Raw genomic sequence first — 144,179 nt, forward strand, 5'->3', positions numbered from 1 at the left:
TGAAGTAGTTTTAACTTGCCAGAAAACATGCAAGCACGTCACTATTCTTCTCAGTTTGCTGAACAGGCAAATGTTGTGTTACTTAAGAGCAAGAAGGGAATGCTCAGTTCAATTTCCTATTAGTAAAAAAAACCCCAAACCATAAGGTATCTTACCTGAAGCACAGGGGAACAAAAGTTATCTGCTTACACTGTTAACAACTCATTACATGTGAGATGAGCAAGAAAATACTTTCATTAGAAGAAAGTTATCCTTCATTGGAACAGCTCCATTCTTCTTCGAATGTCCCCTCAATCCTTTGAAAACACAAAAATAGATAAAAAGATCACCTTTTTTTAAGGAATAAGGATGATCAGATTTTTTTAACTAATAGTAAAATGAAGTGTTGCTGTCATTTTAAGTGCCTCCCAAGCCTATATGATAAAATCTCTGGATGTCTTAAAAGATTGACCAAGGCTCTGAAAAGTCAATATTTAATAATACATGTCGTGCCTGACTTTCAGATGCCCAAGTCATCATTAAAAAAAAAAAAAAGAAGAAAAGAAATTCAATATTTAAAATGGTACAGCTCCAGGTCTTCTTCACTTTATTAATGCTATAAAAGTGGTTAAATTCCCATGACTATCACAAAACAGTGCATACACACTGCTTAGATACCATCAAAACTTGCAGACCTACATAAGAACACATCTGTGAAAGCATTTATAATTCACATTCTTGTTTTTGAAAGAAGAGTAGATAGTTTTCATATATCCTATTACTTAAACATTTCTTCACCTCCTAGAAAGTATTTGCGTTTTCAAAGATAGTTTAAGGAAATTATGTGTTTTCCCCTAACGTCAATGATATCAAGATGTTTACTGTAGTACTGACTCTTTTGAAACCTCATTTTTCTGTCATAGTACTTAAACACCTAGGCGAAACAAAAGCATCCAGTTGATGAACTTCATAGGAGACAATTAGCTTTAAAGGAAAAAAACACGCAGCAACACAAAATCCCAAAAATCCAGCATGACTTGGTCAGCCCAGATTCTTTTGCAGCTGTGACATTTAAAGACCCCTACTGCTTCATTCACCTCCGATGTCAGAATAATAATATTTCTTTCCTAATGCTATTTTCTTAAAATACATAATACTATTACTTACACAATATGCAATCAGTGTCAGGATACCAGTTATGGAAAACACATATGGAAGCTTTGATATATCCAAAGCTTCATAAAACTGCTATTCTGTGCTTTCCTAGTTTTGGCACTCCTTTTATAAACACTTTTTAACTTCTACTGCAATTGTTCTGGCCTCAAAAACTTTTCTTCAAATTGCTGAATATGATTTTAGAAAAAGTGGTTGAGACTGCAGTAGAGAAAATTGTATTTTACATATGTCTAATGTTGCTTTCTGCCTTTGTGATTACGGGGATAATAACATTTCCAAAACTGGGATTCAAAACTGCACAACTTCTCCTCTTTGAAATCAAGACGGGCGTTTTACCCAGAGAACTGGAGAAGAAAATTACAGGAGTACATTCAGCACTAGTTTGTAAAGCAAAATATTGACATAAAGGTTGATAATACTAATGTCACTAATAATAGTACTTTTTAAAGAGCAGTAGAAGCTAACAGGAATAATGTCAGCTAAAGCTCATCTTCCTTACATGTCTGTATCACAACAGGAGCCCTGGTAAAGTAACAGGCTTAGGGTGCTATCTAGCAATATGACAGCCCAGTGCTAAAGTCTTTTGCAAGCAGGTATCAATTGCATGAAACTCCCTGTGAACCTGTCTGCTTTCAGTACAGTAGCAGTGACTCTAGAAGCAGATATCTTTCTTCCAATTTTCTCAGCGATCACAGAGACTCACCTTAGTGTACTTATGGTACTTACTCCCAAAAGGAGTTTGCACAGTGGTTTGACCTCCTATGACTGAAAGGACCAGAAAGCAGCTAATTCTGACGGGTGATGACAGAAAACTTTTGGTTTTTTTTTTTTTCCTCTTTCCCCTTAGGAGGAGGGAAGTACCACTAAAAAAGGACTAAAAAGCTTGATCCTAGAGCTAGTTGCCACTAAATGGTCATTTCAGCAAGGTCATTTTACACTGGTATCCAAGTTGCTGCTGCTGTTTACGCAAACAGTGATCCATGGTAGCCATGCACAAAACACTTCTGACTTCTGGAATCTTACAGTTCACTTGGGACACAAAGGCTTTAACAGAGGAGAAAAAAAAGTACAAAATAGAAGCTGGAAATGAGACCACAAGTCCCGCTTTTGTCTTTAAGATCTACTCCCAAAACGGGCTTGGCTTACATTCCATTTAGTATAGAAATAGCTAATAGCTGAATAATTCCCTATGGTGCACACACTTCAATAGTTTTTAAACCAGCATAATAAGACTGAATTTTAATTGGCTTTGACATTACAGTTATTCTAAAATGAGTGTTACTCTGCTTTCAACTCTATTGTAAGGAAAATTTTCTTCACATTACCTATAAAGTGACAACATGAGAAGAGAAGAAACACAGATCAGATTTGGAGTGTGAACATATCAGATGCCAAGGGATAACATTCCAAAAAGTGTGTTCCACATCGTGCTCCAAAACCTGTGTACTTGCACTTGACTTATCTCTACAGATTTTATCAGTTTATTTTATACTTATTATATGCTTCATTATTCCTTAAAGTAGGGGTTTTTTTATTATTTTATGTCAAAAATCAAAACATATTCAAATCATTTATAAGGTTGCATATATTTGCAGAGGTCTCAGTAGCTTTGAACAAAAATATTATTAGCTTTCAAGATGGAACCACTGAGCCCTTGCAAACAAATCTGCTTGCATGGCAACCCAAAGCTATCCAGAATTTGACAAAATGCAAGTCTGAAGGTTCTGTCTTTCTCTGAACGTACAGTGTTTTCTATTTTCTCCTTTATGGAGGAAGAATCAGAACATATACACAAACACCTGTGTAGATAGATATATACACATACACATTTTCTCCACTTCCAATCTACAACCAGCAACTGTTCTATCTATAGGAGGAACAGATTAAGACTGGCTTGATGCCACATAATCAAGGACATTTTTAACATATTTCAGGCTTTCTTGAGTGGGAGAGAGTATTCAACCAGCTTCTCTAGCAACTCATGGTTCTAGAAGTAAGATTCAATACTCCAATCAGAAATGTAGTCCTCAAACATATGGCCTAACCTTATTTTTTATTTTATTTCTGCTCAGTTTCCTTTCCATACATTGAAGAGGACATATCTTACTCCATTCTGTCTTTTAAAATTAAAAGATATTCAAGACAGTAAATAAACAGTAAGAGGGATCGCCAAATGCAGAACTTTTCTCTCAGCTGGGGTTTCAAGAATATTCTCTAACACAAACCAGAAAGTGATGATGAGACTACACATCTCCAAGTTTTGTGTTTCTCCCTGCCTCAAGTGAGTGTCAGGTCCTGTTACTGAAAGGCTGCATTTGCTCAGAGATATCTGCTCATAAACCACGACAGACAACACTTGGCTCTGCAAAATTGAAAGCATATTTCCAAGAAGCATATAATCAAACTGTCAGAGGAGGAATAGATCAGGACTCTGTCTTCATGCTTTTATAACCCCTCATTACAACGTATCACATTAAGATTTTTCCAAGTGTGCATCATTTCAGACCACACAGGTTACAACTGTATGTTCCCACTACAGCATAAAGGTCACTGAATGAACCACACAGAAGACTCATAAGTTTTACACATAGTGTTGCATTATGATAGTTTTAACACATGGGACAGGGAATCACTTCTAAAATTTCCCAGTACAGATAGCCTAGAAAGAGCCTAACAACAGAGAAAACAAAAGACTAGAATGGAAAAGAACAATTTACTGCACTTTCATTCTGCAACAAGGCAGGCATATAGCAGGTAATGATGGAAGGGCAGGTAAAGTACTATTTGTTTGGAGATGTTTTGGTTTTTTTTTTTAAAGAAGAAGTTGGTTTTATTTTACGGCCCCCACCGCTGTAGGTACTGCATCAAGAAAAATTCTGTACCTCAGTTTGGCATCCCATAGCTACAGGTTGCTCACTCCAGGCTGAACCCAGTAAATTTGCATGAAAAGAACAAAGATCCATGTGATAAAAGAACTGAGCATTATTCCTGCATGCACTAACTCCATCTTTGACTTTTGGCAAACCTCCCCTCCGAAAATTTTGCAATGAGTATAATGTGCAACTGAAGAAAGCTACTGCTACTTTTCAGCAAGGCATTTGGAAGCGGAACTACGGAAAAAGTTCAGCACCAGGAGCATGACATATTTCCTTCTATTCAGTGCCAGCATTTCAACAGAATAGGCTGGCAGCTGAGGACTGCTGTCAGCCCTTGAGCTTTCCATTTGGAAAGTGACACAAGTCCATCATCCCCAGGCTGACAGCCAGCTGTATGACTTGCTGCCAGCAACCTGCAGCGTGATGCAGCCTGAAAATAAGGCTGAGCTCTGAGTAGAGGGTAGAACATCATTTTTGGTGCAGAAAGCAGGAAGGAAAGCAGCAAGCGCAGAACAGCTGCCACCTTAATAAAATCCATCAAAAAGCAGCTCTTTAGCATGAGCCCCACAAATGGCCTAGTGCTGGCCTCAGTTCTCCAGCACTCACAAAGTGCTGTAACTTACAAGCAGTGAGAAAGTTTACATTTTCCTTTATTTTTGCCATTCATTATGGTAAGAAAGAAAATTGCAATGGGTCTTCAGAGTTGGGGGTTTAAAACTTTTTGTTGACATACAAAAACTGAGAGACTGTGCACTGTAAATTTCTATTTACTAAAAAAAGTTTGAATATATAAACATGTATCTTCTTTCTTGCTTCTAGTACTTTATGTAATGTTAGATTGCTAAGGGGAGAAATAAAATTTCTGGAGTTCTGAAGTATATCCCACGAGAAGAAATATTTGTAGGAAAGCTCTTGTAAATATGCTACAGCAGATTCATGTTCATCCATTTTCATGCTTTGGCTCTTGAGTATATCTAAAGATCTCAGGTTATCTCCAACAATTTCATATAGTGCTGTTTTGGCCTTGCACACATGGGACTGTGGTACAGAGGAAAATAAACACTGAGTACCACTTAAATTCATCAAGAATGAAAAAGTCACCAACAGTGCTGGTCTAAAGCTTGTGAAAGACTAACCGTACCTTCCAGCATGTCCAGTAAATAATATTATGCTGCTTCATAGCTTTTGGCCTCCCCCAGCTTTGGCCAGCCATTTTTAGGGCTCTGTAATGTGCATCTTGAGGTTTTGTGTAGGAGGAACTCCTTACTGCTTGTACTATGAAGAAACATTGCAATGTACATCACAGGAAAGGCAAATGCAAAGGCAAGACAGTCAAAGAATAGAAAAACTCTTTGGGGAGAGTTGTCTTTTCCACCTTCCCAGCTAGTTTTGTGAGCAGTGATACAGAAGGTCGGGCAAAAACTACTTAGACCCATTACGCACTGATAACCTGCACTTGTGCACTTGCTGCCAGAGCACATCACCTTCCTCTCCTGCACCCCTTATCATGGCAAAGCAAGGTCTCAGACGTTTTCCCTGCCCTCCTTTTACCAAGCAGCAACCCAACCCTTGCCTGCCTGTCCACTTGTCAGCCCTGCAAGTGGAACCAATAGCTGGCTGCAAATTAGCCCAGTACATGCTGACATACCACTCTGGAGAGCCTATTTAAAAGGTTAATAACTTCTTAAATCCAATTAGGGAGTTTAATTAGCTAAAGTAATCTTTGGTCTGCCTCTTAAATCTCAAATTAGGTGAACGCAATAAAGATTAATCTCTTCCTCAATTTTTTTGTAGGCACCAAGTAGGATGATAGAAACCTCCCATCACCCCTGTTTTCAGGTAGGCATCATGATGCTGCCTTCTGCAGGGCATGCTCAAATACAGCAGCAAAGCTCAAGCCACAGACCTTGTGTAGTAATGTCTCCATTGAAGCATCGTGATGCATATATACCAGTTTTGTCAAGCAGGTGGGCAACACTGCCATACATGCTAGAATGGAGACAAAAAACCTGCTGTTTCTGGTGCAGCTGGCATGGGACATTGGGTCAGAATTATCTGATTCACTAGGAACAGTGGCAGTGCCCGAAATTAAAGACAGCACTTTTATTTCTTCACTCAAATACCTCTGTGTATTTTTTTTCCTTTCTAACTTAAACCCAGTCAGATCATCTTGTTTTCATTATTGCCTCTTCACAAATACGTGTTGTCAAACAGGCAAGAAACTGGTTTGTTAGTTACTAACCTACTCACGAGTTATTAGGTAACTGGCTCTAGGCATCCAGCTGAAACCACGTTCCCTCATTTCATAAATTATCACCTCCCTTCCCTGCTAGGCGTCAATAATAGCCATGAAAAAATAAAGAAAAAAAGTAACTTTTTTCCTAGAAACTTAAAGAGAAAAAAAAAAAAAAAAAGGAAAAAAAACTGACTACAAAAGCTCCTGAAAGCTTCCAGCATATGAGTACCTTGAATTTATCAGTAGCACATAAACTGAAGGTAGAAAGATTACATTTACACGTCAGATTATTTTTACACATCTTCTGATAAACTATCCTCAATCCTCTTGTTTGCAGGCTGCCCAGGCTCTCAGAAAGGTTTACCACTTTCCCCGGAATGCTTCCTGGGAGCTGGTACATCCTGTCAAAGCCATGGGATTGGTCCCATAAAAAGTGAATATCAAATCAAAGCAAAGGACCAGTTCCTAACAACACTGTACTGCCAATCACTGTTCATTTTAAAGTCAGAAAGCTGTTTAGTATGAATGGCAACACTAACTAAAGCCATTAGAACCAATAACTGAAGGAAGCTGCCTAACCTAACAAAATACCTAACCATTTCAGGCTTTCTCTGGTAAAATCTACACCCAGCCCAAGGAAATAAAGAAATTTTTCTGATTCACATGAAGACATCAGCAAAAAGCGTAAAGTTATTTTCCCCTGCTGCAGTCAGATGTAGGTATGAAATGCCATGACAAAAATAATGCCCATGGGACCTCTCATGTACTTTTCTGCCCAAGCAGAGCAAAGGATAGCAATAACTACTTGAAAAAAATCAAAGGTATTTTAAAACACTCCTAGCTTTTTAGTGACTCTGATGGCTCTGGTGTTCATTCAAGGAGAAAGCACTGAGGAAGGCTGCACACAGTTCCACTGACATGCCCACTACCACTGGTACATTCCGCTGGCCAGCCATGGCCCTGGAAGAAACAGGTGGGACAATTACTTTCACTGTGAGACCCTGGTAACTGCAATGGAGTGGTTTAACTGTGGCTAATTGCCAGATGCCCACAAAGCTGTTCTATCACTCTCTCTCTTAAATACGACAGGGTGGAGAGAAATATAACGAAAGGCTCATGACTCAAAGAGAGGGAGATCATTCAGCAATTACCCTTATGGGCAAAACAGGTTCAACTTGGAGAGAACTGGTTTGTTTTATTAACAATCAAAACTGAGTAAAGAAAATGGTAAATAAAACCTGAATTTTAAAACACCTCCCCCCACCCCTCCATCTTCCCAGGTTTCTACCTGCTCCCTTCTAGCAATGCAGGGGAACAGGGAGTGGGGGTTACACCCAGTTCATGACACAGAATCACAGAATAGTAGGGGTTGAAAGGGACCTATAGAGATCATCTAGTTTGCTACTGCATCCTCTCAGTGGGACGAGTCCTCACACTTCCTCTGGCACAGTGTGGGGTCCCTCCCGCAGGAGATAGTCCTCCACAAGCTTCTCCAACGTGAGTTAATCAACGGGCTACGGGTCTTCATGAACTGCTCCTATGTGGATTCCTCACAAGGTCACACAAGTCCTGACAGCAAACCTGGTGTGGCATGGACTCCTCCCTCTCCATAAGTTCACAGGTCCTGCCAGGAGCCTGCTCTACTGGGGGCTCCACGTGAGGTCACAGTCTCCTTTGGGCATCCACCTGCTCCACCACGGGATCCTCCCCGGGCTGCAGGTGAATCTCTGCTCCACTGTGGCCTCTATGGGCTGCCTTACCATGCCTTCCCCTCACCACAGGCTGCAGACGAATCTCTGCTCTGTCACCTGGAGCACTTTCTCTCTCTCCTTCACTGACCTTGGGGTCTGCAGATATGCTGTTCTCACATTCTCACTCCCTGTTGCTGCTGCAGTTTAGTAACTGTGCAGAAACTTCTTCTCTTTCTCAAACACATTATTACCTCCCTTGCCGAAGGGCTCAGCCTTAGCCAGCGGCACGTCCACCTTGGAGACGACCGGCACTGGCCCTATCACACATTTGGGAACCTTCTAGCAGCTTTTGGCCACGCAAACCCACTACACGCGGAAAGGACAACTACCATCTATCCCCGGGGCCCCGGTACGTGAAGGAAGGACCAACTCCCTCCACGCCCGAGATGCCGGTGCCTGCCCGCCCGGCGGCGGCCCCGGCGGCTCCGTGACGGCCGCTGACCGCCAGGTGTCCCCACAGCAACGCCGACGAGCGGCCACATGGGCGGCCGGGCGCCACTAGAGGGCGCCCGGCGGCGCACGCAAGCGGAGCGGAGCGTGGTGGGGCGGCGGGAAGTGGCCGCGGCCCCGGGGAGGGGCTGCGGGGAAACGAACGGGGGAAGGGATTTAAAATACTTCAGGTTCCCTTTTCCCCTGGAGATTATCAAAGTTAGTCTGTTTCGAACAGAGCACAGCTCTGATATAGTTCGGGCCCTCGCAGATTGTTCCCATGAGAGACTGATCACTTACACTATTAGGCTCTCTAAAACACATAAAAAGCACGACGGGCAGACCAAACCCCATTCAGACAAAACCCACAGGCACTGTAAAGTCTGCAGTATAAAAGTACTGTCAATAATACATGCCTTTTATACCCTTAAAGAAGAAAGGCTGTTCAAATCAATGCATTAATTGTAAATGATTTCTTGTGTTGGTCAGCTGAAAAGCTCAAGAGGAAAGTTAAAGGAATTACATATAGACTGTCACTGAGCACTCCCACTGGAAACTTCCAGATTCCTAGTTTAAAAAGATGGGCCATTTAAGATGAGAAATAGAGACTTTTGAAGTATTGTGGGTAAGAGCTTGTTCAAAATGGAACAAATTGGAAGCTTCAAGTGTACTAACTGTATTCCTGATTGTCAGGCTGTTAACCATGTACGAGTTTTAATTTTAAAAAGTTCCAAATTTCAGCACATCTGTGTTCATTTGCAGTCTATCTGATGTCATTTTAAGCCAAGTGTTTTTCTTTCTCTGGTGTATGAGGCCTACTACTAATGCAGACATTTCTAACTAGGGGATTTAACATGCAGAAGTAGCTTCCCATGTACAACTTCATCATCTCCTGCTGCATGTGCTGTCGGGACTCTGGCTATCACTCTGGAGAAGCATGAAAACTATTTAAGGACAGCCCACTGTGCGGGTGTCAAAGAAAGCCTACTGACAAGTCTAACTGTACCATGAGGTACGGGGAGCTCTGTCGTTACCACAGACCACAAGAAGAGCTATCCCATTATTATTTCCTGTCTCTTAAAGCTGCCTGAGATGACTATAAGACTAAAAATGTGGTGTCATGATAGACAAGTTTCTTAATAGGAACTACTTTCAAGGGGAAGTATTACTAGTAAAGGAAGGGGAAGCACTTAAGTCCTCCAAAGATCTCTTTATCAGTGATCTGAAATATAAACAATAGCTGACAAAACCTGAAAATGCTGTAAAATTGGAAGAAAGGATACCCATTGCTTTGACTCGGTCATTTATATTGTAGCTGAGACTACTCAGTGAGCTGAATTCAGTTGAATGTACTGTTTAGGAAGCAAGAACATCACTAATCCAACAGGGCTAGTACCCTGGGAAGGAGAGGCTCAAAAGGGACTTAAAAAGGAGTAAAAATGAGCTTGCAGCTGTGACACTGAACAGGAGAGTGGCAAAGCAGGCCAGCAGCCAATGAAACAGGCTGCTGGCAGACAGGCTCATCAGCTATGTGCCCACTCCGCTGATGGCATGAGCCTTGAGCTGCTGCCCTACTAATGGAAAGGCAAGTGTGCTGACAGTGACTCTCTGTATGGAAATGAGAGGGCCTCCCCCAGCTGCTGCCATCCTTCTTACTTCCAGAAATGTCGTATTTGGCTCTCTTGGGTTCCTGTCCAAAATGCACCCATTTCCTCTCCCTCTTCTAGAGCAGAGGGGAGCTCTGTTCCTATGCCTCTCATGGCCAAATCTCAGCTTTGGTGAGAAGCCTCAAGTCTCCTCTGGGAAAAGAGCTTGGGGTTGATCAAAGGCAAGGTGAAAAAGCAAAGCAGCCTTCACTCTCCCACTCTGTGGAAATCTTGAAGGAATATCTCTGTCTCTTCAGACCTCTGAGTGTTTCTGCAGTTGACAAAACCCCTCCTTTCTTTTCCAATTTCTGCTTGGCTCAAACCCCACAATATTTTACCCTGGAAAGAAGTGTTACACTGCAGCACATAGGAGCCCTCAACACCTACTCCTAATCTTAATCCAGCACTTCCCTTTAGACATCCTTTGTACAGCAGTGTTTTATACAGGGTTTGTAAACAGCATTTATAACACTTAACATAGCACTTAAAACCAAATGATTCCATCTCAATAGCAGAAATTATGCATAAAACAGATTCATTTAAAACTGGCTATAATTAGGCCTCTATAATTGGCCTCTCTTAGTCAGAGCTTACCATTATTTGGTAGTTACCTCAGGCCTCTTGTAAATCTCTTTACCAAACAACTGATTTCTCCCTAGAAAAATGAACGATATAGTCCGCCCTCAGTCCACTATTTAGTTCCAAAAGTGTTTTAACCAGTGATACAGGGAGAATCAGCCAGCTAATAGGATAGAGATAACGAAGAGTAAGTATAAGAGTTCACAGTTTTACTGATAGAAAATAGCTATCTGAACTCATCATACTTGCTTATCACTGAGAATTTACATTGTGCATTTACAAAACAAGCCCCTTTAAAGCAAACATACACAAAGAAAAGTACTCATAACATTACAGAGCAGATAAAAATACATCATAAATAATTTTGAGTCAGTATTTTTAGCTGTATGCCAACTCCAGGAACAGAGAGAAGAGAAGAGAACAAACATGCTATCAATGCAAGTGCCCTCCCCAAGGGATTATGGCCAGTGTTAACACTTGGCAGATTTTACCTAGTGGCTTCTGTTTTCTTAAAAAAAAGATACTCAGCTTTCCAAATCTTGTGGGGTACTGTGTCAAGGGAGAAATTATTTAACTTACTTTGTTACTAACTAGAAAACATCATTACAGCTCTTCTCTGTCAACTACAACCAACAAGTAATTAACTTCATCACTTTCCATTTCAGTTAAATAACTTCCGAGCACAAAGCACTACCAAATCTCTGAAGAAGCTCAGAAAACACAGAGGTGTCACTGTCTTCAGTGGAAAAGACAAGAATTTGCAAGACGTGGAAACAACCAGCACTGTTTCTCTTGCCCAGTGTAAAGCATTCAAATAACAGGATTAAACCCTCCAAGAAAAAGGGGAAGAGGAATCAATTCTTAAAACATAGCAGTAGAAATCTTTGTATGGAAAGTATATTGAGGACTCCATCCTACAGATGGATAGTGAAGTGAGATATCAGCTGTTGACCTTGCAACAACCCCAGAAATATAATCACCATAGGCCGAAAAATGCACCTATGCCAAACACAATGACGAGTCTTAATCTCATGTTCAAAGTATCAGAGATAACCAATTTTCCTTCAGAATTTCAAAGGGAAAATTTAAGTATTCTAAAATGAAATGTACTTGTACAAAACAGAACATAGAAGGGAGGAGATAAGAGGTCTTTTGAGCATCCAAATTCAAATTCAACCTGGACTTCTCAGAACAATACTATCTCCCTCAAGGAATGGGGGTTTTGTTATTTGATTTTGTAGGCAGGAGTAGTTTGCTTTTTTTTTTTAAGAATCTGTTTCATGAAATGCAAAACTTAAAAGACTCTTTCCAAACAAAAGAGCTTCATAAGCAGATTACAACAATGTATTATCTTGTGTGATTAAAAGTTACAGGACTTTCAGTTCCATGTATCAAGGTTTCTCTCAGAAGCTTAACTCTCCAACCTCTTCCCTAAGGAACCATGAGGTATTTGTTTTGCATTAAATCGCATTACTTAACACTGAATTTGTTTTCTTAAAACTTCTTACTTGGAAATATGTGGGGTTTTTTTCCTAAACCATATACAAATTTACTGTTTATGTAACTCCCTTCATCTACTAATTCCATTTATTTATGAAAAAAGAAGCAGCAGCACACCTCCCCCCCGCCAACTCCCATAGTTTTTCCAAGTCCTTAATCCACAGTCAATTAACAGTTTCACTGTTACAGACTAAGGTCACAGACTAAGGTTTTGCTTCTTGAAGGAAATCTACAGGAATTATTGCACTCTCTATGTAGACTGCATGTCCATGAAATACAAATGGATTCAGAGTACACAGACAATAAAATAGATACAGTCACAAAGACTTACTGGAAATAACTAGATACAGAACACAGACATGGGTGGGGATTGCACAAATACCAGCTTAAACCAGCACAGCAAGACACAGATGATTTTTACCAAAGTTTATGCTTGACTGCAGTTTTAATAATTTGAGATGAAGGGTGAGGATCAAGGTAAACTGAAGAACATTCAACATCAGGAACAGCCATCTACAGCCTTCATAAGCCTGGAGAGACGGTGCCAAGATGCAGTGTATGAGGAACCCCTCACACGTCTGAAGTGCCCAGTTCAGAGAGCACTCAGTTAAGTCAAGCTCTAACAAATTACTCACTTTTTTTTTCTTAATGTGCCAACCAGCTATACACAAAACATCCATAGTTTGAACTAGCTTGTCACTCCTTTCCTGTTTCAGGCTCTAAAACGCAGAGTTGCCAGGCAGCATTTGTGCAGAGTGCTATTTGACCTATAGATCCTGCACAGGCATACACATCAGAGGGGTTCCCAGAAAGGCACTCAGGAGCCTGTAGAGGTGAAAACTGAAGCCCGCAGTAATCAAATGGAAGCAGAATCCTGTTGAGTATCAGCTTGAGCATCTTCCTGCTACTTAAAGATCTGAAATTCACAATGGGGAAAATTTCATGACAAAGTCCAAGATTTTAAGGGCATGACAATGACGTTGGAACACACATGTGTACTGTAGTGATGGCAGCAGCTATCAGAAATACAAATGTCTGCAAAAGTTTTATGGCTTTGCTTCCATAAGGATCAAAACTGTAACAGAAGAGCTGAACTCAGCAAAAAAGTTCTGGCGACAAGAACTCAACTAGGGGACTACCAATACTGTTAGTTTATCTACAAAGAAAGATGCTCCTTAGAAATTGTGTTTTCAGTTAATAGCCTATCCATCAAGCTTAAGATTTCCAGAGACCTTCAATGGACAAAATACATAAAGAAAAACTGCATATCAGTCACATGGAAAATAATTCTGCTTCATTTGAAAGCAGCACTCCCCTTTTGCATTTTACCTACTGCAATTTGCTAAAAGACTTCTTTGGGGAAGAGCTTTTTTATATCTGCATTAATATCCTCTCCAGAAGCAAATAATGGAAAGATGCAACCACTTTCCTCTCAGTGCCATGACCGATTGCTGTTTTTCTTGCATACTTCTAAACACAAAACCAGAACATTTTTTTTTTAAATAATAAAAGTATTTATGTTGGGAGATGCTGCATAGATTAAGTGATTTATTATATACTTAGAGTGCAGCATTTTTTCATCAACATTCTTAACTTGTGTTTATGTAAGGCCTCCCACAGACATTTGGACCCACTAAATTTTGAGGAAAGGAAACAGCACAAAATGAATAATACAGACAAGAACCATTGTTTCTCTTTATGGACTTTTACAATGTTGGACAGTATCAGACTGTCTCCTGCACACTACTGTTTATGTCAGGTACCTTTCTGGAGCTGCAGTCCTCACACACATACTCGAGCACCCTAAAAATAACCTCAAAGATAATTTAATACATACATTATCAGATTTTAATGCTTGAACAAGAAGCATATGATTACGTTCATACTTCACATTTTCTAGGGTAAATCTGTTTGTAGCATCAGTCATTCACTGCAGTTAAAGTACAGATTGTCCACAAAGCAACCGTGGCTCAATAATGAAACTCTCATCTACCCACTTGCGCCTGGTGTGGTATCAAATATCACATCTGCAAAGTGCAAATTGACTCCATCGATCCTCTCCATTTGTTCAGATTAATTCTGCTGATGCTCACAGCCTTCTGCTTAGGCTGGAACTAACAGATCTGCTGTGGCAGCTCTAATTAGGAACAACAGGAATTTTGATACTAGCAAAACACCAGTTAAAGTGCAGCAACTTGCCAGGTCATCTGAAAAAAAGACACATGGGTGAAGTGGAAAAAAAAAAAAAAGCGGCATGTAACTGAAGGACTGCGGTGCCTTCAGGGTCTTCTGCGGTATGGAGCAACATCTGAAAATGAAAACCAAACTCTTGCCTTTAATTGATGGTGTAAGTGATTTAGTAATTTGGGTTGAATTCCCTTAATCTTTTTGTCTTCTATAAACTGAGAAAAAGTCTCCTAAAAATCTCACGATTCCCATACTGAAGAGAAATACCTACTTAGATAATTCTGTCACAGATTATTAGGTACCCAAATGAACTGTACGCTTTACTACCTTACACAGTTACTTGTATAGGTTTTATGCTAGACATCGTGAATCCAAGCTATCAGCTACCTTAGTGCAGTGAAAAAAAGAAGGCTTTTAAGATGAAACAGTACCATAACCATTGAGCTGAAGGTTTAAATTCATACAAGATATTGAAATAGTAAAATACATATATATTTATTTCTGCTCTACTAGACAGATCTTCTCAATTCAACTATAATTCAAGAAACTAAAAAAAAAAAAAAAAACAAATAATTTCATCCTTGACTGCTCCTTTTTAATTTAAAACATTTTAGATATCCTTCCCAAATGAAATACTTTCTTCCTCTTTTTACCTTAGAAAGAATGCCTTAGTACCTTTTCCCCTGTGTTTGTCATGGAAGATTACAGAGATGATGGGGTAACTGGCTCCTGCAGGGAGCTTTCCTTAAAAGTTTTCACATTCAAATTCAAAACTTGTTAGCAATGAGAATACAAAATTGCTCTTTCACTTCTAATTGTTTTTACCATTACTGAAGAAGAGAACTGTGAAGTCTAATCTGTTCAAACCTTGTTTGAAAATACACAGTGCTAAACAGACATATTCTTGAGTTTCAAATGAAAGTGCAAAAGATAAAAAATGTGAGACCTGTGAAAATGTATCTTCACCCTTTTCATAATATGCATATCTTTCTCCTTGAAAAGTGGTATTTCACATAGCAAGTTTCAGACAAAATAAAAGGGCTCCTAAGTAGTACTACCCTTTTAAGGGTTTAATATTCTTTTTTAAAAAGAACTTATAAAGTAAATGGATAGTTAGACACACTACGAATCATTCAAATTGAAAACAGAAGAGGAAAACATCCCTAAAAGGATTTTAAATTGAAGGCTACACTCTATTCACTGCATATTATGATCCAGTACCTCTCTGGAGTGAATGACTTTTAAGATGATACATACTAAGTTTGAACTCTGCATCTTCTTGCATACGAGATGCTTACATTTATGTCCACTACCTTTCTAGGTGGTCTGAACTTTATCACTCCTTCTTTCCCTCTGTGTTCTTTTCTTCATAGATATTTGAATAAACATCACTAGAAGGCCTGTATTGAAAAGCTGAGTGCCACTCAAATAAAAACATACAAACAAATATTCACATATTTTACTGTTCTAACACAAAACGTTCTCCGTAAGGAGTAGGAATCAAAATAGTATCAGGTAACAGGATTAACTAAGAACGCGGTAAATTTCTTATTCCACCAAATAATTAAATTTCTTCATTAAAACCAGACAGTATTTCAGTTCTACAAAACAGGCCCTTTTCTTTCACTTCCAATGGAAATTTAATTATGACAGATAAAAGACTTCTGAGATATTTTGTTGCAACAATAGCAACCCATTTCAAGTAAGGAATTAATGTAAGGTTTTATTTCTGGTCACTTACATGACTACAATACTAGTCTTTTTTAAAATAGATTAATTCCAAAGCTTCAAAAATTCTACTTTAAAACCTTTATTTTTTTCTACTTAAATCAATTTCTAGAAATTTTGCTCAGAGGGTGTAATATATTTCTGCTGAAAATACCTCTTTTTTTTTTTTTTTTCTAACAAGAAAAGGAAGGTACCATTATCATTTTGCTTCAGAAGCCAGTCCCTGCTATCAGAAAAGACTTGGCCTGGCCACACACACATAGAGAACTGTTCAGGTGCTGTATCATACAGATCAATAAAGAATATACAAAAAAAACATAGTGTATAGCACTGACAGTTTTTCAATATATTCACATACAGTAATCTCTGACTACCTGTAACTAAACTGGCCATAAATCCTGAAGAACCTTGTCTATAAAATTGAGTGATCCATCAATATACCGTATCTCTTCTAAAAATACCCGTATTTTACACCAATATACAAGGTATCTGCTTGCAAACACAGAAGTAGCCATAAATAAAACTTTATTCTTTCATTTCATTTACAAGCTACCAAGTACCATGTATTTACACAGCACTGGACACTTAGAGTAGTTGCAGTCACAAAATGATCCAGATAGCTGTTGATAAAGTAAAGGATCTTAAGATAAAAGCAAAGTAATACTGTAACAGATAAGTGGCAAAAAAAGCAGTTTTGCCGTTACCGATCAGACTTGCATGTTGCATCAATTCTGGTTGAAACGACTGAGCGCCATGCGATTCTCAGCTTTAATTGTTTGTAGTCTGGCTAAAGTTTGTACAGTCATCTCTCCTCTGCAGTTATTAAAATAAAAAAGTTAAAAACTATAGCAGCAACAAGCAAACCCTGTGACAGGAAGGCAAGGTTTAAGAACTAAAAAAGTTTATACAATGTGCTTAGGAAGGCTGCAGAATTTATCTTCCATCGGCTGGAGTTCGACTGAGTGACAACATGATTCGGGCGTATCTTTCACACAGTTCATGTGTGGAGTAGGAGGGTAACTTTGGCGGGTCATTGAAACCTTTAATCTCTGTAGAACAATCTAGCAGTTTTGGCAGGAAATCTGTCAGCTTCTCTTGCAAATTAGCTGCAAATAAAGCAGAAAAACCCAAGTATAAGCATTTACATCTCCATGTGGAATTCTCCTTTTCTGCCCAACATTGGCTTTTTTTTTGGTGGGTGGGAAGAGGAGTAGTTTCACTTAGACTAGCTCACTTTCTTCAGGTCTGCCAGCAATTAAGTAGGACACACCAATTCCTAGTAAGATATTAATATAACTGCCCCTTCAGATGGTCCAACAACACAAAGATGTTTTCGTTCAAAAAGCATCCTTTAAGGCCTAATAACCCAGTACAATACAGGGAAAACCTGTTTATTTAAACGTGGACACAATTATTCACAAAAGGCAGGGTAACTCTGAATACATTACCAAGGCATAAAAGACACAGGCTCAATTCAAGGCATTGTAAACATCACATTTATTTAAAAAGTTTGCAAGCACCTTTTACCTTAATAAATAAATGACTTACGTTCCATTTCTTGTCCAAGATAGGAACACCAACGGTTTCTCATATCTTCCACCGCAACAATATCTTTTTCTTCCATTTCATCCACCAGTAGTAATGGCAAACATGGGACGATAAGCTCATTCATAATGATCAGGCCATTATTTACTTCCTGATCATCTCCCGACTCAAACAGTGCTGCGGCATGTTCATTTAGTTTCTTCACAAACCACCACAAAAAAGGAAAGTCTTTAAGTATACAGCAATTCACATTCTCCCATGCATTATTTTGTGATAGTTTTAAAGAGCAGTCTTCCTACAAAGCTACCTGGTAACTTATATTAACCACGGTTGCGCATTAACATTCACAGCAATGACGCATATTCTCCATTAAAGAACTTTATGTTGTGAGGTTCCTTAAGACACTTTTTTTGATATCTTATAACTTAACCTCTGGAGCTGAAGTCCTATCACCCCTTGTTTCCCAATGATGCCTCTTCCAGTATTTGTCTCCCCACTAACCTGTGGCAATCGTGTGAGTTTGCTCGTCAACGCTGTCAACTGTTGCTCCTACCTAACCCAGACACGATGGCAGTAAGCACACAACTTACAATCGCAAAGATAATTATTTCAAAAAAAGGGAAGTAACATTTTCCTTCTTACTTTTGCTTTTTTTTTTCCCTTACCTAAGTCTAAGGAGTAACTTGTTAATGAAAGAGCTTTTTGATTGGTTTTGTATGACATGATGGCAACATTTTCCTACTAATTAACTTTGTTAAAGCCAGGCAGCAACTTCAACTATTTCACATATATTTCACCCTTCACTTACTAGCAAACATTCTCGTCTGTAGTGAGATATCAGCTCTTCATCATGCCCTCTGTACGGGCCTTTGGACAAGAGTTCTTTGTTATTCTGGTAAGCATAGATAAGGTAGAGCAAGGCTTCCATATAGCTGAAGTAAAGAAACAAAAATATTAGATGCAATATCCACCTGTTTCAAGGTAACAATTGTGCTCTTCAAAGGATAGGTAACTTCACTTGCTTGTTTGACTCTCAGTTCATCCCTCCCAACAAACCCTTCATAATGGTTTTTTCTACTACATAATTTCATGGTTTTATGCACATTAGAACAGTTTATTTTATTATCTATTTAGACCACTTCCCCGTGAATTCTGATCCAAAGCTCACTGAAACCAATCGACATCACTCACTTCAAAAATAGCTTTGGATTAACCTTGAGTATACACAAAAACTTAAGTTTTTCCTCTGTGCATTTATGCCACATTAGATTTGATCTTCTGTTGTCTTATTCTACACCTTGACAATAATATTTAAAGCTGTCACATTATTTCTAAAAAATAAACTGTGAATTTTAGCCTTGCTATCAATAAGTTCTTCCAAACTACTGAAGTTCCATCACTAAAGTGATGGAAGAAGCCACAACAGCATTTTAAAAGCAGAAGTGCTGTTAGACTGTTGACTGTCTTAATCTAAATGCAGAAGATAAATACAAGTCTAACTGGTAAAAGATGAGTAACAGAGGTCCCTAAGGAAGAACATAACATTTAATAATCAAGAGAGATCCCTTCATGCATAGACTAACAATCTCCCTTCACACTGCTGCATACCATTTCCAGGAAACACCCTCAACTGTTAATTCTCTGACTTACAGAAACACAGTTACGACAGTCACTGAAAGTTACCCTAAAAATGAGTAGTTACAAGTGTCTTTTTTACTCAAACAGAGAAAAACCCAAAATCAGGAAGAAAACTTTCCTAGTGGAGTGGTTAGAGGAACAGTACACTTTGCTTCACTCACTCCTAGTGAGAACAGAAGGTCATGGTTAAAGTTTAAATTATCAAATCCAAACCACCATACTACCAAAAATGAATAAAAATTATGTGTGGGCACAAGGCTTACATCAATGCTTCCCAATAAGCCTACATAAAGAGAAGGCTACTTGGTTCCTAAACCTTTACCTTCTAATATCCCTATTTAGAAAAACAAGATGAACTCCAACACCATAATTTAAGAATTTTCTGTGACATCATTTCTTCCACCATGAGACCTGCTCATAATCCTTTGCAATCCTAAATATTTATTGCTTAAGCAATGTAAGTACAGTCACTGTTCTCCAACTTTTTGTCCTCAAACTACAAAGCTATATTTTCATTAAAAGGAGTAGTCCTATTACCCTCAAGTCCATTTCTGCTGCCCACAAAACTCCTCACACCACTGATCAACAACACAACTGACCAGATAGCAGAAAACTGAATGTAGGAGGAAAGGGGAGAAGGATAATTGCACAGACTGGAATTCCTGGTTATAAAGCTAGAGGGGCAGGACGTTCTCTCCCTTTCCATTCTTAGTTCAGCTGTTTGTGAAACTGCAGGTTGAAATTACAGTGCCAACAACTCAAATGATCCAAATTAAAAACTTGCTGCTGATAATGGCCTTACTCCCAGTCCCTCTTTCTTACTGCTCCTTTCCTCGGTTTTCCACTTTTCCCTGAAACAACTTTAGTGCCATCTAAGAGCAAGGTAAGCTATTTTACATCATTATTGTACATCCAAGAGTCCTTATGTATCTTAAGAGCCTCAGGAATACGATTACAGTGTAAATTAACAGATTCTGCCTTTTCACACCTAAAGAGCACATAAGTTCCAGCCTGTGAAGCCTAAGTCAAAAATCACTGAAGCTGCTCACAAAATTATGAAGCTCACTGGGTTTGAGCTTTGAAAAAGATGCAGAAAGCACAGGATGTTTAAGTTTTAGCACTGCTTTGAAAAAGGTGTTTCAGTCAAAACTGGAAAACTGAATTGGTTTACCAAGAAGCTTAAAAGGCAACTACTAAGGTCTACAGTTGGTTCACTTTTCAGTTATTACCACAAGATCAAACTCCTGTTGAGGTTCATTAGCTGGCTGCATTTTTCTTAACACTCATAGCCAGTATGTTAAGTATGTTCAGAGAAGATATACTTAAAGATCCTTTAATTCTCCATCTGCAGTGAAAAGAGTGCCTTGTCCACCCCCATAAGGAATCCAGAGTGAACAATGACAGTAGGCATGAAAAAATACACAAACTACTTCTTTAATATTAGATTTTGTGTTTGTTCAACAGTACAAATATTTAAAGAGACCTTCTGGAGAAAGGCTAGCTTTTGGCTCCATCTACAGCCTGTTGGGTATCAGTGTTATTAAAACTAAGCAAAGTTGGTCAACTGAGTGAGATGGGTTTCTGAAAAAAGCTCAAAACTGTCCTGCTAATAAACGTCATATTTCAATTATGAAAGTCTATGTTTTCATAAATCTTCTTAAATCTACATTTTCATGATTTCAGTGTCAATAAGTGAATTGGAAGAGTTCACCAACTTCTAGTTTTCAGAATAAGGATGGTAGTACCTCCTTCTAAAGTGTGCAAGGCATGAAACTAAGCAGGTATCTCATTCCTTTGGGAACCTGTAGCTCGGATATGGGTGTGCAAATTGCAAGACATGCCTATAGAGCAGGTCAATAGATATCCAGATCTTCACCCATTCTCTAAGCATGCTTAAATTTAGTCTTACTTTCTGTGTATCATATACCTCTTGAAGTATAAAGCTGCGTTTCTTGCTAAAGAGAATGAACACTACACTTCTTTGGCTATCAGACAAGTCTAATGATATATTTTTTATTTCTGAAATATTATTTCTGTGATATTTTTTATATCACAAGAGTCCAAGACTAGTCATTTTAGGCTTATTTACAAAGATGTTTGGTAACAAATGCCTCACCTTAATTCTGCAAAATAATGGAAAACTATTGCAAAAACACTGTTTCAGAACAGAGGAGAAACCTGTGTTTCCCCTCACTCCCTTCCTTGGCTTAATCCTGGTGGTCCAGTGCCAATGAACCTGAAGATCTCCTATTCCTACCTGCATGCTTAGAGTGTGCATAAAGTCCTGGAGTAACAAGGAGGATTCCCATATACCACTATCAATGCCCATGACCTTTTTGCCTCCATCAGAGTGTTTATTTTTCAAGCAAGCCAGGTCATCTTCTGACCAACTTCTGTATATAATCTGTTTATGACCATCAGAGCAGTGTATTGAATTCAGATTATCAATGAATGTACTATTTATTACATGTTAGCAGCCAGAAGACAAACCAAGACTATAGGCTCATTGTGTTAGCTACTATACGTAGACATAGCATGTCACAAAGACAAGGCAGTGTCTTTTCCAATAGATTTTCCTGATTTGTTTGGGGCCTTTCTTTTTTAGAAGTATACAAGACAAGAAAGAGAAATAAGCAGCAATTTACTATGCAACATACATGCAAAAAAATTAAATTTGAATCTCATTATAATCTCCCTACCTACTGTGTGAAAAAACAGCGATTGACTACAGAATTGTTTTCATAATCAAAAATTTCTATATGATAGCTCAACTTTCACACCACAGATGTAAGTCACTGGATATTCTGCAGTTAATAATTTCACTCCTTTGGCTGGATGTGGGAGGAAGATGTACTTTTGAACAATTCTGTTTCAAAGACTTGCCTGCAGAATGCATTTATACTGTAGTCACCATCTTTATTGCATGTGTAGATCAGAGAATAAACTTTAGCTGCAGTGCATCAAGCAGGTAAATGTTACCAACTTTATACAGTCACATTTCCTGACTTGGTTCAAAACAATAAAGTAATGAATCACCATTGCCTCACAGAGCTAAGAAGAATTTGCTATGACTATGAATGAACACTACACTTCTTACATATGGCAGTTTTCTTCAAATACGTTCTTTTTTCTTCATCTTTAAAGCCCATCCCAGGTGTAATTTTGGCTCAGACAAATGCAGAAGGCAAAAATGTTGCTTCTATGGGAAGATTCAATATAAGATAGACAGGGGTCTTGACTAATTGTGATTGCTGATAAAAGCAGAAAAATGTATGTGCACATGTTGCGCCAGAGATTTTTATGGCTGAGGAATACCCAGAGCACTTAAGAGAGAAGGAAGAATACAGGTGCATGTGGAGCATTCTCGGAAAAGTGTCCATGGCTCGGTAAGAGATCAAAAATGGAGATTAAGAATAGGAAGTTGTGGAAAACTTTGAGGTAGATGCAACATTGAAGACATTAATGGACCAAATAAATGCTTAACTAAAATGAAGAACAAATTAAACAAGGCTTAATTAAAAAAACCCAACTTGACTTATCAATATGACATTTTGCCTTCAAATTGCTCTACTGTATTTTAGTTCTATACTACCACTTACCTCTTTTTTTGGAAAAACTCCAATCCTACCATGAGAAACATGGTTGTTTCCCTGAAATTTCTATAGTCTTGATGCCATCTCTGCATATAAGAAAGGGTATATAGAATTTCATCCACAAACATGAAATACATTTTTTTTTATTTTTTTACACACATTTTACTTAGTGCTGAATACTCACATTAAGTGCTAAGGACTCCTAGTAAGCTTGCATGTGTGGAAAGTCCACCTGAATATACCCTCCCTCAATCAAAAAAAAAATCTTAGATATCTGAAATATTTCTAAATTAAATTATTTTTACATTATTTTACCATTTGAAAGGAACATAAAACACCTATGGAGAACCAGAATCTGAATTACAGATCCCCTTTTATTCTTAGAAATGTTTGAGAAGCTGGTAATCTCTTATTTCTTCCGTGTATTACGCTCAGTATTTACACAGAAGTGTTAGAAAGCTTTTTCATTCAGTAAACATTAAGTCTAACATTCAATATAAGAATGACATAGAAAAAGGCCGAAAAAATTACATGGGAGGTGACAAAAAAAATAAAAAATTTAAAAAAAAAAAGAGACAAATGCAATTCAGACCATGGAGATGTTTATACTGGAGCAAAACATTCATCTTACTGAGTCATCATTTATACAAAGTGACTATTGGTACAGTTTACAGGTAAATGCTCTAAGTGAGAATGGCATTTTTACTGCAATTGGTTAGTAGCCAACTTTCAGATGTTTATTAAAGACAAAATAAAGGACAGAATATCGTAATACGTAGCTATTTACAGATTCAAGAGGAACAGCATGAGAAAGTGTCCCTGAAATGCCAGTTCACTACACAGGACAAACATCAATACAAGCTTTGGAGAAATCATCAACCTGGAGAAATCTCAGGTGCTAAAGTGGTACAAATCAGCAGGGGAATAGACAACATCCTTACTCCTTCTTTCTTAAAGCTAAATCCAGACTTGTTTATTCTACCTGTGCAATGTCATTTAGAAAATTGTAGAACATCGAGCCTTGCACAAGAGAGAGGACACATTATACTGAAGTAGCATCTACTGTACATCCTGAACCCAGTAATAAGAAACTATATGGAAAAATTTTTAATTTGACTTTTTAAGGAAAGATTACTCCCATAGTCCTCTTGAAAAAGGCTGTTTGGACTTCAGAGCACAACAATGAGGTAGAAGTAGTGCACTGGAATCTGACTAGGACATAGATAACTACTGTTAAAGAGGCCTTAATGAACAGCATTACATTGAATTCAAATTGATGCTGTAAAACCAGCTACAGACTCAGCTTTAAGTAAAAGATGAATTATTTTGGAAAATACTAGTCATGATTATTTAATGTCTGAAATATATTCTTTTTTGTTTTCCAGGTTTTTTTGAATAGCAGAGGAGGACACGTTAAATGCATAAATTGGTTACATACAGCCTCAGCAAAAATAAAGAATCTGGTGCTCCTAAGAAAATGGGAGTGGCTGCAGAGATAGCTGGAGGGAAAGCACAAATGTGCTTGTGTCTGTGACCCAGTTCTCAAGATGCATAATGCTGGCCCTTAGACCACTCTCATTCCTTCACCAGAAGCTGTTTCTGACTAGAGAAAAGGCAGTTGTCTCATTGGTGACAAATGACAGAATACTGTTTGTGATGTTGAGACATGTTAAATAGTAAGGACAGACTGAAACTTGATGCTTATTTATGAGCATCAAGCCATTGGAATTACAGGTGTAGAAAAAAATTCAGCTTTAGATCAACTGATCAGAGCAGTCTTCCTATGAATAAATGGTCTCCATTTTAACTCCTTAGTGTAAGCTGAAGAAACTTTTGAAGATAAAATTCAGCTTACTGGTATCAATTTCATGTTACAATTTAAAGCATAAAATACTGACCTCGTATTCCTCCATGTTTACTTCATCTGGCTTTATCATTTCAAGTTTAGCTTGAGCAACCTTCATTATGTTACGGCACCTTGCAAAAAGCAACGAGAAATCACAGAATATTTGCAAAGGATACTATCCATACAAAGACAGCAGCCTCAAACAGTATAAGCTACAGCTTTATGAAAAACAGCGTGAAACACTTTGGAAAATGTGCTTTTTATAATGCATGGTATAATCAGCAAGAGAGAGCACACCTTTGAAGTAAGTATGCTGGAGGCCTGTGCTATTTAAGAATTACTTCTTGTTTTCTTTTGTTAAATTGCCACATTGCTCAGTCTTTCATTTAAATTTAAAGTTCAGATGGCTTGAAAGTCCCTGACATTTACTTTGCAACAGAAACATTAGAGGATTAGTCTGATTTCTGTGTCGTGTATAATGTTCTCTAACTTTCAATTTATTTCTTTCTTTAAGTAAGTAAATATATGGCATTTTGAGTGGAAAAGACACATTGTCTTGCATTTAAGTAAGTTACCCATCTAGCTTGTAAGGCTTTGCTGTCTACTACAGGCTTTCTGGGCAGTCAAGACAGTTTACGCGGTGTTTTGAAGGCAGGTACAGAACTCTGTGAAAAATTATGAACAATACTGAATACGTGTCCTTATTTTATACCAACAGAAGCCCAACTTCTTATTTACTCTTATTATAAAAGAGATTTTTATAAAGATGGTAGTTTTTTACAAACTACACGTGCACACCACTCACTAGAGGATAAAGCCAAACCCACTAGCCTTCCCTCTATTTACACGCATTCTCTGAATATGAAGAGGCAGATACACATATCAGCACAGGAAATGACACGTGCAGATCTTATTACCTTTCATCAAAGCTAAGATTGTGATCTCCAAACTGTTCCAGTAATGTTCTCTCAATTATCTTCTTTGGTGCCTGGTTTTGGATGAAGTAAACAATTGCGTGCCGCAAACGGTAATCACATTCAGGTGGTGGATCTTCCTGGGCTAATTTTAATAAACGTGTGTACTCCAATTTAATTGCCTAAATAATTATAAAAATATACATTATTCTTTCTGGCTTCTAACTCAAACATCACAGACATTAACAGGAGAACTCATGTCCCATGGCCTTTTGTCTACAAAGTAATTTTTAACAATGCCATAGCCCACCCTTCTAACAAGTTTGAACTGCACTTAAAAAAAATCAAATAAAAACAAAAGAAACCTCAAAAAAAAACCCCAAACCAAAAACACCCAGATAAATGGTAAAGTTGTTCCTGTCTCTGTCCAACTAAGCCTGCCAAAATGCCAGGTAGACTTTTATTCCAAAACCAGTCTCAATCCTGTCCTATGTCTCTCTGAAGGAAAGTTTATCCAGTCCCTAGGTGAGGCTTCTTTAAGCATTACATTCCAAAAGCAGTATGAGATTTCAGATGCTTCACTTAAAAGAATCTCCTAAAATTTTGTAAGGTAAAAAAGGCACGTATAATAGATGGCTCAAATGAAAATATATGAATAAAAAAAAAAAAATCTACAGAAAGATTAATGCACAAGTATGACTTTGAAAATACTGAGAGTGAAAAAAATGTCTTTCATTAATAATAAAACCACAACAATTTCTAAAGAAAATAATACTTCTATACAAATATACAAATATATATATTAGTCTCCTATAGGGCAGGATGGACTTTAGATCAACTTTAGAGGTTATCAAAATCATTTACTTTTCCAGTTAGATATTATTGAACATCTGTTAAAATTTTATTCACTGAAACTACATAGAATGAACAAAAGGAACAAGAATTAGAAAAATGGTGACAAATGTTAACATCTTCCATAACTTTTCCATAGTTTCCACCTCAAAATGAGAAGGTGATCAGACTGTTAACACTAAATGTTGTCTTGAAACTAATGACTTAACACAGTATCTTTTCACATTAGGAAAGTTTCAATATAACATAAGCACAAAATAAAGCTCCAAAGCAGGCAGAAAAATACCCTGATCAATATTTCAAATTCCTTTATGCCTAGGAGTAGCAGGTAACTTCTTGCTGTTTAAACTATCATAAAATTGGGCTCCAATCCTCTACTAATATAAATTTTCTTTCAGTACTAAACACATGGGTAGGAGACTACTCAAGCAGGCTTAAAACACAAAGAGTGTGAAAAACTTTAAAATGCATCAATATTTTTAAATACTCATAATATGCATTATCACTAAAAAGGAAGTTCGAGAGAACTGATTATAAATATCAAAAGCCACAGAGCTTCTATTGCCTTACATCTGAAGAAGTTCTATCATTAGGAAACCAAAACAGAAAATTATGCAATTAAACCTTGTTAATTGGGGTAGGCGAGAAACAAAAAGCAATTGCTATTACATTTCATTTTTCAAAGAACTACTTTGAAGTAGCAAAAAATGTAACACGAAGTTTGTATGTTTATATACATATTTGAACAAAATAAAAAAGTATATACAGATTCAGAAATCCTACGTACAAGGAAAAGAAGACACCATTTCTTTACATAGAATAAAGGAAAAAAGGGAGGGTATATAAAGATCTTAAGGCAAACATTCTGCAAGGAAACATCTAAAAGAAAGATGATTGGAAGAGGTCATTGATTGAGAAATACCTTAATGGTTCTGTATTAGTCACACCTCAAGCCTGAGATCTACATGGAGAGTGAAACTTTGGTAGCAACAATAACCCATATCAAATGGGTTACACTAAAACAAACACATTCCAGGGGAAAAAAAAAAAAAAAGGGTTTTTTTTTCTGTAAACATCTGTTACATAAAAAACACACGAAGAAACTCAGAATATAAGAATATTTTTTAAAAAATCATAGAAGCCTTTACAGTAAGTTTACGTAGTAACATGAGATTTTATCTCATACATTTCAAAGTAAGAATTTTGTTCTTGAGTAGGACCACTTCCCCTACATAATTCATACTAATCTGTTCCTCAAAAGTGAAGCATGTTCCACCTCTTCTGAGTTACTTCAAATATTATTCAGCAGAAAATGAGTAAGGAAACTTTTCTACTCTCCAATCATCAAATGGGGTGCTTTTTTTCCAACTTAAAAAATAAATAAAAAAAGATTGCCATAATTTAAGTAATAAATTTGGGAAAAAAAAAAAACCTCAACAAAAACCAAAACCACGAAAACAACCCATCACCGAAACCCAAACACAGCCTATTTTACTAAACTGAGGCTATGCCAGGTGTTTCTCAGCTCCCTGAGGGCAGTCATGGTTAACAGAGACAGCCCTGTAAACAAATGTTATAACACTTCTCTAAGGAGCCATTACAAAAATGCACACAAACACACACACAAACCAAGGAAGTTGCTTGACTGAGGTCTTTTTTTGTTTTGATTTTTACAATTTCTTCTACTACAAATACGCCATAACAATTCAGAAGAAAAAAGACTGCTATACAATTACAAGCAAGAAACTTGCTCTCCCTCTCCAGACCACATTTGAGAGGATTTTACACCATGTCATAGAATCATAGAATCGTAGGGTTGGAAGGGACCTTTAGAGATCATCTAGTCCAACCCTCCTGGACATGTCAAAGTAATTCCTTTTCTAATAATCCAAAAATTCAAAAGATCATGAGCCAAAAATGCTCAGAAATCTGAGTATCTATAAGACTAATACATATTTAAATCTGGTATCACTATGAAGAATAATAACCAGAAAAAGCCTAATATCTAATTCCCAGCAATAAAACACTACATAAATAAATAGTACTGACATCTATGTAGTTATTCAAAAAAGAGATAATTAGATTTATAAAACATCTTAAGGAGTACAGCACAAGAACATCCCTTTGAAATAAACAGTAAATGACTAAGCATTGATGTCTCTGGGTGAAAAAAAACCACTTATGTCCCAAACAGTCTAACAAAGGCATGGCTTTTGTTACCAACAGGAAAAAATCTCAAACATATACTTATTGATTATACATCTAGGATTCATGTTACTTACTACTATTATTAGAAAGCTAAAACTCAGAAAGGTATATATGTCAAAATGTGTGTGTGTGTGTATATATATGCTACAGTAAACTACACAAATCAATGCAGTGTACTGTTGAATCAACAGGGAAACAGCTGTCTACTTTTCAGCACAGAAATATCTAAATGGAGGACTGATATCATAGAAGAGTACATTTAAAGGTCGGAATAGTCTTAAAATGCATCAAAAGCTGAAGGGAGAAGGTGTATTGAACAAGAAAAGTCAAGAGGAGAACAAGTTGAAAATGTTAGTTGTACCTTAAAGAACCCTGCTTCTGGCCCACACCTGTCATAAACATTCCTGGCTTTACCTATAGCCATGATAATACCTTGCATGTTCGGGGTCAGCATGACCTGCCACAAGGGATTTAAGGTAAAAGTTTTGAATGATTAATATTTTAATGACCAAATTCAATATGCTTTTAGTCTCATGCAAGACAAAAAAGCAACTTAATGCATGCATATACTGAAATAGCACATTTCAACACAGATCTGGTGTGCGTATTTTGCAAATCAGTCATGGTATGTGTACATATGTTTTTACTTCAACAACATATGATTAAAGGAAACTTAGGAAAGAAATAAAGAACTGTGTCAAGTACAATTTAAAAGTTACAAGGTCAAAACTTCTCAGAAAAGAAACATGCATCTTTCAGCATTAGAATCTATTGGAAACTGCATACTGAGTGAGTGCTGTCCCCAGCCACCAAAGGATTTAATTAATAAAATTAAAAAAAAAGAAAAATCACCCAATCACAGCTTATATATACTATTCTAAAAACACAGTAAACTACACAAGCAGTATTTTATGCATGTTTCAACACCAAAATAAGAGACCCTTTGCTGGAAATGCAATTAGTCCTTGAGGCATTTGCAGACAAATTCTTAAAACCAAACTAAAAACATTCAACAAACACACAGCCAAAACAAACACAAAGCCAAACATAAGACACATCTCTGAACTATACACATTAGTTGCATACAAACTATTGAATACATCTAGGTAATCCCTTTGTTATCTTTGAGCAAAGAAAAACACTCCCTCTCTCCCTGCCCAAGGTACTGGTAGCACAGCAACAAAAGATGAAGAATTCTAAACTCTCCCCAAGAGTTTCCTACACAGAACAACATTAAAAACAAAATGAATACATTTAAAGGAGGAACAGGAAAATAGTGAAGAAAGTTATCATCCTCTATAAAGACAACAGGATGGGAATAACAGGGAAAAAAAGAAAAAAAAAACCCCAACCAAAACCATGACAAAAAAGCAGGTCATGGGGTGAACCTAAATCCTCAGGTCTCAAAAGGCAAAGACTACGTATTTGTGATAAGCCAAACTCAGTGTGATCATGTCAATTAAATCCTTTTAGTCCCCATTCCGCACTCCCAATTACAACTGATGACAATTACAGAGCAGATTCACGTGAAATACACATTTGCCTAGTGAAGCAAAAGCTCCCCATAGTCCATGATCAGACACCTAAGAATATGAGCTTCACTCAGACTATGCTCAACCAAAACAAACATGGAGTAAGTAGCATCAAAGCAGGACAGTTTGATGACCTGCTGCTAAAATAGGGCAACAGAAGAGAATGTCTCTCAGGATAACATGAACCTCTCATTGTCTGTTCCTCTCATACCAGATCCATGCACTACCCTGGGTCTGCATTGGTAAAAATGAATTTTTGTTTGTTTTTTTTGGTAAGCTTTGGAAGAGTCAGCTCCACTAGGAATATCAGTTTCAGGTTATTTTCATGGATAATTTAATCCTTCAAGTCTGAAAAAGCTTAACCTTGTCAAATAAAGGATCAGATTTCAACATGAGCTTTACTGGACTGACAAGAAAGCACAAACACTCAGAACATCACTCACTATCCAGTCATTTTTTAAATAAGGTACTAGTCCGCAGTCTATCACCAATATTTCAAAAACCACCTGTCCTAACACAAACATCCAACTTCCACAGCTAAAAAGACAAATACATCTCCCGTGTAAACAGTATCATGCAAAGCGTGCCCAATTAGAGTAGCTAGTGCTTTCCTTCCATATTTTGTTAAAATTAAGACATTGTTAAGGTTTCAAATAGCTAAGCACTTAGCTTTGCAGAAATCTGTTAGGTGTCACAATGTGCAAACATGCCAAAAACTCTCATCAAGCAGCACAAGAAAGCACCAAGGAGGAGCGGTGCACACAACTGCAATCAAATGTACCTCATCGTCATAACCCCCCTCCTCTGACTCAATCACAAAAGTCCCTACATCAGGAATCGCCACCTCTACAACTCGCTGGTTAGGAACTGGTTGAGCTGGGGCATTATCAGAGTTCTGCAGAAAAAAATCATTATCAGTATGTGTGTGTGGGGAAAAATATCATCAGAAAATAGAGAAAATTACAGAGAGACACAAACTGATAGGCTGATCAAGTAAAATGATGTGCACTGAAGTTCTAAAAAAAATTATAAATATCACTTATATTCTCTAATTGCTTACAGTTTCCTAACTTTTAAGCAGTACATTTTAAAATTAAGTCATAATTACTGAAAATATTTAATTTGTTCTTTATTCACTAATTACATCTTTGTAAGTTAGTATGCCAGTATTGCAACCCTAACATCCATTACAAATTTAAGGCAGTTATTAAGGGATAAGTCTGTGAACCATCACTTCTCATACATTTCACAAAAAAATTGCTAAACACATCTAAAATATCTGATGAATTCATAATAATGGACACCAATAAGACAAAGGCTAACATTTCCTCATGCTCTGGGGGAAAAAAAAAAATACAGCGAAAAGCCTCTAGTAATCAAGATATTTGAAAGAGTATTTAAAGGTGCATAATATTCTACAGGTTTATTCTTTTAGATGAGTAATTAAACAGAAAATCAGGAGAAGATTACGCTAATCACTGAAATTCTTGTGACGTTAAAGCAAGTTTTAAACAAGGGAGACAAATTTCAGGTCCTATTGTCTATCATTGTATAATAGCCAGTTTACAACATTTTCACAACTTAAACCTTGATTCTAATCTACGCAATCACAGAGTGTCATGTTACTTGTTCTGAAACTACTACAAAGATTCCAGAAACATACATAGCATCTGTTTACACTCAGCACTGTATAAATACAAAGGAAGACTGTGCAATCAAAGGGCAGGAAAAAAGGACAAAAGGGCACAAGATGGACACTAATGATAATATTGGCCTAATCTACAGTCCTGTTTGCTAAATATTATGTGGCTTTCCTTCTTTTAAAATAGACAAACAAAAAGTAGAGGAAAAAATATATGCCTGTGTGTCAGAATACATATGGAAGTAGAATCATTAATAAACATGCTGATACACTGAGAAGGAAGCACAATTCTGCCTAAGTCAAATTTCAGTAAGCAGTTTTTAAACATAGTACCTCTAGATTATCTAGAAATTTGCTTTAGATTCTAACAGCTAGAACACATGTGTTTCTAAGTATAAGTAAAAGAGTTCACATGGTTTAGGGGTTTTTGCTTTTTAAAGAGACATTCATTTTCTTAAGAACAATACAATGAAAACACTGGAATAAGACAATCTATATCTGCCTCATTAAGACATGATATTCCCCACATAGTTCCTCAACCAGTCTTGCAAAGTCCTAAGGCTGACTACTGTGCAAAGTGTCATTAGCCCAAACTAAAACACCTGATCTATGGAATCAAGTCTATAAGATTACAATCATAGACTCATTTCAGTTGGAAATGATATTTAAGATCAAGTCCAACCACTAACTTAACCCTGCCAAGTCCACCACTAAACTAAACCTCCGAACCTCATCTGTGCATCTTTTCAATATCTCCAGGGATGGCAACTTCACCACCTCTCTGGGCAGCCCATTCCAACGCTTAATAACTCTCTCGGTGAATCTTCCATCTCCTACCAGGATGGATACCCACAGACCCTAGAATGAGGACAGCATCACGCAAGACATTTTATCATGGGTTCAGTATCTTCATAGCTCTCCCTTCAACTGGAAGTAAATAAAATTAAACAGGGTCCCCTAAGCTGTTCTGTGTTCAGAGAAATAAAAAAAAGTCAGTACTCTAAAGCATTAGTAGTGGAGCATCTTTTCATCCAGGGCTGGGTTAATTTCCCTGTTGGCTTCACTTCAGCTGAGAAAGCATGTTTCTCTGCTCTCCTAACACCACAGGAGAGAGGGACTGAAAAGACTTATGGTCTGAGTCAACAAGTTGTCACATAATTTTAAAAGGCTTTAAGAGGACTTTCCTCTTGATATTTGAGGCTAGACTTCATTTGTTTAATGAGGATTCAAAATTGAATTTGGAAGCACATTTCAAATTTTGCACAGATCTAAAATGCCTGTATCTCTAGTGGTTACTAGAGGTGCCTTGTAGTGGGTCTGGGATGGTAGTGATTTTCCACAGCAGCTCTTGCAGTGCTGTGCTTACTGCTGCTATCAATATTATGACTACCGCTTGCACAGCATCAGGGCTGTCCCTCCAGCATTCCTTCCCCCACCCGCACCAATAGCTGTGGGTCAGCACAATCTTGGGAGGGACCACGGCCAGAACAGCTGACCCAGGCTGACCAAGGAGATATCCCATACCATATGACATCAGCCCAGTAATATAAACTGGGGGAGAGGAGCAGGAAGTGAAGGCAAGATTCTTTTTTTGGCCTTCCAAAAGCAACCACTACGCGTACTGCAGCCCTGCTTCTCAGGAGGTGGCCAGATATTGCTGCTGATGGGAAGTAGAGAGTAACAGCTTTATCTGCTCTTGCTTTGCTTCCTGCATGCAGCTTTGCTGTTTCTTTATTAAACTGTTTTTATCTCAACCCACGAGATTCTCATCTTATTTTCTCCCCTTCCCTGGCTTGCTGAGGAGGTGGGTGATAGAGCAGTGTGGTGGGCACCTGGCATCTAGCCAGGGTCAAACTACCACATGCCTAAAGAAGGTGCACTGTATATTTAGTATGTTTTATCCTTACAGACCTAGTTCCAAGACAGATGTATTGTTTTAAAGGCACTTGCTTTTGTGGCAAATATATTACTCATTTGTCTACACATTTATAGAGAAGCAAAAAAAAATTTGCTAAAAAGAAGTTAAATATTAGATTTATTTATAACTCTTGAAGAAGTTAATTTCCAGTTCCTCTTAGTATTTGTTGTATGAAATGAAAACAGAATTACCCAACACTAATTCTTATAACCATTTAAATATATGTAAGTGATGAATCACAAAGAATCATTTTCATCAAGTTGTAAATTTGCATTAAAGCTACAAAATACTGTTGAAAAAAACCCTTATTTTTGAAAACTACCTTCTGTAGGTCTAGTGTATAGGAACTACACTATAATCTTTTATTTTTCAGATAAAACCCTGAATGTTTAAAATCAGTATTTTTCAATTCTTGGTTCATGGAATGTCAATGTTTTCTTCTCAAAAATAAATAGAATCATCTATTTTGAAAAGATGGTGGGCACAAACACATGATCATCATTTGAACAATACGCTCAACTCTTGACAAGTACTTTAATCATATAGAGGAATCTATCTTAGTATTTTTTTTCTACTACACCCATCATTGTAGTACACACCTTCTGGACAGTCCCTGAAGAAACAGCAATTTTCAGTTCGGTTTCCACACACGCCCCTTTTATCAGCTATTATATCATTTTCAACTTACAAAATAAAAGCAAAAGAAGTATTTCAAGTTTCAAAATATCCTCACCGTATCCATTATAGCTTCTGGACCTCTATCTTCTTGTTCAGTTAAAGCTTTATTGATTGCTTGTACAGAATCTTCTTTTAAGTGCTTTGAAATATCAGTTCTTGATGGCTGCTCTAAATATTCTGGTTCCCCGGCTTGAACTTAATTGACAGAAATAAGATAACAATTTTGTTTGTTAACATAAGCACGATTTTCCTTAGATCACTGTCTCCAAATAAAGGTAATCCACATAGAAAATGCAAGGTAGGTCACGCCATTCACAAATACAACTTTACACCAGTCTGTCTCAGGCCATTTTGAACCATTTCATATAAATGGACCCATGATTTGACATTAAGAGCAAAAGACCTGTCCTGTCTATAAACCTATTAGAGCTCTTGAGTGAGGAGTGATCATCAATCCCATAGCAGATGACTGAGAACAAAGATGAGGTTCTACTTGGACTTTCTGTGGAATACAGATCCAATAGATGGAATTATTTAATGTCATTTAAATGCTAGATGTATTTTTACTTCACAAAACAATTAATATATTATATTCTCCTGACTTCTGGGAAATTTCAAAGTATTCCCTACTTGAGTGGCATAAAGTTAACTAGAAAAATAGTATCTTAAATTCTTTATCTGATTAAAGCAAGTTTTGGCAGACCAAAAAAACCCCACAGTTTTTTTTTCGTACTTTCCATTACTAACAAAAGAGCTAAAACCAGTCTCAAAGTGTCTGTGAAGTCAACCCATATAGAAGATGAAGTCATTCTTCACAGAGTTTGAAAAAAGAGAAGTGTCATCAAATCACTGTACTGTCTACAGGCAGTTTGTAGTCATAGATGGTTATGACTATCTTACAAGGCTGAAGTTTCTGTGGAAAACAAAACAACAATTTTGTAAAAGCTAAGCTTTGCCCTGGGAGAGCAAAGGAAGAAGAATCAATATTTTTTTTCCTTTAAATAAAAAATAAAGTGAAAAAAAAAAACAAACCCCAAGAGACTAAACTTCAAGTACAATTACCTTTGCCAATAGTTATAATTAAAAATTGTACAAACTAATTTTTTCTTTTTTTCTTAAGCTGCAAAACACTATATAACAAAACCCAGTGATTTTTACTTCTGCTCCTTTATAAAGAGGTTGAAGCAGCTAACCTGGAGCAGGTGAGGGTGCTGGTGCCCTGGGTATCTGAGATAACAACTTCTCCTGCTGTGCTTTCTGAGCAAGTTCTGCATCCCATTCTTCAAGTTCTTTTTCAAAACGTTTATTGTCTTCTTTAACATAATCCCTTAGATCACAAGGCAGTGTGTCCATTCCAACAAGAATCTGTCCTGTTTCTTTGTTAAACTCCTCTGAGGTAACACAAAATATAAATTTCACAAAAAGAAAGAATAGGAAAAAATAAATTATATTCAACAAATTTCCTCAAGGGAATTCCTGGAAACATACAGTACAGCATCAAAACCTCAAAACTATATTACTTCTAACTGGTTTTAATATCTGTCAGGCACTCCTCTGCTATTGACACACATGGTTACTCTTGCAATTTTTGGATTATATATTCTTGGGCATCATCATATCATTGTTATTTTGAAAGATGAGCCATTTGAACCACGACTGGACACAATTCAACTTCCTAGAAGAAAGGGTGAAGAATGGGTCTAAAGGAATTCAGAAAGTCAACCGATAACACCACCAGCTACACTGAGTAATCTTCCTTTCTGCTTTGAGAATGGTCTCTGCAAGAGTATCCTGGATCCTAGGGGATCAATCAGCTGTAATTGTCCTCCAGTAAGCAGACTTCAGAGTGGCACAGGCACCCTACAGGGTGCAAGTGCACAACTAATCTGGCCATCTAGAAATGTCAAAATTATTATCTGTTCTTATTTAAACAACAAACAAATACACACTCTAGCTTCCTGACCAATCAAAAGAAAGGAACATGAAAATTTTCCACCACCTGTTACTGAATCTGTGGCCATTTTCACAGTCAGCTCCCTAGCCATTAGCCAGCCTCACAAAATTCACATTAAGGGATCTCTGCTCTGTCTTCACACAGTGCTGTATAAGCCTTATAGCTACATATTACTACATGACCTTGAAAAAAAAAAAATTCCAATCCATGTATTACTTTGGTTTAACGTGGTTGGTAGGGCTGTTATTCACATGTCGTTACATGGCATAAAGCTGCAAACCTCCATGTCCTAGTAAAGTTCAGCAGAGTTCTGATGAACACAAGGATTTTAATGTCAAGAGGCAAATTCTGTACTTCCATATTTCTGTTCTAATCTTCAGTGACATAACATCTGCAAAATTCTGAACATTCTAAACCTGGCTAAAATGCTTACAAAGTAGCCAACTTAGCTTATTTTGCTCTCTTAATAATGCTGAAACACTGTCATTACCTTTATTAGTCTAAAAGTTGAACGAGTAATTGTTCCATCCACAAAACCAATCTAACAGTTACAAGCAAAACTAAAACACTAATTATTAAAATCATGGTCCCTTCCAATCCTTAAGATTCTGTGATTATGTGAAGCTTGCTTTATCAATGCATTCAGCTTTTCTATGTGATGTAGGAAACATATCCATAACATTACCTTGTATCAAGTATTGTTCCTTGTCGTTGATATACATTAAACAATATGCACTGGCATTCCTGTAACCGCCGAAAGAGTCTCGTTCCAACTCTTCCCAGGTTGACTTTGTCACTGAAATATCATTGTATTTCATCCATCTGTTCTGGTGGTGGTCATAAATATATGCCCAGTAGTGTCCCGCGTTAGCTTGACCTTCATGAACTAGCACAGCATGCAATCTATAAGGAACCTTAACAAAAACACAAAGAAAAAAGAAAAACCAAAAAGTCAAACTCTCCTTGACAGAATTTAGTTCCTACTACTTTCCAGCAGTAATAGTTGGATTAAATAAAAGTTAAAAAAATAAATAGGATTGAAACACGATACAGAGGGAAAGCAAAAAGGTAAAACTAGCAACCCACTAAGAACTTCCCTCTATTTTACATACCAGTGCTAGTTACACGAGATCTTAAAAATATTAGTGAGTCTATACCATAAATGTCTACTCTGCTGTCTTTACTGCCAAGCATCACCTTTTGTTAATTCCTTAATATCCCTGCTTCCCTTGTCCTGAAGTCTGAAAAGGTATACGCAAATTCAGTCATAAACTCCGTGTCATCTATGTGCCAGTAAAAAGGTATTTGTTTAAAGAAGTATCTGGGATTCAAATACTTCCATTACCCAAAGGTAAAATTCCTACAGTAGAATAGGCATACAACTGCTTTTCCATATTTTAAAACGTATCCATAAAAGCTAAGAGAAGCATAGAATATATGAAGAGGTCCTGTCCTCCTAATGCAGAGAAGAAAGAGAGCAGTTTCTAGGATTAGTGTCAAAAGTATCCCAGGTCACATGTGTTCACCCACAAGTAAGAAGAATGGGAAACTTTGTTGCTACATAACTAGTCAGAAATCTGAAGGATAAAGAGAAATAAGCAAAAGGACTGCTCGCTTTCTTACTTAAGTCTTTTAAAGGTATCTTAGTCATTAGCTTATTTTAACCTGCTGAAACAGCATATGCAAAGGAAAAACTCACCTTCCCTGCTATGCACAGTATGTCTGAATGACAACAGCTCAGCTAGGATGAAAAGCATGAAGCCATCTTTCACAGTCTGAACTGTAGATAAATGGTCTATTTAACACAATGTGTACTAAATATTTATTGCAAATCTCATTTGAGCACCACAATAATCAATAACCACAAATATGTAACTAGGACTTGATAAACTCCTTGAAGTTAACTTAATTGTTTTCTTCCAGATTATATGCAAGTGCTTGAGATTTTGCAACCTTCCCTTGAATTGCGATGCTGGCTGACTGCACAGCAGCTGGAGCCAAACAGCCTGTCATCCTAGAGATCAAACCACACTGTAAATCTCCCAAACATAAGAAGTATACACAAAAGAAATCCTAGCAAGTCCTTAAATCTGAATGCTTTGGGGGGTTCAACATCTGCTATCAAATCAGTGTAAAAGCCTTCCTAAAATGATTGCAACATCATGCATATGGACGTAATTGTCAGCTTTGACAATATTGCTCGCCTTAAAATAAGGCACTAAAATCCCAGGTGAATTTAATTAATTTTACTTGATCTCTGCTAACTATGTCAGCTTGAGGGTTCCTACCCATTCCACTAGCTCTGGAGAAATAGTTGTCAAGTCATCTATGCTGAGCTTCCAGGAAGTTCCCTACAGAGATCTGTGGCTAGAGGACAGGCTAGTTCAGGGCCAACAGGCATCTCTTGCAATAAGCCATTATCTTAACAGTAACTAACAGTACAAGGCAACAGAAGAAGTAAATAGTTGGCATTAAGCTTCTTAGCTTACATTTACTACTCACAAAACATAAATGGAGCTTCACCAACCTTATCACATGTAGCTATAGAACAGATGTATCAAAACTAATTGAAAGAAGAATGCCCATAGTAAAAACAGGAGTGTCTCATTTCCCCATAACAAGCTCATGGAAGAAGGGAAATAATCAAATAAGCAGCAGATGAAATCTGTTCATTCAGGAAGACAGGACAAAATGAGATTTTCTGGAATATACTTCATATGACAATTTGACGTGGATGTTATGGACAAGTGTAGTTTCCTTAGCATCAATGAGGACGCAAGGACAAGATGAAGAGCTTCTTAAAGACTTTACATAAATCAAACATGAGGAAATATCCTGCAAATACTTTTTCCTTAAAAAGTCTAATTTTTTTTGCCTAGACTTTATGGACTCACAGGAGAAAAACTTTCATACTTACAACTGTATTATTCAGAGGAAAACATCAATACCATGAAGCTGCGCCCATGTACTGTGCAACACTAAGACCCCAATTGCCCAGATGCAGATGGAGGCTGGGGAAAGTAGACAGCTATAGGCACTGGCCTCCTTCGTATTGTGCTAACACACCCAGGGGGACAAAATCCACTGATCTGCAGACTGGCAGTCTTCACTTCCAGTCTGTGATTTCAGATGGGTTCAGTACCTACTTGTTCCTTAATAATCACTTAATGCGCTACTTTTGGCCATGGCACAGGAATTCCCTCTACAAATTGATACATCATCTTCATCATCCTCCCATTCTTTTTTTGTTTTGAAACAGAATTCCAAACAAAAACATTTAGCCTACATTATACAAATCTGCACCAGGACAAAGTGTCTTACTAAGTAATCTCCTTTTTCCATTGTAATGATTGCTGACTAATATCTTTGCCACCCAGAGGTATTTCTTCCTGTAACTCCTAAGCCAACACAGGTAGGCTACTTGGATGTGAGATCACCAAATTACTTCAGTTTAACATCAGGTGACGTGCAGCTTGTAGCCCTTCCTGTTATAAGTATTAAGGAAAAAAAAAGCCTGCCAGTAGCAAGCTTAAAGACAGATATCTAGGCAAGTCTGCCTGAAAACCTTAACATCAGAGTTCAGCTGCCAGCAACTATTGTAAGCCGTGTACAAAAATGAAAACACATCTCAAGGAAAACTGTAAGCTGAACAGATCTTATGTGGAAAGAAAATGGTTCTTTTTACTAACAGAAAGTAACAGAAGCAATCCTTAACCTTAAAACCTGTCAAAGTGAGTATATGAACATAAGAAATACCACAGGAATCATGACTCTGTAGTAAAACTTTCTAAAAATGTTGTTCTGATTACATAGCATGAGAATCTCCCTAAAAGGCAGCTTAGACTAATAGTCAAGGTTGTGACTGATTCTAAATCTAGACAAGAGTATTTAAAAAAATAAACCAATAACACAACAAAAACAACCCTTAGGCATTATTAACCACAGGAGTCAGGAGTCTTGAGTTCCCAAGTGTTCCTGTGGAAGCTGCAATACACAATGGCAATTAGCATCAGAGTATAAATACAAGTTTCTTGTAACTAATGCTTTGCTATCTTAAAGACACAACATTACCTAGCAATATGGTCCAATTGTGGTAAGAAAAAAAAATCATTATGTTATACAAAAACTGAAGTTCTGAAGTAAAAAAAGCAGATTGGAGACAGAATATAGTTGGGTTTTTCATCACAAAGTTGCTTAAACTTAAGTATGTCATCTGTGAAATACTGTAACAAGTGCTTTCACCTGACTGTGCAGAACCGTCAGACGACAAAGGTTCGCAAAGCCATTATAACTTTCCAATTAAATTTCTAAAATTACTATATAGAATTGTTGTATACTTGTTCTATTTTCAAGCATCTAAGAATTTTTATTCAAGTGACAGAAAGGATCTACTTGGAATTATGCAGAAATTGTACTTACTTGTACCATTGTTTTGTCAGAGTACATCAATTCAATTGTTCGATGTATTCTAGATATACTTTCTTGTAAATCTAAAAGAAAAATATAGAAGAATATCTCTTCCATGAGTCTGCGTAACTGCACACGGTGACATCTTCATCTCATTAAATGTCAAACAAGAGTACATTTCATATTGGGTTCATCAGTTTATCTATCTACATGCCAAACACTAAATCTTCTTGGATAGTAAAGCCGAGTGAGTGATTCATGACACATTGCTGCTTGTTTCCTAGAGCTCAACCAAGGCCCACCCTGCTGGAACTACTTCCCTTGTTTCCCTCGGAGCAACAAAACAGACTGAGAGCTCTACCCACTCCAAAAAGCCTTTGGCTCAGAAATTGGATGGGCACGGGCCCAGACACAATCACACTGACAGCTCCTCATTTGCAGAGGCATGCATGGGCACAGATTCCACCTCTATTTCACTCCACTTCCCCCAACACCAGGCACACATAAACCAGTGTTGAAATATTCATGTATGCTTTACTCAATGCCCAGTCTGCATCTTCAGTGGCTATATCTCTGCTGCAGCCTCTAGTTGACTTCTCTTCCTGTGTGCTAGATATAACTTTAGAAGTATAAAACAAGGAATTCAACACACACGGACATTTAGAGAGTTTTCCCCACTTCCACAAACCCTTTCCAATGGCAAATGCATTCCCCAGCCTGTGACATTACCTCTAGTGTCATTCTCTACTTCTGTCCTCCAGCGATGTAAACAGCCTTCTAGGACAGACAGCTCTTCCTCAGTGATGTGTCTTGGTGCTGGATGCATTGGCAGATCAGGAGGAATTCTTGATTGTGTGAATGGTTTATGTATTACTGATCTTTGTACAGGAGATGTGCTTGGAACCTCTGAAGATGAAGGCCCCTGCTGCTCTATTGTGCTGCATTCATTGGAAATGTAAAATACAAAAACTGAATCATCACGTATACAAATAAAAGATATATCATAAAAACAAGATTTTAATCTGAAAGTAAAGGTAATAATTTCTTGCAATGTAATCTGAGAAAGGTACCTATAATACCAATACAGATTTGGTATGTAAATTCTGAAAGCTTTGTAGTGTACTACGTGTTAGCACAATAACGACGCTGGCTGCCATTACCAAAGATAAAACACCCAGAATTGGACCAGTCAAGCCACAGTTCACTTTGCTTGAAATGCTACTCAATGCTTTCAAATAACATCGTACAAGCAATCACTGTGCTGTGAGACATTTACCGCCAAACTGCAGAGAGAAAAACTGCAGTAGCTTGTCTTATGGCCTATTGACCATAAAATCCAACACTTAAAAGTTCTCTGTTTAATAACTTTTTCACGTGTCTCATGCCTAGCAGACTTTCTTTTTTCTTTCACCTACCTACAACTTATGTTAACAGCAACAATGAAGGGGCCACTGATATTTACAGCACACTGGAAATTTAGCACCAAACCATCTAAACTTGTTCCAAACAAGTCTCTTAAACAGCAAAGCAGTCAGATTAGGAGAATGTTGCAAGACCATCAAAATATTAAAAATGAAAACTTCTTAGAGACTTTTCTCCTCCCATCAAAAAGACCACCTATATGTAATCATATGTATTTGCTAGCAAGCCACTGACTTTTTTACTCTGTATGCAGCATCATGGTGTAGCCTGAGGAACTCGGATTCTTCAGTAGTTTAGAAAGTTCTGAGAACAACATGACTCCACATAACATGCTTTGTGCTTCTACAGATTGATGAAAAAAGTTATAATACATTTCTACAGAATAAATTTCCTCTATAGGAGTTTGAATAAAGTATATTAGTTTTGATATTGTATTTCATTCAAGCAATGATAGCTTTTAAAGTTTGTCTTCTCTTACCAGTCATCACAATTTCTACCAGCATTATATCAGTCAGACACTTGAAAAATGTTTGAATGCTTTTTAGATTCACTTACTTCACTAACTACAAAGTTCATCATCTTGACTGAAACAGAACCTAGAACCTCAAACCTCTACTTTCCAAATGCACTATTAATAAGCTCTGTTACATCTGTTAGCATCCACCTCGCCTAGTATTCTCCTATCCTAAGTTACACTCTAGTAACTATTAATAATAGTCAATAGTGAGAAGAAACCCTTACATTATTGGACCTTTATATTCCCGATACTTTGGTTAATCTGTATTTAAAAAGCCAGACTGTTAGGTATCTGATAACTTGGTGAAAAGTGTCGAGCTTCACTTCTGCTTGGCATTAATTTCCCAGGCAGAAATTAATGAACTGTACACCCAAAATCTTATGCTTTGCAGCGTATACATGCTGCCCAAACTCAGATTCTTAATACACTTGGGAAGCAGTGTATCAGATTCTGTGTCTATTTGGAACTGTGCTTTGTTTGAAAATGCCAGTTGTCTACCCAAAAACATTTAAACCTGGATTATTAACATGTTGCTTTAAGTCTGAAAAATACTTCTAGGAAGAGAGCAGATGCACTATAATCCTTAGGAGATGTCTTGTTCTATTAAGATGGTGAATGAAGCAGTCAAACCCCCTCCCCTCTCTCTCAGTGGCTGGGTTTGCAGAGGGGAGAGGGGAAGGCAGTCCTTACCTGGGGGAGGTCTGTGCTGGCAGCGTGCCACTGGCAGGGGCACTAGCACCTAGGTCATCGACAGGAGACGTGCACACCGGCTTGCTGGAGGCGAACTCCAAGGCGTACTGCAGGACATCTACCAAGGGGAATCGTTTAGGACCAGAACCATAGCTTAAATATCTGTTAACCACAAAATGTATTAATGCCATGACTTACATAGAGAAAAAAAAAGAAGAAAAAAAAAGAAAACTTATTTTCGGGTTGATTGCAATTAAATAAAGGAAGCCTTTCCTAACATGTTTCATGCATTAGAATTACCAAGCTTATACTGTTGCCAAGGAAAGCGGTAAAAGAAAAGAGATTCAGAAGGGAAATCCAGAGCACATAACTGCACATAAAGTGTACAGCTCATCAGAGTTATTCTATGTAGCTGATAATATTATTAGCATTTACAGAGTAATCTATAGTACCGTTCTAATCTCTGTTGTAAAACTGTGAGGTACTCTTTGAGTCTCTTGATTTCATCCCGTTTAATTCTTGTTATTTCTCTGTTTTTGTGCATATACCTGTAAAATTTAGAAAAAGATGTAAGCTAATAGTATCCCAACACTGAAACTGAGGACTGTAACCATCAGTCATATCGTTTAGTGCTAGTGAAAATCATAGTTGCTAGAACTTCCAAGATATTAAGCAGTAAAACAGAGTTGGAAAGATGCTTTCTCTCTATTGTCAAAAGCTCTGATCATACCATGGATGACTAACATGTATTAGAAAGCTTCTTAATTATGTGGTTTAAGAGGCAAGTGTGCAGCAATACTCCTGTTTCATTATTTAGGCTCACAAATGACATTCAGCATCTAACTGAAAACCATAATGGTATTCCACCTCTACATGTAAACAGCATGCACTGATGCTGAGAATCCTCTTCAAATCATGCAGTCTATCTGGGATAATATGAAGTATCTAACCTACTCTCCTTCCCAAAGACCCATAAGGACTCATATAATCAGGGTGATTTTTGCCAGTGTACACAACTACCTAGCAATAAAAACTGAAGTGCAAGTACATTTGGACACCAAGTAGCAGCATGTCTTAAATTGTATCTATGTGTATTTTCTGAAACAGATGACAATTTTAACTTGTCTAGGTAGAAGAGAAATTTACTGTGATTTAAGTGAGTGAAAGACGCACCAGCAACTTTATCAAGGTCATCAGATTTAACTTAAATTCATAGTAGGACTTTGTTGATAATAATATACTGTACCTGTCCAGATACAAAATTGGAGGAAATTCTAATTTGTTGTGTATCTTCTCCGGTCTCCCCAAAGCCTGATTAAACTCAAATCTTGAGAGCTCAAAAGTTAAGACAGGTGGAAGCTCGGTGAACCAATGCTGAACAAAAGAAAAACAGAAAATCCCATAATGAATGCCTTTCAACAACTTGGCTATGGGAGAAACTGGGTTTAGAGAGTGGACTGGCTCAAGCTTTCCAAAGTTCCTTCTTTCCCCTTCACGGTAGATACACCCAATTTGTCACCCACGTTGCATCAGGGCTTTTCAACTCATTCTCTTGCTCTCTGTGTGAAAAAGCTTCTTCCTTTCACGCCTGTTTTCCTCACTCATACTAAAAGCAGTCAATGCTTGAAGCTACCTGCCTTCCCAACTGTCTTGTTCTCTTTTGAATCCAATGCCACCAAAATAACTGTTTACATTGTATCAAGTGCTCTTGGTTCACTCAGTCAAGTTTCCAACCCTACCATTCACCTAGTATCACCCAAAGTTCTAATGACTTCCTCTAAAGTAGGATCAGGGAGTGCTCTGGGCTGGATCAGATGAGCTCCTGCAATGCTGTAAAACCGATACTTTTTCTTGAAATCATCTCCATACGAACAACCTCTCCTGAAGTCTCTGCATCATCAACTAAAGAGTCCCTGATTGCTGCAGACACTGTTGCCATACACATCTGATGTCAGTACTTATGGCCATTTGACCAGGGTCTCGCTTCAAGTTCTATCCAGCCAAATGACTTGACCTTGAGTAACCTTTTCATACAATACCTCTAGGGCAGCCTTTTTCTTCCTGTGCTCATGGCTAAAGTTTGGGTCTAGGTTCTCAACACTCCACATCTCAGTGCAACGTCTCCTCTCTGCTACCATTTCCTGGCCTTGGCAAAAATAGTCTTGTCCCACTAACAGATTTCCAGGATGTTCCTGAATTTTCCTAGTTCTTGCCTTCAACATCACTCCTTTCATCTGTTTATATCCAAAGTGATCTGCCTTTCCTTCTCCTGCCTCTACCAGCCTCCACTAAACAACTTTTTAGTGTTAAAGGAGACAATCAGGATTTCTCTCTTGCAGCAACTTCACACAACAGTAAATATCAATGCCACATGACAATCCTTCCCCCATACTCCTTTTACTGAAAGGCTCCCAAATCACTTAATGATGACTAAGCAGCTGATGTGTTTAAATTCACCATGATGCTGACAAACACTATCTCATTTCTACCACACTTCTGTACTCCACATATATGCATTGACCTCCATCTTCTCTTGAACTCAGAATTAAGTTCCTTGGGACAGGAAATGCCTCTTTTTCTGTTTGTATGTTAGTTTGCTTCCTCACACCCTACTCCATGGCTGAGGCTTTTATGAGGCACATTAATAATAGCAGTAGTAACAATAATAAGCAACAAGCTAAATATCACTATTGCCTCCAATGGGATAACTAGGAAAAAATCAAAATCCAATGTTACTTTCAGGATCTTTCAACACATGCAACTACCACATTGATATTATTCTCTTTCAGCTTTGATATCTGCCAGCTTGGACGAAGGCCACTTCAAGTCTTTGTTAAATTGAGATAGATTTTCTTAAAACTACAAGAAATTCAGCTTCCTTCAGTACTTCCAAAATTTCCAATGCACTGTAATATCTTTAAGGCATTATGCTTAAACTTAACTACTAACAGCAGCCACCACTACAAACAAAATACCTCAGTTCAGGGAAATGTAACCAATTTACTTGTCCCTGGTAATAATACTGTAGGATTAGTATTTTAACACCTTACCTTTTTTTGTTTTGTCACTGTTGTCAATCTGACGTATCACTATTTCACTACCATTTCCATACGCTAAGAAGCCAAGCAGATTACAACCCTGACAGTTTCACAACTCAAAGTTCAACACTCTAGACCTATATGTGACTATCTTACTGTTTCCCATAGTTTCCTAGGATTGAAGATTTAAAAAAAAAAATACAAAGATCAAAACCAAGAAATACCCTGAGCCTGACACTTCTAGTCAAGCATTTATAACTGAACTGACACTATATGCATGAATGCACACAGGTTTTAACTGTAAGACAACCTTCAGTCCCTAGATGAACAATCGTGTTCTTGCAGTAGGCATCTACTTGCATAAATAAATTGAGTTTTAGATCATACCAAGATGTTGATGAGATTTTTTTTTTCCCCCAGTTATATTTCAGGAAACATGCTCATTGGAAGAACACATTTCTACAAGTAATAGAATTAAAAAAAAAAAAAAAAAAAAAAAAAAGAACACATCCTAAGAAAGAACACACTTACTAAGATGTGTAACTACGATTGAAAATGCTTGTTAACATCTGGTTTTGTTGATCAATATTTGATCAACAACAGCTGACCAGAAAGAGGGAGTGTAAAAGTGATGTCCTAAAACTTTTGTTAGTAGCACGATCTTGGAACTAGAACTTCACACTGGAGGATGACTTCAGTGTGCATCACTAGGCTTAGTAATTAAATCCTGTATGTATAGTGATATGATTAAAGGGAGCAAAATTTCATTACTGCCAAAGATAAACATCAAGGAAGAAAACCACACTTGAACTTTTTACTGAAGCAGAAGAAGCCTCCTAAGATTTCTTATCTTTAAAATAAATGTAATAAAACACAAACAACTGTGTAAAGTAGCTCAGCCTTTACAGGCAAAGAGGATTCCTGTATTTCCACATGAATAATACACAGGTTATGAGAGAAAGCTGTGACAAGAGATAAATGCTAGCCATAAATATGCATGTCAGCAATAACAGGAGATATTTCAGACCACATCTTCTCAGTTCTACAACTGCCATCAGTCCAACTATTTTTCCCTAATGTGTGACCTGTATAAATGATGTCATCCATCACCTTATCACAACATCATGAATTGCATACTTCACTTCTTAGTGAGGCTCCACCTGAACCCCTCCTGCCGGACTTCCAACATGCTCTGACATTTGGCAGCCTCCTGCTCTAGCAAGGGAGGCTACCAACAGTCCACAGCCCAAGTATTGTCTGTCCATCACCATAAGCAAAGGAGAACTGCCCACCATAGATGTCAAGAAGGTGGAATTTGGGAAACATCAATAAAAAAACGGAAAGGAGAGAAGGCTAGATGCTGAGGAATTACAAGAGAGAGACACAAAGGAATAACAACAATGTTCTGAAGCAATCATCAAATGCACAGCTCATGATTGCTGTTTACAGAACAGCACAGGGTGGCAAGTCAGTCAGAGCAGTGGGCAGCTACCACAGCACATTATACCCATGACCTCTCTGGAGATCAAGTATCAGCAACAGGTGGGAATCAGCCTGTGCCGAATCACCACTGTAAGCACTTAACTGCACTAGCTTTTAATAAACATAAAAATCACATCTTAGGAAAAATACAAAAAGATGATACTCTGGATACTCTAGAAGAGATACTACACCCCCTAAATTAACAATGCCAGACATAAGAACTTGCACAGAAGTAGGTCACATAAAAAACAACCACGAACTCTAATGAAAAATAAGGAACACTACAAAACTGCCATGAGAGAAGCCCACAGAAGTACTTAACTCACCTCCTGACCAGACTTTGCAGAGTTTTCTGAATGGAGGGATTCAATTTCCCCTTCAATCATTGCAGCTTCTAGGCACTCATGCAGATCTTTAAAGCCATTAACCTGGAGTGGATACTGGCCAAACATTTCAGTGTTTTCAAATTTTTTACCTTCACATAAGAAATTAAGACAGTTAGGGTTTTAGGAACAAACATTTAACTTTAAAAAAAATCAACAATCCTAGGTCACCCGACCTAGTCTACTGAACAACACCCACATTTTCTTATTGAACAAGTGTATTATATGTATACAGAAAAATCACTCCCGAAAACATGACTTGAATGTAATAAATATTTAAAATTACTGTATTTTCCTCTTTAGACCATTTTTAATACTGTTTTTCCATCTGTCGCTAACAAGAAAAACTCAAAATAACTGAGCACCACAGATGTATGGGAAGTTTTACACATACAAATCTCAGTTTTCCTCCTGCAAAGAGCAGCTCAGTAATACAACCGTGCATTGTATCAGCAAAGTCACTGGAACTACTGATATGAAACAGCCCTTTGTATAAGTGCATTTTGCAAAAATAAATCACAAGAGAACATTGATGTTTTCTGTACTGAAAACAAGATCGTAATTTGGTAACAGTGTAGAAAGATATAAGCTCAAATATGAGGAGAAACATGGGCGACAAGTGATCTGAAATCTCCAATTTATTTCATTCTAATATCAGTAACAAGTCTTCCATCTGCCAGACTTTTTGGGTTTTTTTCTTTGGTTTGGTTTTTGCAGATATCATTAGTTAAGATGAAAATGTAAGGAATGAAAGTAGCCAAAGTAACAGTAGCAAAATGCTACCTACTAGCAAGAAATCTGCAGAATGATCATTAGATACACTGTTCTAGGCTGAGGAACAACCTGGACGACACTTTAAAGATTATAGCTACTTCATTTAAATGCACAGGACAGAATCACCAACATTAAAAATATTTTCACAACTGCTGGACTCCTCAAATAGAGGACACTGCAATTCTGTAGATTGACTAATTACATGCAGGTAAGAGAAAAGGAAGCTTGTTGCACAACCACTTGTTCTCAATGTACTATACTTTTAAGAGGGCATTATCCATATCAGAAATGGTGCAGAACAAAATCCAGTAACTGACACTTTGAATTGCATCAAATGAAGCAAAGGGCGGAGAGACTAGCTCAGTGACATACAGTAACTTGCCTTCTGTACGCCACTAGTAAGTGGCAAATGTGCCCTGATAGTCATTTCTTGCAAGCATTTTTGCTCAGCTTCTTACCCTAAATCCTACTGCACTTAAATACATACACTTAGGTCCTGAAAATTACGAAAGCAATCTTTCTGGACCACTGTAGCTCACTGTATTTACCTTCTCTCTCATTATCTGGAAAAAAAACTTTTGTCACAGATGAAATGTGTATTCTCTGAGTGTACTTCTGCAGAAGTAGCTAAAATGCTACAACTGCTTCATTCATCTGTGTATTTACATAAGCACTGAACAGACATAAGCACAGAGTTCGAGTAAATTCAGATGCATACCTTCAAGTACACCTACTGCTAGAAATCGTCCATAAAACAATTCCACCATTGGGTTCTTTGGTTTCTCTCCATCCCTGAAAATAGAAAGCATGTTATTACAGACATCAAAATCAAACACAAAGCTATGAACTTTTATCAATATGAACGGAAATTAATCCATTACAGAAATGCTGCCTATTTTACCCAGCTATTGTTCATTTAGTTTTGTACTTTTCTCGAATGACAATAACAGTGATTCACGTGTTTGTAACGATAAATATATTCTGAAAACTAAGTTTCAGAAGTGCTCCATTCTACAAAATTTTACGTAAATCAGTTTCAATTAATGAGTGGTTAAGTTTCACAAAACCCTTGTCAAAACTATTTTCTGTAACATTTTAGAAACAATTATGTATTCAAAAGACAGTTTACAGATGTTCACTTGAACAAACAATGAGTAGTTACTTATGAGAAGAGAAATAGAAGTAAAGTTTTGAAGTAATTAAACTGGAGAACTGAAAATCAAACTGGATTCAAACAAAAAAAGAAAAATTTATTATGCTCAAAATGCACGTTATGTACTTTGGGTTCCTTTCAGCAAGACTTCTACCGTTAAATAAGAAGGTTAAAAAAGACAATTCACGGAAAACTGAAGGTTCTTGGCATGTTTGGAAAAAAACACACTTGAACTAAAAGAAGCTATAGAGTTGGATCTTTTTCAGCCATGAAGTGAGAAGCAGATTTTGGTTGTTTGGTTTGCTTTTTCTCATCAAAGTGGTCACTATAGAGAGCTATAAAACAAACCTTACCTCTCTTCTTCAGCTTTAATTTGGAAGGCATCTTCTAGCCAATCTAATAGCTTATGTGTAAATTCACTAACATCTTGCTGTTGAAAAATATAAGACTATCAGTATACATTCACATATTTAACAGAACATGTAACCTTACAAGATTAGCAGATCATATTGTGTCTAAGACTATGTCATGATTGGATTTTTTATGGGTAGCTCAGAGCACATTAAGGCTCTGGTGTTCCTCAGTCACTACACTGCCCTGTGATCCTTATTACTTGGACTCAGCTTTCATACCATGATAGTCCAAAGGCATCTTATGAATCCCATTGTTTAAACCCTTTGGTATCTAACAAGTGGTGACTAATATTACTTTCATCAAACACTAAATTCAGCATGCTGTTGTAATTAAACCCCTTAGCCACATAACCTCATGTGGGAAAAACAGAGCCTCTGAAGAAACAAAGTGTTTCTCATAAAAGTAAAATACATCCACTATGACTTAGGCAAGAATCCCAAATATGACTCCTATGACCCTCAAAACCAACATCTATACAAATAGTATTCTAAGACTGTACTAGCCCTGGAGGTACTGTTAGATGAGAAGAATGAAGATCTCCAAAAAAGCACAGACTTAGAGGCTAAACTTAATCCTAAAAGCAAGAATGTGGAACTGTTAGTTTCTAAAAAATTACGATGAAAGTGTACTGAATAAAACAAGTCACGCTGTCCAGAATATTATTATTGTTGTAATTATTTTAATAAAAGTGACTACAGGACCCATAATGTTAAAGAAAATACTCCAAGACTGTAATAATTAGAATTTTCTTTCATGTGGACATTTTGAGGTTTGGCTGTCCATTTTAATTATTTCCTTTTGTCAGATAACAATATGAAAACATGCATAAGTTTGAATAAAAATACACAGAAGTTACCTGTTGAGAATCATTTGATTTAAAAGCATCTTTAAGGATTTCAACCGCTCTTGATGGGTCAACATATTTTCTCTTCGAACCAACTAAAAGTGCAAATAGGTACCTTAATTCACGCATGAAAGGCAGATTCCTGTGTTCCTGGATATGAAGAAGAAATAAAAATATTTCACAAAGTGGTAACAAAAATCTACTTTACAGAAGCATTACCCAATGAACTAAGAGTATATTCAGACAGTCATCATAATGGTTATTTGTAGTGCTACCAAGGTAGTGTTGCACGTCTTTCCATTGTCAGTTTTACAAAGTAATTTAAGTCCTCTGGGAAAAAAGTCATACTCTGGAAACTGAAAGCTCCCTGAAACCACTTCTACTTGTGTCCATCTGACTCAATATGGGGCTGAATGGATAAGTGGACATGCTGATTTGCATTTAAGACAGAACTGTTTCTCTCAAGATTTACCACGACTTAAGTAATTATGCACTGATTTTACTGAAATTAGTATTCCTCTATACTTCTAGTAGAATTTCTTGTGAGCTTACACACTGTCTAGTACCTTTTTAAGCTGCTTCTTTTTTTAAACTAAAGACTAAATTTATAAAATATACACAAATCCTTATTATTTCTCTTGAGAGAAGTAAGAAATAGCCTGCTCTCTTTTCTACCTATATTTTAAATACATCTCATAGGGAATATGGAATTCTTTTTCTGATTTCCAGGAGAGAAGCAGAAGAAACACATTCTGCCTCTGAAACATAAATTTAACCACAGGTTACAAATGCTATTATATTTCACTCATGCTCTTGATTAGATAGATGACAAATACCTGTGAAATGAAAACAAATGTACTATCTACTTGTATTTAAAATAAAGTCTCATTCAAAGGTATTCAGACATCAGATGCAGGTCAAACTGGAATTACTTGATGACAAACCATTTCACATGCTCATCAAACAGCAGACTTGTTTAGTCACTCCTAGCCAATCCTGTATGCACAGTTTTCTGTACATAAAGCCTGTTTTGTTTCAGCTTTAAAAACTCTGTGAGGTGATCTGGAATTTGTTCTGCACAATACCTGAAAAATACTTCTAGTCACGTAAATACCCCAGTTTTACTTGCTCTTCTAGTCCAACTTGTAAAACACCTGACAGATACGATGTTCCCAGAAAAGGCTGAGGACTTCATCAACTGCCAGCCTAATTCAGGATTAAATCATCATAATTTAAAAATAAATATGTAAATGAGAGACTGATTTTAAAGCACTTTGTAACAACAAAACAGGAAAAAGATGGTGAATGTTTTTCTTTCTTTTTACTATTTTCACAAAGTATTCTATTAAAAATGAATAGAATTTTAAGTTTTAAATGCATTTTATCAAAATGCTTCAATTTCGTTGATCATTCATATGCATAATAGAGACAACTGCCCCCAGAATATGCTAGATCTCACCTTCTTTTTGTGAAATCTGAAGTACATAGGCAGTGAGTATTATTGCATTACTTACCCAAATCTATACTACTAAGTTTTGTCAAGTTTCAAGATACTTCTAGCTTTTGGTTGAACAATTGCCTACTGATGTCAGTAGGATTACTCAAAACAAATATCTCTGTAAAGCCTATAAACATTTTCTAAAACTAGAAAAATCCTTATTGTTTTTCAAGAAAGCTCAGTTTAATGCCTTAGGCATTACCACAACAAACAGTGATTCTGACTAAACAAAATCTACAAAACTTCAAGAGCACATAAGCCAGTCCCCAAGACAAGATAAGCAGTTTCACAAAGGACAAAAATTCAAAGGACAAAAATTAACTAATAAAGTCATCACAGCACAGTATGTCTCTCAATTTTAAAGCATACTGTAGGCACATCAATGCAAAGAAAAAGGATTAAAAATCAATTTTGAAATAAAAACTGTATGGAAAGTTCATAATCTATAATGTCCTCTATTTTATCACCTATCTTGCCTGCATAAATAATTTCTTAATACAGTAATATCGGAACAATTTATGATTAAGAAATGCTTCTAAACAGCCCACATATTTAATATAGAGTAAAGATTCATTACTCTGAATCAGTATGCCAGGACACTAGCACCACAATAGTGCTGAAACAGGGGGAAAGACGTGCTAACCTGTAGCACAGTAACCTGCTTCCTCTGACAATAAAATGTTTCCTGAAGATATAATCAAGATCAAATATTTAGCTGATCTCACTGCATACAGTAAAAAAAGACCTGCTCATATGTCAGCAAGATTTAGAAGAACTAGGAGAGCAAATAAGCTGCAGTAACTACAGAGAATTGTATTTGTTACACAGAAAGAAGCTGTGGAATAAACCCAGAACGAAAAATTATTTCCAATGAAAAAGAACAAAAACAGATTGGAGGTTTTAAATGTATACCCAAGCTTAAAATCCAGAAAAAAACAAGTGCAATTAGCTGAAGCTAATTTTTGTTTGGTTGGGTTTTTTTGGTTGGTTTTTTTGTTTAAGGTCAAAATTTATACCAATGACTTCTGGATTACAAATGTTACATTGAATATTGAATAGATTGATAGGAAAGATCAAAAATACTCCACTTTTAAAATATGTGATTGTACTTCAGGGAATATTACATTCTAAGCCAAGTGATTGCCATGACTCTAGTATTAAATTCCACTTTCCACCTACTGGAAGAACAATGGGATGTAACCATATGTAAAGTGTGGAAAATCTGGGATTATTAAAACTGTTTCTTTATAAGCAACAAAATTTTATCCTAGGGAATGTCAGTCACATACAGTACTTAATGCTATGCTAAAAATAAGAACCAAAACAGAACTAAGTCAAGATAGTTTTGAAACAAGAAGATGGAAGCAAATTCTAGGGCTTTTTTTGCATCTAGTAGCTTATATTACAATTTCAAATAAATTGTCTTCACATTATAAAGGAAAAAAAGCACCATATTTGGGGGCATACATGCTTATTTCTTCTTCAAATCTAAGTTCCAACTAATTAAGCAATCTCTTTTCCTAAATTGTCCCAAAAACATATTTCAACACTAAGACAATCTTTCTTCAGTTTTAGATAAGACAGATGAGTACATCAATTAATAATGTTATTTCATTCTGCAATTTAAGTTAACAAAGCAGAAGACAAAAACTACTGCTAGAAATTCTTACTAGCAGGCTTGCAGGGAGCAAGGTTTCTGCATAAATCCATATACTCGTATCACACCATTTCCTGCTGCCTTAATATTGTCTGTCATGGTCACAATGTCTAAGACATATCACTCGGCAATTGATCAAGGCTTTTGGTTGCTAGTCTCAAAGCTTGGGCAACACACTTTTCAAAGACAAACATTTATTTTTTTCTGCCTCCTATCATCTCTTAGATTCCAGTTGCTTTTTACACTCTGAAAAATGAAGGTAAAGAACTCTGAGTATTGGAAGGTATTACTAAAACAAATATGACTAACAATGAAACTCCAGGCAGAAAGTCAATGTAAAAAGAAAAAAAAAAAAATCAGTACAACTCTTTGGTAGAGCATGACTTTAAACCTTTCTTACTGAAACACATTGCCCTCTGTGACATGTTCTTAATACTACCCATATTGTTTTTGCACACCATCTCATGACTCGATGCAAACATTTTTCCGTTAAAAAGAACAAAGTAAAACAAAAAAACACTCCAAATGGTAACTTGCTCTTTGAATGGGGAGCTAGGAAGTGCATGCACATGCAAGGCAGAAATTATGCAGCTCTAACTGAATATTCAACTTCCCTCTTATTATAGATACCTAGAGGTCTCAAAAATGGACAGTATCTTCTCTATGTCTGTTTTCTCTCGCTTTTTAATGGAAACTGCTAGTTTTACTTGTGAGCATTCTAGTCAAGTCTAAAGCACCAAACAACTAAGAACAGGCCAACACCACACTCCCTTTTTAAAATCCTAAAGAAAGAGGCAAAAGACAATAGTCTAACTCACGGACACACACAATTTTACTACTCTGTAAAAACCTGTGTTAAAAATCAGGGCATCAAGTGCCTTGACTTTCCATTACAGCTACTTCCTCTTCTCATTTCTTCCTTTCTGTTTTTTAATATAGAAGCCAAGGTGCCCTCCGTTTATCTCTCATAAGAAGGTATCCATGAAGGAAGAAAAATTGGTCTGGTCCATGACCATTCCGCTTCACTAGTCTGAGGTCACATGAAACTTAAGCCAATGCCCTCTCTCTTCAATCCATATCAGCACCAGAATAAACACAGGAAAATTTATGTCTACAATCACCTCATGAAAAGCTGAGAAGAGACAAGCTAAGAACAGAAAGCTTAATCTCAGATCATGAGCTATAAATAATTAACACTAAAAAAAAACCCAGTGATGTGGTCATCGCAACACTAACAGTAGTGTTGGCAAAACTACACAGTTCAATAATATGCAGGTAACAGAAAATGCCTGTAGCTGCACAGTGTGAGAGAACTAGAATAAAATATGTTTGCTAAAACAAGCTAAATCTACATTAGAAACAATCAGTCAACAGCAGTAGTTCTGATAACAGCTTTATCAGGAAAGTCCTTTCACTGAACCTGGTCTAAACAGTAGTACATCACACAGACTCTGCTTCTTTCACCACTCTGCCTCATACCCTCCTGTGAGGCTAATGTGTTTTATATAAGATCTGTAATAGGAAGCTTAGATAAACATTAACTGGCCCCTATAAAACCCATGCTAGTTGGAGCTAGAGAACAATGCAAAATTGAAGTTCAGTAGAGAGAGAGATGCCCTTAGCAGCCACCAGGGGAAGTTTGCTTCTAATCTTACCTTTTGGTTTCGGGGCAAATCTTGAGCATTTGCAGGAGGACTGAAATTCAAAACTAGTCTTCGAAACTCCAGCAGGTTAAATAATGACTGAACAAAAAAAGAAAAAGAAAAAAGAATGTTTTAGCACTTCCACAAACAGCACAAAATTCTTCCAAACATGTCTTCGCAAAATAAATGACAAACAGACACAAAGGTTTCATTTCAGAAGCTACATTATTTCACTTACCTTTGCTAAATGTGCTTTCACCAGAAGACAATTCTTTTTGCCAAGAAAATAGTAAAATACAAGAAAATCTTTTTTACACTTAATCACATAAATGGAACAATAACTTTATAGACGATAGGTAAATTACTTTTTATGGGAACAATTTTATTAATTATATAATTGTCCATTTTCAAACTGAAATTAAGTCTGTTTAGCCATATAATGTTCATCTTGTAGCCCCTCTATCATCTACCTACCCAGTGTAGAAAAAGCACATCTTTGTGTATACAACTTAAGTTCACTTGCAATTACCTCTACTTTTTGCATTCTGTACACTCCTCCCATTATTATAGCACCTGAATGACACAGATTAGAGGGAGGAAATTGGGCTATATATCCTTGCAGGTAAGGAACTGATCATGCTCTCATTTTATGGAGAGCAAGACATAAAAACAGGTGTCTACAGGCACATCCACAAAGAACCCCACAGTGTAATACCGTGCCTGGAGCAAAGGGTGTACAAGAACAAGACTACTCTAGGTTTTAAAAGCACAAATTCAAAGCAGTGGCTGAGAGTTGAAGTCCTCAGCACCTGCATAACTGCATGGTTTTTCTGTACAGGCAGAACATACTTCGGTTAAAGCTCATTTCATTACCACAAACTAGCATTCTGATAAAGAAAGGGTAGCAGAAAAGATCTAAATTATTTTAAACATGCTCATCAGAGAAATATCAGAAAGATTTGTCCTCCTATTCATACATAGCCTTTGGTTTTACAATCTGTAATTAACTTACTTTTTTTCTGTTCCCCAAATCATATATTAGCTATTTATTTTGCAAAGGCAGAGCTTGCTTATCCCAGCAATAGACTTTGATTCTGCACCTTGTCCTACACAGGTAAAGACTTAAGTCAGAGTCCACAGCAGGTTTCACAGGGCCAAGAAAGTGAAACTCAAATTGTGATCGAGGCACTGCATTTGCTCTAATTATTTAGATCACATTGGACAGGGGGGGGGGAAAAAAAAAAAAAAAAAAAGACAACTGAAAAGTTGTATTGCAACGTTCTTGACTCTCCTCGTGAAAGAGCCTGTACCAAGTATAACCTCTTTCTACAGTATACAGTATTTCCAGCAAAATGAAAAGGCTAAAGTTGTCCTTCCTAACACTTTCATATCTAAACCCACTTGTTTTTTAAAAATAAAAGAAAAATCAAGCACAACAATCAGAGAAGACCTTTGTGACTCTGCTAAAGAAACGTAGACAATTGAGTAGTCAAGTTTTGGGTTTTTTTTCCTCATTTTTACTGTTCAAAATAGAGTTTGTTGGGTTTTTTTTTTCTCCCTTGGAAAGAAGGGAGATTAAAACACCCTCCTTTATTTTGTTACTCAAAGGATAGAAATTGTTAATATTTAACTCTAGTGTCATTCTAGAAGTTGATACTAACTAAAGTTATGTCTCATGATGTAACAGCATTCCACTGGTGGGCTCCTCATCAAGCAAAACATAGCAATGTCTTACGTACAAAATAAACCAGCTGCTGAAATATAAAGTCCAAAGACTGAATTCTCTCCATGACTAATCCAAGTGCCATCAAAATGCCAAGCAGTTGAGTTGGCCAATTTCCTAAAGCACAAACACAAAAAAAGTACAGAAAACTGCACTAACGTTTAGAAATTTTATCTGGCAGTCAAAAACACAAGTTTTTCCATGAAGAATTGTATTTCTTTAATTCAGTCTCTAAACAGTGAGCATGTAATTCCACACTTCACTAAGCTAAATGAACCTATTTCTGCAAGCTGCTGATAATAATTAAGAGGACTGATATGTTCTTTTCTTCTTCATTTTTGTTCTACTCAAAATTTCTTATGTGAGATATTTAGTTATTACACTTTTCTCCAAAACAGCTCATGCTGTGCGTAATTGTGCTGAGACGGGGCAGAATGATCATAGTTAATCTGCAGCATTAACAGGACAGGATACATTGTAGCTCTTCTATACTGAGCTAAATCAACTTTAGAAAACTTCTACCTTCACAAAAATGGAAGCGGATTTCCTAGTGTAAGCATAAACAAACATATAGAAAGCGTGCTTGAGACCAACCACATTTTGTGCTCAAAGTACCTCAAGGAGGAACCTATGGTTATGGGTTACCACATCTCATAGCACTTCAAGGAGCTCACCTAAGTCCTCATTGCAACAGAGATCTCCCACAGCCAACCAGCCACTCTGGTGCTTCAGAAAGGGGCTAGGTAAAACAGTTCCTAATTTGCTTAGCCATCTGTTGGCTGCACTTCCTACACCCAGGGTAGGCAAAGCCATGAAGTAGAAGCTGCTTTTCTGCTGCCATCAAGAAAGACAGCAGAGACTATTCATGGCCTGAGTGCCACCCACTGCCCCAGACCAAAGCACTGCCCTTTTGAACATTTAATCTTTTCCTCACTTGGCTTCGGCTACAGAAAGGTGTCAGGAGTCACAGTGAGGGGAAACAGGCTGGATCTAAAATATGGATATTTCCTATCTACTGGCCCTGATCTAATATGTTTAAAGTTTACCAATGTAAAGTACACAAAATTTATGCATGCAAGAAAAACTCTCTAAAAGATGAGGGTGTGTTCCAGCATATTTAAATTTATGTCAAAGCTGTCATCTGGAAATTTGACCAAGCTGAGGCTATGACAAGTTGTATCAATTCAAATTATCATGAAAATCAACCAATTCTTCGAACATCTGTCTCCTATTATGTCAGTTTAGGGGCTGAATGAGATGCAAAAGAAAATGAGAATAAATAACAACCACAAGAATCCAGTGTCAGTTTAGGGTATTCAAACTAACTGTGCCAAATGACAACAGGCTTACTGTGTCTTGCTCCTGCTATAGGTAGCAACAATGTAGATGTATTTTCTGCCATGCCTGAGAGCACTAAGTAAAGTTGTAGATTCAAGACTGTAAGATACTAAAAACGTTCACTTTTCCAAATGAAATCTACCCACATCTCATGGAGACCAAGCATAATTTCAGAATACAAGCCACCTTGGTTTCACTTACAACACCCTGTTATCCCTTTTGCTCCCTTATATGTTTATGAAATGTAAAGACCTTGGCAGAATTCAGGTTTCCTAAGTACAGTTTCATTCTTAACATTCAAGAACCGTGATACCGCATAATACTGCAAGAATATAAATTAGTCAGCATATTAAACCCATAAAAGCTTGGCGTGCAACACATATAATTGAAGAGCCACCAGCAGTCCTAAAATAGTAAAGTTACTGACATCAACAACTTGGAGTAATTCTGCATCTAGATAAAAGATGACCTATCAAGCTGCTGCACAAAGCTTTAGACAGGCTCTATGACGGATTCTTTCAAGTTCTGTAAGCATACTAAAAAGAGCTGTTTCACTAAGAGATGTATGAAAACCTTTTGTTTTCTTTGACTAGTAATTTTGTATTTATTTCCACCACTGAAAACAAAAAAGCAAAATATTTTGCACAAAAATTGAAGAATTTTTAATACTGATCACCTTGATAAATTTTCCACAAAACCTCTAATTTCATACTATGAACACAGTCATCTTCCCACTCAATTCACAAAGGTTAGGCATGTAAGGAAGGACTTCTATATTGTTCTGTGAAACACATATTAAAATGATTCAGACTACTAACTCTAAAGAAGTCAGCAAGATGCCAAAAGCACTCTCATTTAGTTGAAAAACACCTAGGATGCTTAAGTAGAACAAATATATTTAACCAGTGCTGTAATGGCTGCAGAAATCCTAAGTCTCCTGAAGTGATAAGAAAGGGAAAAAAACCTCATAATCACAGTTACTAATGAAGCTTAGCAAACAAAACAGGACATACCTACTGGCACACAGCTGGAACACTACTGGCATTTTGTGAAATGCAGTCATGATTCAAATTTCTCTTAGAGCAATCCCAAAAAAAGCGTGCAACTTCCACTCCTGTGGCAGGTCAGTTTGTAAGTTCCCTTTTATCAAAGTGAAGGGGATTAACAGGCAAGGATGCCCCAACTAGTGTAGGCATACATAATGATACCTATATGCAAGCAGCAAATACTGGCTAGGAATTTGTCCAAATTAGTGTCCAGACTTGAGGCTTAACAGGAGAAATATAAAAAACTACCTTGAATTTTGGCAAAGAAAATTTAAAGATTACTTAATTTGGTTAGTAACCAAAAACTTAATGTAATCTTATTTGTACACTTTGAAAAGCAACTCTTTGGCAGGGGGAAGGAAAAGTATGCACTCCTACAGAGATCCTAAACAATGCTTCAGGTACTGCCATTCAGCTCAAACATGATTTTGTTGAAGTTAAAAGCTTATATATTCATTAACGTATTGCAACATCAATTTGTCTCATTTAGTCATTTGGGGCCTTTTATGCATTTCCAGTTTTACAGTTCTTCATTTTTCAAAGCCACAAAGCAAAACCCACTAGTATCTTAATTTTGTATAGCAAGTAGAGAGCATTCCTAAAGAATTATTAGCATTCTAAAAATGAAAAGCAAAAATAGACCTCTGCATACATCATGAAGTATATTATTAGGAATAGTTTACCTCTGCTAACATGATATATTTGACTGAAGTTCTCCAATTTACAAACAATTTTGGTGGTTTATTGTATTATAGACCTAGTTTTAGTGGTGTAGACTCATAACTGTTAGGGTTAACTTTTTATTCATGCCAATGATCTAAATCAAAGAAACTGCAGTATTCTATGAAATGCATGCTGCAATCTGTACATATTGCTGTATTTTCTTTACAATAACATTAATAACTTTATATTTACTAGTTACTAACATTTGAAGTGCTAAAGGTTCAAAATAAAAGTACTCTTAAAGGCTGCACTTAGGTTTATTAGTGACTTAACATTCCTGTACATCTCAGAATGAATATTAACATCAAGTAAGCTGGGGGGAGTGGCTGACACACCAGGAGCCTGTTGTGCCATTCAACGAGACCTGGACAGGCTGGAGAGTTGGGCAGGGAGAAATCTAATGAAATTAAACAAGGGCAAGTGTAGAGTTTGCATCTGGGAAAGAATAATCCCACATACGAGTACATGTTGAGGAATGAACTCTTAAGAGAGCAGTGTAGGGGAAAGGAACCTGGGGGTCCTGCTGTACAGCAGGATGAGCATGAGCCAGCAATGTGCCTTCATGGCCAAGAAGGCCAATGGCATCCTGGGGTGTATTAGTATGGCTGTGGGCAGTAGGTTAAGAGAGGTTCTCCTCCCCCTCTGTCCTGATGTGACCGCATCTGGAATATTGGGTCTAGTTCTAGGCCCCTCAGTTCAAGAACAGGGAGCTGCTGGAGAGAGTTCAGTGCAGGGCCACCAAGATGATGGAGTGGAGCATCTCCCTTATGATGAAAGGCTGAGGAAGCTGGGGCTCTTCAGCTTGGAGAAGAGGAGACTGAGGCGTGACCTCATTAATGTTTACAAATATGTCAAGGGTGGGTGTCAGGAGGATGGAGCCAGGCTCTTTGGAATGATGGGCAATGACAGGACAAGGGGTAATGGGTACAAGTCGGACCATAAGAGGTTGCAAAGAAACACATGGAAGAATATCTTCACTGTGAGAGTGACGGAGCACTGGAACAGGCTGCCCAGATGGGTTGTTGAGCCTCCTCTTCTGGAGACATTCAAAACTCACCTGGACGAGTTCCTGTGTCACCTACCCTAGGTGGTCCTGCTCTGGCAGGGGGGGTGGACTAGGATATCTTTCAAGGTCCCTTCCAGTCCTTGAGATTCTGTGATTCTATACCACTACTTTGAGAGAACCTCTTTAAGGGTTTCCCCACTTCTTCTATTTATTCATCTATTCTACTATTTTACCGTTTGGTCCATGTTCCTGAACCTACTTTTCACACAGTAAAGTCCATGAAGTGGCTGTTTGTTGCCACTGCACTGGCCACTCTGCTCCTGCACTATCCCTGCAACTCCTTACAACACACTGGGGCTGCCTCCTACTCCATTTGTCTTATTCATCTAAGTGGTAAATCTTGTTTTCAGAACAGGAGACTAATGATAGACATTAAATGTGATCACCATATTTGAGCCTATGTATGTATTGCATAGCAGTAAAATTCATCAAGCATAAACACAAGAATTCTTCCTGTAGTGCTTAGTCTGAAATTGACTACTATACATATATGCAAATTAAACACATTTTTCTTGTGACAAGGAAAATAATTATTTTTAAAAGGCTATGGGGGCTTTAAATATATTTTCTCTTAGGTCCATACTACCCTTGAGCATTGTGTTCTAACTTTTAGAGAATAAAAATACCTTATGAAAAAGAGGAAGTCACCCAAAACATATTCCTGACACTGCTTCTTTCCATACACCGACAGTTGGCCGCACTCAAAAGCCTTCCTGAAAATCCTCACATTCTTCAGAAAATGAGAGAAGGAAAGAAAGGAAAATAGCTTCAAAGTTGGAACCTGAGTAGGTTCCTGTTCAAACTTCATTGACAAAGTATAGGAAGGAGTTTTTTCTCCCCCTCTCTCTGAAACAAAACTTATACAGACAGATACGATACTATCTAATGTCTGAACTACAGCAGAACAACCTGACTCGTTTAGTGGTAGCAGTGAGGAAAACATTTAGCATTTTCCAAGTCACAGAGATTCAATTCCAGACCTTAGAAGTTTTGGAAAGTATCTCAAAGAAGACATTTTTATTTATAAACAGTCAACCAATCAGCATTCCAAACTGTTGAAAACCAAAGTATAAAATGTCATTTTAAGTTGTCATGTTTTGCTTTTCCTAAAGGCCAAGGTGTAACATGGAAGAAGATGGAAAACAGCTTTCCTACTGTTTGATCTAGAAAGTCAAACTAACTTAAGACCTCTAGTTAAGTTAACATTTTAAACTAACAGCTCACCATAGCATTACTAGCCTGCATTAAAAAAACATATACTTGTTTATAGCAACACATTCAAAACATTACTGCAATTCAGCAGACAGATAAGTATTATACAACCCGTATCCATAAGAATTCACTTCATACTTGGGTCTTGGCACATACTGAAAAATGTCATTCAATCACTCCTCTATTAAATGTTTAAGGCAAGGAAAAAAAAGTTAGGACATAAAGTAACAGCAAACATTTCCTTACATGGTTACAGTTTCTAACTTCTTGCCTAAACACACAACATGGAGTAAGTTTATGGTACAACTTTAAACAACACATCTAAACAACACAATGGCTTTATGCCCTTCTAAACCTAGGAACTGCACATAGGATCACAACCCAATGCTTATTCTGTATATTTTATTTTAACTAAATGAACAACTATTTATGAGCTAAAACTAAAGTCGTCATCCGTTAAAACTTTCCAACTCTTAATGACAGAAATTTCATCATATTATATACTACAAAATACAAAGTAAGAGTTTGAAAAAATAGCACAAGCAACACCAGGGCGACCTCAGAAAACAAAAAGCAGGAAAAGGAATATCCTGTCAGCAAATATCACAGGATGACTGAACTTGGAAGTGGCAGGTCAATACTTACAGAGGAACAGGAGGAAGTGATGGACAGAGAGAAAGCAAGAAACCAGATTTCCATCATTATTATGTACCTATGTGACCTGATCTAGGTAGACCTGATTCTGCAGGGATGTTGGACTAGATGATCTCTAAAGGTCCCTTCCAACCCTGCCATTCTATGAGTCTATGATTATTCCTCTGGCAATGAAACTCTAGAGAACAGTCATATCAAACTATCTTTTTATCTGTATCTATCTACATAAGTTTTCCTCACACCTGTCCAGGTTGTTTAACAAAGGAAACAGTGGAAAGAAAGTATTCCATTAATGACCATTTTAACTCATGTGGGGATCACATACTGGATGTTTTTCAGCACATAACCTGCCATGCCTGCATTGCTTCAAATAGTATGATGTTCATATATTCAACTCTTTCATATAATACCTGTCTTTTTAGTATTCATACACTACCACATCATCCACCTTAATCCTTTCCACTCAATATGACAAATAGGAAAAAGAAACTAATGGAAAAGTTAACATACTTGTAGTACGCTGCTTCAACAATAGCCAAGCCACCACTTGGAAAGGAAATACTTAGCTTGATTCTCTCCTATCAGGTTGGCTGACTTCTTCCCAGAGCTAGAAGCTTAGGATCAAATGAGACCCTACACACAAATATACTGACACCAGGAAAGCAAGAAGGCTGCTCCTAAACACAATGCAACGGACTATAATGCTAGAAGTGGTGTTAGGGTCTCTGAAAATAAAGAGCAGCCATGCAGACTACGTTTGTAAGACGGTAACTTGTTGATTTTTTTTGTTTTTCAAACTATGTATGTTTGGGGAAGAAAAAAAAAAAGTCTTATTTTTTAATGACTAGGCAGACACTGACAGACTCCCCAAGAAAAGAGTGTGGAGATACCAAACCCCAGCTATCTTGTTGAGATAACTCATTTGGTAAAAGAAAGAGCTATAATCTGGACAGGCCCTCAGGAAATCATGAGACTCAGGGAAATATTGCATCTAGTAATTTCAGTCTTGGACTGGATGGGAAGGGATACAGTGTAGCACTTATAGTATAACTCTCATGTGATTTCCCACACATATTCTTCTATCCAAAAATTTGGCTTAGCATGTTGAGTGGATGATGTTCAGCAAACAACCAACTACTTGGTATGTCCCATATCTCTCTCAAGGGGCAAATACTGCCAGGGCATTACTTCTCAACATGATTGAAACCGTACTTGGAACTCCAAAAGGTAATGGTAATCTTGTGCAATGTCTTCAAGTAAAATACTTAGGAGACAATTTGCACAGGCAGCAATTGTGCAATGTGTTTTTATAAGCCACTTTCAGACTATAAACTCTTAAAACTAAGGAAAATTCCAAAGTTACCTTTTTACAAGGGAGCCATTGAAATCTACTGGAAAAAAAAAAAAAGTTTAAACATGTAGTACTATGTTTGTGCTCTGTTTCTTTAAAGAACTTGCTATCTTAAGTTCTATTCCAAGAGCAGACATGAAGCTACAATAATGAAAAGTTTTAAAAAAAGCACAAACTTCTAGAAATATTTAAAACTTCCAAGATTCAAGGATATTCCATAAAAGTTAATCTAACTAAACGGTAGGAAAAGCACATCTGAGTGAACTCCTGTCAAAAAATGTATGGCTATTACAATTTCAAGAGGAGGTGGAAAAATCATTGAGAGATTTGATTTGTTTCTAGGCAGCCAAGGAAAAAGCAAACATGTTTAACACAGTTTTGTTTTGATATCTTTTCCTACGGTCCTGCTTTAGCAGGCAAGTTAGACTAGATTTCCAAAGGTCCCTTCCAACCCCTACCATTCTATGATTCTATGATCAAGTCAAAAGTCTTCAATGGTATCACTGACTTTTAGAAATTACACTTGGAAAATATATTTTCAAAAGATTATGAAAGTAACTGTTGAAAGGAAAACTTGGTTTTGGAGCTATTTTAAGAGAGACTCCCCTCTTCACTTACAGAAGAAGATGACTTCCACACATGCATATTTCTCTAAAACACAAATACAGATTAAAAGGCAGTATTTCTAATAATGTTTGAAACTTGTTATATGTTGCTGTCACTTACTGCTAACATATCTTAAATAATTTCTTTAAGTTCTTAATGCGAATACAATAAACCATTCATGATGGCATTTGTCTAAGTCAGTTAATTGGTAGCTATAAAAAAAACAACAGGAAACTCAAAATGTCAAAAATCTTTTTTTCCTTAACAAGCACCCTTTAAATAAAAGGAAAAGATTTTTGTTTCTTTGCTATTTAGTTTAAGATTATATTACACAATATATCATTGTGACTGACAGTAGTTAACATTTAGATATTGTTGACCTATGCGATGTGTCAGGTTTCAACAGACTCCTAAAGAAAGCTTGAGAGTACTTCTACATAGTCAATGCAACCCAAGGAGTCAATCTGCCCTGTGGATAAATAAATATGGTATTAGCTAATGCTCTAAATTAACATGCATTAAATTTCCTGGGATGGTTGCTTGAAATATAAGTCCTCCTGGTTGGCAGACAATATTAATAACCTAAAGTTTCAGTCAATTGAAGTTATAAATCTTTCAATGCTTTACTTCAAATACATTCTCTAGATCTAAATACAGAAGTATATCTTTTAGGATCAAACCATTGCATTCCAAATGGTATAGACTTTCACATTATGGTGGTGACCAGAAAAACTAACTAGTCCTCTTTACAATCTGTTTTCAAAGTATAAAGTTGCACTTGGATATAAATAACACGAGCTCACAGGTCTAGCACAGGTTTTTATATTTTCTAGCCTCTGTTCTTATCTCTGTGGTTAATAAATTAAATTTTGAGTTTCCTTGTAAACATTTATCTAGACATTGGCAGTTTCCTATGTATAAATATTTCTTTTACAGAAATGCACATGCACACAAAATCAGTCATCTTGAGATTTCAGACTACTATGGAAAATAAAATCTGATTATGTGACAGAGAAGGTAAAACACCAAGTCTTATTAGCTCCACAGAGAGATTTTTGGAAATAAAATATTTCTCTGTTTTAGCACCAAGACTATATTTCTGCTATTGGAAAAAGAGTTGTGCATGTGAAGAAATAAGGAAAGGAGGATAATTGAACACTTTAAAACTTCAAAAGATCTCAGGAAAACAGAAAATGTAAACACCTGATAGATTACTAGACGTTGAAAGGAAAGAGACCTAAGAACATAAAAACTTCAGTGAGAAGGAAGATGGCAGAACAAATACAGAAATATTTCTATTTCATTATCTACAGCATTACTTGTGTATTACATGTATGTAGGTAAATGCTAGCTGTTTAAAAAAAACCCAAACCACTCAACACCAAGAAGTCAAAAGGAATATGAATAACAGCAATTCTATTTACATACTGGGATTTCAGAGTAATTTCTGAAGTTGTTGTTCAACAAAAACTTTTAACTAAGTGGCAATGAGGTAAGATGGAAGGTCTAGGCACAGACAAATAAATAAGCAATCAAAAAGATAAAGAAGGAAGTGGCAAACCATCTATTCCGCCCTGAAGTGAGGTTACTGCCAATTCAGAAAGCCTATGCTGGAGTCTATGTTGGTAAGCAAAACTCAGAAGTCCTCTAGAAAAGACAGCAAGTGACAAGGTGACCAAGTTTGCTCAGTATGGAGATAGGTACTAAATCTCTCTAATATCAACTTACTCCCATTGCTTTTCATACTCTCAGTATGAACTGCTGTGAAAAGCCTAGCTCCATCTCTTCAATGGTTAGTTAATGCAGACAATCCCATAGCTTCCCAGATTGACTTTTGACCTGAGTTGGCCTGTGTGCAGTTAATCAGAAACTGCTTTGATTCTCCATGATCCTTCAAAGATGACAGAGTTGCCTTGCTAAGACTGTCCCCCATTCTCTCGGGACCACTGAGTGGGTCCCGTAGACTTAGATGGGTGACGTTTTCTTGCATAATCTCTGACTTAATCTTTAACCACTGCTCAGAGTTCCTCTACCTCAACTAAGTACAGTGGTCTGCAGACTTCATCGATGTTAACTGAGGTGAAGCCGGGCATTTAGTACCTCAGCCATATTTAAGACTACTGTCACTAAATCACCAGCTCTATACAGCAACAGCACCACTTTCTCCCTGCTCAGTCTTTTATGACTAGGTATAGCATCAAAATCTCTTCCTTGTTACCCTAGACATCCCTTGAGGCATCAACTCTAGGCTAGCTTTCACTTTCCTAACACCATCCCTTCATACTTAGGCAACATTTCCAAACTCTTTCCACAGTAGCCCATCCCTCCTTCCAGATCCCGCACACTTCCAGCTTTCCTGATCTCCTCTGCCCTTCAAAGCTGTCTGTCTCCTATGGGATCTAAAATACTGCTTCCTGAAGAAGTCAAAGTCTGCTCTCCTGAACTCCACTATTCCTTCCTCACTTCCATCAGGATCTTGAACTCCACAACTTCAATCACTGCAGCCAAAAGTACCCATATTAACACATCTCCAATCAGTTCTTCCATTTTACAGAACAGCATATCCAGTCATGCATCACCCCTAGCTGGCCCATCAGTACTTGTATCAAGAAGTTGTCCCTGATAACTCTCCATAAATCTGGTTTGCTTGCATGCTGTTGTGTTGGACTTCCAGCAGGTGTCAGGATGTTTATAAAGTTCCCTACGGAAACTAAAGACTGTGATGTAGAGACCTGGACCTTAAAGAGAGCTTTGTCCACATCCTCAACATGAGAAGGGTGGTTTGTATCAGGCTAATTAGGGTGGTACCTTTACTAGCCTCTCCTCTAATCCTGACCCACAATCTCCCAATTGTCATCTTGTCCCACACAAGTACTACATACATTTGAGCTGCTCCTTCAAAAGGAAGGCAACACCCTTCCCTGTTATCCCTACTTGCCTTTCCTGAAGAGCCTGTATTTGTCCATCATGCCATTTTGTAAATTCACAGGCCACTCACACCTTGAGAACTTTCCTAGTCCCCCAATTAAAATGTGACTAGAGCTAGAAACCATCTGGAGAACGGCAACAAGACAGATCAGAGGTTAGAACAGGTTCAATATATAACTCAGCAGTCTGCTTGAAAAAAAGATCACCAACCTACTGACAGAGAGGATCACAGAATTGTACAGAACTGTAACAGCAATCAACTTCTGTCTTTGTCCACCAGACAAAGCTAGTGAGAGTCAGGTTCAAAAAACGAAGAGGAGGCAGTTGCTCATAGAATAGGGAACACAATTATGAAATTCCTACCCAAAGGATACAATGGGTGCAAGAAATTTGTAAGATTCAAGGAAGACAAGTATATAAAAGAGAGGTCCCCTGGGGATTAACAACTAAAACTGCAATGGATTAAGAAAATCCCCCAAATGAAGGCCTTTGGATGCTTGGAATGTTTTAACAAGAGTGGTATCACATGTACTGTTCCTACTCCTCTGGAAGCGTTCTTTTGCAGAAATTGCTAGGCAGAACACTGATCTAAATGGGCTCAGCCTGAAGTACAACAGTCATAAGTATGAAAGGAACAATGTTAATTTCTCTGCAGTGCTTCAATCTGACAGAAATTTGTAAAAAATAGGCATTAAATATTCTATTTGCTTTCTCCCAAACTGCCAGACTATGAAACATTACAATATGCCGAATTTGCATCTTGTAGACAAAAAATAAGTTTCCCCATATAGTATTCCACTTTCACTCAGTTTTCTGTGGGTTTGGATGCTACAGGCTATTTACAGAAATATATACAATATTAGCAATCAACTAAAAAAAAAATCTCTTATAAGATGGATTCATAAAATTTATGCAATCAATGATATTAGAACATTAGAAAAGTTGCAGTACCTCTACTCATTTCCTTACTGACTCTAGATAGAGCAAATAAAAGGTAGCTTTTAATTAAGCTACATACACACAAAAGCAGACTAAGAGCATCCATATTAGCTCTATTAGGTAAAACAACTCAAAACAGACACAACTGCATCTGTATCAGACTTTCATTTTCTTCCTTTTGAAGTTTCCTTCTCTGTCAGTTATTACTTCTTTTTTACTTTACTCAGCTACCAGTTTCCTTGTAGCTATTCTAGTAAGCACTCCATGATTGAGGGTGTCTCATTTCCTCTGCCTACATCCATTGTCAGCCACCCCCTTTCAGTCATTTGCACATGTTCTTTTTAACCTAAGAAGTCTGTTCATCATCTGTAATCCAATTTTCACATGTTTTTAGGCATCTGCAATTGTCATTGATGTCAGTATGAACTGCGGATACCCAGGATCTTCAGAGATTGAACTCCTTGTCTTCAACAACTTTTTAATATGAAACATTTTGAAGCTTCACTTAGTTCATTTAGTTACGTTACAGTCAACCAGACTTATGGACGAACACATAAAGAGATATATGGAGTAAGTAATGCTTAAAAACATCTCATGTGGTGGCATGAACTCCCCAGAAAAGGAGATACCTTAAGTTATCCACTTACAATACGATAACTTGCTGCACAATAATTACCATGAAGAGTATAAAGAGGCAATCAAAGAGGATGCTTACCTGAATGACAGCACTAAACCAGCATGTGTTGCCAACGTTCTTTAATCCTACTGGACAGTTGTCTTGCCGCTTTCGATCATAAGGGTTTGGAGAGTCACTCCATACCTCTTGATGTGTTCTCTTTAAACTTGCTTTATTTTCTGCAATACTGGCTTCTAGAACTCTTTAGGAACAGAAGGGAGGGAAAAATGTGAGAAAAACAAAACAAAAAAAAACCATAATAAAACACTTTCAGTTATGAATATAGACAACTTAATTACATCATTCACTCGTTGCTGAGCTTGGTTTTAAATTCATACACAATAATGTCTTCAAAAGTAAGATGCTATTTTAATTTTAGATATGATACAGTAATTCCACTACCTTTTGGAAAATGGTATCAGTGAGTGAATGTCCTGTGAAAGCTCTAGATAAAAGAGCCATGCCTGTAAGTCATCAATTATTTAAGAACCAGATTCAACAGAGTGGACAAGAAGAAATTTTAGGCAGCACTATTAGTGCAGTGATTTCATCGACAAATGCTTTTACTGGTATGCAGAGCACAAAGTCAACAATATTTGTTTTACTGACAGGAAATCAAAGCTAGCTAAGCAACTTTCAAAAATGGAAGAGTTTCCATTTTTGCAACTTATGCAACTGTATTAATCACTTAACATAGCAAATAATACTTTATGAGCCACAGAAAGACATTACCCCACAATTTTCTAATGCCACCCATCAAGCTAATTGTATGCTGCAATGACCATACTCTTTGCAGGAACCTGTTTCTACATCATTTATGCTGAATGTCTGTATTTCACATGACAGTAAAATCTGATGTGTGTTATGCTCTCAAACTCAAGCTGCACCCAACACACTATTTCTACATCTGCACAGGTCCTTAAGACTGGTGACAAAGAACATCTTAAAGGTATATTGTGGCAGTCACATATTCTAAATAAAAAGATGAAGATGGATACATTCCAGTCATGTAACAATGGCTCTAACTCATAAGCAAAGCCACCTGGCACATGCACTACTAATGGAGCAGTCACTATCCCCTATCATCTAGTCCGACTATCATACAAAAGGCTGAGCTGCTATTGAACTACTACACTTACCAAGCACAGGATTTCAGGAGCTGCATGACAAGCATCTAAGCAGTCTAAGCAGCATGAAGGGTTGCCCCCTTCGGTTCTAGTCTCACTAAACAAAGAAAGGCAGGTTTAGGCTGATCTGTAAAGGCTGATCTTAAAGGACAAAGCTAGAATACCTTTGAAAAAACAAACAAGGGAAGAGGGAATGACAACAACAACAAAAAACCCACATCCCTCAGTTTAATAACTGTAAATTTTTGTTACAAGCTGTGTTCTTGTCAAAGCAAAAAAAAAAGGTATCTTACAAGATACGCAATAACTATGAAGCATTACATTAATTTACTGTAGATAACTGCTTTGAGAGACATACTAATTTGTTACTGCTACTTATTTTGAAAAAAAGTATAATCATTCAGAATTTGAGAGACTATTTGCTATAAATACCATTTTTGTATCTACATCTCAGGAATAATCTAAAATTTGTTATTTCTTAAAGAATAATAAACTTCTGACATTCCAGTTTTGACAGATAACTTCAAAAGCAGTACTGAAAGGACAAATGTATAATTCTCTAAGACTTTCTGACATCTCTTCAAACAATGCATAGGGATGGCATCTGACTTCAGTAGCTGCTAGTTTTAAGAGTCTTTTAAGGCAATCTAATCTCCTAAGCAAACCTCAAAATGGAAACAGTCAAATTCATTTCCCTCCTCACTGATAAAATCATTTGACAGTATGGGATGACCAGCGTATCTCTGCTTTGAGAGTAAAAGTTAATGGGGACATTGAAAATTAATTTAACACAAATGTCGTACATACTTCAAATAATTTCCCGTTCAGATAGAATTACTTAAACTCTTGTTTAAACTAAATTGAAGAGACCTTTAAAAGTGACAGGAAGACTGACAGACTGGAATAAATTTAGAATGATGTTGCAATAGGACTACAATACCTACTCTACACTACTTTTGTTTCAGGGAAACAATCAAACTTCCCTCCCGCAAGCTCAAGAATATTTCAAGATATGTCAAGATTCAAGTTCAGAAAAAATATAAGCTCCTAACTGAATCAGTTCCCTGATAAGATTATTACCATTTATCAACTTAATTACCTGCTAAAGATTTCTTCCTTGTATTTGTTTTTTATTTTTTTAGTAAGTGAAGGATTTCCTTATCTTTAGCTTCACCTCTAATATGTTTCCACGTCCTTAATAGTATTTGACTCTCAAAGCTCCTTATTTTTCCTTGATTTTATTTATAACATTATCTGTCCTCAGAGAGCACACAAAATAGCTGCATACCATGTGTACCAAAATTCATTTTCAGTCACGATAGCTGTGATATAAACTGAGATAAAAGTGAGCACAGTAAACAGGAACCTAATTATCAGCACAAAAGTGACAAATATATGTATTTACCAGTAGATTGAATACACTGTTTATTACATTATATTCACACAGTCCTGATTTGGGAGGCTACCTTGACAAAACTTTATTCACACATTCTTCTCAACGCAGTGAGCATCCTTCCAGAAAGTTAGTAAAAGGATTCAGCAATTCTGATTACAGAGCCGAAACACCTTTTTTGTGACCCTCAGAGACCACAGCAGCAGTTACTAGCAGCAGAACCATAAGCTACGTGCAGGGTATGGCATTCCCCTAGCCTCATAGGACAAAAGCCTTCCCCATCTCCGAGTGCTAGAAACTTGTTTGGACTCTGGCCTGGGACTTGAAAGCAGTGTAATTTTTTTTTCTGTGTAATAAGCTGGGCATAGCCAAGCAGCTTTGCAGAGTTGCTTGCATGTGGCTAGCCAGACAATGCAATAAGCCTCGGGCAGAGTGTGTCCACAGCACAGAAGTTCAGTCAAATCATTTTGAGGAAGCCTACTAAACATGCTGCAGGAAAGCCTGCTCTGGCAGGCTGCTCAGCTGAAAAACCAAGGTCAGGTCTTTGTACTGTGACTGTCTCACAGACGGATATCAATGAATACTCTTATGCCCAAATCCCTTCCCAGTTTCACCTTTGATCTATACCCATAATGCTTAAGTACACTGCAGAGTCTCCAATTGTTTTAGTGTCCACATTAAAATAAATTTTAAAAAAGCCTAGGAGTTGTGCATATCCTTATGCACTTATAGTACGAGCTCTCATTTTCATACAGCTACTACCCTAGGCACAACACAGGCCACTTAATTTCTCCTTTCTGTTTCTCATCTCACCCCACACAAGAAGTTGGGAGGGGACACAGGTGGGACAGTTGACCCCAACTGACAAAAAGGGATATCCCTGACCATACAGCATCAACCTCAGCATACAAAGTGGGGGGAAGAAGGAGGAAGCCAGAAGGACATTCAGATTGATAGCATTTATCTTCCCAAGTAATGGCTCTGTGTGATGGAGACCTGCTGGCCTAGAAAAGACTGAACATCTGCCTGCCAATGGGAAGTGGTGAATGAATTCCTTGTTTACCTATTATATTGCCTTTGTCTCAACCTACAATTTTTGTCACTTTTACTCTTCTGATTCTTTACTCCACTCCACCAGGGCCTAAGGGGAAAGTGAGTGAACAGCTGCATGGTGCTTAGCTGCCAGTTGGGGTTAAGTCACAAAGCAGTCATATCTTACAAGCCTCCCCATGAAGCCCTATCTGGTGAGTCACACTATTCTTCAACTCATGAAAAGTAATACAAACAGGAGAATCTTTTTCATACTAGGCAATATACTGATCATGGGCATTTCCCTATGGGATTTAAAGAGGGAATAGTAAAAAACTTTAAACATGCCATGTACAAGATGTTCAGTTTGGGCACTTGGACATTTCAGCTGCATTCCTTTCAACACCTACATAGTAATCAGATCTGTCCTCATTAAGTGACACAACATTCAAGACAAATTCTACATGCATTACAACATTAATTACACAAATCAAGAAATTCCATTAATGGTCCCTTGGAATGATTAAAAAAATCAGTGCGAACTAGATTCCAAACCACTACAAATACCTTTGAATAAAACCTCATCCACATTGAAGACTATTTAAACATGCACATATCCTACATTTTTTAAAATATTTCCATGGTTTTCTTATTATTGACTTCCTGTTTGATTTCTAGTTCTTATTTAACCTAGAAAAACAAAAGTAAATGGCTGCAGCTTGACTTGTTTATAATTCCAATGTTCTACTTTTTGTTTCAAGAACTCCTAAAAAGATACTCTGCTTTCTATTCAAATGTCAACATTCTTCTGTGGGATGTTAAGTACCTATAAAGTGTTTGGTTTGTTTTGTTTTTTTTTAGAACAGTCTGCAACCATGTCCTTAAGGAAACTGATGGAACAGTTCAGATCAATAATTCAAGAATATTGAACTTCCTGTATTTGTACAATTTAGACATAATCTACCATCTATTCAGTGTGGATCTTGGTATGTAACTGAGCTGATCATTTACTTCAATGTTGCCAAAGCCCCAAGAGTCTCACTCTGCCTCCATTCACAAGTAAAGTCCCATTCACTTTTATGTGTCATGATACACTCTGGATCTTTTAGTAGACATTTTTGTATGGCTTTTAGAAATAAATTTGTGTAACAAATTCTTTAAAATACAAAAAGTACAGAAAACACGGTATCATGTGCACATCATATCCCTCTTGCTAGCAACAGGCTCTTAATTTGGCATGTGTGCAATTTTGCCATCAAATATACATCTCTTATCGTAAGACGAAAATTTTCTCTGGATGTAACTGAACAGATTGCCTACATGTCTTTGTACATACAGGAAAAAATTAGCCTACTTTGTTATTTTCTGCAACCGGAAAAAAAATACACCATAATTTAAGTAGAATTTATTTATAATATTTAATTATGAGCTAAGCAGGTAAGATGAAAAAGGACTTCTTAGTCTGAGCAGTGAAAAACAAAGTCTACAGGAAAAAAAATAAAGCTTTAAGGCTCCCAAGAAGTGAACACAGCAGAAGCAGTCAAAGTTTGGGGAAGGAAAAAAAAGGAAGAAAGAGTTCCTTATCCATAAATACTCCCATCGTTCTGAGTATCTGCCTACATCACAGCTCAGTAATTATGACAATTCTGTGCTTTGAAAACAAACATGCAAGAGCTGAACTTCCAAATCAGAACAGAATTTCTACCATAATCTTGTATACATGCACGTACTGAGGTCTTAGGAGAAAGGAAAAAAAAAAACCTCTTCCAATTATTAATGAGAATACAAATCCCACCTTTCTCTCCTAAATTATGTTCTTACATTCCTATAGCAAGATGGCTTTTATCACAAATGTAGGGAGTGAAGAGTATGTTTATTCTCACAATTAGTACATTTATGTTTCAAGAGCAGAAAGAAAATGACTGTGGATAAATAACAATATTCTCAGAGTTAGACTAATAAGTTATTTAATAAGCTATTAAATCTGTCAAATACAGTGAACCGAAGAATTATCATGATCAATCTCCCCCATCTAAATAAATTTTTTACAAAATTAGTCTTTTTCAATGAGGCAGTACTTAACCTTCTAACACAAAGATCAAATCATTGCCCTTTGCCTCTAGAACAAGGCCAGCCACAAAAGAAATAAAACAACAACCCTCCCACACAATCCTACACTCAGGCTTAGTTTAAGTCCCAAATATTTCATCACTCTGTCCATATTAGCATATAAACATATACCGTACAAAATGTTACTGCAAAATCTGATCTAGAGTTAATTTACAGATTCTTATCACACTCAAGTTGAGAAAGTTAAAATCCATAAAACTTTAAATCAAAAAGTTAACTTCACTCAAAGCTTATAAATCCTACTTGTTAAATAGGTTACTAACATCTTTTATCAGCTAAAATACAGCAGCTGCTCTTAGTATACTCAAGTCATAGCATTACTACTTCCTCCCTCAATCTCAGCCTTAGCACAGAGGTAAGAAAATGTTATTGTAAAATGAACACTGCAAAAAAAAAAAAAAAGACAAATAATTTAATAGCTTCTTAATCATACTTTGTTTTCATTGCTCTTTACCCGATACACAAGAGAAACTTTTAGGTTTAGCTCCTACTAAAATATGGTTTTACATCCTCTATCTCCATTCACTTCCTCAATATTTAAACAAATACAGCAACATGAAACATACTATTAAATCCTGACCCACACATAATTGACTATTTTTGAGTGTAGAACACAGAATACATCAAAAGCAATATCCTGAAGCCAGGCATATCAGTAGCACAAGTAAACAAGTTAGTCTTTGTTAAATTAAAAGTTTTAAAAAAAAAGCAATACAGGCCAATCTCCAACTCTTTAATTTAATTTCTGCTTTATATAAGTTGTTTGTTTACCTGCTAATGGCTTGTTCCTCATCTGTTATTCCAGTCTCCCTGAATGCCCTGTTTGATTCCTCCAAACTCAAGGCAATTGCCCTCTGAAGATCATCTTTATCATCTCCAGTGAGATCAATCACATCTGAAAAGCAAAACTATCTTTCTCAAAATTAAAAGTGAAACAGAATGAAAGGCAAGTCTTACTGTAGAGGAGAGAGAGCCCACATGGATTGCTGAGCAACATTACATTTCATCCCTCCTGTGTCCTGTGCTATTCCAACCACTAACCCTGCTAACAGCTCCCTTCCACCTCCAAGAGGGATAAAAACCTCAGCAGCTTGCTCTTGGTAAGATATTACAAGCAACAGTCTTCCTTTCTCCTAATGTTCTTAAGTTTCACAAAGCTATGGAACAAATCCATGAATCGATGGTTTCTGAAAGCACTCTTACAAGCAAAACACTTCATTGTATTACTTCCACTACTGTGATCAGTTTTTTCCAGAGAACACATGATGAAGACAATCTTCTATTAAAAAAGGATACCTTAACCAAGTATAGTTGTTTTTTCCTCCTCACAGAGGAATACATGTAGAGTTTTCCCCATATAGTCCTGAAATCTGAAAGCATTTTTGTGCACTGGTGAGCCAAATACTTTCATATGGTTTCATAACACATGGGAGAAGTCCTTAATTAACCTAATTCTTTTCTAACTTCTCTGTACATTCCTTTTCTGAAATCCAGTTTTGGCCTACTGCAAGTATCCCATCTCAACAAGAGAATTAAGAAAAATACTGGTAAAAAATGAGGATCCATACTTGGACACGTGGGAAATAGTGGATGAGCTGCTAACTGGGTAATGAAAATCAACTCTACTTCTGCCTTCCTCCTCAGCTCCCTTTATCTAAAGAATCAGATACTAAGGTCCCCCTTAAGCTTCCTTGTTTTCTGAGACTAGCGACAGCACTCCCTGTCCTTAGTAAGGAAATATTTCACTACCCATATCACATCATGACACAAATCATCTTCCCTGTTGGGCACAGATATGCTTTCAGACCAGCCAGTGCCATCAGGAATGTCCATCAACTGCACAAGATCTTCAAAAAAGCCAAGGTCGTTGTTTATCATGATTACAAGAGACAAAGTTTTTTGCATTTTGTAAGTCAGCCAGATAGAAAGGGAAGAAAAAGTACTGAAGAGACTTTTCTGTACAGTATTAGACAGGCACATGCAGTGCTGGCTGGTTTCAGTCTCTCTTCTCCATAGCCAAAGTTTACTCACAGAACTATCAAAGGGACTACACTCCAGCCTGGCACTTGGACATTAGAAGCTAAGAGACTCTGTGGAAAAAGAGATACAGATTTAAAATTGATGATTGTTCACAAAGTGAGATGAGCAGCTTGTCTGCATTTTTCCTTCCACCGGCCAGCTCAATTACTCATACCCAAAGAACTACTCCATTTAGTTTCTGACTTTTCTCCTGAATGGGCTGACTCACTACAGAGACAACTTCCCCTATTCTCCCAGGCTTACTTGTCTGTGACCCTTCCTAATGGATCAAAATAAAACACTAAACTTGTGATACAAAAGTCGTTGCTATAGCTGTGTATGAACAGAAACTTGGATGACTTGTTTGAACAGAAAGCTGAAACTGCAGTTGTAAAAGAAACTTCTCTGTTAAGCATCTTCAAAAACTAGTTTTTAACTTTTCCCCCAAATAAAGATGACTGAATTTCTATTTTATTTAGTGAGCCTTTAAAGGAAGCACTCTTACCTGCAAAGTAAACTGGACAACCTGTCATGATCTGGAAGTATGGAAAACTGCTATGAGCATAAGAACAGTGCTTCAAAATTTTATTCTTATTTCTTTTATAGTTAAATCAGATCTTCCAGCGTAGAGATATTTCAACTCAGATGCTTGAAATTCTCCTTCAGAAATATTAAAGTAACTACAAGAACAACCGACAGAAGCCTTACACAGAGGAGTTTTGATGTATGAGTTGTCATGTTGAGAACAATGTAATTTGGGCTAAAATAATACCTAAAATATCTATATTAAATATGCAAGCAGCTCTCTTCTACATCCTGAGAGCAGAAGAAAGGTTAGAAAGGTTGACAGCAATGAGAAGATCCCATGTCCACACACTATGTATTATATTCTAAAATGTGGTGCTTATGTTGTGTTCTCTGCCCCTTTACAGGTAGTCACACATAAGCATATCACCTCTATTGGAGACAAGCTGTTCATCTGAAAGTACTAATAGCAGTCACAACTGAAGATGGAGTAAACCTCAATCCAGCAGTCGCACATGCTGATGGAGAAGTATAGGATTAGTCTGATCACTTATTTACAGAAGTGAATATTCCTTTAGCTAATCTCTAGTCAGGTAAGTGCAAAGAAATTCTTATAGAAGAATAAAGTTAAATTTAGAAATAAGATCCTTTATACGGGGAGTATTTTCCAGAAAAGAATTCATAACCTAGCTGAAAAGTATGTGGTTAGCAAAAGCTCCTATTGTTTAAAAAAAAAAATCTACCAAGATCAATTCAAACTCACACTTCCATAGAATTATTGAACTTCTTTGCACTTCCTTAGCTCCTTAATCTTTATCCATCTACACCACCACCCTATGTGCTGAGATGTTTGTCACCATTTATATAACCAATGATTACATTACTTCAGTATTAAAACCCCAAATAAGTAAATCAATACAACACTTTCCTTCAGTATGTAATATTTTTGGAGCAGATAATATAGGATACTCTTTAGAAATATTGTTTTCACGTACACATTGTTCCTCATCTGTGCAAAAGACAATACAGTGAAGACCTGCTGCCAGATACTAGCACCACGTTTGAGTGCTGCAATCTATTTATGTCACAAAGGGTCTACTTATCATAATTTATGTCAGTAAAATACACTTCTAAATATCAGCTGATCCACAGTAACCTACTCCATGCAAGCTTTTGGTTTGTAGCAAATGTAAAATAAAAATGTTTTGGAGATTTAAGCTAACATATTTTAGCTCATGCTTGCTGTACTTGGGAGCAGGTCCAAGGTCTTTTTCAGCATCTCAGCTGACACAATAATTCATTAAGCTGCAACAGCTAACGTAACGACTTGAATCCTAAATCACAGGATAATAAGGAGATCTCAATAGAAATCATAACAGAAGAAGAACAGGGACTAAACTCCTCTGTACACTCCGCATTCCTGTCAATTGGCTATAGATTATACCAATGTATTCATATTGCATGAAATTCATGTTGTTTTTTTGTTTGTTTGTTTGTTTTAAAATATCTTCAGTGGGGATTTATATTTTTCACTTTTTTAGTGAAAATATGTCCAACTTTCAGTTATTCTACAAGTACGATCTCTCTGTCTTCTCTCTCACAATCATTAATTAGCAGTGGAATTCATTCATGAAACCGATTTACCAAAGTTTGCTATCTAACTCATTTCTGTGTTCAAGGTCTGAATTTGGGAAAAAAAAAAAAAAAAAAAATCAAAACCCAAATCTGACTTCTACCCAAAGTATTTATCAGACACACAAGAGTTTCCTATGATAGGCTGAAGGATGAGTTTCATAAGGGTATTAACAATAATGCCGCTTCTCCAAATTTATAGTTACCTGACTTTAATTTACATACACTGATGTTATACTACTCTTCTTATTTAGGTCACATAATGCTTTAGTTCTCACTGGTTTACACTCACAAAGGTGTTATTTACTATGTACCACATAGCCTTAGAAAATGCAAATATTCTTAACTAGGCCATGATTACTAAATAAACAAAAAAGTTTGCTTCCAAAAAAATTCTTTACGAAGGAAGAAACTGCTCATGAATAGAGTCTGGCTTAGTACACTCATTATGTTTATTCAACTAAAATTAACATGCAGAAATAATCAATTGTTCTACTAAGAAATGTATTTTTGGTTTTTCACATTACTATATAATAATGTGTGCTTCTGGTATATAAGATCCAGAGAGCTTGACATCATTTGTGATTCCACAAGGCAATTTTAAGCTTATCTGTGACAAATACATTAATGTATATATAGTAAATGCACACTATCTATTCCCATATATCTTCTCTCTTTTCTAAAAAAAAACTTATTTTCAATCTATTTACTCTGGAAGTTTCTATCATCATTTAAATAAATAGTTCTTAATTGGTCATTGTTAAGATAATTAAAATAATTACTGTGTTATTGACTTGCTACTTATACCAAGAGGAGTCAGAGAGTAGGAACTTCAGACTTAAGCAGGCTGGGAAACTTAGCATGAGGGATAGATCTGAAGTGGCAATTGAATTCAGCGATGGGCAATTAAGGTGCAGGCCTGATGTGTTTAATGAACAGGTGCCAAGTATGGAAACCCAGTAGCAAGATTCAAATTCAAAGTTGAGACTATAAAAGTTTTATTACAAGCAGAACTAAGCAAGATCCTACATTCTCCTGCCTGTTCTGTGATGTTAAACGTCATAACGGTCTTGGACTTATACATGAAGACTTAAAGGAATTTCATTAGCTGAATATGCTAATTTTGGTTAAAGTCAGATGGAGAAAGAATACACGGTATCCCAGCAGCTACTCAGCCAAACAGCTCTATTGATGAAAGAACCAGCAAATGTTAGCCACCATTATCTTACCAGAAACTTCCTCAGCTGCGCTAACACTGTCCTAGAATGATAATACCTTAGACTGATGATTCTCACAACGACAGGGATAGGAAGGAGAGAGGTAGTCACTGAACAAAGGAACAAGTCAATCTATAAGATGAAAGTAGGACCTCAAGGTACAAGACTCTTGACATTTTGAGGCAGAGACACTGCCATACCAAGTTGGAGATGCTCCCAGGAACTTGGATGGATGGAGATGACACAAATAATCCCTGAAACAGAAGGAAATGCCATGAAGACACACAGCAATATTCAAGTTAGATAAGGTGACAGAAGAAACTGGTGTGAAATTCAACTCAGAGAAACAATAAAATGCACAGCTATAGAATGACGACTGACTACAACTGGTGCCAAGAAGGATATAGGAACTACAGGTGATTCACATTCAACCTACAGTTCACAGCATTGAAGAAAATGTGGAGTGTTCCACTGAGGTATATTGTCAGAGTACTAACATGCACTTTTACAGAGTCGTTCATTTTTCCCAAGAACTGAGCTGCAGTCTTGGCTATTTCTTTGAGTGCCACAATTCATGAAAAAGGCAGAGGCATTAGGGAAGGTCCAGAAGAGAAAAAAACAAAAGTGACAACAGGCATAGGAAATGCATCCAAAGACTTGGAAAGAGTTTGGACTGTCTAGATCTGAGAAAAGTCTGAAAGGACATAAGATACACTGTGTTCAGGAACACAAGACCTCCATGGGCTAAAAGGAATGAAATACACTCTAATTTCCACAGAGGATAGCACAAAATATGAAGGATTTAATCTGAAGCAAGAGGGATTTGAATAAGACATTTGGAGTCTAAATGTAAGGACAGGGAAGCAAAGCAAAGTACTCTATAAACTTTTAAGAGAGTACATGTTTTTTAAGGAATATTATATAAACATCACTTCAGGAGGTTTTAGGTGCAGTTCAGTCTACATCATTGGAAAAGGCTGACTTAAAGACTTTTGAAACCTATGTAAAGGCTCACACTGTAAAACATGAACATATAAAAATCCAGGTCTCCAAAAGTAATGAAGTCTACAACCTTCAAGTTGGTGTGCATAGCATTTTATAGTTACATTGTATTGTGTCCTTATTAAAGGTCTGAAATCTTCTGTTTCGGCTGTGGAATGTGCAATTGCAAAGACTAATAATTCGGTTTTTGTGAAAAAGAATTTTGAGCTTTCAAAAGAAGGGAGGGAAAGAATTTGTCTTGACAGATACTTCATTTGAAGACAATACAACTTTTAAAATACATGTATTTTCTTCATTCTTATTCTTCCTTTACCCCTGGGTTTGGCAGCTTTATCAAACAGTAAGAAGGATATGGATATAAGCTTAGCAAGGTAACAGTTCTGTTGTGCAACCATAAATAAAAATATGCTGAATTACTTCAAATGAAAAAAAGTTTCTAGAGAAATCAAAACAATTTATGCTACCAAGCAGAACACTGAAGTGACCTGAGACTAAAAGGTGTTCATTTCTATATTTCATTAATGCCCTTTCTGCACACTAACAGTCTGCAAGGGGAAAAAAAAACCACAAGAGTAACACCACCTTTGCAAAGGGATCAGATAATGCATGCATTACTCTTGACATGGAAAAGCTATGCTTCCAGGTGCTTGCACTTGCCATTTTGAACAGGAAAAAATGTAAGCATCATGAATAGCACTGATTGTGTAAGTTAGCCTTTGCTTTTAGAGATGGAGTAGATTTTATGCAAAACTCATTAATCTTTTTGTATTTGCTGAAATGCTGCATTTTCTAATAAGATAAATCAAGTTTCCTTATACCTTGTAACACAGAGGATGCAACTCTCAAACAGCTGAATGACCACAGTCACTTTAGAAGAGTCAGCGCACAGTCCAGGCTAACCAACCGTTAAGATATACATATATACATTTTTGTTTTACCCTTTAACTAAGCAGCTGCTTCAAAGAAATGTAGTCAGTCAAATACACAGAACACACTTGAGTGTACACCTTTTAAGCAAGGTGTACAATCAAAAGCCTCTGCTGAAGATTTTCTGTGTCATAAAAGAGAGTTGTGATATTGACCTATAATTCACTCTCATCCCCAATTTGAATGACTTAACTTGGTGGGACCAAGAAGCTCAGTGACTCATAACACTGAAGTTCCAAATGCACAGAAGTAGTTAAGCAGCAAGGAACAGTAAGGGTGAGTTATTACCTTCATGTGATTGTATCTATGTTTGATAGCAAAAGGGAGTCAAATTTAAAAGGCAGGATATTGTCAGCAACTCAGCATAGACACTGAGAACCTTTCCAAAGGAAGGAAAACAAAACAAACAAACAAATAAAACAAACAAACAAAAAAACAAAACAAAAATTATCACAAAAAAAAAAAAAGCCCAAAACCACTCCCCAGAATTCTGCAGTGGGATAACACAACTACCTGTAATACATTCAGGGCATTTCATACAGGGTTGCTAGTAACACCAAGAATTAAAATATAGTTTTCAGATCTGAAATGTTGAGAATAAATTCATCTCTAACTGTAAAAAGAGAGTTTTTAAGGGTTTTTTAAAGGGTTATGTCAAGATGCCAGAGACAAAAGACAACAAGGAGGTCTAATGAAATTTCTTTACAATGGTGACACCATAGCCACCACAATATTAGTGAAAAAAAAAAAGGGTTAAAGCCCTACTGTGGGTGAAGCTAAATAATTCTGTGCTTTTAACAGATGTACTACATATATTCTACATCTCCTTAGAATGTTTGAATATAAGTACCGTATGGAGAAACTCAAGATTCTATATAAATCAATTCCACTGCATAACTTCCTTGGACTTCTTTTGTGCAATTTCCCATATTTATTTGCAAAACACATTTAACATTTAACATATTTAACACATTTTCTCCCCGCATAAAAATTACTATGCATTTATGCAAAGGAGTAGAACCTGCAAGGCTTAGAAAAATATAGGTTGTGGGACCCACTGAATCAACTAAAAAAAATCTGTTTAAGTATTTTTAATATTAAACTTGCATAGAAAATATCTACTCTCTTACTACAAATGTATACCTAATCTCTTGCTTCTCTCTTTGAGAAAGTCACCCCTACTAAGCAGAAGCTACTCTTAAACATATTAAGACTCAGCTTATTATGACAGACATTCACAGACTCTTCTCCAATTTTACTTTATTTTGATGGAAGAGTACTCAACTTTTTGCCTTTAATTACCTACAGTATGACCCCAAAATAAGTCCCACAATTTTATTCATTCCCTGATCAGTACGATATATACATGTAAAGGTAACGTTTAATGAAAAGTCAAATTAAAAAAAAACTCCACAATGAAATAAGAGAAGAATACATTATAATTAAAAAGTAAGAACCATCAGCAGATTAACAGTCATATCATATGCAAGTTTTTAGTTTCCTTGCTTTTAATCTAAACTTAGGAAAAAACTACCTACTGGTGTCTGCCTGGCTGCCCACACTGATGTATCTGTCGTTTCCAGGAAGGGCTGTTTGATAGTAAGTTGCCTCCTCTAGCTGGGGAACCTTGGCATTCTTTGAAGTGAGGAAAGCCACAGCCAACTCCAGATTACCATTGCTGTCCTGTAAGCATGAACAAAACAAGAATTAAGACATACCTCATCCTTTTAAAATTTTTCTTTACAGCTAAGGACAATGTGCAAGCAACTTAAAAAGATCAATGATGCACTGTATTTTCAGTGAAACACTGGGTAGAAAGTTTCCAAATTACATATTCTGCATACTTCACTATTTTAATCAAATTGAAATCTTACAAAAATTTACTTCTGTAGAATAATATTTCTTCTAGAAAAATATTTTTTCAGAAAAAAATCTTCCTGTAAGGAGGATGATGCAACACTTTTTTCTGTAGTGTCCAGTGATAGGACAAGGGATAATGGACAAAGGTGGAACACAGGAAGTTCCACCTAAGGAAAAACTTCTTTACTGTGAGGATAATGGAGCCCTGGCACAGGCTGCCTAAGGAGAGTGTGGAGTCTCCTTCTCTGGATGTGTTCAAAACTCGCCTGGACACATTCCTGTGTGACCTGATCTAGGCGAACCTGCTTTAAGCAGAGTGGGTTGGAATACATGATCTTTAGAGGTCTCTTCAAACTCCTACTATTCCGTGATTCTGTGATATCAACCCTGAAGTGCAGAACAAGTTTGCCTGTCATGTTTTCAAAAAATAAGGGTCTGGTAGTGTAGGTCAACTCCTCAACAAGTATAAGCAACAGCAGCCAGATGAATAATTCTGAAAATGTATCACTTCATTTTTAAAGCAGAAATACTGGCTTTTGAGGGACAGTTGTATACAGGATTCATGATGAATTTGAAACAACTACTATACCTAAATGTGTGATTTTATATATATGATTTAAGTTCCTTACATTCTCATTTACTATGGCTAAAAAGCTCTGCTTGAGGGAGACAAGGGAGACAATTTCTTCAAAATTTTATTCATACATATATATTTGGGGAAACAGACTACAAAGAGATCCGTCACTCTTTACTTGCATCAAAGAACTCTTCCATGCTGTAATTTACAGTGGTTAGGGGGATGGAGGGGAGAGTGTGGAGTGAAACAATAGCAAGTTAGCAAAGGGTTACATGTTCAATGAGAGTTCTCCATTCTACATAACTGTAGATGATAGAAAACCTAACCACCTTGACAAGAAAACAACATTTAACTCATAAGGAACTGACCAGCTGTAGCAGCATCAAGGTGTCTCAACACATCTTAGTCAAAGGTTAAAGGCAAATCATACCACTCCTGTCACTTCATTTTTGAACAGAAGATTAACATCTATGTCAGTACAAAAACAGAACGAGTTTTCTTCTGAAGGGAATAGGCCATCACTATTAGGTTTTTTTCCCGTGAAATAAATCTTAAAAGTATTCAAGATGGGAACAGAAGGGAAGGAAGGGAAGATGAGATTATGATTTTACAGCTTTCAGACGTAGTTAAGATATATACATTCAGTTACAAGTCAGACACATCCATCTTACCTTCAGTGCCTGTTGTAGTACCTGGATGTCATTGATACCAGTGATCTCCCTCAGCTGATTTAAAAATGTTTGCTGGTGCTAAAACAAAAACAGATCATCACAATAAGGTAAGAGTCAAACAAGAGCAAAACCAATTACTTACAACAATACGTTTCTCCACAAACATCAGAAGTATCTCTGTATAAACTTCACACACCACAAAGGTGTTAGAGCCTTCCTTATTCAAGTTTGTCTCAGTTTCTGCAACTTGAGCACTTTTAATTCTCTAATGTAATGGTTTTGCTTGGTTGGGTTTAATATGGGTTTTTTTTTCAAAAACAATAAAATTGATAGTGAGTGAGCTTATACAATATGGGTCTAAGAAGCCTATATAAAGCCACGATTGGTCCTCCTAAACAGATAAAACTCCATAGCTTGGTCTTCAAAGGCAACAGGGGAAATAGTTGACTGGACTCCCACCAATTTCTTCAACTTCCAATTACTCTCAGCCCTACTGTTTCTACTTAACATATGTAATTCCCAGCCACTCCAATCTCTAAACCAAAAATTTCATCTTTACTAGTCATTTAGGTGTTTTAAAGAAATACTATTAAAATGTCCAGGAAAAAAAAAAAAAAAAAAAAAAGAGTTTCTCAAGACTAAATCAAAACCTTAGGAATATATTAACCACCTTCCAAGATCAGCTGAACCTAACTCTCCCAAATCACAACATCAGTCAGCATCCATGACTGAGTTTAAAGTAAGACTTATAGTTAGAGAAGAACTAAAAGGCTCCAGGTCTCTTACATATTCATTTTGTTAGAATTTTGAGGCTTTGGGGTTTTTTTTGGTTTTTTTTTTAAATCTGGACCCACTCCTCTTCAGAGTCAAGAGATGATTCCTTCTGCTGATGATACCTGCTGCATCACAAAAGCAAAAAGCAGGCACTAAGTGCCTTGAACCTCAGTTAACCATTAAAACCACCCTCCACCATTAAACCAGAAAATAACAATAGAACTGACCATTGTTCCATACTAACAATTTCTATTCTTCCTTAGGCAGGTGGGAAAAGGAGAAAAGCTTAGTGGCATTTGCAAGTGCGTTTTCTTTTTTGTTGTTTATTGTGTTATTGCCCACCATATCCAGAACTCAAAACAATAATCTCATCGATAAAAAAGATTTTGTAAAGCACAGGGTTTTGTTTGCTAGACAAAAAACAAAATTCCTATCAGATACAATTAAATATTCTCAAGTTATTCTCCCAATTCAACTAAAAAACCCAACCATTATTATCTTGTGGCTACTTCTAAAATACTTCTCTTTAAAACAAATTATTTGGAATCAAATATTCAAATACCCTTCTCTCTATCACAGCTTTGTATAGAGGAGGAAATTAAGAGCTGCATGAACACCAAACTCCTCAGTGTAAATTAAGCTGGCAGGCACTACTTCATGCCCTAATAAGTTGAAATAGAAGGCGTATGGTTCAGGATGTTTACGAATTGCATACACAATCTTCCCTTCATTTATGATCCTAAGGGACACTGCTAACAATTCAATTTGCCTTATTTTCTTTTAAAACCCCTGCTATTGGCACAAGAAAAGTAAAGTGATGCAGGAAAACAAATTCCCCCTCTATTCCCATCCCTTATCCCTTGTTTGTTTACTCTGTGCACTTCATAGAACTGTACAAAGGCAGGACTTGTCTCCCCTATAAAATTGCTTTCCTGCCCCTGGGTCTGGCAAGGAGCAAAGAAAAGAAATACAGTATCTGGGAAAAGTAATTACAACAGCATTAAAACTGGCAGGAGTAATTCAAGGGCAGTGCATGGCAGCAAAATAAATTTCTTTTTGTATTTGCTACTAACATGGTAGTTAATAAAATAAAAAATAGTTTCTCTGTGAATTATTATAACAAGTTATAACAGATTTCTGCATCTTTCATAATATATACAACACATAGAAAGGATATTCATGACTGACTGGAGGATATTCATTGTTCACAGAGATTGGGAAAAGACAGAAGAGACGTAGTTTACCAACAGTCTCTTATCAGTTCAAAATATTGGCTGTTAATTTACAAGCACAGCTGTGACTTATAAACTCAGACATCTGTAGTTTATATCTAGATTCCAGTATCCTGGTGTAAAGCTGTTGTTTGAAGCCCCTTTCCCAAGGGCATACACATTTAACAGAGCAGACCCAGGTCCAAAGATGCTCCTTTCTCATCAAGAGATTATTTAAGTAGCAAAAAACACTTTTTAAGGCCAAGAACTTCTAACTGGTAATTAAGTGAATGACACACAGAATCCATAACGGTCCTAGTTACAATTGACAGAATTAAAAGGAAAATTAGCAGTTATCCTGAACACTTCAAACACAGCTGAACTACTTTCGGCCACAAACACCCGGGTTTATACATTACTGGCTTTTCAGGCAAACATGGACAAACTGCCATTAATCTCAGTTATTTCAAATCATACAGAAGTTAAAAAATTGATTATACACTTCCATTCCCAGAAGGAAAAGGAAAAAACCCACAACTAGTAGTCCTAACATAAATAAGTTCACATCTTTTTTCAACATCCCTGACTCTTCTTCCCTGATTTCTTATTTTATCCAACCTTGCATTAGCAGAGGTTCAAATTCTAAATTATAACTCAGTGTACTTTAACTCAATTTAATAAGCAAAATCTTTCTCAAATGTAGATCCAAGCAAGTAATTCTAACAGTAGCAGGTGCTAGGGAATCCACTTCAGTTCTTTTGGATCCTATTTGCCTGTACCCACTTCTGTTTGCCATCCTTTCTGCAAAATACCATGACAGATTTTACAGTTTACCTATAGCCCAGATACTCCACTTTAGTGAGTCAAGACTCCACATGTCTCTGCAATGCACCACCAGATGTTTTATACATGCACACATATATTTCTAACCTACACACACATACTCCACATAGCTTGAGTTGCATTTGACATGACTCTGAAAATGCTCCAGCACTTGCACTATGACACCAGACTCTGCTAGTGCAACTGCTACAGAGTAACCCAAATCCTTGGACAAAGGAGATGGTCCACTGATGATAGAGCTTCACCAAGATCCAGACACTCAGATCCAGCTGCTCATACCCCTCAGTCCCACCATATCACACAGTAATTAGGTTCCCTGGGGCTTTCATGCATGAGCTATTCTCAGCTTTCTCCCTTCCTCTGGCTCCCCGAGATATGCGGTATGTCTCTCCAGGCTTCCAGCTCTTTGGAGATTTAAACTAACAGGAAATTCTCCCATTTTCCTGGATGGAAGCCAAATTTGTGTATTAGGAATGCATGTCCTTATTTCCATCTTTTTCCTTTTTCAGCTATACCTCCCTTTCTCTCAGGAAATGCACAATTAGGATTATCTGGTTTATAACCTCACACAATAGCATATTCAGTAGCTGTGCCAGCACTAGTGAAGCAGAAAAGCATCTACACTGTTATCTGCTTAGAGAGATACTCTGTCCAAATTAGTTCCAAGACAGTACTGTAAACTCTGATAACTTATCAAAATCAGAGCAAAATGCTAAATTACACTTTCTTTTTGAGACAAGGCAAATCTCATAAATCGAGTCATTCTGAATTATTCTGCAGATAAATTTGAGGGGGGGAAATGCTGCCTTCTGATCTGTTTCTTTTCTCCTCTCTTTAGCTTTTAATGTACATGTAAACTTTGGCTTTATTCATGGCAACATCCAAATATTTGTATTTGCAACACAAGCATTTTAAAACTTAAAAGATAAAATAATCACAGAATCTTAAGGGTTGGAAAGGACCTCAAAAGATCATCTAGTCCAATTTCCCTGCCAAAGCAGGACCATCTAGAGTAAGTTACACAGGAACTCGTCCAGGTGAGTTTTGAATGTCTCCAGAGAAGACTCAACAACATATCTGGGTAGCCCATTCCAGTGCTCCGCCACCCTTACAGGGAAGAAGTTTTTCCTTATGTTTCTTTGGAACCTCTTAAGTTCCAGCTTGTACCTGTTGCCTCTTGTCCTATCATTGGACATCACTGAGAATGGCCTGGCTCCATCCTCGACACCTGCCCTTTACATATTTGTAAACATTAATGAGGTCACTCCTTCTCCTCTTCTCTAAGCTGAAGAGCCCCAGCTCCCTCAGCCTTTCATCCTCTTTAGTTTCTAAGCACAGACAAAGATTTCTCTTTAGCAATAAATGAGAAGGTCCAACCATTACCAGGAGAAAACAGGGCCTACTCCCTCACTACACAGTTCACTTAAATAGTACATCATGAAAATGAACTAGAGGAATCCATTCCTTCTCAAGGAATAAATACTTGTACTAGAGATGAAGAAAGATACAAGAAAAAAAGCAAATACTGAGAAGTTATTGACTCAGTCCTTACAAACAAAACCCATTTACCTTACTTTCTGGTGCAACATTGATTTACAAGAGTTATTTGTTGGACAAAATCCTGCATGACATTGCACAAAATATTTTACATTAAATACAGTTCTAATGTAACCTGAGCTACAGAAGACCTGCTAACAGTACCATTTGCAGACAAGTAGCTAATAAGTTAGTTTCATCATATGATATTGCTGTAATAAGAACACTCAGAAATTACAGGACTGTAATCCTCTACAAAAAGGCCAATTTAGTTGCTGTTAACAGTTATAACCATTAATAAACAAAAAACCAAAAAACAGTTAACAAAGGATGAGCATACTATAGACTTTAAATTATTACTGTGAATGTCATATTCTGCCACATTAATCACATCTCCCAGGAATGGTTTAAAGGTTCACATACACTGCTGAGTATTATGGCTTCCAGCAACACAGATACATTAACCATTTTCTAAATAAGCTGTTGGTCAAGTTCATAATAGGCAAATAAAAACTAACTCCTTCAATGAAGACAGTAAGGTGAAAAAGTGAAAATACAGAATCAGCTCCAGAAGGCTTTGCTGCACTTCTTTGCAATTACCATCTCTGTCTTCAAGATACTAACCTATATGTATGAACAGAATAAACATATCATAGAATCATTACACTTGAGAAAGACCTTTAAGACCAACCACTAACCTCACACTCCCAGGTCTATCACTAAACTAAACTAAATCCCTCAGCACCTCATCTGTGCGTCTTTTCAATATGTCCAGGGATGGTGACTCCACCACCTCTCTGGGCAGCCTGTTCCAATGCTTAATAACCCTTTCAGTGAAAAAGTTCTTGCTAATGTCCAACTCAAGCCTCCCCTAGCACCTAATGTGAATCATAGAATCATTACGGTTAGAAAAGATCTTTAAGATTTGAGCTCAGTTCTTCTTGTTCTATCATTCACTACGAAGAGACCAACCACCACCTCACTACAACCTCTTTTCAGGTAGTTGTTCAGAGCAATCTCCTCTCAGCCTCTTCTTCAGGTCTCTCAGCCAATCCTCGTTCTCTAGACCCTTCACAAGCCTCATTGCTCATCTCTGGACATGCCCAGCACCAAAATGTCCCTCTTGTGGTGAGGGGCTCAAAACTGAACATTGTATTTGAGGTGCAGCCTCACCAACGTCAAATATGTGGGGACAATCACTTCCCTGGTCCTGCTGGTAACACTATTTCTGATACAAGTCAGGATGCCAGTGGCCTTCTTGGCCATCCAGGCACACTGCTGGCTCATGTTCAGCTGCACCTTCAGGTCCTTTTCCACAGGACAACTTTCCAGTCCAAGTCCCCAAGTCTGTAGCATTGCATGCTGTTATTGTGGCCCAGCTGCAGGACCCATCACTTGGCCTCATTGAACTTCATACAACTGGCCTTGCATTTGCAGCTCCTGCAAACTGAGTAATTAGCCACCTGCAACTGGACTGAGAGCAAACTTACTTCAAGGAAGCAAAAGGACAAATTGTATGGCAATAACTTTCAGCCAAAGACAGCCTAGACCAAATTAAAGTTTTATAGGGAAACTTGCATACATACAGTCCTCCCTGAAAAATAAAAGGAAGGATCCTACTTAACCATATTAACCTATATAACCTCCATTTACCATAAGACATCACTCAGGATACTCTCACCACATTTCTGTAGTTTCCACAAACAATCACAAAACTGTACTACTTCAATTGAAAATGCTTTAACAAGTGACTTTTCAATGAATTGCAAGACTTGGTACTCAGGATTCTACACAATATGAAGAGCATGCATTCATGTAAACACTCAGTACTCTGAGCCTCATATATGTGGCCAAAAAAAGAAAAGCAAAGTCTCATTCACTTTCAACATATAACACTTAGATTTATTCCAATTCAAGCTAACATTTAAACTTTTTAAAATCCAATTTTTAAAGGGAGGCTTGATGAGTTTAGTTTGTAGTTACTAACACTAAAACATAAGGCAAATCCACTTCAGATAGACATATTATTAAAAAAAAAAAAATGTTACACATGAGCCAAATCATCACCTATGTGGGGAATACTCCTGCAATGAGAAGGAAACTGTCAGTTCACAGCGGGAAAGTCTTAGACTTTCAAAACTATTCCATACACAGGCAGGAGAAGTGGTTTTCTATCCTTTATTCCACATTCACATGGATAGCACAGAGAAGGAACAAGACTCTAAAGCCAGATTTCTTAGACGGGTCAGGCAGGAGAAGAGTAAAGCAAAGGGGAAGCGTAACCTTATTATACAGATCTTTCTAGGCACATTTTAGGGTGCTAAAGAATTGGAGTAATAATGCAGCAGGAAGAGGCACCACTAAGTACATACATATAACATGGAAAGCATTCAGAAAACAAGAAAAACATGATTCCTTGAATGTGTTTAGTGGATTTTGTCTCATTTTCTCGCAAGCTACAGAAACTGAAACTCATCCCTGGACTTTTTTATCTGCTTCAGCAGCGGGGTTGGACTAGATGATCTCTAAAGATTCCTTCCAATCGCTACCATTCTATGATTCTATGTCTCAAAAATCAATTGTCCTATGGTTCTATTTGCTGATTACAACTAAACATGCAAAGTTCATGTTATGAAGACATTTGGTTTTCTCCAGTGGAAAAAAAAAAATCCAACAGCATGCACAAGCTACAGCAACTTAAAGCCAGTGGGCACAATGATAGGCAACAATAAACAGAGATAAAGGAAGAGGACCGAGGATGACAGATACACAGCTATCTAGCTGTATACATAAATGTACACATACTTATACACACATTTTCCAATCATTCCTGGCTACTTTCTGTTGTAAATGTTTCCTTCCTAATCTTCTTCTTCTGTTCATAGACATTTACCATCATGCTTAAACATTAAATGTTGCAGTGTCTGCCCAGGCTTTTTCATGAAGACACAAACTTTCTCCTCACAGGAAACATTATTGTCCAGGGGATCATAATTTTATGGCAGCAGCTATTGAAGACATCCTTTTGAATGTCTTTCAAACAATTCATGAAATCTTGCATTTCTAAGGTCTAAAACAGTACTGCAAGGATGCACATTTTAACTTCCAATTTTGAGATATTTTCCATGGCTTCCCAATTAAAATTTAACCCATCATGCTAAACACAAGCTACTCTGGCTCACATTTGAGGCTCTTCATAGTCCTTTCATCACCAATTTATTACCTGTCACTGAAAGACTAAGACCTATCTCAACTTTAGAGAGAGTAGTCCCACTAGCCCATTCAAGTCTTCTACTTTTTTATTTTTGGGTTTGTTTTTTTTTTCTCCCCACAACAGTCATCACAATAATTTCATACTGCTCTGCAGAATATGGAAAAGCTCCTAAGAAAACAACAGTAAAGCTAGCCCCTCTGTTCTCCTCACTCTGCTATTAGGATAAGGAGGACAACTACTCTAGGAACAAACCAACCAACTTTGGAAGCTGCAGGTAGGATCCCAGTCTCTGCAATACTTGCAAACAATAAAGTTTGAACTGTCAGACAGTTGTCAGAGCACAAGCACCATTTGATGAGTCAGCTGCTCTTCCCAGGCTACAGCTCCTGCCAGTGCTGGCCAGCCCAGACTGGTGTTGCCTGATGCCACCCGCTCTGGCCCTGAGGCATTCATCTCTGAACCAGGACTGCCACTTGCCTGAACCTCCAAGTAAGTCAGCCCAGGCTCTCAACAAATTATCAGAAGGCAGCTCTTTGTTTTTAATCAATTTCCTGATAACTTAGTGAAGAGCCAAGGGTGGGACATGGAAGAGGCTAAAACCAAGGCTGCGCCTATTTCCACTGGATTAAACTGCAGTGGAGCTGCTGCCTTATGAGAATGAAATATTTCTCTGCCTTTATTTTAATCCTATTTTTATCCAGTGAGAGAAACTAAAGGGGGGAAAAAGCCTCCCGCAGTCCTTGTCCTACTTAGGCACTATTGCAGAAAACCTACTCCAACAACAGTTGAATGTAAAATTCATCAATAGGGATCTCACAAGCTGCACATCACACAAATGAATGCACACTCAGGCCCCTTCCTGTACAGGCTGAAACCCCATGTGCTGTTCCCTGCTCCCTGGTTTAGGTGTTCACATCCGGAAAGATCTCATTTACTGCAACTGTTAATGCCCCAAATATGAAAGATCTCAGCTCACCTCAAATAACTCCATGTGCCCTAGGTAAGTGATATCAGTGAAGATCTCACAATTTTCCCATACAAAATTCAGAATAGTACAGCATGGAAATACTAAATAGAAGGCAAATTGCACTGTTCAAGACAAGTATTATAGTCCACAGTATTCACTGGCAGGGACACATTTGGACAAAGAGCTCAACTGTCTGTTTTTAATAGGAAGAGGAAAAAAAATAACAAAAAGCCTTTCAATAAAGGCTTTTCTATTTAGTCCGATTAAAAAAAACTTACTAACCTGATTTCCTGAAGAAATGCGCCTTGTGATCACAGAGTACGCACGTACCCAGCCACGCCTGCCCTCCTGAGCAACAGCCTCAGTAGCCCAAGGTGACCTCCAGCATCTCGTCTGGACCCCAGGGCTTGCTTCCCCGACATCCTCAGCAGCAGGCATGGGGTCTGGGGAGCCCAGGGGCTGCACCCAGCAGCTCCGCCAGCCTGATCATGCTGCCTGCTCCCACCCACTTCTCAGGCCAAAAGAAATTATAAGAGACAATATAGTGGGCTTGGGAAGAAAAGAGGAGGGGAGCACCTGCATTCCACTGCGGGGAGGTTTCCCAGAGATGAACTCATCCTGCAGCTTCAACTGATAGCCCCCAGTTTTTAATCTGAGGTGCATTACAAGATGAAATGCCATCAGAAAAGTCATGCAGCTTTACACTATTTGCAGCATTGAGTAAAACTATTTAATAGTTTATCCTGACCATTCCTAGTCACTTAAAAAGAAATCCTGTGAAGAGATACATGTTGCTAACTTGGTGGAGGGAGCCGTTAAATAAACAAACTCTGCAGAATAATAAGACTACAAATAACACGTAAAATCCAGGTCAGTATTTAACATGTTGTTTGCACAGTGGCAGGTTTCTGACAACAGTTCCAGCTTCTCAGGCAAGACAGCAGTTCCTAGGTCAAGTGTCAGGACACCACTGGCACATGCTGTATCCCTGCAGAAGGGCCACTGCAACACCACAGACTGTTGCCCTGTGAAGGTCAGCAAGCAGCTTTCATTTTCTTTAGGTAATAACCACAGTGAATGCATATGACATTAGAACTGAAATTAACTTCAAACACGACAGGTATTATAGTATTTAAAGGTATGTTGGGATTTGTACCAAGGATCAGCACATAATTTTACTACCTCACAATTAAAGAAATACTAAATTCAGCAGGGCCTTCCACACAGGGCAACTGAAATTTTCCAGGCCATTTTCTTTCAATCTTGATAATATTTGGTTGTTTTGGGTTTTTTTAACAGATTTTGAATTACATGATTTTGAAATGCCCAATTGCCTCAGCTACCACAGAAAGCTGATTATGTTATATTTTATCATGCAAAACCAGGATCTCGAGAAAATTATTACAACTTTGCTTTATAACTGCTATTTTGTTATAATTCAACCCTATCAGTGTTTCCTGTTTCAGTGGTGTTATGGCAATATTGGTCAGCAACAGTGACTTTCTATCATCTTTCACCATCACAAGTTTAGTTGAAACTTCATAGGCTGACTTGTGCAAAACAGGTATGAAAGACTCCTCTAAAGAGTTCTTATAGTTTTGAAAAACAATTTGAAACACAAAAACATTAAATTTTGTACTGCCTTCCTTTTTGTACTGCCAACCCTTTTCCTCTCAGTAAGGTCACAAAGCAACAGTCTTTGTCATCTTTGCTTGGGATAGCAAGCATCTGCAAACTCCTTCCCTGCTCTGTAACAATGCAGCACACAGCTCCTCCCTCAGCACCAGGAAGTAGGTGGCACATTTACCAGTCTTCTTTAAATCAGCCCCAGAAAAAGCTTCAAGGCAACATGCCAAGTTACCAAGAGTTGGAACTGAGGATGATGGGGAAATCTTTACCATCAAAAAATCCAGAAGTTAGATGTCAGAAAAAGAAGCCCTGTCAGCTTCAGGCAAAGTAACAATTATGGCAGTCACAAGAGATGTTATATGGATTCCAGCACCAAGTCTCATAAAACACATACAAGACTGGGGAGAATTTTTAAGAAGTTCCCAGTAAGATATTTGTTATTTTTTTAATTTTCACATAAGTAAAGGAATACAGGGGGGAAAAAAAAAAAAAAAAAAAGAGAGAGAAGGCTTAACTCTAGTAATCAATTAAATAACAAAATTACAAACTTAGGTACTGGAACTAAAAAAAAGCTTGCTTTTCACCAAATACTTAAAAGGTTAAGCTGTCCAAAAGCTATTTAACTTTTTTAGTTAATAAATGTCACATTAACATGCTTAAAAACCTCCTCTTATATAATTCTGTACCAAAACAAAGCAAAGGTTAAAGTCTGAAAAATATAGAAATTCTTTCTCAGTTATAACGTAAGATTTCTGGGGCATAATGAAATACACTGTATTCCATCTTTATACACTCTAACCAGGTCATTCATACCTATGCACTTTGGAAAGTGTTAAAAAAATAAGGAAATACATTTCTAACAGCTGTGATCCCAGAATAAATTTCTTGTTCAAAGGAGCTAACTTCCAGAGAAATAAACCAAACCAAACACAAAAGGAAAGTGGAGTAGGAGTCTGTTCTTGCTATCTCCTCCGCTTCAGAAGAGAATGAAGAAAGCCACATGCCTCTTTGTACCCAGCCTTTTCCATCTGCTTACTTTAAAGCACTCTCAAAACATACACCTGAGTGTAAATTAATACTATTTTCTACTTCCACGCAGCACTTTCTTTTATGGATTAATCCCACTAAAAGCACAGCTAAACTCAAATTCTCAAAACTATTTTTTTTTTATTTAAATTTTATCAAAATTCAGGAAGAGTCATTTTGGATTTGAGACTAGGAATAGGAATTTTCAGTACAGGTATTCGAATTTTCTTAAAAATAGCTATCACAGAAACCATGTGTGAACTCAAGCCTACCTCTTATTATTCACCAAAAGTAACAGATTACATAAAATATGGCTGTGCAATTCATAACTCAAAACTTCTATGTCTCAGACTCAGGCCCTAAGGTCCAGTGAACATCCTGTTTTGATTAAAGACAGCCCTCTGGATCATGGGGTACAACATGAGTGAAATGATGACACATCAATTGGTAGGAAGGAGCCCGAGAGGCATATAAACTCATTTTATCATGTACATTAATTTCCACAAATTCTGATTAGATCAAGGTAAGATACAAAGGTGAATTAAATTTAAACAGATACAGATCATGCTTTTGGATACATTAATGCCTCTCTAAAAAGCTTTTACCAAACACATTATTCCATCTACATGTGCTTACTGTAAAGCTTAAAAATAACTCTGATGGCTAAAAACAGCTTTAGTCAATGATATTATAAGCAAAATCTGCATTTGCTTTACACCTAAACTTTTATAAGCTTGCCTGTTGACAATTAGCTGATAGAAACATTTTTTTAAGAACTGTCATGCAGGGTATATTTTTTTCAGCAAGAATCCAGCAGTTCAAATAATTCAGAAATGTACTATAAACAAAAGCATGAAGTCAAAGCTGTGCATCTCAGAATAAAAAATACCAGAAAATAAAAAATACTAGAATTTGCATACTGATATTTCTGTTGCCTTAAAAAAAAAAGGGGGGGAGGTTACATACACAAATCTGTGTCAGGTGGTATTAACAAAGGCAACCTAGTTGCACTCAAGCCTTCAAGTTGTTCCACAACACATGTTCTTGGGATCAAACCCTTACTTCAGAGAGCTCTGTCAAAACTGTGGATACACAGGTGTTGCCACCTCTCATTACAGTGCTTTTTCTGTTGAAGTTCCATTCTCAGGTAACATCCATTTTCAGGAGAACACTGATGCTGATGGCTTTCAACATGGTCCAAAATTTCATCCATTGTTACAAAGAAAAGCAAAAGTATAAAGCTAACGTGTTTGAAAGAATGAAATCTGACTTGGGGAGGAGGGGGTAGAAATCAGTGCCTTCTTAAATCGCAGGTGACTAAATAGATTAAATATTTCTGTTGTGATTTTCAAATGTTTGGAATTGATGATGTTACTGAATATATGGAAAACCAGTCCATAACTCAAGACAAGAACTCACAAAGCCTGACAGAGACAATGGAAATTATCGGTGTTCTAGTCATGACATTTTGTGTCAATCTGCCCTTCACACCACTATCTTGAGGCCCAATGCTTCCGTCATAGCACTTCATGGCAATTTCAACATCGACTTAAAAGGTTGCTTATCATCTCATTCATTTTAAAGCCTAAAACCACAGATTCTGCACCACATTTAGCAGGAAAATTACTACCTAGCTCAGCATGTAAAAACATTCCTCTACCAGAAGATGCAGCCCTGCAGCTATCAGCAGAAGGCAGTACAACATCTCTGCCACTTCAGATCACAGACTAGTGTACTTGTCTGAAATATCCAGGCACAGAGGTCTAACACACTGGAGGCAAAGAGACAGAGCTGCATTTCCTTTCTTCACTTCTGGAAACGGGGATGGTAATGTACAGAAGACAAGTGGTATGGACAGTTTTACTCAAAGAGAAGTTTCATAAAAATCTTCCATTAACGGTCCATACAGCCCTTAGCATAGCACAAATTTTGAAGTGATAAAGAAACGTAGTGACAGAGATCTAAAGCCTGCAATACAATGACACTGCACAAATGTTAATGCTGTAAAAAAGCAACACTTGAGGTGGCAATTGTACTCAACCACAGCATATGCTACAGCTGTCCTCCATTCTATCTGCAAGTTTGGCTGAAGTGTGTTCACACAATATAGCTTATGACAATTATATTCTGCACAGCATTACTGTAACATAACATTAAAAAAACATCTGACATGCACTGTTCAGAAAGCTGTGTTGCTGAATTAAGAGTTATGAGGGTTCACAAAAATAGTGAGAGATGTCTTTTGCCAGTCTGATGCAGAAAAGGGGAAAAGGTATTTCCTTTTACTTGGCACAGTAAGTTTGTACCATCATGGAAGGCATGCCCCTGTTATCCTGTTCAGCAGCAACGCACCTCATCTTTACTTCAGCCTCACAGCTTTTGAAGAATTTATAAAAAACTTTCAGCTTTTCATGAAGCTAACTATTATAATTCACAGTACTAACTTTTCCCTATTAATTATACTTGACCACCCATTAACCAGAACTTTGCACATATCACAGTCGTGAAGTGAATGGAAAGGATTACCACCTCAACCATTACACACATCACTCTCTGGAAGAAGTCACACCAGAGTTAGGTTAGTTTCAGTGAACTTGATTAAACTAATATTTCCTCCGGACAAGTACTTTCTACTCTTGGCATATGTTGACTTCTTTAACAGCACTCTAACTGATGAGATGTAATCATCAGGAAATAAAGATTGCTTGTGTTAGCTAACAGGACAAAAAATACTGAAGTCTACTTTAAATTCATAAAATCATTTTGAAATACACTGTCTCTCCTACAAAACTTACCTAATACTCTGATTTGCTATTTGTATTGTGATGCTACAAGTCAACAGCCTCCTGGTGAGAAGCTGAACACTCTCAAATACAAGTGTCTATTTGCTAACTGAAGACCACTACGCCAGTAACTTAGCCACCAAGTTTTGTTTGAGAGAGTTCAACAAATCTGAGAAGAAAAAAAAAATTAAACAAAACCAAAGAAAACACAACAAAACCAAGAACAAGAAATCCCAGCACAGACATCAATCTTTCCCACCTTTACATAATGACACCAGTTATCACAAGAGAACTAGAAAGTGAAAGTGCTAAGAAAACTTTCGTTTCCCAGAAAAGCTACTCCCACACGTCTGAATTTCCTACTCAGTGAAAGTCAAAAAGACTTTCACGTCTCCAGTTCAGGTTCTGGAAACACACATAGACACATACACCTCACATTTTTACGAGCTCTGTTCCATAATATCAGGAAGCACTTAGCTTTTGCCAGATGACCAGCTGCAAATTGCAAATTGTTATCTTCACTACAGAAAGAGAAGAGCAATAAAACATAAAGGAGCCCTAGAAGCACTACTGAGTGCCTCGATAACCTCTCCTCCACTGGCTCCACCAGCTAAAAAGGTGTGACTGATGCAGCAGCCAAAACAATCCCTGGCACAGGTGATGTGTGAGTGTTAGACACCTCCTAGCTAGTTCTGTAAAGATTTTGGCTCTGCCTTGAAAAGGTAGCCTCCAAGTCAGCTGGGGCATCAGGTTAATTTAACAACTGCACTGGTTCCCAGAGTCCAGGACAACACTCAACGGAACCATTCACATCACCAGAGTTACAGACTCGACTTCTCATGGGCAGAACAATCAAGACTGTCAACACTTGGATGTGTTCTTCAGCCAGTAAGAAGACTTAGCCAAAAACAGAACAGAAATTACATCTCTCATTCATCTTTTGTTAGAGAAGTCCATGAACATCAACTGAATCGACACAATTAAAGATATGTTATTTCTGTCTTAACGTATTTTTCAGGAATAAGAGTGCAAGAAAAACAACTGTTCAATTACCCTCCCACTTATCTTTACAAAGCATTTTTAAAAATGTGAAATATTTTTCTATTTTGAGACACAGGTAATTTGCTTTTTTACCTTTTCATAGAAGCTCACATGTTTTGTCTTTTGTAACTACAATTCCTAGTAGCTGTAGATTCAGTTATCCTAAAAATAGATATTTTTTAGAGATTTTTTTTTAATTTATGGCATAAAATATGTATTATCAATATCTAATTTTAGGAAGTACTACTGTTATTTTTAAATAATCTTTGAAAATGTAAATAGGAAAAGCATAAATCTTGCATTTTTATTATTCTCAAGCAATATCCCTTTTTTCCCAAGGTGTGGAACAAAAGATATTTAAATACATTGTTTCAAATAGATGCTATTGATATCATGTGTTTACAACTATAGTATCACCACAATTGAAATCATTACTAAACTTTTGTGGAAGTTTTTTCTAGAATGCAACAGGTTTTTAACTACTATTAAATGTTTCAGAAAGGCAGATTTTCCTAGCATATACCAAAAGAAGCAAGATTGCATAGCTACTAAAAAAAAGCCACACCCACCAAACCACACGTGTGCTCCTATCAAAACTCATCAGAACATTCACAAGACCAGAAGGCACAAAACCGGACAAAATTAAAAACAGCTTTGAATCACCAGTCTTTGCATCTTACTCTAGCTTCCAGAAAATACAAATAGTACTCTATGTAGAAGGTGTAACTACACATAATACCAACTATTTTCATTAACCTTTTTTGTTTTAATACATAAGAAGATAAGTATATCTAAAAGCGGGACTCCATAGCACTTCAAATCATTCCTTCAAACTACATATTAGTTGGTACAGACACTTTCAAGGAACAAGTCTGTTTTTCTGCATATCCCAGCCAAAAGAGATAATAAAATTTTCAATAGTACCACTAGCAGGTATAACACCCCCATATTCAAGCCCACTGTGCAAGGAGCCCGCCTATCACAGTCCAAGCACATTCAGCCCATCTGTAGTGAGATATGCAACCCATACTCATTAAATGACCCAGGGTGCATTTCTCAGACACGAGAGAACACCTGCATGTCGGTCACGGGCAAGAACAGCTCTGGCTGCATGATAAGGACAGAAGCCTGCAACCTCAGACCCAATCAGACAACTGGCCAGTCAGGAAACTCTGAACTCAACTAATCAAAATCTAGATTTTAAAGGCTGTACCTTTGGAAGGTTGCCACCTACCAAGATGAGGAAAAAAAAAAAAAAAAAAAATAGCACACCACCCTAAATACATTCCTTGCCTCAGTAGATATTCTTTGCAATCACCTCCTGCCATTCCAGACCGCATCAACATCCCTATTTAAATTGCTGAACTCATATGATTGTATCATCTCGCATATGAACAGCTACTGCACTATTAAGAAGTCAGTGGCTATTGCTTTCAGGAAAGAAAAGCAGTAAGTACCGTATTATTAGCTACATCATTCCATAGTAAGTACATCAAATACTTGAGGAGAGCAGCCGCACACACATGAACAAGCACAATTTTCTCCTTACTACCCAAAAAAAGACCAAGGTAAGTAAATAGTATTAGACCTTGCTTTAAGCCATGCATTATTTTAGATGGTAAACATCCTTAAAGGTTTGTGCATATTTTTAAAAAACAAAAAAAACCAACTGAGCTGACACACAAAACTTTATTCTACTGTTCTTGTGATTACACTGTCAATATGCTGCTGAATCACAGATCTGAAAGAACAGTGAGTGTAGGAAACCAAAGGACAGATATGACAGACTGTAAACCCATGTATCAACCAACACTTGAGTCTCTCTCCAGAAGCAGCAGAACTTGGTAATACACATTGCTGAGAGGCCAGCTAAGTATTACCTTTAAAACCCAGCTTCTTCAATCTGCTCTTCTGAGATGGCCATCACAATAATTATGTTAGAACTGAGACACTGCTGAAACATCTATGATCTATCCACATAAATTCTTCCAGTTAAAAAACTACCATTCAGGCCAGTCCCTGTTGCTGAATCCACTGTTTAAGGGACACTGACTGAGGTAAGTGTCAGCACAGCACAAGGGGCACCCTGTGATGGTCTTACTCCAGGAAGAAAATCAGTGTACACGTGCACCAGCACAAGCAGCAGCACCCACAGCAGCAGTGCAGGACTGCTGGGAGTACAGGGAATCCGGCAACACACATGCCCTAGCTCTTCAGTAGCACAATGCCTGACAAATTTTACTGGACAGAAATAAGGACAGGACAAAACAAGAAACTACTTTAACTTCCCAGGCAATTTACCTTTACTCACATGCTTTAGCCCTAACATGAACATTACAGATAACCTACAGACACCTAAAGACATTAGAGAAGCACACGAGAGCTGTGAGCAACAGGAGTAACATCATTAATTTTTTCCTTCATTCAGGAGATAAAAGACAAGTTTTAACTGGGAGTCAAGACGATCAGTAAACGTGAAAGAAAAGATTTATTTTGACCTGATTCAAATGCTTTAATTACACAATAAACTAAAGATAGCTTCAGTGGGAAATGGGCTGTTTGTAGTTAGAGCATTTATTAATACAAACCTACATCTCCAAATACTGCACAAGTTTGACACATACCTCCTGTATGACACTAAGAAAACATCTGATGAACAATGTAGGGAACCACAGTTCTGAATAAGGTATGCTGATGACTCAGTCATCTCTTGGAAATCCAATGTATTTCTGCTTGTATGTGGTTTCTTCACACTACCAGAAAACAACCATGACAAACTTTGAGGTCTCCAGAGCAAACTCTTGTTATTTGTGGAGGATGAGATTTTCTTCTTTAGAGGGAAATGAAGAGTTAGTGGTATGATAACCTCTCCATCTTTCAACTACGCATCAGCCCACTGTACCTTCCCAATTTTTCTTCTGATGTGCAAATAACCTGAACAATGTTAAAATCTGTCACCCAATTAGCTATTCATTTCTATCACTAAGCAATAAGATATTCACTTTAGAGTCAAAGAGTATTTTTTTTTAAATATTCTCAAGATTGGTCTTCCCCCTAGCAAGCAATTAGGGATAATAACAAGGAGTTTCAGATAATATAATAATCAGATGGTTCAAGATAAATTAAAAAAAAAATCCCTACCATGAAAGAACCCTTATTTTATACAGTTTCTCTAGATACTTAGACAAGTGATCATCATCCATAGATGCTGATTACAGAATTAGAATTATTAGAATTATTATTATTAGAATTATTGTTAATTTCATTTTTTACTGCAATATGGACTACCAGTTGATCTACCATAATCAATCTTCAGACACCTTTTAAGCTATCCCTGACCTGAAACTAAAGTAATACCAAACTATTGACCTACAAGCAGTGGTTTAGTTGAAAACTGTAGCATTTCTTCTTCAGGATTATTGATAGAAAGTGCACGAAGACACCTTTTCACCAGGTATTACTTAACAAAGTATCTGACATGACAACTAAGAGGATATTTAAGTAAACCATCAACACCAGGTTTTGTAAAAGATAACCTTGCTCACAAAACCTGTTCAGATGCACAGCAGCAACAAGTAAAATTGTTAGACACAGAAGACACACACATAGCGTGGGACCTGTCAGCAAAACTCTGCTCCGTTAGCTTGCTAGCACACTCCAACTGAAAAATGAAGAGACAAAATTAGTCGGTTCAGCCCTTGCCTTCCTGCTGAAGTGGCTAAAATCGGTGCTAAAGACTTCCAATTATGACAGCAGCCTTTTGTGAGGCATGCCTCTCCTTCCAAATGAGCTTCTTGAATGTAAGCTGTACCACTTTAACCAGTTGTATCTTAAACACTACACTCCCACTGTCCACACTTATGACTGGAGCCATTACACTTCCACGCTGACTGTACCAAAGGAAATACACTTTTACCCTCTTGTAAAAGCCTCACAGGCCGTTAAAAGGGAAAAAAAAGAAATAAAACCTCACAACCAAAAGAGCTGGTGGTCGTATCCCTAACCAGAACAATTAGCTTTTAAAAAAATAAAAAACAATTTTAAAAGCACGTCAATTTAACTGTAGACTTCTTTTTCTCTTCCCAGTCCAGTGTTCACTGTAAGAAGCGCTGCTGAAGGTGTTCATTTTCTTTGCCACTTTCCAGCAACTCCTGACGTGCAGCAAAAGATTCATAAGCGCTGCCATTCACTTAACCCCATTTCATGATGCACGTTAACACAAGTGCTCTAAAATCGAGCACTTTTCTACTCCAGCGAGAGCGCGTCACGGCCAACCATGTGTCACACGCTGGAAATAGCGTTCACCTTTAGCAAACGCGGACGCCGGCGCAGCAGGGTCACGCCGTGCATGTGCAGCATCTCCCTCCTGGCCCACAGTTCATGGCAGGGGCTCGAGCAGGACCTCGCTGTATTCATCGAGGTGCTTCCCACCCCCATCCCGTCCTGCTGCTCTGCAAGTGCAACAGGCCTGCCCGGGGCTCCAGCAGCGTCCCAGTCCGCGGCTGCCCGCTCGCCGGCCCGGGGAGTAGTACGTCTCCTCCGACCCGCAGGGTGCTGCGAGGAGGACCCGGCCTGGGAGGGAACTGCCGCGAAACTGGGGTGACTGACCGCGGGCCCCCTGTGCCCCGTCGCAACCCGCGAGTGCGGCGCCCGGCCCCGCCGCGCCTCCCCCCCTCTCCGCCCCGGGCTGAAGCGGCAGGGACCTGGAAAGGCCGCGGAACGGAGAACGACAGGCCTCCTCGGCCAGGGGAAGCTCCCCACGGGGCCCAGAGGCGTTGAGGAGTGGGGAAAGCTGCGTCCCCGGTACATGGGGAAAAAGTTGCCGGCGGGCGTGGGGCGGCTGCGGGGACCGCCGCTGGAGCCGCGCAGGAAAAGAGCGGCTGCGGGAGGGGTGGGGGCCAGGCCCGGGCGAGGCCGGCGGGACAGGAGGCGACGAGGGGCGCGCAGCCGGCTGCCAGGCCGGGCCCTGGCGCAGCGGGCGGGCCCCCGCGGCGCAGCACGGCGCAGGGCGGCGGGTCATGCCGGGCTGGGGTCTCACCTTGGCGGCGCCGCCGGGCTGCAGCACGTTCTGCTCCACCGTCATGGCCCTCGCGCGGCTCCCGGCTGCGGCCCGGGCTCGGCGGGCGGCGACGGCGGCGCCGTGCGGCAACGGCTGGGTTGGGCGAGCGGAGCAGAAGGAGGCGGTGGCGGAGGAGGGGCGGGAGGGGGAGCCCGAGTCAGCGCCAGGCGGGCGGGCCGCCGAAGCGGGCGGGCAGCCGCCGTCGGGCAGCGCGGATCCGCTCAGGCCCCGCTGTCACTCCCAGCGCGGCCGCCCCCGCCGCCGCCCAGCGTGCCCGGAGCGCCGAGCGCGCTGCCGGCCCCGCCCCCGCATCGGCCCAGTCCGCGCCACCGCCGCCCAGCAGCGGGTCCCCCGCGGCGACAGCGGCGGCGCCGCCCCGCGCACCTGGCCCGGGCGGAGTCCCCCGCCGCTGCCGCCCTGCTCCTTCCCCGCCCTGTTTACAACGACCGCCTCCATCTTGGTGGCGGCGCTGGCCCTGGCTTTATCCCCGGCGGTAGTAGCCCGGCCTCGCCGAGCCTCGGGGCACCCCAGGCCGTTCCCCCTGGAAGGACTCCGCGTCCTCGGCCGGGTGCCGGCGTGCTGCTGCCCCCCCGCAGGGGCTGCCGCAGCGTGCTGGGTCCTGCGGGAAAGCCAGATTTTCCCCGCTCCGCAGCGGCTGCCTTCGGAAGCCGTGGTCCGACCGGGAGCGCGGCGCTCCGCCCCGAGGGTGCGCGGGTCGGCCTCTGGCTTTTCGCGGAACGCGGGAGGCGAGGGCGGCCTGACCCGCGGCCAGCCCGGTCCGACGAGCATCAGCGTCATTCGGCTCCAAGAACTGGGCTCTTTCCAGGGGCTTTGAAGGAAATTGCTGACTATTTCGGCGCTATCTGCTCGTACTGACAACAAACCTTAGCACCTTACGGCACTGAAAGTTGCAAATCTTCCTTTCTCTGCTTAGGTTGAGCTGCGAGAGCTGTGAGATGGTGGTATTCAGCATTCAAATTAAACAGGAGCATCCTTAACTCTTTCACTGCTGATTAAAGTGTGAGGAGGGTTTCGGGTCTTGTCAACCCACAGTGAAATTTGGTGCCGCAGATAAATGGCATTGGGAAAAAGATTGTTCCTCTGTCACTCCACTCTGTGAAGTCAAGAAAAGGAAGGGAAAGGACTTGTGGCAAGGTAGGGGTCGATCTCTTCTCCCCAGTAATGAGTGATAGGACAAGAGGAAACGGCCTCAGGTTGCGCCAGGGAAGGTTTAGATTGGGCATTAGGAAGAACTTTTTACCTAGACGGTTATTAAGCGTTGGAACGGGCAGCCCGGGGAGGTGGTGGAGTCACGATCCCTGGAGATACTTAGAAGATGTATAGATGACATGCTGGGGTATAGGGTTAGTAATGAGCTTGACTGGTTAGTGGTTGGGCTTGATCATAGAATCATAGAGTGGTAGGGGGAAGGGACCTTTAGAGATCATCTAGTCCAACCCCCATTGCAGAAGCAGGTCCACCTAGATCAGGTCGCATAGGAACATGTCCAGGCGGGTCTTGAAGACCTCCAAGGAAGGAGACTCCACAACCCCTCTGGGCAGCCTGTGCCACTGCTCCCTCACCCTCATACTGAAATAGTTTTTTCTTATATTTAAATGGAACTTTTTGTGTTCCAGCTTCATCCCATTACCCCTTGTCCTGTTGCTAGCTACTGTAGAAAAATGGGATGTCTCAACCTCTTGACACCCACCATTTAGATATTTGTAAATATTAATAAGATCTCCCCTCAGTCTCCTCCAGACTAAACAGCCCCAGTTCCCGCAGCCTTTTCTCATATGAAAGGTATTCCAGTCCCCTGATCATCTTGGTGGCCCTGCACTGTACTCTCTCCAGAAGTTCTCTGTCCCTCTTGAGCTGAGGAGCCCAGAACTGGACACAGGACTCCAGATGAGGCCTCACCAGGGCAGAGTAGATGGAGAGCAGAACCTCCCTTGACCTGCTGGCCACACTCTTCTTGATGCATCCCAGGATGCCATTGACCTCCTTGGGCACGAGGGCACATTGCTGGCTCATGATTAGTTTGTTATCAATCAGAACTCCCAGGTCTCCTTCTGCAGAGCTGCTCTTCAGCAGTTTGGCCCCCAGCCTGTACTGGTGCATGGGGTTGTTCCTTCCCAGATGCAGGCCTCTGCACTTGTCCTTGTTGAACCTCATGAGGTTCCTCTCTGCCCAACTCTCAAGCCAGTTGAGATCTCGCTGAATGGCAGCACAGCCTTCTGGGGAATCAGCCAGTCCTCCCAGTTTGGTGTCATCAGGGAACTTGCTGAGAGTACACTCTATCCCCTCATCCAGGTCGTTGATGAAGATGTTGAACAAGACTGGCCCCAGAACCGATCCCTGTGGAACTCCACTGGCCACAGGCCTCCAACTCAATTCTGTGCCATTGATCACCATCCTCTGTGCTCTGTCATTCAGCCAGCTCTCGATCTGCCTCACTGTCCACTCATCCAAGCCACACTGTTTGAGCTTTCTGATGAGGATATAATGGGAGACAGTGTCAAAAGCCTTGCTGAAGTCAAGGTAGATGACATCTGCTGCTCTCCTCTCATCTAGCCAGCTGGTTATGCCCTCATAGAAGGCTATCAGGTTGGTCAAATAGGATTTCCCCTTGGTGAAGCCATGTTGACTCCCCCTGATAACCATCTTTTCCTTCATATGTTGAGTGATAACATTCAGGATGAGTTGTGCCATCACCTTTCCAGGGATGGAGGTCTTAAAGGCCTTTTCCAAACAAAATGATACTGTGATTCTATGACTGAGCTTTGGGCACCAGCATAAGCAGGGAAAAGACAGCCTTGGAAAGTCCTGGGAGTAAGGGGCCATCCAAAATGCATTTGAAGATAAGCAGGTGCAGGGCAGCAGAGGAACCCACCCCATATCTTAGATGTCTGCTCAATAAATGGTAACAACGTGCTGGTTAGGTTTCTTAAGCTCATGAAGCTTGATCTGTAGGAAGAGCCTAGGAGAGAGAGCAGCGTGGTTCTGATAGCCCCAAGTACCTAAAAATTATGAACTGGGAGCCTAATGCAATGAAATGAACTGTGGTTACTGCTTGTCAGTCACATGGATGGAGTCTTAGCATTTATTACTATGTAACTTGATTCCCCCTTCTCCCCATGGTCGAGCAAGAGTCTTTTTAAATCTGAAATTATCAGGTAGTAACATTGCTGCAAGATATTGGACTTTAAGTAAAACACCAGTTTTTGCACAGCTTGTGGCAACCTGCAAATGCTGCCTTATTTCACTGTAGCTTCTGTGAAAGAGGTGTTGCAATTTGATCAATATTTGCCCTTCTCGGGTTTGATTATATCAGTGTTAATGGTTTTGCCTTTTATGCTGCAATATACAAGATGAAAGAATTTATTGTGCAAAAGATGGGATGATATAATGAGACCAGAAATGCCTTGCAAATTACTTTTCTGGGGATAACAGCAGAAATTACGTTTGCTCAGACTGATGCCTACATGTAAGGTAAATAACAGTAGTAGTTTAGGTTTGTTTTTAAGAAAAGTTTTCTGTTGCAGTACTGTGCAGGAATATCAGACCAGTGCCTGTGTCCTTCTTTTCCAATATATACTCACACATGTATAGTCACGCTTTTGCTCATACAGTTTTACAGCTTCTATACTGTGTTTTTGACATATGCTGCACTATTTGTGTTCAGAGAATGTTCATCAAAGCTATTCATTGTTTATAATATTTGCAAATATTTACTTTGATGCAGCACTTTTTTTGAAAAAGGACATTTGTCTTGCAATAATTTTTGAAGTCTTCTCTGTTTCATTTAACTCAATGGAATAGCTTCCTTGACAGACAGAATGTGTCCAAAAGGAAAATATTGGAAAGAAATTTTACTTGTTGTCCAGTTCACTTCAAATCAGGATAGGATGACAAAGTGTTATTTTCCATAAAATTCTTCTCTTCCTCACCTGCACCCCTCCCTCAAACAAATAATCACTTTTAAGGACTCCTCCCCTTCCTCAGTTTCTTTAAAATAATAAAAATATGAGCAATCCACTCTTGAGATAAGGATTTGTCACTGAAACACTGACATAATCTGAGCTGTAGCCATGCAAATTGGGATTCTGTCTTACATATGGTGTTGCTGGAAGCCAGACGGAACTGACTTCTGTGTTCTGTTTGCAGCACAAACTCTACATGAAGTACATTGCGAACAACAGTGGAATTCATACCTCATCTGAGAACACTAATGATTTTTTCAGGGTCACGACTTGGAAAGAGCTCTTGACTTAAGAGTATTCTGTGGTGTCTACATTAAGGGACTGTCATTTCAGAAGACATTTAAAAAGCAGATTTCTCAGTTTCATCCTTCCTTCCTTTTCTCCCTTCAGGTCTTGATGACTGGAGCCTAGCTGAATTTTGTGTGAACCTAGCAGAGAAATCAGTGTCAGAACTCAAGGTCCAAAAGCTGTCACATCTGCACTGGTACAGCACAAAAAGAACTATGTAGGAGAGTTAGTGGGGTTTTTTTTCACTTATGTAATATCATCTGACCTCTGACAGAGCAGTACCTGTAAAATATTGTTTCTCAGACATGCTAGCTTCATAAAGAGCCCACAGTCTTAAATTTCTGAGGTCCTGTTGCTAGTCTACAGTGATAATTTAGCTGCCACACTTCCAGAGCTGCAAGCATTTTCTTTCTGGTTTTATTGATAGTATTAGTGCACAGAAAGAGAAGTGATCAGAGGCTTCATGATGACATTTGCTTATGAGTCTCAAAAGCTGAAATTCAGTACTCTTCTTTACCCCTTCTTGTTGCTTATATTATTGGTTACAAATTGGGCAATATACCTTAATGTACCTTTAATATCTTAAATAGTGTAAAATGTAGCTATATATTTTTTCCTGGAAGTTTATCTTTCTCCTTACTCCTTGCCTTTTAACAATATTATAGGGTTTGGTTGATAAACAATGGGCAACATGTTGCACAACCTCTGCCCTCTGGCAAGGCTCCCGCTGTTGCATGATCTCCTCACCAGCAGTCCTGGAGAAGAGATCCACTTGAAATACAACCACAGCTTCCCCTCCCCCATAAACCACTTGTTTTCTTCTGCTAGATCAGTTCCCCAAAATGCTTCACTGACTGCCTGTATGAACAGCTGTCCTGGCCAAAAAAAAGAGGGTGACGGAGACTCAGCATGGTACCCATTGAGCATCATTTCACCCATTTCTTAAATCAGTAAATGATCATGCCTTTCTGATCTGCAGACTGCCTGTTGGATGCAAACTGTGTTCCTAATCACTGTGCTCCTTCCTTGCCCTCCCATTTTTTGTAAAGAGCAAAGAAAACACCAGCCAACCACAAAATGCTTTAGCACATGTTTTTTTGTATACAAAGATCACGTAAAACAAGAAATAGCTCATTATTTCTCTCTGTTTTCAATAGGCTTGTTTTTGTCTTTAATTAAGTGCATCATTTATTTAGGTCTTTAATTATACTGTGGCAGCATTCATTACAGCTGGGGAAGTACAAGTCAGGACTTCTTGGTTTTCTTTTCCCAGATGTGTAACCTGCTATATCAGTCATGAGAAAGCACTGCTTTAAAAGAACTGTAAATGCTGCAAACCCACAGCCTCTGTAACTAACCCCAGAGAAGTATTTGTTTGGATTCACATTTATACACCCTTTCATTTAGGCCTTTTTGCGTTGCAGTAACTCGCTCGGACACCTGAAACAAAACCACCACCACTCATGAAGCTTTTTAAGCATGACACCTTTTAAATCATAATTTGACAATTACTCTCTCTGTCACTGGTATCCATTCAAAATTGCTTCTGCACTTGCAAAATCCAGTGCTGGTTATTCCCCTAGAGAACCAAAACAAAAGCTAACCAAAGTAGTAACTCGGGAAAGAGTGCAGTCCTTGTCTGAAAGCCTTTTGAAAATCTAAAAGTAAAACCAAAATGCTCTGAAATGTAGTTTTTGTTGCTGTACAAATCACAGCTTCGTATTTCATAATTTATGTATCTTAAATTGAAGGTCCTGTACCTTCCATTTACTTCCTGACAGTAGATGCCTGTTCATATACCTTCTGAAAGTCAGATGCTTCACTCAAAATAAGAATTCTGAGATTTAAAGTGCTGAGTGCACATAACTGCAGCTGAATTCCACACAAAATATGGATTCTCTGAAAACCTGGTTCAAGTGCCTTACATTTAACCTTAGCCATCTTCACATTTTATTTACTTTCTTGACCACTCTTGTGCATGGATCATATATTTCACACAGCTTCCCTGAGAGGCAATAAGGTTTTTTCCTCTGTGGCTGAAGGTAATTTAGAGCTAAGCAATGAATACTAGCCCTTCCAATAGGCATTACCAACCATTTATCAAGCAGTAGAAAGTTTTGGAACTTTTCCGCAAAATGCTTCTTTCTCTTGTTGAAGAGGTAACTCATTTAAAATAGCACATTTCACAACAAATCATAGGAGGAAAGGCTGCAGGAACTCGGGCTGTTTAGTCTAGAGAAGAGGAGAGCGAGGGGGGATCTTATTAAGATTTCAAATATTTAAATAGTGGGTGCCAGAAGGTTGGGGCATCCCTTTTTTTCTATGGTGTCTAGCAACAGGACAAGGGGTAATGGCATGAAGCTGGAACACAAAAAGTTCTGTTTAAATATAAGGAAAAACTATTTTACTGTGAGGGTGACGGAGCCCTGGCACAGGCTGCCCAGAGGGGTTGTGGAGTCTCCTTCCTTGGACGTCTTCAAGACCCGCCTGGACACGTTCCTATTGGACCTGATCTAGGTGAACCTGCTTCTGCAATGGGGGTTGGACTAGATATCTCTAAAGGTCCCTTCCAACCTCTACCACTCTATGACTCTATGAAATCACTATCTACACTGAGTTTCCTTTTAGGTAAAATAATAATACTACCTTTAGATTTCACCTAATGATTATTTCCAATGTTTATTTTGAAAGTGTTTCACCTTAAATATTTATATTTTTTAGCATCACAACTGCATAACACTCAGATATTGAAGGTCTAAACAACTCATTTTGGATTAAAAGTCCTTAAGCCAGATCTGGATTTTTTTTTTTTTTTTTTTTTTTTCATTTTAGCTTTGAATATGAAATGGCAGAACTTCCTACAAAGTAAAAAGCCACATTCTTGTCTTCCATTCATTTTCTTGATCATTTCATGCTTTCTGTTCAAGCAAACAGTCATTGACCATGATGATAGACTATCATACTTCCTGGACAATTTTCCCACACACGCAGTCATGTACATGCATGCACTCTTCCTTAATTAAATAACAACAGACAACTGCTCAGTTAGCCAATGACCTTATGTCTGCATGGACAAACAAGGCTGCTCTCCATCAGGATCCTGTAATCCACAGATAAAACTAGAAGGCAAATCTGATGGGACTAGTACAAAATTCACTTTTCTTTGTGTTTCTGTCACTTTTTGATGCCTTTCTGGCTAGTCACTCATAACCTGCTACCCAAAGACAGAAAAATTAAAGGAGCCAGACCAGTAAAGTGCATTATTTCACATAGGTTTCAGGCATTCAGTTCTTAGTGTAATATCAAAACCCCTCAGCTAGTTACCTAAGGTCCCTGCCCTAGGTGTGGAAGGGCCTTGGATGCTGCAAGCTGGAATCTACAACTTAGAACTTGCTAAATTATTGAGAGGCTCACGCCTAATACTACTACTGACTAGTAAGCTACTTTTAAACAAGTAGGAAGCTGCTTTAGATAAGAATTAATGTTTCACAACTGAGACTATGATTCTTGCTCAGGTCTAACCAGGGCATTTCCTTTTCACAGCATAGTCCACAGCCCTGTTATCCGGTCGCTTCTCTGGAATGAAGGGAATGTGGACACCAAACCTCTGATGGTGTAGGAGGACAGGGCACCCAAATCTTCCATCTCCTGGGGTGGTACTCTAAACACTAGGACATTAAATAAGGAACAAACATCATTACTGCCTCCCTTGCTGACTGTATTTTTAAATGTAAACACCCAGGCTTGCTGTGTGTCATGTTGATTCATTCCCGTCAGCGTGCTCAAAGCATAGCTATCAAATGGTCTCAGGGAAGATGAACTGGGGAATACTACTGCTTCCCTTTCTGGGAACATTTCTAGGCACCGAGCCCTGGCAGGAGGGAAGCACACACAGAAAGAATGCTCCCCTAGCACTTCAGCAACTTTACTGATGAAAATTGGTCTAAAATTTTAGGCAGGATTTTGCATTTTCATTTTGCTTTTAAATCACTATTTTCAGTCAACCCAGCTGAAGACAAGTAGATTTCTAGGGAATATGGTAGCACAAGTTTCATTATATTCAGCCCTTAGAAACGCTAATGAAAGATTCAACAGTCCCTCACAAATGACTGTGAGCTCCCCATTTTAAAAACAAACAAACAAAAAAACCAAGAGAACAAGAGAATATAACAGACCTTTAGGATTTTAATAAGATCTTGTAGGATTGTTATATTTTATATTTTTTAAAATATAAAATAAAATATTATACATATTATAAAAAAAAGTATCAGTTTAAAAATAAAATATTTTATCTTTTTATTCCTTCAGCCCTGAGGTTTTTTTAAATTAATACTTCTTAGTCTGGATGACACAAAAACTGCTGAGTAGTAGGTGTAAAATTAACCTCATGCTTGGTTATTTCACATTATCTGAGAGAGAGTTTCTCTCTCTTACATGCAGTTACGGGGCCATGTGTTACTGAGGTTTTTTTAATAAGCATCAGTTTAGTTTGTATCATGTTACTGGCCGCATGAAACTACATGTTAAAAATTCAAGTACATGTCCAACATTACTGACTTCTGCATATGGTCAAGCTCATGCTATCTTGTATTTTTTACCTGTATGTAGAAAATCATTCTTTCTAAAATATTTTTTGTCAATGATCCATGGTGTTTCATTACATTTATTGACTGCAACAATAGGAGTTTTGCAAGTCAGAAGGCATCACCTGAGAAAACAAGTATTTGTTTTCTTTTCTTGCCTTCGTTTTAACCAACAAGTCTGCTTCTCTTTGGTTTCACAGAAGAACACTGACAGCCGCAGACTGTTTCATCCACTGTATTTGACTTCTTATATCTAAGAACAGTTTTCATTTGGGTGATTAAAAGGTAACTTTTTAATAACTACTATCAGGGAGGTTAGTTACCAGAAAGAAAGAAAAATAAAGTTTTCAAGCAATATAAGATGGCACTTTAAGACCTCATTTATTGCTATTAACCGACTTGGAGGAGCATTGAGGGTCGTATGTGGCTGTTGTCAGTGAATGCTTTAGATACAACTGCAGGACAACCTCCAAATGAATATGTGGCTATATTCCTGTGTATGAATGGCAATATTCAGCTCCAAGAGTACAGGTGGCACCACAAAATCACTTTATATATTCTAATGAGATTTCCAGTCCCACTTGTGAAGAGATGACTGACTGAAACAGTGTCATTTAATACATGCAATGTTTAAATCTGATCTTGTCAACAGACTTCACTATGACTCTTCCTCATCACGTTTGGTGTATAAAAATGAAACCTACCTAATAGTAAAGTCAGCTCAGTGACCTTCACTATCAGGCACAACAGATGCAAAGACTTTAAATGTTAAAACATGGACAGCTGGGGTGAAACATAAGACTTAAAGGGTGACACATTAGATAAACGGGAGACGGATGAGATGGGGTCATAAATTGTGGTAGTCACACTGACAAAATGATCTCCAGTGGCACTTGCTTCTTGGTGGGAACTTTAATTGATGGTCTTTAGCATTGCGTTGGTAAAACTTTATTCAGCTTATTACACTATTACCATTTGGTATGTGTCACCAAGGAAAACTATTCCTGGGGTGAGTTTTGCTGGCAGAAACTCAACATTTGTGCAAAAAGAGGGGAGTGATACACTAGCTAGGAGTCCCTGCTGCACAGTTAAAGCAAGAGCTAATTCAGAGAAGAGTGAGAATCCATGACTTGAAATGGAGACAGGACTGAGGCAGTGACATTGGACAAGGCTTTAGGGGAACTTCGGTGCAGCAGTCTCATCAGAAACATCACATACCAGTTGACAAGAGCTGCTCATGACAATGACAGCTCATGTATGTTTTATTGAGGCATGCTACACATTCACATACTTTGGAATTTAAAACAAGCTCAACATAATATTTCTGAGAATCAATGAAGCAAGAAAAATTCCAAAGGCAAAAACCTAAGGGAAGTATTTGCTATAAAAATGGACAAAATGAAGACACTAAAATAATTAATCACAGGAACAGCATAGGGACTGATTATCTAAGTATGAAGGTAGAGACAGATAAGAAGGTTTTTTAGCTATAGCCAGCCAGCATTTTACGGGTAGGTCAAATCTTATGCATTTAGTTTAGTGGTCCATCTAGAAAATGGGGACAGAGCTATTAATTCTGGGGGCTCTCGCTATTTTTGTTAACCAAGGCTGGGAGATGATAAACAGTATTAAGGGGTGGCAAAAATTAACTGTAGAAGGAAATGCTTATTAGCAAGGAAGAACTGTGGGGGAAAAAATAACTCACAGTAAGAAGGCAACCAGCACTCTGCACCAGGTTGGGTGGCTGGCATGGAAGTTCTGCAACTTACAGCCTAGGAGGTGTGGCCACATGACTCTGCTGCTCTGTAAGCCTTTGCAAACACACACCTTCGTGGCCTGTCAAAGAGAAGTCATGATGCTGTACTGGAAATACGAGTTCTGTGTACACAGTGGCAGAGCAAGACAAATAGGGCAAGAGACACAGAATTCCCTGTCCCACCAAATACACATCTGTAATAAAGTGAGAAATTGAGGTAAACACACCTTATGTGGTGTGATGGGTGACTTTTTTTGTGGGTGAGTGGTTGTTTTTCTTTCAAATATATGACAAAAGGTAACTCAAACTATTTTCTATTCTAGGGGACTCTCTTCTCTACAAAGAAGACCCATTGATCATTGTAGTGCACAAACAACTTTATTTAAGGTTCTGTGATTCAAAGACTGTATCTGTTAATGAATGCAATGACAAGAATCTGGATCTTTGCTAGGGGAATTCAGTTGAAGGAATACCTTTTCTCTAGGATTCATACTTAAAGAGCAAGTTGTATGGACTGTAGAGTCAGTTTTGGCATAAGTGGTCATGGATTTGAGGACTTACCTGGAAAGGTCCTAGGCATCTCTTTTTTCAGAATCAGTCTTGCTTCTTCTGTTCCATTCAAATTTTTTTCTTCAAGTCTACCATGCTTTTTAGAGTGATATAAATTTAGATTAATGAGTGATATGGCTCTATTAACAGGCATATCATTAAGACTTCCACAGATGACCAGGAGAATTACTAAAGACCATCTGAGACTCTTACCTTTCAAACTCACTAATCTTCCTTTTCTGTAGTGGGACTTGGACTCACAGCGCATCACTCAGCCCGCTCCACTATACAGCAGAGCCCACAGGGCAGCAGTCTGCCTCTGGCAAGAGTTAGTACTCCTTTCCTTCTCAGCTGCTTATGACTAGAAATCTTTCAAAATGTAAGTATTTTTCCTTTTCTAGCCCTGCCAGACAGACATCCTTGTGACAAAGCAGGAAAAGAAAAACTAAGGAAGTAGATGGTATCAGCCCATCTATTATTACTGCTTAGGAAGTTGCAACATCTTTGGTTCTGACACAGCTATTACTGCCGTAGTGTCAACACATCAGATACCTCTTTCATGGACTTACTGAAAGCTTTCAAAATGAGGTAGTTAGAAGAGGACTCAGTGCACTGATTAGATAAGGGCACATCAGTTTGCAACCTATAAAAACTTCTACCATCCTCTTCTTCAAGGCAGTTGCACTCTCAAACGCAGTGCTGTAACTTCAGTCCAGCTCTTCAGAGAGGCCGTTTGAAGAACATAGATTGTCGCACAGAAGCAGACAGCAGATACTAACTGCCATAGCTGGAACAGATCTGTTGCCTCTGGGTCTACAGCAAAGCACTGCAGCCCAATGCCACAAGACTAGCTCTGCTTAACAGGAAACACAGAAAAGAGAGTAATTGGAAACAACCTTAAGTATAGGGATTGTTGTTAGTACAAGATTTACTGCTCCGGTCTGAGTTTAAACTTAGAAATTGACAAATTCTAGCTATTAACCAGCTTTAGTAACGTCTGAGCCATCTAGCTTTGGATTTCTTACCTTGCCATGAGGAAAGCTGTAGCAGAACTACTGTCACGTTGTCACGCATGGTGTTCATACGAGAGGTTACTCTACCTTCTCCAGTATTGTCACTGTACTGTTTCAACATAGAAGACTAGAGAAAATACAGTTGCTAGTGGAAAAAGAGAGAACTACTCCCAACATTGAAAAATTCATTTTGCCAAGACAGATTAGCTTGCAATTGAGGACTGTAGTTTTCTTGAAAATATTGTATTTTTGAACATGTACATATGTTATGTTGCTGTTTAGGTGGTGCCACTTCTTATACAAAGTTTACTTTGCATAATTACAGGCAGTTTGGCAAAATATTTCTTCGTAATCTTCATGCTTGCATGCCACATCATTTTTCATTTGAGAATGTTCTTGATAGCCTTCTGTTGTAGTTTTCTTAAATGAGGCTAAAGACTGATTTCTGCGACACCATGGAAAAAAGTCTGTAAGTCTTTGGATACTCAGGAACTATTTCTTTCTTCTTCTTCTAGGCTCTCCACAATTCACTGCCACTTGTTTGTCAGGGGAACACAATCCCACAGAAAAGCAGCCGTCTGGAGCTGTGCGTACATGCCTCAGGTGCAAAGTCCAGCCATTTTCTTTAAAATGCTGCTGAAAGCTGGTTTGTGCTAAGACAGCAGACTCTTTGCCAAGAACCATGCCAGCTGCTTTACCCTGCCAGGCCAGCTACAGCAGGGATGGGGCAGATGGGACAGCTGGAGGGGTTCTGCCTTGCACAACATCAGCACAATTTGCCAGGCTGTCTTTGTCCCCACCTCTGAACTGAAATAATAGGTAAACTGCTTTGTTCAAGGAATACACACATATTACTCATAACAGGGTACCCCCACATGATGGTTCAAATAAACCTATGACTTCTCCCATTTCCAGGCAAAAGATTTCAGTGGAAAAATTCTGGTTCATTGCGTTCAGGGCATTTAGTTCACAACACCTTCAGGTTTGGTGACCTGCCGAATCTAAGGTAGAGATAAAAATTTTCCATGGTTGTTGCAGACAGTTGAGAGCAAAAGCATGCCTCCAATTTTTGTGGTTCCGCATCACAGCCACTGGATGAGGTCATTAAAGGTGGTGGGCATGGTGTAGAGACCTGGGACTGCAGGCAGCATTATGGCCTCAGGACAGCATGGTGTTGAAATGCACGCTAGCTAGTGTGCATGCTAAGAGAGGTCTGTACCACGCTACTGTAGCTAGACTGATGGTAACTCTCTGCAAACTGCTCATGGCATGAAACATGGATATCCCAGCCTTGTGGGCTTCAAGGGAAGTCCGGGTAAATTTGCTAGCTCGTATCACCTATTAGAAAGATAAGCACAAAGAGAACACATCAAATGTGGTGTATGCAGGGGGATTAATAGGCCAAAAAACATAATGAGAAGGAAAGTTGTAATCTTACATGCTGCACATCACTTTTAGGATTCAGGAAGACTTTCCCGTTCAGATTCATATTTCATAGGTATTTCTCTCTCCCTTTTCATTACATGCCAAAACTCTTTATCATTTTCTTTGTGTGTTTCATTCCCCATCTTCTTTTCCCCTGTGTATTGTTTCCTCACATTTTTCTGAGTATTTTTAAAACTCAATTTCATGAAAGCTCATTTTTCATACCTATCAGGTAGGAAAATATAGGAGACAATTGTTGCTCACTCTCACAGATGTAAAGATTGATCTAAAATGGAAGTATAAATGTTGAATGTCTAATATATTTTTTCATGTGCAGACAAATCTCATTATAAAACTCTAAAGAAGGATTGTCCTACTGTCCTTCCTAGATACATAGTTTATCCTACTGGATATATGTAGTTTTCAAAGTGCCTCTCCCTCACACAAAAGCCAAGGCAAAACTTTCAGTTGCTATATGATGGGAGGATATTTATAAAAAAACAAATCTATATTCAGCAAAGCATTGTTTATTTAGATGAGTGAGTTGAGAGATATAGTTAATTCTAACTTTAACATGAACTTGAACACATGTGATTAAGAACCTATACAAATAGTTAAATTAGATTTTTAACTTGACTATGTAGAGTTTGCAACCTAATTGTTTTGGTAGACATCACAGACCTGGTTTTACTAGTCTGTTAGCTATACAACTCCTTGTCTCAGAAGTCCTTTGCATGATGCAGAAGGGAGGTGATATCTACATTCCTTTATATGACTAAGTTACTCTGTCATGAACCTAGTAATACAAATTAAGATGAAGGACAAGATTCTTCATTCCACCCACGAGAAGAAATAACTCATTTGAACAGAGAAATATTTCAGACATAACTTGAAGGGCATTCTGAACTAGCATAGACACGTTCATTTGGTGACAAATACTCCTCTAAGGTTTACACACTCCTACGTGGTCTCCTACATAGGAGAATTCTAGCTAATTAATTTGGCAGGCTGGATTTCTTCTTCAGCTTACAAAGTGATGGGAAATGCATGGATGTGACACACAACAACAACAAAAAAAACTTCTACAGGAAACAGATGAAAATCCCCAGAGAAAAAAGAAATCTGGCCCTTAGATGCTTGTTATATTTGATGGTTGTTATACTTAAAGCTTAGTGCAACACTTATTGCACAGCAGCTAGTTACACGTGCAACTAGTCCTTTTTATTTCATGTTTTAATTTCACACACAGAAAGGAGAGCTAATGAATGGGCTTTGCTTCCTTCGCACCAACAGCATCTGCCTCTGCCAACGCTTTTTCCACTTTCAAAGGTGTTCTTTATAATAAGACAATTTCCCAGCTTTCTTCCACCATCACTGTCCAGATCCCCACGAGACCTATGGCATGGCACTTGTGATGACATATGAAATGTGGTAACAGCTCGTCTGACATACTCTTTTTGTTTCAAAGGTTAATGCCCAAATTAAAATATACAGAGGTCAGCTTGGGCTCAGAAGCTGTCAGCAGCCAGCAAATGAACAGCAACCTACACTTCAGGTAATTGAGGGTCTTATGCTTTGCAAAACCATAATTAGTCTGAGACCATTAACATCTACAGCTTGGGAAAATATCTTTAGACAGCTTTCAGAGAAGGGCATGACTAGCTTTGGTACTGAGGCACCTTTCAGAGGAATATGTGGAATGGGGCTTACACACAATGTTCGAGCCATCTCCACTAAAACAAGCAGATGGCTCAGGAGGTTTTAATCCACTTGCATTTGTGAGCTGACATTCAATAGTCTTCTCTCTTTTTAAAACCATCAATCAAAAGTATTTACAGAATCATGATTCATGATGCTATGAATCAAAAGTATTAACATATTTAGGAAATTGTCATTAAACAGACCTGGCCAGGAACTGGATTTTTCCATGTCTCAGGAAAATTCATGCTGCAAACTTTTTTCCCCATTTCAACCTAATAAATTCTATTTTCTGTAGTTCAAATACATTTCATACAGAGTTTACATGAAAGAATTCACCTTTTTAAGTTTTCTTAAAATGGTCAAAATATTCTTTCCTGGACTTTCTTTTAATGCTTTATCAGTTCTCCTTTGAACAGATTTTCATCAGCATAGCCTATTTTTCAAAGCGTTTCAATTTTGACAAATAATGCTGCATTAACAGAAAGAATCTCTGAACAAGCTACAATAAAGATCACGTCTACTATATTCATCATACACCCTTCTACTTTTTTCCCCAAGTTCCTAGACAGCCTCATATGCACTCAGAATAGGAACACAAAAATGATGGCAGTCATTCTGGAAGGTCTTTGTTCAAGACTTTTTTTATGGTTTCAGTGGTTATTTCTTTAAAAATATTCTTGGTACTATTGCTCTAGTAGCTACTTATATGAGAATGAAAAATGGCAGGAAAAAATTGCCCAGTTGTGCTCAAGTAAATGTTAAAATCCACAGCAGTTTAGAGAGCCACTGCAGGCAGTGAACCACTGAAAGGAGTCTCTATATGAAGAAGCCTCTTCCCCTCCCTTCAAGTTTTTTTCCCTGTGAGAGAAGATTTTTAAAGCTCTCATTACAAAATAGAAATATTGACTGTCTTTTGTGAGTGCTAAGCCGAATGTACTGTAAGAGATACTCTTGGATACAGACACCTTCGATTAACATTGTAAACTTCAAACTCTCTTTATATCAGGCTGTACTTCAGTGCATGAGGTGAGGAGGGTGGCAGTAAAGTTCTTGATGTAGTGAATTTCTTAATGGGTAAACTAAATTCACAAGATGAATCAAAACAAGGAGCTCTGTAATAATCACCACTTTACACATATTCACAGTTCCTCAAAAGGACTAGTTACTTACCCTGTGACTTGTATTTTACCTTGAGAAGTGGTGGATCGTTTTTTGACTTGGTCCAGGAATTAAACTTTCAGAATACATTGGAAATCTCTCAATTTACCAAGCTCAGTTAAAAAAGTGCATGTACAGCATTTGTGTAGTGTTTTGACAGGCTTTATTTTCTGCAGAAGTGATTCAGTTTCCCCTGGATACATATGTCCCTCTCTTTGTTATGCAGAACTGTAGTTACTCAGAAAGAGGATGAGGTCATCAGCTAAGTTGCAATACATTCATTAAACAAGTAATTTCAAATAGCCTTAAATAAATGAAATGTTCTTCAAGTGAAATAAAATTCTCACCTACTTTAAACATTTGGTTGCCAGGCTAAATGAGAAAAAATCCCACCACATTGTCTCTGTTAATAAAAAGAAACACTGATAACAATAAACAAAACAGTATAGCTATTAGAAGAGCCAGTAGCCTTCAGACTTCTGGTCCCACCAAAATTTCTGATTCAGGGAAGTTTTTTATGTTTTAATTGGTGTAGGAGAGCCAAGCAATTTTATTGGAGGAGAAGGATGAATACTAAAGAATCTGGCAACACATTTCAAGATCTAGGTACTTAACAGCATTGTTTGTTAAAAGTCGAACACTAACTAAATACAAAGACAAAGCCTTAGAGGGAAGAGAGACTCAAGAAAGCTAGTTAATATTCAAGGTTCACTTCCTCTGAGTGCATGAAAGATGCATCCCACCAAAGAGGACGTCAGGCAAAACCATCAGGAGGCCTTCATGGGTGAACAAGGAGCTACTGGACAAACCCAAACACCAAAAGGAAGCCTACACAGAGTGGAAGCAAGGACAGGTAGCCTGGGAAGAATACAGAGAAATTGTCTGGGCAGCCAAGGATCAGGTTAAGAAAGCTGAAGCTCTGATAGAATTGAAGCTGGCTAGGGACATCAACAGCAACAAGAAAAGCTATAGGTGTCAGTGATAAAGGGAAGACTAGAGAAAATGCCATCCCTTTCCAGAACGAAACAGGAGACCTGGTTACCTGTGGTATGGAGAAGGATGAGGTACTCCACAACTTTTTTGCCTCAGTCTTTACCGGCAAGTGCTTCAGCCCGCACAGGAGGCAAAAGCAGGGACTGGGAGAATGAAGAACCACCCACTGCAGAAGAAGATCAGGTTCAAGACCACTTAAAGAACCTGAAGGTGCACAAGTCCATGAGACCTGATGAAGTGCATCCACAGGTCCTGATATGAAACTGAGGATGAAGTAGCTAAGCCACTATCATATATGAGAAGTTGTGGCAGCCTGGTGAAGTTGCCACTGACTGGAAAAGGTGAAACATAACCCCCATTTAAAAAAAAAAGTTAAAAAGGAAGACCTGGGAAACTATAGGCCACTCAGTCCCAGCTCTGTGCCCAGTAAGATAATGGAGCAGATCCTTCTGGAAACTATGCTAAGGCATGTGGAAAATAAGGGGTTGGTGAGAACCAACATGGCTTCGCTAAGGGCAAATCATGCCTGACAAATTTGGTGGCATTCTACAACAGAGTTACAGCCGTTGGTGGATAAAGGAAGAGCAACCAATGCCAGCTACCTGGACTTGTGCAAAGCATTTGACACTGTACCACATGAGACCCTTGTTTCTAAATTGGAGAGACATAGATTTGACAGAAGGACCACTCAGTGGATAAGGAATTGGCTGGACGGTCATGCTTAAAGAGTCGTGGTCGACAGCTGGATGTCTGAGTGGAGAGCATAGTGCAGCATTGGGACTGACGCTCTTTAACATCTTTGTCAGTGCCATAGACAGTGGCACTGAGTGCACCTTCAGCACATTTGCTGATGACACCAAGCTGTGTGGTCTGGTCAACACACTGGAGGGAAGGGATGCCATCCAGAGGGACCTTGGCAGGCTTGAGAAGTGGACCAGTACAAACCTCATGAAGCTCAATAAGGCCATGTGCAAGGTCCTGAATGTGGGTCGCAGGAATCCCAAGCACAAATATAGGCTGGGCAGAAAATGAATTGAGAGCAGCCCTGTGGACAAGGACTTCAAAGCGCTGGTTGACGAGAGGCTAAATGTATCTGGCAATATGAGCATGCAGCCTGGTAAGCCAGCCATATCCTGGGCTGCATCAAAATGAGCATGACCTCCTGGTCAAGGGATGTGATTGTTCCCCTTTACTCTGCTCTTGTGAGACCCCATCTGCAGTACTGCATCCCGCTCCAAGATCCCCAACACAAGAAGGACATGGACCTGTTTGAGTGAGTCCAGAGGAGGCTATGAAGGTGATCAGAAGACTGGAGTACCTTACCTATGAAGATAGGCTGAGAGCTGGTGTTGTTCAGTCTGGAGAATACAAGGCTCTTGGGAGACCTTATAGCAGTCTTCCAGTACCTAAAGGGGCTGACAAAATCCTGGAGAGTGACTGTTTACAAGGGTAGGTAGTAATAGGACAAAGATATTACAAATAAGTTCTTCACTGTGAGGTGGTGAAGCACTGTATCAGGTTGCTCAAAGACGTTGTGGATGCTTCCTCCCTGTAAGTGCTCATGGTCAGGCTGGATGGGGCTTTGAGTAACCTGATCTAATGGAAAGTGCTCTTGCCCATGGTAGAGGGGTTGGAACCAGATGATCTTTAAAGTCTTTTCCAACACAGACCATTCTATGATTATATGATATAGCAGTGCAATGCAAAAGAGGACAGCAATTTACAGGACTTCTTAACAGAGAGATCCAGCACACAGATACAAGAGGTCAGTGCCCACCTAGAAGACTGTCTAAAATAGATCAGTCAATCCATACATTATCTTTGAAGTCTTTTGGTGACTTCTCTGAAGTCCAGTTTTGTGTAGATCCAAAACTTTTAAATTGGTAAGCAATCCTCATTCTTTCTGTTGATTACAGAGAGTCCTTGGAAGCTAGTGTCCTAATTTTGTTGACCAAAACATTAGGCAATGTGAAGACCTTATCCTTTCCTCAAGGCATTTCCCTTGAGCAAAGTAGATGAATTTAAAAAAACGTTTTCTGGTAAATCAGTGTTTGAGATTCAGCCTTTGCATAATTTCAAACAACACTGACAAAAACTTCTGTTAATTGGAATAAAAGATAGAAGCAATCCAGATTCCCTGGGCCAAGTAAACTAAAACTTTAATAACTTCTGGAGTCTTTGTGGTGACACTGTATCTCTTTCAGTGTGAATGTGTTTTTCTGCTGATGTTAATAAAATACTTTAAAATAATTATTTCTGCTATTCTTTCTTATTCTGATTGTAGATGTCTCATTCTATGCAGATGGAAAGAAAGGGTATCACCTCTGTTCAGGAGAGGTTAGATGTCAAACAAAGTTTAATAAAAACACCAAGCCATCAGGGCGAGCCATTTTTTTTTATTATTAACATGGCTCTACTGTATTATGCTTCACAGACGCTATAGTGAGACTGTTGAAAGCAGCTTTGTTTATTGTTAACCAATGAACTTAGAAGGAGGAGACATTCCTGTCACAAGGCAGGATATAAGGAAGGAAAAATAATAGTGTATTTCTGTTGTTGTCTTTATTCTGCTATATTCTGTATAAGCCAAGTAGATGATGATGCTATTTTCTTGGCAGCAGAACAAGGAACTATTGTGATTAGAAGAAGCTAGATAATTTTCACATGAAATATATACTATATGTTACAGCTTTCTGAAACACTACGGCAAGTTTCAAGGTTTTAACACAAGACCGTGGAGAAAGTTCATACAAATGAAACAAGGAAGGACAGAATATCTCCAGCTTTCTCATAGACAAAGTCAGTAAATGACACTCACTAGTCCTACACAGGCATAGGCCTCTAGAGTTGTTGGTGATGTTACAACTCAGAGTCACTGCAGGACAAGATTAGAGATAATCCATGTCGAATCCTGCCATCTCTACAAACTCCCCTGTGAGCGAAGAGCAATAGCAAAGCTCAGCCTTCACTGCCTATACAACAACTTTTAAAAACAGCACTTAGAAAGCAAAAAAGTAGCTACCTGAGAAAAATTACTTTCAATGGGATAAATTTATTTCCTAGTAGCCAGACACTGTAGATACATCTTCTCTCTTTTGTCATTTCATTTCTATATCCTTCCTCTCCCAAATGCATTTGCAAAATTAGAAATGGAGGGAGGACAGAGAACATCAGTTGACTGGTTACTCTGTATCTATGGTGTTAAAATTGACAGTATTTACCTTTGCAAACTTTTTGTTTACAGTTACAGTTTAGTGTAAAATAATACATCAAATGCAAGAGTCCTTATATTTTTTTAATATATAAATGAATTCTCTTTTATTTTTTTTGAATTGTGGAGTTATATCAAGATTGTTTAAGAAGCATGCACGTCACTCATGCTCTAGAAATGGTATCTGGCCCACTAGACATTGTTACAGAGTGATGAGAGAGACTTTTGCAGGAATACATCTTTCTAGTCCAAATCACCAAGCTTTTTACTAGGAACTCTGAGAGATTAGCAGTCTAGTTTGCAGCACTGGACCCAGTGCCTCAAACTGTCTGGAGTTAGTATCTGACTTCAGAATAAAAAGAGATGTTGCAGGTTCTGTCTACATGCAATTGATCCCCAGACAGTTCAGGTTCATCTTTAAAACAGTGCATAGACTAGTAATCTATGGCCCAAATGCTGTGAGTTTTATTCAGCAAGATAGCATCATAGCCATTCAGTATTTAAGGAAAAAAAAAACCCTGAAACCAAGCATTCTAACTGCCAAGTATCTTCTTGTATAATTAGCCTTGTCATTGACAACCTAGAAATTTGAATTCCCACTTCTGAGTCAAAAAACCTGTCGTGGTTTAGGCCCATCAGGGAACAAAGACCACGATTAGCCTCAAGTACCGAAGAGGCTGAGAATTGCTCAAGGGCAGGGAGAGCTTAATTGCCGCTTAAGGTTCAGGACAAAACGGACCAGGCTACTCGGTTTGGGGAAGAGAAAAAAAAAAAAAACCAGAAAATAATTTAATGCAACATCAACTAAAACATACCCACAAAAACCCAAAACATAACCAAAACGAAACAACACAGAGGAATACGTCAATGAAGAGTCCAACCAGCCTTTTTAAGAACACCTTCTTCCCACACCTCCCCTCTTCCCGGGCTCAGAGCCCTGATCCCGGGGTTTTTACCTTGCCTCCCCCTGAACGGTTCGGGGGGGCAGGCAGTGGAGGTCTCAGTCAGTCTGCTCCCAATAGCTTCTGCCGTCTGTCCCTCCTCAGGACGGGTGAACTCCACACCAGTCCTCCCTGCGAGTCCGTGGGGTAACTCACACGCATGGCAGCCCTGCACGGGCTGCTCCGACGTGCACCCATTCCAAAGGCTGCAGCTCCTCTCTGCCTCTCGTGTGGGGCTGCTCTGCGGCGTGCAGGCTCTCCAACACGGCCTGGGCCACGGCCGTCTCCCCACACAGTCCCTCGCCCGTCCGGGCTCACTCACATGGAGCTGCTGGTGGCTCTCAGTCCTGCCACGGATCTCCACAGGTTGCAGGGGCACAGCTTGTATTCTCGCCACGGCCTGCAGAAGGGTCTCCGGTCTACTGCTCCGCCTTCCTTCCTCCTCTGGCTGAAGGGTCCCCGTGGTCCCCTCCATCTTGTATCCCTCTTACACCTCCTGACCCGCATTCCAAATTCCCGTCCCCTAAATAGTGATCGCAGAGGCGCCAGATTGGCCCAGCCGGGCCGGAGGTGGGTGTGAACCCAGGAGCCGGGGGAGGGTCCGCAAATTCGTTACCGGGTCTTCACTGCAACCCGCTCCCCCTGTTACTAAGCCAAAAGCTGCTCCTTGCTAAACCAGAACAAAACCTCACAAGCAAGCAAGACTGCTACCCAGGTTGTTAAACAACCCACCCGGCACACAACTTGAGGAAGACACTGAGCCATGCATTTCCAAGGCTTTCACTGATGGATGCCGCTTGCCAGAATCAGGGCTGCAGGGTTAGAGTTCTAACAGGCAGCACTACCAGGTCAAAGGCTGGGGAGCAGGCCAGAGAGCTAAACCAACATCTTCAACAAACAGAATATAGGCCTATGTACTTCAACAAGCATGTTGAAGAAAGAAAATGTTAATTTCTCAGTAAATTTTATTTTAAAAAGCAATTTCTCCACTACTGTAATGCGCCTGTACAGTGAGCATAGCAGACATTTCAAATTGCCACAAGTATTTCTTAAACAGTGATTCAATTTTGTTACTTATTTTGAGAAACATAATTAATAGATATAATTAAGGCTTGCACAACTCATTGTTTCCACTTTGCTGAAAAGAAAATTAAGCATTGTATATACAAAACTATTTAATATGTAGCCTTCCCTTCTTAAACCTGTACAAAATTTTATCAGGTCTTTATAAATTCAGAGAGAGCTACAAATATATTATGACATGCTTCCTATAGGATGAATAACAAGAAGCAGCAGAACTTTTTTCAAGACTTGGACTCATAGTTTGGAAGCCTCTTCTGCAAGAATGAATGACTATAAGTCTGATCACATTCAAAAGACAGGAGAAATCTCTTGCTACAGTCTCACTTTTCTGAGTAAGGTTTTTACTAAGCTGTTGTAGGCACACACACAATATAACTATATGCAGATTTTTATCCTGACTTCTGCAGAAGGGAAAAGGAAAATAATGCATGAAGAATTTAAACACGAGGGACAAGCATTGAGAGACTATGTGTCATACTACCCAAACAGTATAGTTAAGATCAGTACATTCACTTCTCAGCCAGATCTGTAGCCTGCCTTTCCATACAAATTGTTGCTCAAAATGTTAGCTTGCCTTAAGCCAAATGTTTAAATACATATTTCCTGAGAAATATATAGATTCCAGCTACTGCAGGAATAATTTTTGAATGAAGCTGTTATTATTTTCTCCCTCTGTCATCAGCTTTCACTATGCTGTCAATGTAAGCCAGAAACTACAGAATTATGCAGTACAGACAGCAAAGCAATACGAATTTGGACATTTTTCATGTGATTGTCTGTCTTTGGACCTATTTTCATATGAAATAGTAACTGCTACATACTGCGGTCTGGTAACATTCTCAATAGTGATAAATGAGGAATGACTATTACTTTAGTATAACGTTAACGGTCATTTGACATAAAATAAATGTCTTAAAACAAGTTATCTGTCTTGGCATCATATCTAGCTTGTCCTACTTCATCTGATACAGGAAGAAATCTATCTGCTCTTTTAGACCAATTAAATGTTGAGGCTCAAGGTGGTGATCTCAAGGATGAAACACCTGAATCTCTCTTCCAGTCAGCTAAAATGAAGGTGAAGGTTTAACTTATGGGAAAAGAACTTTTACACAAGATGGATTTGGACTACAGAATTTAAATACATCTTACTACAGGCTGCCATGGAGGGTTGTGGAGTCTCCTTTCTTGGAGGTCTTCAAGACCCACCTGGACGTGTTCCTGTGTGACCTGATCTAGGTGGACCTGCTTCTGCAGGGTAGTTTGACTAGATGATCTCTAAAGGTCCCTTCCAACCCCTACCACTCTATGACATGAGCCAGCAATGTGCCCTCGTGGCCAAGAAGGCAAATAGCATCCTGGGATACATCAAGAAGAGTGTAGCAAGCAGGTCAAGGGAGGTTCTTCTCCCTTTCTACTCTGCCCTGGTAAGGCCTCATCTGGAGTACTGTGTCCATTTCTGGGCTCCTCTGCTCAAGAGGGACAGAGAACTTATGGAGAGAGTCCAGTGCAGCGCCACCAAGATGATCAGGGGAATGGAACATCTTTCATACGAGGAAAGGCTGCAGGAACTCGGGCTGTTTAGTCTGGAGAAGAGGAAAGTGAGGGGGGATCTTATTAATATTTATACATATCTAAATGGTGGGTGTCAGGAGGTTGGGATATCCCTTTTTTCTATAGTAGCTAGCAACAGGACAAGGGGTAATGGGATGAAGCTGGAACACAAAAAGTTCCATTTAAATAAAAAAACTATTTTACTGTGAGGATGATGGAGCAGTGGAACAGGCTGCCCAGAGGGTTGTGGAGTCTTCTTCCTTGGAGGTCTTCAAGGCCTGCCTGGACATGTTCCTATGCGACCTGATCTAGGTGGACTTGCTTCTGCAATGGGGGTTGGACTAGATGATCTCTAAAGGTCTCTTCCAACCTCTACCACTCCATGATTCTATGATTCTATATGAATGAGCATGTGTTAGTATTACTTCAGAATGAGGGAGAAAGAAGAAAAGAGCATTCAGAAACTATTTTAGGCCAGCAAGTCACAGCAACTACCATACAAAGACAAAATAGCTAATGCAGCACAGTAAAGTGATAGCCAAATTAATTTTAAGCTGGCTGGTAAAGTATTAGAAGTTTGTGTTAGAGGGCTATCCATGGTAGCAAGGAAAAGAGTGTTGTCCAGGTTACGTGCTGAGAATGAATTACTCCATAGCAGACTCTTGTATTGCCACTTCTGTTACCTTAATGTCTAAATTAAAGCTAGTTCAAATATTGATAACTCCCATTTATTGTTTCTGAATATTTTTTAAACAACGTTTTTTGATGTGATAATACATCTTCTCAGTGACAACTCCCAAACATTCTCTCTTATTTTAAAAAGATAAGGGGAATTAGTCCAGACTTGAAAAGGTCCCTCAAATTAGGAGGTATCAATCACTGCAAACCAAGAAACATTTGAAATATACTTCTAAGAAAATCAGATTATTCTTTCAAGTTTTGAATTTCATTTTTTGAAGAGATTGTTATGCAATTTCTTGTATAATATTTGCATATATACTGCTTCCTTATATTTTTAAGTTATTTCTGATTGTTTCCTGGTGTTAGAACAATTTAGTTTATTGTGGAGCTATAGATGACATATTTTTCTTAAATCTAAGAGAACCCAGAACCATTTTTAATTCATGGGGCATCTAATTTTTTTTTTTTTTTTGTCCAGCTCAATTAAATATGAATTTTCTCTGAAAGAATAATTGTCAAATTGTCGTGTTTCTATAGCATTAAGCACAACTGTACTCCAAGAACCTCTGGCAAGAATAGGGGTGGTGCTATTGAACACAATTAAAATTATAAAAATTGGCAACCTTCCAAATCAGACACTATCAATAACTGAAAATCTTAAGAAACGTAAAAGTTTTTAAGAGTCATCTTCTGAGACTCCTGTATACCAGTATGATTACAATTTCTCTTCTGCAGTTAAAACTGAAAATACAATTGCTGCTCACTGTTCTTCTATTCTGAGATAGCTCATTTAACATACCTTACCTAGAGTCAATGAAATTTTTGGATATGATTTTTGCAAAGGCTGAGTACCTGCACTGAAACACAAAAGTTTGGTATTTGAGATTTCTAAAGAGCGAGTCTGTAACATCTGATACAAATCTTGTTATAGGCTGTAGATACAGCAGTCGTACAAACAAGGCAGAACTTGTTCCTAAAACACTAAACCCTAAAATAAAGCAAGAGAGGAGTAGAGACATCATGTTGAATCAGGAGGCCTGGAAAAGCTATCAGATTACTGCAGATCAGATGTGAATACTTGCAACATCCAAAGTGTCTCATGGTCCTTGAAACACAACTTGGCCAGTTCTACAGGTCTTCCAAAACGTCAGCTTCTACTACGAGAGGCTTGCTGTCAAATTAGTTGCCCCTTGAGGGCTCAAGTTATATGCTTCAAAATTTATATTTAAACCTTTGCTACCAGATAATCATGCTATTAACACTATCCACTCACACGTTCTTTGAGATTTGGGACAATTCCACAATTACTACACTCTGGCTGGTGTTACATTTTGGAGTCGTTTACTCTGTATTAATCACATCATGTGAGAGTATAGTATGACTAACTTCTTACTAACATTACCCGCTGTACATAATACGTGCACAGCACCTCAGTCACAGATTATTTTTTTTACACCATACTCCAGCTGACAACTGATAGTGCTACAGTTTTGTGACTTCTAAGCTGGTGAAGGGAACAGCAGCTAGTTTACAGTTACTGTTAACTCCCAGCTTTAAGAAGTACTCAAGATGAAGAACAAGATATAAAACCTCATTATTACTCAGCCTCCCCCTACACTTGAGTTTGGCTCCTTTTATTATTCATTCCACTCTGCCTGTGCTATATGCATCTCCTCGTCTTCTGCAGGTGATAATAGGAACATAAAGATGGACTAGGAGCGACATATAATACACAGTATAAAAAAAGATGAGCTTGAAATTGTCAGGCCTGAAATTGCTCTTCACTGGTGTCTTATACTTCTTTGTTTCTTGTCATATTTTAAGTAGCAAATGCAAGCACTTAAAAAATGTTTTTAATCTCGCAGTGAATTTAATAAGAACACTGGAGTCCCTTAATTTGATTGGTTGAGATGGTGTGAATATGAAACATTAATAAAGGAAAAGTGGAATGTCTTTTTCCTCTCTGTGCCACTTTCATATCAACATATCCTTACCTGTAAAAGGTTCCAATATTTATGTCATATTTTAATAATCAAAGGAACTCTTTAAGCTGTGAATGTTTCCTTATAGAGATGCAAATCAAGAATTATCTCTGATATTCTAGCAGAATATTGAAAGCACATTCTTAATTAGTCAAGTTCCATCTAACACCTGACAAAGCTTCCCTCATCATAGGTAAACTCACTTTAAAATTATCTTCCGAATTCACACTTAAGGTCAACAACAAGGTGCTAGATTTGTACATAAGCCATCAAAATCATATGATAATTTTTGTCACTACAAGTCACTCTACAGTCTCCTTAACAACGGAAAGTGTGAATGCTTTGGTTTAGTTGTTTAATCGGTATCTAATAAACTGGTTCTGACACTTGAATTCCTTTTGATGCTAAAATGAAATGTCCCATGCTAGACAAGCACAACGGTATTTCACTGACTCAAGAATCACTTCTAACTGCTCAGCAGGGGCGGGCAGAGAGGCCGTGTTTCCTCCTCACGCAGTAACTCTCCATGAGGCTAACAGCAAAACGTGAAGGGTTTAACTTCCCAAGTGCGGTCCTGAACGGGACTACAGAGTAGCCCAGCCTGCCGGCATGCTAGGGCAACCCCTCACCGCCACAGCAGTCCCCAAGGGCGGAAAGCAGCCCGCCCCGCCCGCTCCGCCAGCAGTCACTTACCGCGCACCGCCCCACCTACCCCCGGCCCAGACATAGGCTGCGGCGCGGCGTTGCGGCGCCACCTGCTGGGCGCGCTGCGGGCACCAGGGCGAACTGAGGCCGGCCTGCGAGTGCCGCCGGTAGAGCCCCAGACCTACCGCACGCGTGCTTGCGCGGCGGGCCGCGGGGAGCGCGCTGCTAACGTCTGCGCGTACAGCAGCGCCACGGGGCGCCGCGAGGCTCTTCGGCACTCTCAGCTGAGGGATGGGTGGTCTCGGTGCCCTCACGCTGCTCCTTGCTCCCCGAGAAACCGTGCCTCGCATCCGGGCGAGGCTACCCACCCGGCCACTGCGTCCCCGGACCGGCCTGCCGGGTAAGGGCAGGGCCCGGCACTGGCTGTTTACAGGTACAGCTGTGGAACAAAGCCGTTCATAGGAAAGCACACATAGAGGAAACCCAGAACAGTGAAGTTACACCACTTTTTTGTGTGTGTGGTATAGGGAGACAACTTCCCTAGGCGACGGGTTTACGCTTCCTATCGGGTCACTACAATGTAAGACTCACACATGGGGAGGAGAGTCACTCCTGGTTCAACTAAGCATATGGTTGGGGGTTTTGGGGAAGCATTCATGTACCTGTCACTCATAGTAATTTTCCAGGAAACTGATACTCTTGAGAGTCAAATATATAAATGTGTTAGTAGTTCATTCCATTAAGTCAATCCACCTATTCCAGAGATAAGCAAATACTTTCCTATAGCAGATTTAAGTCAAATAAGAGTCATAGACTTACAGCCAGCCTTACAGATCATAAGGGTGAATGTGACCATTAATCAGCTCATTTCAGGTGAAGGCTCCTGTGTCCAAAAGAATGAAGACAGCAACAGTTCAGTCCGTGCCCTACTGTCCTAAGATGGGGCTGCCATCACTAACAGCTCTCCTGTGTTGCTGCAGCTGCTTGCCAGCTCTACTGGGGACAAGTACTGCCCTTAGTTGGGCACTGAAGAATGAAGGATGGGAGCAATAACGACAGAGTTCAAACTTTTTCTTGTGGCTAGAGCAGTCTGGGGTTAGCCATGACACTTGCACCCAGGTGTGGCCCTGGCACCACTTGTTAAGAGCAGGAGTTCTGCCTTCAGTACCACTGCAGCACAGAGACAAGCCCTGGATGTCCTGCTCTACTCTGTTGTGAACCTACCTGAGCTGCCCCAAACCATCTGTTCACACTGCAGTGCAGCCCTAGCCTTTGATCATCTGGGTCTCACCCCAGTTGTTTTTTTCACAAAACCATAGTTTCCATTTGAGGTAACATTGGTTAGTGAAAAAGACTGAATTTGTGTTTGATATGGTAAGTCCTGAATAAGCTGCTTTTCTTCCTGCAAAGACAAGCAAAACAAGTCTTTGGTTTCATTTGTCTGTGTGCAACATCAGCAAAGTTTCCTCTATGCAAGCTCAGCATATACAGATATATTTTTTTCTTTCTTTCTTGGACCTTTCCAGATCCAGTGTCTCTCTCAGAGCTCTTCTCCGATGCCTTTCCAAACTTTTCAGCATCTTTTCTGAAGCACAGGTGCTGGAATTGGACATGGCATTCAACAGCAATCTCACCATTGGTACAGAGAAAACAAAACAAAAAAGCACACACCTCACATCACCTTCTGAGTAGTATCTCTTTCAAATGACAGTAGAGTGAAGTTGCCTAGCTGTTCACAAAAAAAATTACACTGTTTGTCAATTTTCAGCTTTCTGACCTAAAAAAAGGTTGCCTTTCATAATGCTAGACCTATTTTGTTCCAGAAGAGGGCTCTTTCTTCTAAACGTTACCTTGGCATAAAAAGAATCCCAGAATGGTAGGAGTTAGAAAGGACCTCTAAAGATCTAAGTCCTTTTTCTCACATTAACCTACAAGTACTGCCTTCCACCTGAATTCAGGCTTTTATGCCTAACTTATAGTAGTACAGAGAGCTTGCAGGTGTGCCCAGTCTTCTCTAATAGCTGCTTAGCTCTTTTTCTCCCCTGACATGGTATCAATTACTAGAGGCTATACTCATTCTGACAGTGCTATTTCTTTTTTTTGGAAGTTAAACCATAGCATAGGTCTGAGATGAACATCTTGAAGAAGACCATTTCATGAGCATTTCTTTTTTTTCAGACAAGCTGCTGATGCTCTCAAAAAGTGGCATAGTGTTTGGCTGCCTAGATTAAATTTTCACATCTGATCTAAGACTGCAGTGAGCCTGTTGAGCATATGAATCTCCTAACTCTTGTCCTCCCTCCTTATTGTGTGGTGCCTGGAATCGTGTGATGAAAATTAGCAGCCAGTGTAACTCTTGTTGGAGCTAACACAGAATAGGTCCTCATTTTCAGACATGCAGTCAGTCACAAGGATGGATCTAGTTCAGTATAATCATAACTAAGGAAAGAAACAACACTATTTAGTACATAGACTGTCTTCAAAGGCCAAGCTAGAAATATGTATACATAGGGGTTTGTTTGGTTTTTTTTTTCTTAAATGTATCCAAAGTAGAGGCCAATAAAAGGGTATTCATGTAATTAAACGGAAAGTGAGCCTATGGATTTGTATGTACATGTGTATGTAGCGGGATAATGGTGAGAAACTGTCCTCCTCAGGAAACTTAAAGGAATCATACCTATTTTTATGAAGTCCGAAGTTACACCTTCTGAGAGTGAATTTTCTGCTTTGGCAGGAAAATAGACTCTTTCTTCCTTTTGAGGTTAGTGGCAAAAAATTAGGAAGAAGCCCTTCAAGCACTTTATATTTCTACAAATGCCAAAATATAAAATGTGCTGGAGAATCCAAGTGTTGCCTTGCTTATAAGCAAAAAAGATCTAGTCTGAGTGCTGTTTAAAAAGAACCAAAAAACATAGAAAGGAAGGTAGAGAAAAGAAAGTAATAATAATGAAAAATCTATCCTTGGAGGCATGCATCTTCAGAAATTGGATTTTTTTTTTATTTCTCCTCTGGATAAGAAACTATACTATGCTATTTTATCTTTTCTCTTTGATAGATATCATACTTTAAGGAATATCATCAACAGTTTCATTTATTTATGAATGTTACAGGAAAAACAAGCAAAACATGGAAGGCAGGCAGTAGAATGAGGAGCATAGGACTAACAATTAGAGGGGTTAGTTCTTCAGGTATTTTTTAAAAGAGAAGGATTTTTCTTGACAAGTATAAAAACATGTCACTACACAGTGGATGGGCTAAACCAGGAGCTATCAAATTCCCGATAAACGTCATCTAAAGCAACTCCATAACAATCTTTATTTAACAGTTTGATTCAACTTCCTGGTTTGAACAAAATCCCACATTGATAGTAGAGCTCACTTTTTTTTAATTATGGTGCCCTAAAACTGTCCTTTCAGTCAAAAAGTAACTATATCAGTCATTTCAGTAATTTGAGAAAAAGACAATGGTGTGTAAAGGTAATTCTTTCTCATTTCTGAATTTTAGCTAATGCTTTTTAGTCTATGGAATAATTACACAAGCTGTGTTGTGGATTCAAGGTAATGTTTCATCTCCCCATCCTCTCTTCCACCCACACCATAAGCTCAGTAGAGATTTCATCTCTTGGTATTGTTTTCTTAATTGCTTACCTGATTAATCTATAGATTAAGCCATCTTGAAAGAATCCATTTCTTATAAAGAGGGTTTTTCAGTTGGGTCATTTCTCAGAACTCATTTAGGGCCTACATAACCTATTCAAATTGAAACGAAAATCAAACCCCATAACAGGGATCTCTAGCAGAGGCAGCAGATAAAGGTGAGAATAAGCAGCTTGGGGGAGGAAGGTGTCCGATTCATCTCAGCTGTAACCAGAATAATTCCTCTGACTGTATCCATAGTCTTCATCTCCTACTCTGTCATATTCCCTGCACATGACTTATTTAACTGAAGTAATATATCTTTTGGGTCACTTTCCTTGTGTTGGTACATGATGAAAGACCTAACAGTCAAGTGAGGGAGAAAGAAAGAGATAGCTGTTACACCTTGCATTCACCTTCCTAATGCATGACTGGAAGAGTTTAGAAACACATCCTAGCCAAACATCAAAACAGCTATTATACAAATACGTTAGAACATCAAAGAGAAAGCTCTGGTGTACCCTGGTTGATTTCCATTGCAAATATGATGCTAACTCATTTGTTTTCTAGTTTGTGCTGATGATTATTTTAATTTAACATTTTTGTCCTGAGGCAGCTGTCACGTTGGTGTCGGTGGTGGTGTATCACACAAGCTGTGGCCCAAGACACCCCAGCTGGGCATCTCGGTATCAAGAGAACTTATTCATGCCTCATACAAAATGTATTGACCAGGAAAGCTTGCAGTGGTATTTTGCAAAATAGCAAGATCTGTTACTCTGGAATGTTATAGATATATTAAGAATCCCATATGGGCTTATCTAGTCTAGGTTTTTTTCTGAAAGTGGACAGAATATAACTTAGTGGCAGATAGAAAAGTCTTAAGATGCACCTATTGGCATCAAACAGATTATCTGCAGATTTATTGTCCTCCTGCATGAAAAAAGCTAAAGGCAAGATGCTGGTCTAGTGGAACCACCACTGGTGCCAAGGTTGACATCTAACTTTTATTAATTTTATTACAAGATCATTTACAGGTCTGTCACAGAGCAGCAATTCTACTGAGTTTTGAAGAGTAAGTGTCAGATGTAATTGTGGAGGACCATGCAAATATACCCTGGAGCTATTCAGGATCAAAAACTACCCCAAACCCTTAGCTTTATAACCAGTGAATTTAACTTCTGTCATTGGCAGTTGCAGGCATTTCACAGGTTCATGGAAATTAGGACTGGGTGGAACCTTAAGAACGGATTATAGTTGGGAGATTTTCTTAATGGTTATCTGAAATTTATCTTGCTCCAATTTCAATAAACTTTTATATTGTTTGTCAGGGAACAATGAAGCTGGGGCTGCTCCCCAAAGGAGCCAGGAGCCAAGGATGACTCCAGCATAGACAGTGCCCCCACCAGCTAAGATGTAGCCTCGCACGCAGCACATGATGGGGGCCAGCAGAGCCAGGGCCTGGTAGGAGCATCTATCAGCAACACCAGACCCAAGAGATGAGATGAACCAGGGCCATCTCCATCCAGGGGCAGCAGAAGAAGAGGTAGAAGATGAGACTGAAGGTGTGATTTGACACAAAGTGACAACATGAAACTGAGATGCATCTGGGAAGCTCTGTCAGAGAACCAGGGCAGGGCAAGTTGAGACTGGGGTCTCAGGTGGGCCTGTTCAAGACAATGAAGACCTATTAGTGTTGACAGCATCCTGAGAGTATTCAGAGTGGACATGGTGATCAGTTGGGCTCTTCTTTTTTTGATGGAAGATATATCTGATGGTTTTAACCTTTCCTTTGAAATTGCGCTCTTATACTAACAGAAAGTGAAAATGTACTTTTAAAAGGTGTATAAAATCATCCACTCAGTTCTTGTGTTTGCTGTTTTTCTGTCTCAATATGAGCCTGTGGAAAGATCTTATTTCTTTGTTGTAGTTGTTCTGGGCGGGGGGTTTTTTTGTCTCTTGGAAAGAATGAGGAATAAACTTTTTTTTTTTTTCTTGAAACACTTTAAGTTCAGACATATGAACATGTTCAAAAAGCAGTCCATGAGGACTATATCTAGCTTGCAGTGATATTTCTTCTATCAAAGCAATTGTATAAAGATTACTTTTTTTTTTTAATTCCTCAGAAGGCATTATCAAACAATTTTAATCTTCAGTATGGAAAAATCAGGAAAATGGCAGCACCATGCACTGCAACTGACCACAGTTTCAGATAAGATGGTTGAAAACCCAGATCTCTGTCACCTCCTTCATTTTATGCATCCAACTACTGTAGCATGAGAGTTGTTAGCACTGTCACTGAGAAGTAGGTCATCTTCTATGTTTTTCATGTATTCCAGGACTAACTGGTGTTTTATTAGCTCAACGCTATTCAATGTTCATACAAAGACCATAGGCTGAAATCTGATAATTGCCTCCCATCATCTTCCCCATTTACCAGTTATTCTGCTTTCTTCCAAGCATTATCTAGGAAAGATTTAAGAGAGGATAGAAGAGCTCTCCAAAGGCTGAAAATGTGAGTACAGTTATAACATGTCAAACTGAACGGTGAAATTAACAATATATAGTTTTGTGGGATTTTTAAAATGTGTTTTAATTAAACAACAGATCCCAGAGTTTCTACCTTGCAGTGTATTTTCTTGGGATTTCTGTTCCTCTTTCAGAGTGTTCACAGAGCTGTACCTATAGCCACTGTGGGTTATTCTGCACACATCATGTGAACAGTGCAAACACTGAGTTATTTAAGAAAAAAATATTTTGACAAGGAGTAGCTGCATACAGAGAAAATGCACATTCTTGGGAAACAGAACCATTTACAGTACTTCACATATTCAACTATTTCCTACATTTTCTGCCGTATGTTTTATTAAACCAGGAACTTTTGAACTTTTGTCCCTGTAGGGAATTTAATTTAATCAAGGCTCATTCACAGGAGTGATAGATACTATATCTTGTCTCAGAGTGCAGTCTAATTCTGCCTTGATGCTGATGCATAATGGATGCATACTTTACACTTACATTTCAGAGTATATTTTTCAGCTAATATACCATTCCAGCACTGTAGAAAAATCATCTGAACATTGAAATGTGTCAATGGTAGAGATTAATAAAAATTGCTGCCTGCATGAAAAACGTAAGCTAGGTTTCTAGCAAGAAGATGTTTTATTAGCAGAAGTAAGAAGTTATTTTCTGAATTCATTCTCATATGATAAATTAACTTCTCTTACAGTACAGACATTAAATCATTCAAAGTTACCTTAACACAGTTCTCAACATCTGTGCCCTTGCTTAGATTCCTTCAGTGCCCAGCAGCAGGAGCACTCAGCTAGCTGGAAGCGAAAAAGTGAGTTATTCATGTAAAAATATTGAGCCACCTTTGAACTGATTAAAAGTTGCCTCGTACACTGACAGCATAAGAGATTGTCTGATATTATTTGCTTTCTAAACCCCTCACCTCCTGTAGTTTCTGTCTGATAACCTTTAAGACCAATGACATTTTGCAGTGACACTTTTCAAGACCAGATTACCCGTGCATTTCTTTAACGTTTTTTTTTTAAAAGACAAAGTATTTGTATTTTGCCCAAAATACATTCCATTGATTCCATTGAAGTTTTCTGCATCCCTGTAACTAAGAGAAAAAAAGAAGAGATAAAATTCATCTCTCCTGCTACAGAAGTTTGATTTTTGTCAGCTGGGGGCAACAGGGAGGGGTTGTGGATGGATGGGACAAGACACATTTCCTTATTTGTTGCCAGAGTCAAACTTTGGATTTGCTTCATTTTTCAGCAAATGATCTTAGAACATTATGATTCTGGTTTCTTCTGATTATGATTCATGCTTCTTCCTCTTAAAAGCTAAAGGAAATTTTCCTGTAACTATAGAATCATAGAATCATAGAATGGAAGGGACCTTTAGAGATCATCTAGTCCAACTCCCCTGCAGAAGCAGGTCCACCTAGATCAAGTTGCATAGGAACATGTCCAGGTGGGTCTTGAAGACCTCCAAGGAAGGAGACTCCACACCCTCCCTGAGCAGCCTGTGCCACTGCTCCCTCATCCTCACAGTAAAATAGCTTTTTCTTATGTTTAAATGGAACTTTTTGTGTTCCAGCTTCATCCCATTACCTCTTGTCCTGTTGCTAGGTGCATTAGAAAGAAGTGATGCCCCAAACTTCTGACATCCACCATTTATAAACTTGTAATATACATTTTATAGGTCCTCTCAGAAAGGGCTGCAAGTCAATAGTGTAAAACCTGGTATGGGAGAATCTTCCTTATTACTCCAATAGTTTGGAATAATCCATAAATTACTGGTTGGGGCTCCCCAGAAAGCAAGTCCTTCCAGCACAAAGAATAGAAGCACGTGTTCGAACCATCCAATATATTTTACTCTGAGCAACCCAACTAGAACTGCCTTGTAAAGAAGGATTAAACCCAACTAAGACACACGTGACTGACCAAAAATGACTTGTATATAGATGTAATTATAGGCTGCAAACATCAAGGAAAGACACTATTTTGCAGGGTCAAAGGGCCAATCTGAATATAGAGGTGATACATGTTACTTAGGAATTCTGCATTACTAATGAACTAACCTTTATCACTGTGTAATTTTTGCAAATACTGTGATCTAGAGCACTACAGAATTTTAAGTATTACGTTAATATGTGTGAAGTTTTATAGGCTTTGTGTAGGGTTTTTTTCCCTGAGTTTATTGTTCTATTGGGATAAATAATGTTTTATTAACTCTTGGATGAAATACTTAAAGGATCCGCAAAGGTTAAAGTAAAGAAGGTAATGGCAACAATAGGCCATTACCTATTGTGCTGGTTTTGAGGAGAAAGTGAGTGGTGACAGGAGTGATGAGAGACAAATAGGTGTCATTGTTAGCTGATTTATCACTGAAGTTCAGTCCTACAACCAGTTCTCCTTCATTTTAGAAACTGATTTTTCCTTTTCTAGGCCTCAGACTAGGAGCGTTTGTAGGAAAGCTGTCATTCCAGGAGACAATGTTGAGAGCAATCCAATGGGAGAAAACAGAGAGCAAGGGAATGGTTTCTGGACTGGTTATCTCTGCGCTGCTTGGGCACCAGCAGTGAAATGGTTAGGATAAACATGGTTATCTTTCACTTGGGGAAAACATTACTAAGAAACTGAAAAAGAGACCAGAAACCAACTTTTCAGTCTCTGAATGACCCTGTCTGCTGTGTTCTTAATGCTTTCTGTGACAAAGCTGGATTCATGGCTTGTTCGCTCTTGTTGAAACCTCTGGCATCATGTAACAAGCAGTCCCAAAGCACCAAAGGCAGGCATCGCTTTATGCTGTAATCTAATTTACCTTCTTTTTAGTGGTCAAGTCTTCAGAGAATCTTGGGGAAAAGCTCTCAAAGTCTCTTACAAGCACAGCATAATTATTCTTTGCTAGGCTTCAAAAAATTAAAGATACATTTTCTACAATTTATTCAAAAGCATTTGAGGATATTTTCCTCTCTGCCCACGTAAGTTAGGTGTACTTTCCATTCCTAATGAAATATTAAACTGAGCGTAAGCTTAGTATATTAAGCTAATGATGGGACAATGAAGAATTGCTCTGATTCCTCCTTTGAATGGGGAGGTAAGGCCTGCTACAGTAAAGATATTACTTCTGGAAATACCTGAGGGACAGAAAACTCATGAGTTGAAAAGCCAGTGAGAAGCCATGGGGATGGCAGTGTACTTTGTTGGTAATTAAAAATGTATTTGAGACAATTCATATAATTTAAGGTCGGTTTCCATTTCCTCATTGGATGAGTTTAACCCTAATGAGAATTTTCGTGACAACAAATGAGACTGAACATGGGTTACTGCCATAGTCCTGTGTCTCTGCATATCCACCCAGAAATGCCATCTGCTAAAATATAAGGAAAAAAAAAAAACAGAAAAATATTAGGAATAGAGTTGAAGGAAAAGTCATATGAAGCTCATATTTATAACTTTGTGGTTCTGTCTTTGACATTATATAATCATCTTAATGATTAGCCAAAAAAAAAAAAAAAATCAGGTTTACATGTATTTTGTCTTTGAGTTTTTAAGTTTTCAGACATTTCTCCTCAGATGAGCAATTACAAATACCTGTCTGGGAAGGAAACAAAAGGGGAAATAGCCCAGGTGTAACACTAAAAAGCAAACATGCAGGAATATTGTTGAAGATTCTGTTTCCTAGTATTACTTCAGCGTTTGAGG

General features: G+C 38.4%; 1 protein-coding gene across 3 annotated transcripts; it reads right to left on the reverse strand.

The window, feature by feature from the left end:
- Positions 1–16,189: 16,189 nt before the first annotated feature.
- USP25 (ubiquitin specific peptidase 25) lies at positions 16,190–106,908 on the reverse strand. 3 transcript variants are annotated; one of them, XM_062002528.1, is made up of 26 exons: positions 106,763–106,908; positions 86,701–86,778; positions 85,131–85,275; positions 77,042–77,165; positions 70,631–70,793; positions 56,342–56,428; positions 51,544–51,681; positions 50,627–50,703; positions 49,839–49,912; positions 48,290–48,438; positions 44,690–44,817; positions 43,896–43,991; positions 43,444–43,605; positions 41,544–41,752; positions 40,827–40,897; positions 37,093–37,321; positions 35,647–35,844; positions 34,509–34,648; positions 30,997–31,110; positions 29,045–29,140; positions 25,627–25,805; positions 24,762–24,840; positions 22,870–22,949; positions 18,441–18,564; positions 17,636–17,831; positions 16,190–17,193 (listed from the first exon to the last, which is right to left on the reverse strand). In XM_062002528.1, exons 1-26 carry the CDS (start codon positions 106,805–106,807, stop codon positions 17,021–17,023), a joined length of 3,354 nt encoding a protein of 1,117 aa, XP_061858512.1. In that variant the 5' UTR covers positions 106,808–106,908; the 3' UTR covers positions 16,190–17,020. The 3 variants fall into 3 exon arrangements, with proteins under 3 accessions (XP_061858512.1, XP_061858496.1, XP_061858505.1); XM_062002512.1 differs by lacking the exons at positions 29,045–29,140; positions 30,997–31,110 and having other exon boundaries at positions 16,191–17,193; positions 106,763–106,904; XM_062002521.1 differs by lacking the exons at positions 29,045–29,140; positions 30,997–31,110; positions 77,042–77,165; positions 86,701–86,778; positions 106,763–106,908 and having other exon boundaries at positions 16,191–17,193; positions 85,131–85,245.
- Positions 106,909–144,179: the final 37,271 nt, after the last annotated feature.

The sequence above is a fragment of the Colius striatus genome, chromosome 1 (assembly GCF_028858725.1).
Source record: "Colius striatus isolate bColStr4 chromosome 1, bColStr4.1.hap1, whole genome shotgun sequence".
In the NCBI taxonomy this organism is placed as follows: domain Eukaryota; kingdom Metazoa; phylum Chordata; class Aves; order Coliiformes; family Coliidae; genus Colius; species Colius striatus.

Bases quoted from the DNA above. Each gene is read 5' to 3' on its own strand.
- USP25 (XM_062002528.1), bottom strand. From the start codon at position 106,807: ATGACGGTGGAGCAGAACGTGCTGCAGCCCGGCGGCGCCGCCAAG. The intron at 43,992-44,689 runs GTACAGTATATT...TAAATTTTACAG, and splicing joins CCAATTTTGTATCTGGACAG to GTATATGCACAAAAACAGAG. The intron at 22,950-24,761 runs GTCAGTATTTTA...TCTTATATGCAG, and splicing joins TAAACATGGAGGAATACGAG to AGATGGCATCAAGACTATAG.